Source organism: Hevea brasiliensis, chromosome 2 (assembly GCF_030052815.1).
Source record: "Hevea brasiliensis isolate MT/VB/25A 57/8 chromosome 2, ASM3005281v1, whole genome shotgun sequence".
NCBI classification, from domain to species: Eukaryota; Viridiplantae; Streptophyta; class Magnoliopsida; order Malpighiales; family Euphorbiaceae; genus Hevea; species Hevea brasiliensis.
In genome coordinates this window covers 119,297,022-119,441,200 of record NC_079494.1, presented here as the reverse complement: position 1 = coordinate 119,441,200, position 144,179 = coordinate 119,297,022, and the positions used below count along the sequence as shown (strand labels likewise).

Here is a 144,179-nt window from a genome sequence, read left to right as displayed (position 1 = left end):
CTCGCCCACTTCTGTGTACGCTCTCTATTCTATTTCCCTCTGTGTCTGTGTGTTTATGTATTTATCATATTTTGCTGATTAGGGTTCTAATTTTTTTATAAATTGAAGAAATAAAGCCTATTAGTTTTGGATTGAGGAGAGTATATGCGTGGATTATGATGCTATTGTTGAACGTTGGAATTGGATTCTTATGTTTTGGATTTCGGGGTTTTCAAGTGCTTTCAGGTGATTATTTAGTTAGATTTGTTGTGCTGTTATGAAAAATAGATTTTTGAGGTTTCTCTGTGTTACTACGTGCCCTACTTTTTGGATCCAGGTACATAAGCAGGAAATTAGATGCTGAAATTGAACTAGGTTGATGAGTAGTTAGATGTGGGGATTAGAAATATGTCTGCTTTTAGATATATTTGTCCATGCACTTATATTAAGTCCTTACTTTATATCCTCTTACTGTCTTGCTTGGGTTACCTTGCTTTAATATCTAAGTGGTGCTGTCTTGACATCACAGTATCAGTCTGTTGTTGATGTGTTTATCCACGTAATTCTATATTCTGTGCCATGTTCCCTCACTGTGGATTAACTTCTAGGTGAGGCATTTACTTTCTGCTGATTCTGCATTTGAGTTAAAAGTAACTATTACTTGTAATAGTGGAGGTTCTTATTTATTTAACAGAAGTAGTGAATAATGTCTAATTCAGTGATTTATCACAGCTTTAATAGCAATAAACTACAGCAGTATTGCTGCTGTTTAATAGGCATTTTTTGGATTTTGAAATAACTTAACATCATTTTATCTTTCACTCAATCCTTTGCTAAGTGGGATTTATGACTATTGATCAATTTCTTATATGTTCCTTTTCCTGTTTAACTTTTTTTTTCCTAATACTACCTTAAAGTTCGTACTTGAAAATGGACCATGATTAAGTGAAATGCTTTATCTTGTAGATCACTTATCACTTCTTCCACTGGAAGAAGGGAACACCATTTGCAGAAGACCAGGGGATCTATAATAGGCTAACTTGGTGGGAACAGATAGATAATGGACAGCAGCTTACACGCAACAGAAAGTTCCTAACAGTTGTTCCTGTGGTGTTGTAAGCTCTCTATTTTTTAGTTTTAACTTTATGAATGCTTGCATTGCGCCAGTAACCTTTTTAATTTCTTCTTTCTCTACAGACTTATTCACAGTTTCCAATAAGTATGCATGTTCAGCAATGTTTTCTTGAGTTGCTTTATTTTCTTTTTGTAACTTTTGGAATTTGATAATGTTCATGTTGAATGTCTGATTGTATAAATGTATGAAAATCATTGTTAAGTCATTCAGCTCTGGGCTAATTGGGAAAATCATTGTTAAGTCATATGTTAAGGGCTGAGTTTTTATATCACATTGTTGTTGTTTGTGGAGTAAAATTTGAATTAAATTGCATGGCAATTGGCAATTGCTTGTAATGGGAATTCATACAATATAATGACTTCCCATAAAGTTATATGTCAGAATTCATGTTGGGTTAGATTGCTTCGAAGGAAGATAGTGCATGCTACATGGTTTAGCTTTAAATATGGTGGTAGAATCAATATGCAAGTAATTTGCTATCTAGTGAAAATGGAAAAGAGGATACAATTTTATTGTCCAAACCAACGTCTTCCTGTGATAAACAAATAAATCTATAAAAGGCAGGGTAGACCATGTTATGCTGAAGGGACTTTATTTATTTCCCACATCACATAAAGTATATACCATGTCAATAATTCAGATTTTTTCTCGAGTTTGAATTGTTGTGAGCTAGACTAAAAGGGCATAGTCAGTCAACATTTATGCTTGATATCTAGTTGTATGATTGCTCGACCTTACATCTATTAGCATATTTCCTACCTCTTGCATCGACTTGTTCAAAGTTTGTAATTGAGGTACCAGCTGGGGGTTGGTTCAGTTAGTACGCTTGCAGGCAATTGCAAGTAAGGGCGATGGATTTGGTATCCTTTATCTAAGGACCAAAAACAGTTGAGAGTTCTAATTGTGAGTCTCTGGTATGATTGCTTGTCTTTTGCTGTTATAAAGTCAAAAAAATATACACAAGATACCCTTTTCTCTTCCCGTTAAATGTATATTTTAGGTGCATTGCTGTTGTATGCTTTTTTGAATTATTAAAAAAATCATATTCTCAGATAATTAATGAATTGTATATGGTTATTGTTTAGGTCACTTTATGCATTAATCTTGAATTTTACTGCGATGTTAGACATTGTAGTTATGCTCACATTTCCTCTCTGCCAGGTACTTGATAGCCTCGCATACGACTGACTATCAACATCCAATGCTATTCTTCAACACTCTTGCAGTTATAGTGCTCGTTGTTGCCAAGTTCCCAAATATGCACAAGGTTCGGATCTTTGGAATCAATGCAGACAAGTGAGGTGGGCTTGTGCTAAAAAAATGTTTGTTTTTGCCTATTTAAAAGCCACTGTATACTGATCCATCTGCTGCTCTGTTTAAAGGTTATTTCTCTGTATAGAAATCAGAACTGGAAGGCTATTTGAATATGTAACGTTATTGTGCTTCTTTTACAAGCCATCTCAGGTGACGATGCAATAAATTTGTCAAAGTTATCTTTGTACAGTAGAGGAATGCCTTTCTGACATATTACATATTTTGACAGTATTATCAATGTCAGTTATTAAAATCTTTTTCTGTACAACAGAACTCAACTTTCATAAATAACTTGAGTTTAATCTTTTTAACGAGCAAAATTTTGCTTCCAGGTTTTTTTCCACTTTTTATTCACCTCTGTTCATTGTGGTAGACAGTATATTCTCTCTATAAGTTTTCATCATTTTACAGCCAAAGTAAAACCGAAAGTTAACATGTCTATCAATTAAAACGTGGAAGAATTTTATGTGTGAGTTGTAAACTCAACGCTCAAGTACGCCTTTCCTGGAAGGAGGAGGAGGAGGAGGAGGATATTGTTATGACTAAGGGATGGGATGAGCTAAATGAGTGGACTGGGTTGGATAAGTTTACTTGGGTGGGCTGTGGGCTGAATGTAATGGACAGGAGTTTTTCTGAAATTTTGTAAGGGTTAGTATAAATAGGGGACGAATAATTATAATTGGGCATTTTTAGAATCAATAACAAATGTAGAATTCTTCTCTTTTCTTCTCTAATTCTAATATCATCCCTTTCTATTTCGGTTCTCACCTAGTTACTTTCTATCTCTTTCTTTCCTTATTTATCTCTTTCAATAAATATGCAGTCTGATAAGTAACAGATTGCCTGACATAATAACATATATGCTTAGAAAAAAAAAAAAAGAATGAGACAAAAGTAGAATCAGGTCTCGTTAAAGAGGAAGAATCAAATGTAAGATTTGTCCAAAGAGAAAGACATGGAGGTGGAGGGATCAATAGTCCACGTACGTATGGTCCAAATATAATTAGGCACTTCAATAAACAGAGGGGAACCCACAAGCTACGTACCTACCGAAATTGGGAAGAAAGAAAGAGACATCATCATAGCTAGGGTAGGGATGAATAAGCTACGCTTTCATTTCCACCCAAAATCACGTTCATGATGTGTACTGATCAACTAAATTTAAATAAAAATGAAGACCATATTTGCATGATGGACTCAGACATAGGTGGAGGAATAGAGATCATTTCGTAGCACGCTTGCCCAGGGGAATGTTTGGGGGTCCCAAATTGAATATAAAATAATAAAAAAAAAACTTAAATAGCACGCAGCAATCATCATTCATGAAAATGAAATGGCGTTAGGGATTGTAATGTCCTCTAAATTGGGTGGGGCTTAAATATTATTATTAGGTATGCTTTTAGTTGGGGCAGGTAAAGGTAAACTAGTTTTCTAAGTACAATTTGCTTGCTTCTGCTTCCTTCTTCTCTGTGTAATATTCAAATTAATTGCACTTGATTAACATCAGAGATTTAATTTATTTTGAGTAATTAACGCTTCAATTGGGACTTTTTCAAAAGTGGGGCATTTCATCAACTTGCTTTCTTCTTTCTCTATATCTCCTTTACTTGCTCCATCAAGTGCATTTTTATATATATGGTTGAAAATTTCTCATTACTTGGATATATAACATGCATATTTATGCTAAATTAGGATCTAAATTTATAATCTATCTATTCATGTCTAGACTAACTCCAGAAAGAGAGAGATATATTATACACACCCTTAAAAAAAAAAATAATATTATAAACTAATAGAGATAGCTTCCCACAATTATATGTGAATGTTTGCTTATCATATGCGTCTGTGTGAATGTGATATATTTGGCCTATGAAACTCCAGCCTAGCTCATATGTTAAAGAAAAAAGAATTGTCGCATATATAACTAATCCAGAAAACTTAGATTTTTTTTTTTTTTTTGGGAACACAAAACTTAGATATGTTAATTACTAGGTAGTATATATTGTAGGTTGATTGAACTTTGATATCAATAATGTCCAAATCTCAGTCTCGCACTGCATAAATAAAAATAAAACAGAGCCAACTCTGGAAACGCATACAACACGGCTGGTGCCCTAGTCCTGATAGAAGAATCTATGAATACAGTCCATGCTGCCATGGGGAAAACCCAGACTTATATTCACATCTTCTTCTATCTTTCACACCATATTATGCGTGTAAAGGAAACCCTTCTGAAGCCAAACCAAATGAGCTTCAATAATTTTTACACTGCTCAAAACAGTAATAAAGAGAGGAATCCTATCTGTTAGTCCTGAAGAACTTTCAACAAGTGACTGACCATGTAAAGAACAAAGTGAAAAAAGAAACAAGATAGAGTAGTTTCTTGGTCGCCTTTTCTTTCTTCTTTTTTTCTTTACCATGATCCTCCACCTCCACCAAACATTCCGTTCCAATATGCACTGGAAGAAGTCCCTTGTCCCTTATTTTGATCGACTTCCGTTGCACTTGATAGCTGTTTCATCTCTCCAAAAGGAAAACAAATCCTGCCACCATTCTCTTGAACTCCATATCTACTACCAATCCCCTCAACAGAAAAGCTGAGTGTTGGCTTGAATTCTTGCATGGGGAACCCAGAAGAATACAGTGTGTTTGAATCTGGCATTGGTGTTGGCATGAAAGAATTCAATCCCCTAGATGCAATTCCAGTTCTTAGCAGCTCCAAAGCTGAAAGAGAAGATGAAGTATAGGAAGAAGAAGAAGAAGAGTTATGTTGATTGTTGTTGTTTTTTTCAGTTTTGGGTACTTCAACAAAATGAGATATACCTTGACTCTCCTGTATAGCTGGGAACGCCAGATTGAGATCTTGGCCTTCATGGGTCTTGGGGTTTGGAGAAGAAAACTGTGAGAGACTAGGTGGGTTTAGATCAGGGAGCTTAGATGAAGCAGACGATGATGATGACGCTGCTGCTGCTGCTGCCGATGATGATGATGTAGATCTTTTGTTCTTCCTAGAGCCTCCACCAACAGGAACATTTCTAAGAGATCCTCCTTCTGTCCAGTACCTTCTACAAGTCTTGCAGAAGTATCTTGGTTGAGTAAGACTATAATTGTTGTAGTAACAAAATTTGGTGTTGGTAGAATTACATCTTGGACAGTTCAATTGCTCTTGAGGCCTTGCTTTTCTCTCTAACACAGGCCTAGTACAGGCATTAGATGATATTTCCTCCATGGGTTTTACCAGTTTAATATCCTGCAAACCCTAGAGTAAGAGAAATAACAATAGAAAATACATAAGATCGATAGGACCATGGAATCTTGAAGCCTAAAACAAGGTTTCAAGAGACTATAAAAGATCAAAGAAAACAAACTAGTCTTTCTGTAGGAAAGAGGAAATATAAGGAAAAAAAGAAAAGAAAAAAGCCCAAAAAGAATAAATGATAATAACAAATTATAACTTTACATATCCCTTTATGAGTTCTCACACTAGCAAAAAGGCCAAGAAAGAAAAAGTTCAGGGCTTTCATGTTTCAAGAACGGAACGAAATAAACTTTATCCTTCCATCCTTCAAAAGAGAAGAATTCAGAGATAAGTTGTGCAGGGAAGTACACTTTCCACGCATAAAAATCTCTAACAGAAGAAGTGGGAAAAAAAAAATCCACAACTTTCAATCTCTTCATGAAACTAATTAATTAACTAGTGGAACATGGTCCGTGTTAACCCTAAAGGCCTGAACCAGAAAATTCACAATTATACATAGAAAAATAAGGTAACCCAAAAAAAAAGAAAGTTCTACCCACCTGTGGCCATGGAGCAGCATCCATAAATTGAGAAGAAAAAGAAAAGAAAAGCGAGTGATGACTTCAGAAAGAGAAAGAGATTGAGAGAAAGAGATGTGGGAGAATTCACCTCCTTTGTCTGCAGCTGCTCTTAGCTAGTGCAAGAGAGAATGTTTGAGATTGTTTGTTCGCTGGCTTTATGTGCTGGCTCACTTTCTGAATATAGAACAGCGAGGAAAAAAAAGGTGTCTATTTTGACTATACTAGCACTAACCAAATTTAATTTAAGATGGAACATTTAATGTGGGAAAATTTGTCTGATTTTTAATCCTTAGTGCAATTTCTATAAATACATAAGTTTATTGACTGTAGGTGGAATTATGAGTGTGTGTACTGTAGTGGGTTTCTGCTTTTTGACCTTATAATGAACAAGTCTTGATTCTTATTCTTCTGCTGTCACCTGCTTGTTTTTATTGTTTTCCTTAGGACCACTCATGAACAAAGGTTGGGTTTTGTTGGTCTATCAAAAAGATAAGATTTCATTGCTTTTTAAACTTCTCTGCAATTTATCAAAAGATCCTCTCACAGGATGCCAACTCTTTCATGCTTTCAGAGGCAACTTCCTATGCTTTGCTTGCAGACTAATTAAACATATTTTTATTATGCAATTGCAACAATAACTATTTTAATGTAGTATGTATTTACTCATTTCACATGTAAAAAGGAAAGCGGTTGATTACATAAAATTTATTTATAATTAATAGTTATAATAATATTATTATATATATAATAATTATATTTTAAAATTTTTTGAATTTATTAATATATTTATGTATATTTCATCTCAATTTCAATAGCTTTTTAATTTTGATATTATTATTAGAATTTCAAAGAAGAAGTTTATTCTCTTTTGTTAGTGTTTGCTCAAAAGCAAAAATAGTAATAGCTAAATTTTAAAATCTTGTTTTCAAAAATTAAAAATTTTAACTAAGAAATTATGAGGAGATCTTAAAATTTATAGATAGAATATGAAATGTGATCATTAAAAAAATTATTTTAATGGCACACCTCTATATAGAGAAATAGTCTAAAGGAAAAGGACCTATATTTGATATCGTATTCAAAATTTAAGTCCATTAGTGAGCTATTAAAATCTTATTTAAAATTATAAATTATTAAATTTGAATTATAATCAAAATTAAATAAAAAAATAAAATGACCCTATATTAATATTGAAATTATAAGGTTTGAGAGATTATAAAAATTTTCAAAATCTATAAGAAAAATGAAATTATTTACTATTTATTTTTTTTAATTATTTATTATTACTGTGAAAAAGAAAGAGCGTGGTACCTCTCATTGCATAGCCTATAATTATCTAAATAAAAAAATAAAATTAAGCAAATGAACGGTAGAAAAAGTTAAAAAAAAAAAAAAAAAAAAAGGGCAAAGGGCGAGCCGACAGGAGCCGACAAAAGAAAAGGTGGCGGGGCCCAAATAATGCGCGTTAGGATTGATGGGAAATTCTTATGTTGGATGTCCTTTTTATTGATGTTGATTGTTGACTCCTTCTTCAACATATGGCCAATGGAAGCGAATCTCACTGCCGCTTCAATTCTGATAATTTCTTAATTACACTAAATTTTATCATTTTATTTCTAAATTATATCTATTAATCAACATTTAAAATATTAAATAAAATTTAATAAATAACAAGTAACTCAATTATTGGTTAAATTAACTCAATTTTTTATTTTATTAAATTTTTAGATATTAAATTCTTAATAATTGAAAATTAATTCTAAAACTTTTTATATACCGACCCCAAAAAAATTTGTAAATTTGTATTTGGATATGTCAATATTTTATTAAAACGTTACTAGAAATGAAGGGTTGTTGGATTAATTTGTGGGTGTTGTAGCGAAACCCACTTTCATTGAAATGTGACATTTTTTTTTAGCCTTTACTAATATATATAGATTTCAACCATAATTTTTAAGATAATATTTAATATCTTAATCATAGTTAACATATTATTTCTCTTATTTATAATATTTAGTAATATAGTATCTATAATAATATTTAGATATTTAAAGAAAGATTCATAAAAAATTATCTTTAATTTTTAAAGGTTGATAGAGCTTTTTGATAAAATTAATAAAATAATATAATTATTTTTATTAAAAAATTTTATTTTAATTTATTATATAAATAATTAATTAAAATAATTAATATTTAACTTAATAATTAATAAAATAATTAATAACTATTAAAATAATTAACATTCATAATATCAACAAGAGTTAGAAAGAGTTACAGTAGAGAGGTATGACCCGTGTACTATACGAGATTTAACATGCGAAAGTCGCACAAAGAAATGCATATAATATATTAATATAAATTTGTTTAAGAACAATGATTAATTGTTGTTGGTGTACAAATATCAAATGGGTAGTTTAACAGGAATATGAAAGAAATGAATGCATCATGCTTTTTTGCAATCCTTGACATAAATCATCAAATCAGAAAAAGCACCTTTTTTTAAAAAAAAAGAGATGATAGAAGAAGCTCATTGACTGAGAATCGTGGGAAAGCTGAAAGCACACGGTGAGATGCTGGGTGCATGGTGGACAAAATTAAAGCGATTTTAATTTTAACAAGCCTGATGGGCTCAACTTTTAACGTGAAAAACATGTTGACAAGAGATCTTCTGCTAAGCACTTCAATGAATATAATATGTGGTAAGCCTACCCAAACCCAATCACCAGTTAGACACCAAAATGAACTCGAAGTCGTCTTCCGGGTGATGGGTCTCTTAAATATCACCTTGGCTTGGGCTACATTTGAAGATCAACATACCCCAACAATTGGGCTTAATTTTTCAGACCCATCAACTCCTTTGGGTTAGAATTGAGATGCTGGGTGCAAGGTGGACAAGATTCAAGACCTTTGGGTTTCTAGACTATGTGATAGCATTTGGACCCATCAAGGTAAAGGGCTTCAATAGTTGCTGGGCTCTAAAATGAGACAAGCTCATCTTGGTTTGGAATTGAAGAGCTATAATGCTCCAAGCTTAACAATTACCACCCTGAAATCTCAACAATTGATTTTGAACTAAACGATTGAAATTATATCAGTATAATAAATCGTGTTCAATTGAACAGAAGAGGATCTTTATCCTTTAGATAATTGTATCTGTATAGAGTATAGCCGACACCATAATTATAGATTTTTATGGATGCGAAGGTAGGGCTATGACTTGGTAATAAATTTGAACCCAAAGTAACATAATAAATGCTCTCTAGAAAGAGGGTGACTTTGATGTGTGACCTAAAAGCCTACAATTAAGCACGATCTTAGTACTTTGTTCTCTTGATTCTATTGTCAACATCACACTCATCATAGGGTTGCCACTTTTAACAACATAATTAACAAGTTCCTCGCAAATCTCTAATCTCTAGTACGGACATTTAAGTGGTCCTTCATGGTGCAGAAGCACCAAAAATAGTAGTTCTAGCACACACTGGCCATTCATACAGCTACTAGCCAAAAGCCCATGCTCAATTGGATTTTAGTTTTTTTTTTTTTTTATAAGTATAGTTTTTATTGTATAAAGTTCAGAAGGCGATGGTACATATATCAAGGCCCAATGCTTGAAATACAGAGATAAAGGCCCAATCCAAAGGAGCAGGCCTAGCAAAAAGGCTTAGAATCCTTTCAAACTAATCCTAAACCTAATATTCCAAGCAGAAACTCATGGCCATCCATCAGCATAGTGCCATCCAGTATCTAAAATAAAGCAACTCATCAGACTGCCAAAAAGGGGAAAACTTTCACCAAAGACAAAGGGCTAGCGCATGACTAGCCAAAGCCAACATAACCTTGCACCCTACATAACAAGCTCAATGCCACCAAGAGTTTCAAGACTCTAGCGACACCAACTTGGGAGAGACAGGAGGTAGAGGCCATGACTTTTTGGTCTCTTCTAGCCATGGAAAGCCAGCAAACACTATTGAAACATCAGTTTTATGGATCCCCTAGTTGCCTTCCTTGGTCACCTCTCTTAGGGCCAATAACCTCCATCGAGCAAGGAACAATAACATAATCTAGGGAAGCTACCCATACAAACAGAGTCTCAAACCTCAACTCCCACTAACATAATTTCTCTGGAAACCCTCTCCATTTAAGCTCTAAGATCTATAAAAATAATACAATTAATCCAAAACTATAGGCACATCAGATCAAGGACGGGAGGACACCCATCATTGAACCAAAGAAAGCACCATCCCCTGCCCAGAGGAGTAAGGGAAAAAACTTGGCTTAACTCGAGGGAGAGAGAGAGAACGACAGGAAAAACTCAAAAGTTTAAAGAGAACTTTCTCTCTCTACATAATTAGAGAGAGAAAGCTTCTTTTAGGCTAGTTGGATTTAAGTTATTAGAGCTTAATCATACACTTATATGCTTGTGCCATGTGTAAATTTTATTGCACAAAAGTTCACAGGGCAAGAATACACATATCAAGGCTCAAGGTTTGAAATATAAAAACAAAGCCCTAACGCAAAAGAGCAGGCCCAACACAGGCCCAACATCCATTTTAGCCAAGCCTAGACCTAATATCCTAAGCAGAAACTCAAGACCATCCATCAATATAGTGCTATCATCAGGTAGTTGAAATGAAGCAACTCATCGGACTCCCAGGAAAGAGAAAACTTCTATCAAAGATAGGGCATGACCAGCCAAAATCAACAGAACCTCACACCCTTGCAAAACAAGCTCAATGTCGCCAAGAGTTACAGGATTTTAGCGACACCGACGTGGAAGAGATAGGAGGCTGAGGCCATGGCTTCATAATTTCATTTAGCCATGGGAAGCCAATAAACACTCTTGAAATATTGGTTTTACAGATCCCTTAGTCGCCTTCCTTGGTCACCTCTCCCAGACCCAAAAGCCTTTCCATCGAGCATGGGACAAGAATAGAACCTTAGGAAGCTACCCATACAAACAAAGTTTCAAACCGCAACTCCCACTACAAGATTTTCTTTGAAAACCCTTTTTGTTTAAACTTTTAAGATATGTAAAAATATAAAAATCAACCCAAAACTATAGATACAACAAATCGGGGAGAGGAGAGATACCCATTATTGAACTAGAGAAAGTAGAATCCCCTGCCTAAAGGGGTAGGAGAAGACCAAAGAAAAATAAAAACTCGATTCAACTTAAGAGAGATAGTAACCGAAAAGCTCGATAGTTTAGATACAACTTTCTCTCTCTACATAACTAGAGGTAGAAAACTTTTTTTAGGTTAGTTAAATTTTAGTTATTAGAGCTTAATCATATGCCTATATGCCTTTGTCATGTGTAAATTAATTCATATGATAGAAGTTTAAATAATCTTTTATTGCGAAATCAAAACCCATATGAATAAAGGAATAAAACTGGACTATCTTCATATTAAGAAAAAAGAATAGCTAATTCAAAACCGCAAAGATTGAATAACAATGAGAGTTTTATTAGGTGACATGATTCTTTTTGGCTAAACTGAAAATTGAAGGCAGCCAATACTGTGCATATTCATGGGTCCACACACAATAGTATTACCAACTTGATCTCTTTCCTGAAATTAAAATTTATAGAGAAAAGAGGACACGAGAGAGAATACATATTATTGTAATTGTTATTATATGTTTAGTTACATTTCATGAGGTCTTATCTGACAATAAAAGATTCAAGTTTATCAGGAATTAAAAAGGTTCAGGTTTTATTAATTAATCAAGTTCCATGTTGAAATTGGGTGGGTGTTGCATACGCCCTGCATGAGACATAATGAAAAATTTTATGATTATTTTGTTTTTAAGAAAGTAAAATTTACAGTGATTACCTAAGCCGTCAACTTATCTCTATCTAAAAAGTAATCTTCTTGCTTCTCTCTATCGTTTTTTTCTTGAATTTATTTTTGGAGTATTGTCGGCCATTTTTGGCTACAGCACCCAACTCCCTTGGAGTTCCCTTTTATTATTATTTTTTTTTTTTGTCTTTTGTCTTTCCTTTATTGTGTTTTGTATTGTTTCTTGATAAGGGTGTGACTTGTGGACTACTTACTTTGTAGATATTAATCTTTTTTTCTACTGGAGTCCATTTCTCTAATAGTTATTTAATGATTCCAAATAATAACTCTTCTCTTCCACGTTGATTAAAAAAAAAAAAAACAAACCTTCTCTCCCACATATTGTCGGCCGGCTAGAGTTGGATTATTGATTGAATAACTGTTTTTTTTTTTTTCTAAGCCCCCCTCTTTTTTTTTTTAAAGTATAACTATGTCTATCAACAGGCAACAGCCAGCCCCAACAGTATTAAGAAATTAAATTCTTAGCATTTTAGGAGTACAAATTAATTAAAATGAAATTAAAATGGATTCCCTCGATAAGATCGTCATCAATGACATGCCTAAAAAGATATGTTTGCTTATCTACCGAAACAGAAAGAAAAACCAGAGAGGATATGATTTGTCTTCAAATGGAGAAAGAGCAGTTTCATCTTCTCATACTTTGAGCCAACTACCCTTTTTTTTAAAACAAAAGGTGAATAAAGGTAAAATGGTGGTCTATTAAAAAAAAAAATTTAAGGTATTTATGATTATAGTTGAAATTTTAAATTGTATATTATAATTATAGCTGAAAAAATTAAATTGAATTAAAAAAAATTAAATTAAATATAAGAAAATTGAAAATAAATTACAATATAATCATTAATGTTTTATTTATTTAATAAATAGTTAATTGATTTAAATTTTATATTTAATTTTTAATTTTTAATTTATTATATAAAATATATTTTATATTTATTTTTAAATAAAAGTTGATGTTAAAAAATTATTTTTATTGATTATAATATATTTTTAATATAATAAATAGTTTGAAAATTATATAATAATAAAATAATCATGATAATAAAATAATTACATTATTTTTTTTTTCAGTTACCAGTTACATAAAGTAATTCTATTATAATAAAACAATCATTAAAGTTACAACTTAAGCATAAACTATATATAAAAATTGTTCATAAATTTGTAAATAAAAATAGTAAATAATTTTTTTAAAATTATATTAATTATTTCTCAATTTAGAAAGATTAATAATATGACAATAAAATGATGACTGAAAAAAAATTTATATAATTATTTTGTACAATTAACCGATGTAAAGGAAAGTACAATTTAAATAAGTAGACTTTATCATTATGTAAAGAATTGTTGCTTTATTACAATTTTTTTTTAATCTCGTTTTATTGTAATATTATTATTTTGCGTAATAGACAACTAGAAAAAAATATAATTTAATTATTTTATGATTAATTTATTATTATATATTTTTCAAATTATTTATTATATTAAAATATATTATAATCAATAAAAATAATTTTTAGGTATACGATTTCAATTAAAAATAAATATAAAATATATTTTTATTATAAATATTTTATATATAATGAATAAAAATATATAAATATAAAATTTAAATCAATAAATTATTTTATTAATTAAATAAACTTTAAAAATTATATTATAAATTATCATTAACTTTTTTAAATTCAATTTAATCTTTTTAATTATAATTACAATAATTAATTAAAATTCGACTGTAATATAGGTAATTTAAAGTTTTAGGTATAGTTATAAATATTTTAATTTTTTTTTTTAAGTAAACCTACTGCAAAACTTTAGGTTTTTTCTATTCTTAATTTCCACCATCCCTGCATACCAACGCGAATCAAGCATTAGGATCCTATCATTACAAGGTTTATATAATACTGTACCAAATTCATTATTGTTGAGGCCGCCATTCTTTTGTGTTGGTCTATCCTTCCTAATGAAATTTCTTGGGTGATTCATAATGAGTATCTCTACATGACTTAATTCATTATTGCAATAAACATAAACACAAAATTAACATGTAATGTAATTATAACAATTTATTTCAAATGGAAGGGAATTATATTAGTAATTAGCTAGCAAATTATTGAAGGCGTAGAGAGAGATTAACGAGTTGATTAGCGGTGGAATGAGGGGTGATTGGTTGGATCAACAACAGACAATGAATACTGAAGTTAGTTGATTCGGAAATAGTACAGACAGTCACAGAAGATGAGATTACACTTTATTGTACTTATGCAATTGGACGCTGACGTGATTTTACATGACACCTGCTGCTAAATTATTACTCTAAATGGACGTTTTGTGGATTGTCATTATTTTCCCTCTCTTCACAATTTCCATTTTACTTGTCTCATCATAAATTATTCCATTAACATTTATTTCTCGTTGTACCTTGTACAGTCCGTCCAGGATACCGAGTCAAATAACTCCTTCGAAAAATTAGAAAGTTAGGTAGTCCGATTGACTCGGTCAAAGTGTCAACTCACTCGAGCAAAGGGCCAAAATGAAAATGACTCGATCAACATAATTAAACACTGAAATGGATGCTTAAAAAACTCTAATAACAGTTCCTTTTGCTCGCATCACTCACAATGATAATTCATATAACTAACTAATAAAGATTCAATACTTCATATGAGATATTCTCACAAAAAATCTAGAGATCATTCAACCAAACAATATTAAAAATTTTACATTCTAACGATGTTTAGTAATTATTTTCAACTCATTCATGTATGTCATATTAATAATAAATTTAAATATATTTACTTTACTCATTTCATTACAATATTCTTTATATTCATTACACTCTATCACTTATTGTGGATTTGAGCGTATGAGCAATTGTTCAGAGCTACTAACTTAATTTTCTTATTTACTTATAGGCTTGCATCATTCTTCTACTGATTAGAAAAGTTCATGATAGCATTAATATCATTTTTATGTAAATGAGTGTGTGACTGTAATTTTTTTTTTAAATTATGAATAGTGATAAAAATGAGTAAGTTCATGCTTTAGAGGAAATAAAAGTTAATATTTGTTTGAAATGAAAAGTGAAAGGCATGAGCTGAGTAGGGGTAGGGTTGCCTGGAGCTTTGGAATGAAAAAGAGGGAGGGGAGGCATGAATTGTCAAGTAAAAGCGTAAAAATGGGGTTGACATTTGAAGGAGGAAACCTCGTGCTTCTCGAGGAAAGATCTGTGTCCCAATGTTGGCTGGGAAACAAATCCCATGCTTTGGAAGAGTAGACTGTAGAGGCACCACAAGTAGGCGTAGCCACCTGCTCTGTATTTTCCTTTTTCGGTCACGCCCCTCTATATTGAAACGTCCTGCCTTTTAGACCATTGAATATGGAATTTACTTACCCACCGCGCCAGCACACGTCAAGCTTCTTATTACAAAATAGGTTATTGTTTTTTAAATAATTCTCAAATTTCTTTATTATATTTCTCAATATAATATTTGACCATAACAATATGAAATTTATAAGATACTACTTACAATTTTTCAATTATTTCATGTATTATGAAGAGTAGATCTCATCTTCATGTGACATGAGAATAGGCATGGTTAAAATTTTCTTTAACTTCCTCTTCAACAAAAATTGATCTCAATTTTTGTATATTCCATGTAAGGAATCCAAATCAATAAGTTGAGATACCCAAATTACCACTAAGCTTGGTAGCTTAGTGGTCAACCTTGAGAGTTGAAAGCGTCCGACTCCAATTCGAATTTCTGCACTAACATTGACAATTTAATATTGTCTTTACTTACAATGAATGGGTAAATTGACTGCTAGTAATCCGTTCTTGAGACTCTCTGGGGACTCATTATGGCTCGGTGGTAGGTCTCTTCTATAAGGGGTTAATCAGTGGCTAATGAAACAGTTTAACTACGGATTCTGACCTAGGGGCAATAATGGTCACACTCAGAAAGCTCCTTTTTTTTGCAATTTAAAAAAAAAAAAAAACCCAAACTAAGGAAGGATCCACATTCTCTTTAGCTTGAGGATGAATAGGAAAGGAAGCCGGAATCCATTTGTCTTACTTGCATTAGATAGACTTGCCATCATTGAAGTGCCACCGGATACCTTTTTGAAAATCTTCCTGTGGACAGTGCTTAGAGGGAAATTGCTAGTGAATGATCAAATCCATCATAAATTGCCATCAGCCTGTCTAGAGTATTAGTTTTGTGGAGATAAGGAAACCACCAACCACCTTTTATTTTCAAGCCCGAAAGCTATACAAGAGTGGCTCCTTTCTCCCTTAATACTGCGTTTAATCTAGTTCACAGGTTTGTTGGTATCAATTGTCCCTTCCTTACGGTTAATAGAAGGGCAAGGTAATGACTTAAGGCTATCAGTTTTCATTATGTGCAGCCTTTGAAAAAAAAATTTTGTTGTTTAGAGATTAAGCTTCTACACCCCGAGATGTCATATCATCGACATTGGCTTATTTTCAAGACTTCAATCAAACATTCGATGGCCAACTTCCCATGCCAACTTAAGAGCCTCCTCCTCCCATGAATTGGTCTCCTCCTCCTAGTAGATTTATAAAAATTAACTTTGATGGAGCGATGGATAATCAGAATTATATGGGATTTATTGTTGTTGGGGGGAGGGGGGAGAGAGGACCGCGATCCTATCCAGGTATTACAAACCCCCTAACTCTTGAAGCACTTGCTTGGAGGCTATATGCTTTGTGCAATCTCGCAAATTCACCAACATCCAGATTAAGGGCAACTCCTTTGTAGTCATTAAAGCAATTAAGAATACTTCAAACAACACACTTTTAATTGCTGGATTAGTTCATGATGTGTTCCATTTGTTTACCAATTTTGAGAAATTTTCCTTGTTTCATGTCAATAGGATAATGTCAATAAGATAAGGAATATGATGGCACATACTTTAGCTAGAAAATGTCTGCTAGATAATTCACTCATTTGTAATCCTTTGACACAAATTATGTTTGTAACTTCTTCCTTATCCTTACAGAGTATGAAATGAATCCTATCTTAAAAAAAAAAAAAAATCTTCATGTGATTAAAAGAACATATGCCGTAAAACATTGAAAAAAAAAATTCATAATTATATACTCATATATAAAATGGCAATGTTTTAGATTTTTTTATACTTATTTAATTGAATTATATGAAAATTAGTTTAGATAGTATATAATTGAATTTGAAATAAGTTAGAATGTAAAAAATAATATTGGTATTAAATTTGAATTTTATGTATGGAATGCTTATTATTTGAACTCATTTATATAAATAAATAATTAAAAATAATAATATTATATTTTTAATAAATAAAATTTAAATATTTTATAGAATTATTAATTTTTTAAAATATAAATTATGAATAAAACATATATTTTTATATATTGTTAATTAAAATGCATAAAACTAAGTAAGTTTAAATAGTATTTAAATAATAATATTTGAGTTATCGATAAATTGAACAATTTAAAATAAGTTTGAATATTAAAATTATTAATTAATTTAAATAAATTAATTTTATGAATTATTTATTTATTATCATATACCATCATTTATCTCATATTTATTCATTTACGACAATTATCAATAAAATAAGCAATTATGACAATTATCAATAAAATAAGCAATGATAATAAATTTTCATAATGTTTTATTTGGAATTTTAGTTCTGAGATTCAACCTCATACAAAGGGTGAAGGTAAAAAATAAATTTGAAGTCAAATTAGAAAATTCGCCCAACAGGACATTTATTAATTATTAGAAGAATAAATAGAAAAAGGAGTAAAGGGAAAGGCGTGATCCGTAGCTCCCAATCACGCAGGCTTTATACTTTGGGTAGATCATAGATTTACGATCCCGTGATCGGCATATGGCATTGCAAGAACTGAGCAACAGTTACCAGCACGCATCACAATAAATTGAAGGCTACTCGCTGACTTCACAGAGACACAGCCATACAAGCTCTCCAATTCTCGTATTTTGGGCTACAGTTTTCACCGCTCTCGAGATTTTTCTTTTCCTTTTATTTTTCTATGTAAGTTCATTTCTCTATCATGAGCTTATTGGTACTCTCTAGAGACCCAGAGAGCTGCGAAATCACCGTGGACGATGAAGAACCGGTGGTTTACTCGTGGTTTTGACGGACTTCTCATCAAGAACCCCAGGTGCCCCCCAAGCCCCACATCCCCAAATCACTTTTTGTTTGTTTCCGGCTTTTTGTTTATCCTGGGGGACCTGGTTTTATATATTTATACATAATTAGCTGAAGTTTATCTATCTCTTTATAATTACCTGTTTGTTGCTCCGTTTGTTTCTTATTTTCTCAAATGATTATTCATTTAAGTATACTATGTGCTCAATTACTTTAGCTGATATTCACTGATCTGTTTCTGTGTAGTTTTTGAGATTTGGGTTCGCCTGATAACTATTTCTATCTATTTTATCACATTTTGGGTTGTTTGCCTCATCAGTATTAGTGAATTAGAACCGGGATCTGTGTTTTCTTGTTTGATTATGGCCTTTTTTTTTAATTAATGGGCTTTCAACATCTGACGGTGTTATGCTTGGTGGAATTTAGGACACTGCCTAGGGTTTCTTTGTTTGAGACGACTGGGAGCCAATGATTTGATCGGTTGACTTGTTGAGTCACCATGGAAAGTTTGAGTGAAGAAGACGATCAGTTTTTTGAAGCCTTTGAGGACATCGGATCATCATCCGATTCGAGCTCTGACTGCCTGGAGAATTTAGATTCTGATTGTGGGGTAGTTGATTCTTTGCCTGTTAGTACTAATTATGAGGTTTGGATTAAGAACCTGGGCAGCATTCATGAACGACGCAATAAATTTCTCAAATGGATGGGTTTGAACGTGGATGAGACCAGGGTTGATCCTGGCAATACATCTTCACAGGAAGCAGAAGTTGAGACTGATAGAATGACAGAACATAGTGGTACGGTTCTAAGATCATCAAATTTTGATGATAGGTTTTCGTCAAACCATTCTTCCATGTCATGTTGTTCCAGTGATACCGACTTGATAGATGTAGTGTTGGAGGAGAATTTCATTTGTAGAATTAGGAATTTGGATGATGGAACAGAGTTCATTGTGGATGAACATGGGCATGATGGTTTGTCAGGGAGGATACGTCAAGTGGGCTCGAACCGATTACTTACTGTTGCAGAGTTTGAGAGGAGTCTAGGATTATCCCCTCTGGTTCAGCAAGTGATGCGGAGAGAAGCTGAAGTAGCATCCAATTTTAGGGCGGGAAGAAAGCAGGTAAAGATGGGATGGTTAAAGAGATTAGGTGCTGTTGCTTGTGTTGTTGATAGGCAAGTGGAAGCGGGAGGTATTGAAGACAACGAACCCTATCCTGTTGCAAGGTCTAGGGCTCGAGCTCAAATGGTTAGAGTTCGGTCATATAAGAAGCAGTTCAAGGAATTTTCTGCTCTTTATATGAGACAAGATATTCCTGCCCATGAAGGTTCTATTTTGACAATGAAGTTCAGTCCTGATGGCCAGTACCTTGCAAGTGCTGGTGAAGATGGAATAGTGCGTGTATGGCAGGTGATGGAGTTAGAGAGATCAGATGAGTTTGGCATGCTTGATATTGATCCTTCACATGTATATTTCAAAATTAATAATCTTTCTGATTTAGTTCCTCTTCATGCTGATAAAGAGAAAAAGGGTAAACTCAAGAATCTGCGAACAACATCAGACTTGGGTTGTGTCGTCTTTCCTCAGAAAGTATTTCGAATATCAGGGAAACCAATCCATGAATTTTATGGGCACTGTGGAGAGGTGTTGGACCTTTCATGGTCAAAGAATAAGGTTAGTAAATGTTCAAAAGCGATTTAGTTTTTCTGGAGTGCTAATTTTGAATTTTATTTCTGATTTCCATACATTCTGCAGTATCTCCTGTCATCTTCTACTGATAAGACTGTTCGGTTGTGGAAATTGGGCTGTAATCAATGCCTGGAAGTCTTTTCCCACAATAACTATGGTGTGGTTTTTATTGTTTTGGTTTTTCTCCAATGATTTGTGCCTTGTTTTTTGTATTCAAGTGCCTGATTGTCTGTTGCAGGCATTTTAATTTGTATCCCTATTGATTGGTTTGTCTTCATGCTACCTGTAATACAGTTACATGTGTCCAGTTTAATCCCATGGATGATGATTCATTCATCAGTGGTTCCATTGATGGGAAAGTACGCATCTGGGCAATTCCTGGTTGTCAAGTTATTGACTGGACTGATGTTACAGAAATTGTTACAGCTGTTTGTTATCGATCTAATGGAAAGGTTTGGAGTTGATATCTTTTGTTAATTTCTCAAAGCGATCAGGTGTCAGTAAGTGTAATGACTTTGAGTGCACCTTTTTCTCATGCAGGGTATAGTTGTTGGCTCCATGACTGGCAATTGTCGATTTTATGATGCGACTGGTATGTTTTCATTTCTTATGTTAATTTTGCACAAGCAAATAGAATATGTAGCAGCATATTGACATCTTCCAGGGTCCAAACACCATATTATTTTCTATTCGTGCAGTTATTGTGTGTCATGGTGCCATGTTGCTGTCATGTATGTTAGTCATAAAATAGCGTTAGTTTTTTTTTTTTTTTTAACCATTTGGGATATCCCCACATTTTTTTATGTTTACCCTGCCCATGTCCACAGTTCTGAGCAGGGCTTTTGTGAATTACTAATTAGTTCACTTTTTGTTATTGGGAAATTGAAGAAGTTTTTGCAGTAAGCAAGGAAGTAGTTGAACTACTGCAGTTTTACACTGCAAGTCTTTTGCATTCTTATGCTTGTTGCAACTTCTAAGTTTGGAATGAGACTTTTTCTACTTTCTATAGGGCTTTACCCCAGTTTTTCAGCCAGTTTGTTTTTCATGAGAACCATGATGCTTAAACTTGTTGTACTGACTAAGTGGAAATTGCTGACTGCCAGTCCTGATTAGTTTCTATTGAAACAAGTAGATACACACTTAAAGATTGATTTGAACATCATATTATGATGCAGGAGGCTTGCTTTGGTGAACACTAACGGGTGTATTTTGCATGGTTTAGATAATCGTCTGCAGCTGTGTACACAAGTATGCTTACAGGGTAAGAAGAAGTCATCATTCAAGAGGATAACTGGCTTTCAGGTGACAGACCTTTTCATTTGTGTCTAGTCCTAGTCCTACTCCTTTTTTGTTGCCTATGTTCATGGGCTACATTGGCTTCCATGTAAACTTTGTAGAGTTGCCATTCTGTCCTGCAGTTTTCCCCCAGTGATCCAACCAGATTAATGGTTACTTCTGCTGATTCACAAGTCCGTATCCTCAATGGGGTTGATGTGATATGCAAATATCGAGGTGCATACTTTTTTCCTTACCTTCCTGTTTTACAAATCGCTCCTGCTATGGTCTTTTCATATAAATCCAAATTCTAAAATCACAGTGCTTTATCTACTGTTGCTTCTTCCTTTACATGTCTATCATTTCTGTTTGTAGGGATCCATAATGCAGGAAGTCAAATATCTGCATCTTTTACACCAGATGGGACGCACATTATTTCAGCAAGTGAGGATTCTAATGTCTATGTCTGGAACTATACTAGCCAGGATGGGTCTGTGCCTCATGTAAAGAAAAATTGGGCGTGTGAGCGCTTCTTCTCAAACAATGCATCAGTTGCTATACCCTGGTCTGGGATCACATGTGGGAATATTTCCTCAAATATATCTGGGACAACGATGCCATTCACGAACTTGGGGCAATGTAATGATGAAAAAATGTTGGTGCATTGTGAGCTGGGCGAGAGTTCAGAATTCAAATTGCCATTTTCTTCGCCTGATCATTTCTCACTGAGCCAAGGATTTTTCTCTGAGTCTGCACCCAAGGGTTCTGCAACCTGGCCAGAGGAAAACCTTCCTTCAAGCTCACTGGGAATATCATCAAAAATGTGTAAATCCCATTACAAGTTTTTGAAAGCATCTTGCCAGACCATGCATGGTTCTCCTCACGCTTGGGGTTTGGTAATTGTAACAGCTGGCTGGGATGGACGGATCAGATGGTTCCAGAATTATGGATTGCCAATTCGCGTTTAGATATGTCAAGTTTCAGCAGATCGCGAGGGATTATTTCTTTGAAAACTTTGCCATTCTTTGGCAACACTCAGGTTTGCATTATTTTTTCTGCAGCCTTGTCAATTGAGTGTGGGAGCCAACGCCAAGCTGAATCTGCATCCATGGCCATGGCAGGTCCTGTGCTGTATAGTGTACACGCATAGGCAGTGGTCAAGATGTTAAAGAAATCTTGGTTGTGTCTGGGAGAAGAAGAATTTTAGGCACGCAAATTAAATTGTACTTTTACCCAGCATCACTAGTGTACATACCATTCTTTAATTTATTTGCTTGGCAGTGGTGGCTGCTTACCCAATCTGAATTGCAGAGTTTTGTGGACGGTCAGGGGGGAGTTGAGGTTTGTGGGTGTATGTTGGAGTTCCATTTTTTGGTGTGGGTGAGGAGAAATTAGCACTCGCCGCTGGAATTGAAAGTTGACAGACTTGAAGGATGGTAGGCACATTCAAATGATTTCATCCGTCTCTTTCTTATGATAGTTGCATTTGGTTTTCTGATTTTACTATCATTAACCCAATTTAAGCATCTAGCTTGGAAAGGGTTACGTTGTTGGAAGATACTAGAATTTGGCCATCTCAAGCGAGCCTCCAGCCTTGCCAGGAAGGCAGGGCGTTCCAAATCTGTCGTAAGCCCTTTTTTGTTTTTTTCTCAAAAAAGAAATTTCCTTTGGGCTTCGGGTGCTTTGTCACAGTGGTTCAATTGCAAACAAAAAGGATATTTTTGTATTAGATCTGGTGTATCACTGTCAAGTGTAATGTACTTCTGAAAAAGAAATTTCTCATATTCATGTACTTGTGGCTTCGACGTATGGCATTTTGATGTGAATGCTTGTTATTGACACTCGTTAATGGGTGCTGACATGTAAGCATAAACAACTGCTAAGTAGTGGTCGTATAAAATATAAGAAAATTACTTTACGCTCTTTTTTTTTAAGAAGGAAAATAAGATCATATTAGTCAAAGAGGATCGTCCAACATAATTCGAACTACGAGGCTGGAGGACTCTCCCAAACAGTAGGACATTCCTACATTGGTTGAAACTTTCAAAGGACTAATACAATCTGAAATAATCGTGCCAAACCCAGTCAAATCTTCTAAAGTTGAGTGCATCGACTTCGAGGATAACATCTGATGGACAGGAACGCTGTAGCCACTTTCATTTGGGTGTTTCACGTATTTTCAATGCCTACTTTTTATTCTCACAAGATATCGTACAAGGTGATTATTTATAAAGAAAAAATTAACTTAATTATAGAATCTTCAACTTGCAATTTGAAAAAAAAAAATCTTCAACTTTTTTGTTTGGGTAATTTACCATTTAATCTCTACCTATCATTATTAATATGTTAATTCTTGTATTTTAAAAATAAATTATTCAATTATTTATTTTTTATTTTTTTATTTCACCATTAATATATAGGATAAATTATTATTTAATTTGTAAATATTAAAATTATTTACAGTAATATCCCTTAATTTTGTAATTTTATATAGTTATTTATTTGTTTATTCAAAATCTAGTGTGTTTATGCAGTTGCAATGAAATCAGATGCCATAGAATCTGGAAACAAGTGGAATAAAAAAGTAGGAAAATGTTATAAAATCTTAAAAAAAAAAGAGCGAAAAAAACTGAAACCATGCAGAAAGATGTGCAACAAGCAAATAATCAAATGAGGAACCAATCACTAGCACAAGTAGTTCTTTTTGTCACTTTGTGTCTCTACTTTCTCTCGCTCCTCCATTTTTGTCCCTCTCTCCTATTTCTGACTCTTCCCTAGTCCTTTTCCCTTGTTTCCCTCTCTCTCCTCATTTCCTCCATTTTTATCCCTCTCTCCTATTTCTGACTCTTCCCTAGTTTTATCTCTCTCCTTCCCTTTCCCTTGTTTCTCTCCCTCTCTCTCTCCTCATTCCACTTGTAAAGTCCTACATTTTTAAATAATTATTTTATGTAAGAATTAACTAATTCATCAGACCCAAGAGAGGTATTGTGTAATTATTATATTGTGGGCCTTTTGGATTGAGAAGTGTTAATTGAGTTATTTTGTAGGCTGGATAAGTCCTAAATAGCAAAAAAAATTTTATTGAATTTTCGGCATAAACCTAAGGTGTCTTAGACTCTTTAGTTCTTTATTTTGAATTAATATTGATAAATTCTTTGAATATGATTATTTAGATAATCTGAGTCAACCTTCCTCATCTTTTCAGCCGTCCCAGTGACATTTGGATAATTTGTGAGTATGTATTAATTTTATTTATAATATTAATATTATTATTATATATTTAAGGCATGTTCATGCATTCACTTATATATATATATATATATATATATATATATATATATATATATATATATATATATATATATATATATTATTAAATACTAGGCACGCCCTTATGTTGCATATTTTATTGATAAAATTATTGTGAATGTTGCCTTAAGGTAATTTAGAGTTTTGTGTGTGTTGGCGTGTGTGTGGTATGCACATGGATATGGGTAGGATGGGTAGTCACAGTTGAAGCTTGCTCGCTGAAACTCGATCCTCATATGTGGATCAGTTGGGATAAGTACGACTTTGAGTTGATTTCGTTGACCCTCGCACTTTGATTATTAACAGAAAGTTTAGCTTGAGTTGACCTCGCTGGTAGGTGTTAAAATTAAGAGAGTTGTATAGGGTATCAGCTCCTATATGTATATATGTTGATATGATACACGGGTGTGTTAGTGCTCTAAATTATTTTTTGTACAAATATTATTTGAATAATTTAAAATTATGTGTGTATATTACATTTCATACATAGGAATGCATTAGATTTAAATAGTTATAGAAATTATATTTAAAATCAATATCTTACTCTATGAGTCGAACGCTTACCCCGTTCAATTATTTTTTTCCTCAAGTGATAGGTAGACTTGTTGAAAATAACCTGTTTTCTTTTCTCTTAGGTTAAACCAGAAAAGTTCAGTTTATTTTTATTATCTTTTATTAGATTCTAAAACTCCGCTTGTACCAGTAGTGTATTATCCTTATCTGGGGTTGTATTAACTAAACTTTTAGAGTTGTAACCTTATTTATGTGGAAATATTTGGATGCATGAAATATTCATTCCTTTGGATGATGGAGTTAAGCTCCCATTTGATTATTTATCTGCTTTGAAGATTCCGAGGGTGAGCTGAACTCCTCATATTATTGTTTTATTAGTTTATAGGTCGGGTGAATTAAGGCTCTCTATTGGGTAATTCAATTGTGGACTAGAAATAGTTAAATTTACTATGGACTTCGAGGACTTTATGCAGATCTAAGTACTAATACCGGTCTAGCCCATAGAATTAGGTCGCGGCACCACTATAGAGAGACAAAGAATGAAAGAGGGAGAGAGAGAGAGAGAAACAAAGAGAGGGAGAAAAAAAAAACAGGGGGGAGAGAGAAAAAGAGAAAGACAATAGAGAGAGATTGAGACAGAAATGAGAGAAGGAAATAAAAATAAAAGAAAGAAATAAAGAGAGTTAAATAAATAAAGAGAAATTTTAAATAATTATAAATAACATAATATTTAATAATTAAATATTATTTATTTTAAATATTAATAATTAAAATAAAAAGTTAATAAATTTTAAATATTATAATTATTTTTAAAATTATGAATTCTTGAATTTACACTTCAAGTAGAGCCATTTATATAAAATAAAAGAGACAGAAGAATACGAGTGTTGGACGAAAATGAAATTAAGGGACTGAATAATTTAATTTTTTAAAATGTAACAATATTAGCCACAGAACATGAAGATTTTGACTTTGTATCGTAAACTTTTATTGTCGTGTTCCCATATAGTAGACAAGATATAACTGCCCGACTTGACCAGCCCCATATCTTTGGGTCTGTTGTCAAATTCTGGGCCACGTACCATAATCTAGCCTCTGAATTTTTATATATTAAACTTCTACTTTTAATTGTGTCATTAAATTTTCAAATTTTTAATTCAAGCACACATTTAAAGTTTTTTTGGTGAGCAAGAATATATATAATAGAATTTTTTAAATTAAGTTCAAATTGTGAGAATATTTTATTAAATAAAAAGTTAATATAGATTAACTACCAATATATTATTGTTAAATTATTTTACCTGAAATTATTATTTTATTATATATATTTTAATTTACTTTGGTGTTGTACTGCTGGCTTTTCAGCCTTGTTTTTTTTTTTTTCAGAAATTTCATTATATTCGCATTATATAAATTTGGTCAAGCTTTAGTTGAAAATGTAGTAAAATTAGAATCTGATCAATTTAAATTGAAATTAAAATTAGATTAAAATTAATTAAAATTAAAATTGAATCAAATTAAAATTTATCGGTTTAACTTTAAAGCAAACTGACTTTTTTTTCTTTTAAGGAAAATTAAAAAAAAATCAATTGTTGATTTGATTAAAAGCAAATCATAAATTATAATGAAACCAAAATTTGATCAAAATCAAAAAGAATTTTAAAGACTAATTTTAATCCCCTAAATTTTAAACAGAAATTATAAATTAAAACCCAGATAGGTCTGCTTGTACATGCTTGTCTGTATCTCTATTCTCATCATAAAATAAATCTCTTTTTTTTATGTGCTACCTAAAGGCATAAATTAATCTAGCACCTTTAGCATCTATTATTTTTTTATCTATAGAATTTTTTTTTGTTATAATTAATTTTATTAAAATTCAAACTAAAAAATTTACGGTTTTAAAGATGACTCAAATACTATTACTAAAACTTATTGGTGATTCTTTGAGTTTTATTAATATATTACTATATATCCATTCATTCCATTGGCTTTCAGTCACCTCTATCTCGATCACACTCTTTAAATAAATCTTGTAATTGCTCATATATATTTTCTTTTATGTTAGTCATTAATTATTATCCTCGAATTACAATTCATTTATGTTTTATTATCTTATTAATGTGGGTAATGATTAATTCTCAATTACTACTATTTTTAGTTGCAACTTGATTTAATTCATATATATTATCATCTTTAGAATTTTCAACCTGGTTAATGTCAAGATCCCACGAGATATGAATAAGCAGGAATAGCCTTCATACCATTATTCCACATGAACGGTTCTGATTTATTAGCACATGCAGAAATTAGCTTAGAAAGGCAGATAGCAAAGAAGGGTTGTTGAGGTATATGCACGAAGGTAACTGCCAATCATGCAATTTCTCAACAGAGATTTTTTTTTTCAAATGTCTGAATCCTCACCATAGTGTATCTGTTCTATAAATTGCTCTATAGCAGAAGCAGGGGAAAATAGAAAAATTAACTTTCCAATGATTCCAAAAGGAAAAGAAATTTGTGAATTTTGCTGTGCTCGCTGGAGCTTCAGTCTCTAGCTACATAGTCAGTGGTCTGATCTCACATTTGATCGGAGATCGAGATCATCATCAGAAACAAAAGGTGATCGGAGAGAAAATGGGAAGGGCTCCATGTTGCTCCAAGGTAGGGTTGCATAGAGGACCTTGGACTCCTAGAGAAGACACATTGCTTACAAAGTATATTCAAGCTCGTGGAGAAGGCAACTGGAGGTCTTTGCCTAAAAAAGCTGGTAATTTTAATTATCTCAATGGCCTCACCTTTTCTTCATTCTCTTTTTCTCAATAACAGCATAATTCGAGTTCTTTACTTCAAATTCAATACACTCTGCTTCATTGTCATGATGTCATTGTACCATATACATTTACATAAAATTCACAAGCCGATCAGTTTTAATCTAATTTGTATTTTGAAAATTAAATTAAATATATGTATCTGTTTGATGATTGATGAAGGTCTCCTCAGATGTGGAAAGAGCTGTAGGCTAAGATGGATGAATTATCTACGGCCAGATATTAAGAGAGGGAACATCACTCCTGATGAGGATGATCTTATAATCAGAATGCATTCCCTGCTTGGAAACCGATGGTCTCTCATCGCTGGAAGGCTTCCAGGTCGAACTGATAATGAGATCAAGAATTATTGGAACACTCATCTTAGTAAGAAACTTAGAAGCCAAGGAACTGATCCTAATACTCATAAAAAATTGGCAGAGCCAGTTCAACAGCAAGGAAAAAAGAGGAAAAATAACAAGAGCAACTGCAACAACAAGAAACGCAAGAAAAATAAAGCCAAAGTAGAACCAGAAAAGCCCAAGATCCATCTCCCCAAGCCTGTTAGGTTTTCTTCTTTATTTTTGCCAAGAAATGACAGTTTTGAGGGCAATACTAGTCTGTCTTCATGCCAAGGAGGAGAGGTTGGTTTAAGTGCAGAAGCTGTCGTAGACAATCCTTGGTGTAATTTGAAGGATGATGATGATGGGATTAGCTTTCTTGTTGATCATGACATTGTTAACAGCACAGATCTTGAATGCCAGACTCTTGTACCGACAGCAAACAACAACCTAGAGAAGCTTTATGAAGAGTATCTGCAGCTCCTGAAGACGGATGATGAACAAGGACAATTAGACTACTCTTTTGCCGAATCATTGTAGCTATGAGAGTGTCACGCATGCCTAGCTAGTTCATAAGACTTTGAAAGTGTCGGATGTGCCTAGAGCTTTTCTTTCATTTTTTTTTTCTCTGATCTCTTGTAAATAAGACTGCTTTCGCTGTTTAAATTCCTCTCTTGCCGCTCTCAGTTTGCACCTTGTCATTTTTTAAGAAAATAGAATTCGAAATATATTTTAATCATAATCAATTAGAAGTGACTTAGCATTCACGTAGGATTCGACGTGGGTTATATAAGAATAAAAACTCTGTTAAAATTATTGTAGACACCATATTTTGGCTGACCTCCGAGGTGAAAGAACTTTTGAACCTTTTAACTTTATTGGCCGCTCTCAATCGATGTCCCCAATCACAAAAAAACTTTTCTGGACTCACCAATTGCTCGAACAAACTAATCTCACGCTTAAGTTAGTTTGTTCTCCGATCTCATGGCCTTTGTCAGATGGGTTCTAAACAATATCGGCTCTACGGATCACCCAATCTAGCCTACCAATGTTTTCCGATCTCTTTATGTGCAGATGTAGTGGAATTTTATTTGACTAATGTTGTGATCGAGCCTCCCGTATGAGTTCCCCAGATATCCCTCAAAATGAAGTTAAGGTTTTTATCTGGTCTAATAATTGGTTCGACCTCAAAAGTTCCAAGTCAATGGCAAATCTATGCAACTAATATTTTAAAGTTTCATTCGGTATATGGTCATGATTTTGTCCGATCTCATCGTCACGTGCAATGTCTTTCCGATCTCTTACCTTCTGATTAGTAGTCGCCTTCAAGTTTAATGTTCAATTGCATTCAATTAATTAAATACTCAGACAATTTGGACGCTTTCCGATCTCATCAAGAAATTAAACAAAAGGGATCTCAATTCATTTCAAAATAAAATGTACAAGTCAATTAACAAGGGGGATCCTCTCTACCCTGGGCCCCAGTTACATTCCGCTCTCCCTCCTCACCCTCGGGCTCCTCATCACTCTCCTCTTCGGCCTCTGGAATGAGCTGATTCATCCAGGAGAAGTCCTCCTCAGGATAGCGCTTCTTTAGTTCGGCCAGGAGGTCGTTATGGCGTTCACATATGCCCCAGCCTCTTTTGTAGTGCTCTCCTCCTCCTTGGCCTGGAGCTCCTCCTCCTTCGCCCGAAGTGCCTCAGAAAAACGAGCCAGATTGGTAGATCGATCAGCTCGGGAGACTTCAAGTTCCCGCTCCACTTCGACTATCTTTCCTTCGCACTGTTTCACCCGATATTCTAGTTGGGCGATATAATCATTGGCAGAGGAGAGCTGAGCTTTTGTAGCTGAGGCATCCTAGATCGCCTTAAGAATTTCCCTCCTTAAGGCATGGGCCTTTTCTCTGATCACATGCTGATTGGCAAGGGCCTCGAAGCCCAAACTCATTGTTTGAGTTAAAATATCGTCGATGCTCTCCTCTGCCAATCTGTTCCGATCTTCCTGGAAGCAGATGGAGGCGCCCATGACTTTAGCTAGGCCAGGGTTCCCCCGAGTGGAACGGTTTCTTTCCAGCAACTGGACAAGGAGTTGAGCTCCTCAGGAGAGCGGCCTAATAGAAGGGCCAGAAGACTTCCCTTCCACATTTGAAGAGATCGGAGGAGGAGGGGGTGGACATTCCATCTGCCGAGGTGGAGAAGCGACAACCTCTACTTCAGAAATTGGCTATTCTTGAGGTTGAGGAGGGGAGCTCGGTACTTCAACCAAATCTCGTTGAGGCGTCTGAGTAGCAGCGGCAGTAGCCTCTTTCATTGCCCGTACTTTGCAGGAGACCTCCCTCTTCCTCTTGCGGCTCTCTTTAGAAGCCTCACCATCCGCCATACCTGCACAAAAAAGAAGTTAGTGAGTTCACTAAGGTTGGCAGACTAGAGATCGGGAATGTACTATGACACCCCTTACCTGTCTACAGTGTAGCCGAGCAAGATATTCCACTCAGTGTGCCGGAGCACCAATTCATATTTCTATAACAATTTATCCCTTTTAATTCATTTATTTACAATTTTTGATAAATCTAAATTTTTTTGAAATTTTTATAGAAAATCCGGCAGAGTGCCGGCTGTAAATTGGAAAAATAGTTCTTCTGAATATGTTAAAAACACTTTCAATATAATTTTCAAATCTAGAACTTCAATATACACACATCTCAACTCAATCTCCAAATTTACACACTATTTTCAATATTTTTGTTCACATCACCATTCAAATCACATTCATGTATATTTCTCAACATTTCATTTTTCAACATAATATACAGAAAATTTCAATAACATGAAATTTCATAAATTTACATTATCTAATAATTTCAAAAGTTTATAGTTACAATCCAAAACTAATACAAAATGCAAAATACAAAATGCCACCCAAAGTTCTAATGTCCTACCAAGTGCACTGTAGATGTGAGGTGACTCTGGACTCAGTATGCAGCTCTGAAAGTTCACTCGGTTGATGTCTGCTGGGCTCCCCAGCTATATCTCCAGTACCTGCCCGTGGCAAAAGCAACGCGCTAAGCAATTCTACTTAGTGGTGACAATATAAAATAAAATAACTAAAATAATATAAATATGCAGAATGTATGTTTACATTTTAGGTAGACTTAATTTTTGGCATTTATTGCAGTATTATTCGATTAAAATTTTGTGAGATTCATTATCATTGCCTGAGTAACCCCTACTAGTACTAGTCGACTAGACTGGATAAACGGGTAAACTGGCACTGGGTACCAAGTACCTCGGACCATCACACCATCGATCACATTGTGTCTCCCGGTGTGCAACAGAATAGCTAATAAGCTGTAATTATTATCAGGGATAAAACCCAAGTATAATAACTCAATCAACATAGCCAAAGACTATTTTATCACAGAATGGCACGTGAGGCCATAAAACACAGAATGGCATGAAGCCATATACAGTACTGCTAACAGAACCCTATTAGCATGCCAACCTATCCAAACCAATATTGCTACGTGTACTATGGCATATTACACTATTAAATTATACAATTCTTGAAATTCAAGTTTAGATGTTACTATTCAATTCATTTGTCAATAAAAATGTTGACTTTTACATGGACAATAGGTACATTGGTTTTAATACTCCCAACATACCACATTTTGTATTCTAAAATTGTTGGTATTGGTTGCCAATACCATTTCTAAACTTAATGTTAATTGTTTAAAATTTTCAGATTTCAAGTTTTGTGTTTATTGTTCCATTAGTCATTTTTGCAGTGAGAATTTGGCAAAGTGGTCAACATAAAAGTTGTTTCTTATTTTGTCTAGTTATATTTCTTTTTTTGAATCACTCCATTTGGAGTTTTGTATCTCAAGTTATGGCCCAAAAACCATAATTGGCCGGATTACAAATTTTTCAGATTTTCTGGACTGACTAAATCTACAGTATTTTGAGCAGTGATTGCAGGTCACTTTTTGAATATGTTATGGTCATAATTTGGGTTAGGTTTCTTCATGAAATTTGTAGGTCTATATCTCAACTAGTTGCTGGTAAAATTTCAGGTCAATTGGACCTTTCTACACTGAGTTATGGCCAAATGACTAAACACTATTTATTTGGTCATTTTGCCCAGGCAGAATGCAGGTCACTCAGATTAGGGCAATCTTTAGGTCAACTTAGTTTGGTTTTATGGGAATAGTTTCTTCACCAAAGTTGTGCCATTATGTGTCTAGTTTCATGTTCAATTGGCCTTACACCAATTGAACTTCTACAACTCCAATTATTGCTGCTCAAACCTGCTGGACTCATGCCTAGTCCTGTAGGTCACCAAGGGCAGCCACACTAACTTCAATTCCCACTAAACAAATCACTTCATTTCTTATTCACACACAGCCCAATAGTCAGTAATTGACTATTAAAACTCTCTTTCACCAAATACTTGAATAAAGCCTCAATTTGAGTTCAAACCCTAGCTCCACCATTCTAGATTGTTGCATTACTTGCATTTCACCTTCCTAATCAATATATTAGTGTTAAGGGCAGCCATAATATCATTTTAATTCTAAGAAATCTTCAAAACTCAACCAAGTTCAAGGCTGCTGGAATTTTAAGCAATACATAAACTTGATGTTTACTAAATTTTTTTGTAAATTTGCATCAATTACCACTCCTTCAACATGAATTGAAAGATAAAAATCAAGTTTAGTCACTAACCTCTAATGGAGCTGATCCAAAGCTTGCAAGAACTCTTCCTTTTGATTTCTTTTTGCTTCCAAAAGCTTTACTAAGATGAAAGAGCAAGCTTTTGTGTTAACACTTAGGGTTTTTATTGGAAGAAAACTAGGGAAAGCAAGCTGAGGGAGAGGTTTGAGGGACGTTTTGAAGAAGATGAGGATGGCTGCTGTTTTTTCTAGAATTCTGCCTCCTTTTCTCTATTTTAATGTATTTTAATTATGTTTCTTTATTTTGATTGGTCATGCATTTTAATTACCTCATACTTACATAAGCATGAAGTAATAAATCCCATTTTCTTTTCATTTTCTTTTCTTTTCTTGTCTACTTAATTTCAATTAAATTTTTAACAATATTTATTCATATTTTATGTCATATAATTTATTTATATAAATGGAAAAGTTGGTGAAAAATCATCTCTAAAGATGAAATGACCAAAATATCCTCCGTTTGGCTTAACGGGCCAAAATTATGTGTACCGATTGATTAAATTTTCCTTGTGTTTTCTTAACATTTCATTGTCATTGGAACCCCAATAATCCTTCCCTAAGGTCCCAAAAATTATTTCATGAAGTTTTCCCCGAGTCTAGGGTTGCTAATGGCCTTCACCGTTACTTCCCTTTCGGGTTACTCATCACTGGGGTTTCGGCTCGTTTAACCTTAGTGTATTTCGTTCCTAAAAATTTTCCTTGATTTTTTTGAGCATTATTTGGTTTATTTATAACTCTTTACTATAGTCTATTTATAATTTCAAATATTCTAGCTGCCCAGACTAACACTGGTAGCCTGAACAGTAGACTGTATGGACTAGCTAAAGTGAGGATGTTACAACTCTTCTCCTCTAATAAAAATTTCGTCCTTGAAATTTACCTGATGCAAACAGTTGAGGAAACTGTTGTCTCATCATCTCTTCACTTTTCCAAGTTGCCTCCTCGGTATTATGGTGCCTCCAAAGTACTTTCACCAGTGGAATTTATTTATTTCTCAGTTCCTTCACTTCCCGGGCCAAGATCCGTATGGGTTCTTCTGCATATGTCAAGTCCGGTTGGATTTCAATCTCTTCCATGGAGATGACATGTGAAGGGTCTGAGCGATATCTTCTTAACATAGAAACATGGAATACATTATGGATCTTATCCAGCTCTGGTGGTAAAGCTAGCCGATAGGCCACTGGTCCCACATGTTCAATGATTTCATATGGGCCAATGAACCTAGGGCTTAACTTACCCTTTCTCCCAAATCTCAGTACTTTCTTCCACGGTGAGACTTTGAGAAATACTTTGTCGCCAACTGCATACTCTATCTCTTTTCTCTTCAAGTCGGCATAAGATTTCTGTCTATCCGAGGCAACCTTTAAATTTGCTTTGATTATTTTCACTTTCTCTTCAGTCTGTTTCACCAGGTCTGGTCCTACCAGCTTATCTTCGCCCAATTCAGTCCAACATACGGGGGTTCTACACTTCCTTCCATACAGTGCTTCATACGGGGCCATTTGAATGCTAGCTTGGTAGCTATTATTATATGTAAATTCTGCCAGTGGGAGATATCTATCCCAACTCCTCTCAAACTCAATGACACAGCTCCTCAGCATATCCTCCAGGATCTATTACATAATTCACATTGTTACTAGGTTTACCTGGATTACTCGTTCTGACTGTCCATCCGTTTGAGGATGAAAAGTCATGCTAAAACGGAGTTATGTGCCCAAGGTTTCTTGCAGCTTTTTCCAAAATCTAGATGTAAACCTTGGGTCTCGGTCAGATATGATGAAAAGTGGGATTCCATGCAGTCTTACTATCTCACTGATAAACAATTCTGCTAGCTTCTCCAGTGAGTAGTCAGTCTTAACTAGCAGAAAATGTGCTGACTTTGTCAATCTGTCCACTATCACCCATGCTGCATCATGCTTCTTCTGGTTGAGAGGTAGACCACTAACAAAATCCATAGTGACCCGGTCCCATTTCCATTCAGGTATGCCTATAGGCTGTAGCAATCCTGATGGAACTTGATGTTCTGCTTTAACTTGCTGACATGTCAAACACTTAGTCATATAGTTAGCTATATCCTTCTTCATACCAGGCCACCAATAATGAGGCTTCAAATCATTATACATTTTTGTGCTTCCCGGGTGCATAGCATAAACACTAGTGTATGCTTTTTTCAGAATACTATACTTCAGTTTTCCATCATCTGGTACACACACTCTTCCTCTATAATACAGACACCCATCTACTTTCACCTCATAATCAGTTTTCTTCCCCTCTGGAATTTTACCTATAATAGCCATCAATTTGTCATCGGCCTTTTGCCCATCTTGCATCTGCTGTAGCAGGTATGGCCTCACTTGTAACTCAGCCAAAATAGCTCCATCTTGAGCTAAGGACAGACGGGCATTTAGTGATCTTAAAGCTATGATGGACTTCCTACTTAAAGCATCAGCAACTATATTTACCTTCTCAGAATGACAATCTATCACATAATTATAGTCCTTTAGGAACTCAATCCATTGCCTTTGTCTAAGATTGAGCTCCTTCTGGGTTGGCAAATATTTTAGACTTTTGTGGTCTGTATAGATGTAGCATTTTTCACCATATAAATAATGCCTCCATATCTTCAGTGCGAAGATAATTGCTGCTAACTCCAAGTCATAAGTAGGGTAGTTCTGTTCATGTGGCCTTAACTACCTAGAAGTATAAGCGACCACTTTCCCCTCTTGCATCAATACACACCCTAGCCCATTATGCGAGGCATCACTGTAGACCACAAAGTCTTTTCCCGACACTAGCTGTGTTAACACTGGTGCTTCTGTCAACATAGCCTTCAGCCTCTCAAAACTGGCTTGGCACTTGTCGTTCCAGCCAAATTTCACATTCTTATGCAATAACTTGGTCATTGGAGTAGCTATAAGGCCCTTCACAAATCTTCTGTAATACCCAGTTAGCCCTAAGAAACTTCTGACCTCAGTTGTATTTCTGGGAGGCTTCCATTCCATCATTGTTTCTATCTTTTTGGGATCCACTCTAATCCCCTCAGCTGATACTATGTGTCCAAGAAAGGAGATTTCACTCATCCAGAAGTCACACTTGGACAACTTAGCATACAGCTTCTTTTCTCGCAGGGTTTGCAGAATAATCCTCAAATGTTCATCATGTTCTTCCCTGGTCTTGGAATACATCAGAATATCATCAATAAAGACCACTACAAACCGATCTAAATATGAATGAAAGATACGGTTCATAAGGTCCATAAACGCTGCTGGTGCATTTGTTAACCCAAACGGCATCACTAAAAATTCATAATGCTCATACCGGGTTTTGAATGCAGTTTTTGACACATCTACATCCTTTACCCTTAATTGATGATACCCTGATCTGAGATCAATTTTTAAAAATACACCGGCTCCCTTTAACTGATCAAACAAATCGTCAATTCTGGGTAACGGATATTTATTCTTCACAGTTACTTTGTTCAACTGTCGATAATCAATACACAATCTCAATGTTCCATCCTTCTTCTTCACAAACAGCACAGGAGCTCCCCATGGTGACACACTGGGGCGTATGAACCCCTTATCAAGCAACTCTTGTAACTGAATTTTCAACTCTCTCAATTCAGTGGGTGCCATCCTATAAGGAGCAATAGAAATTGGTGCTGTACCCAGCATTACTTCAATAGCAAACTCGACTTCCCTTTCTGGTGGTAAACCAGGCAATTCTTCAGGAAATACATCTGGGAAGTTTCTAACTGTAGGTATATCACACAGATTCGGCTTAGCCTGCCTAGTATCAACCACGTGTGCTAGGTAAGCTTCACAGCCTTTTCTCATCAATCTTCTTGCAATTGCGGCTGAGATAACATTGGATAGGAAATCTGTCCTTTCACCCACAATAGTAATCTCATTGCCCTTGGAAGTTTTCAGATAAATCCTCTTCAATTTGCAATCAACTATTACCTGATGACGTGACAACCAGTCCATTTCCAAAATCACGTCAAACTCGTAGAAGGGCAACTCAATTAGGTCTGCCGAGAATTCATACCCCTGAATCCTCAACGGGCAACCTTTGTACACTTTATTCACTAACACACTGTGGCCTAGTGGATTTGTGATCAGAATGTCTTGATCACTCTCCTCTACTGAAACTCCCCTCTCTACAGGTAGTTTGATGCAGATGTATAAATGAGTGGATCCTGGATCCACCAATGCATGCACAGATGTGTTGTAGAGAGAGAATGTACCCCTGATAACGTCCGGAGCATCTTGCTCCTCCTGAGCTCTGATGGCATAAGATCTGGCAAGTACTCTGGCCTCTGGCCTCTCAGCTGACTCAGATGCAGGCTTCAGTGATGGACCAGCTGCCTCAGATTTACCGGGCTTCCTACCCCTTTGTGAGTAGGTCTGTTTGCTTGTGTTGGAGCAGCTGTAGTAGTCCTCTTCGGACAATTTTTGATCTGATGTTCTGTAGATCCACACCGTAAGCATGCACCAGTCACTCGCCAACAGTCCCCCTTGTGCCACTTCTGGCAGTATGGACAGGCAGAAGATGCTGGTGCTGATCCCCTGAACACCGTCCCTTGAGAGTTGCCCACTGATGGTGTGGACTGGCCTCTCCTAGGTGTGAACTGTGGTCTGGGCCCCTGGGACTGACCCTGACCTTGTGGTTATCCTGAACCCTGAGCAAGAGGACCTTTACTTTTCTTACTGGGACTGGAGAATGAACTGGATTGACCTGGACCCCTCTTCTGCTGTCATTCCCTTCTAGTTTGCTCATTTATTCGGACCCTTTCTACTTTCGATGCAGCATCTACCAATTTGGAAAAATCTGTGATCTCCAATGCCGTTATCATGACTTTGATATTGTCATTGAGCTCTTCTTCGAACCTTCTACACCTTTCTGCCTCTATAGGGACTATCTCCTTCCCATATCGGTTCAGTCTGACGAATTCTCGCTCATACTCTACCACTGATAGTTGCCTCTATCTCAGACTGATAAATTCTCTTCTTCTCTCTTCTAAATACACTTTGCTGACATACTTCTTCTTGAACTCTGTAAGGAATAATTCCCAGGTGATTTGATCCGGTTGCACCTCACTGGTTACTGTGTCCCACAACTGATATGCATCATCCTGAAGTAGGGACACAGCACCCTCCAGGTTCTGCTCGGGGGTGCAATGAAGCTGTTTCAGCACTTTGATTGTTCTATCCAACCAATTTTCCCCTGTCATGGGATCATCCTCCTTCTTCCCAAAGAAATCCACAGCCCCATGTTTTCGCAGTTTCTCCAGATGGGACTTCTGTGGTGCTAGTGGAGGTTATGGCTGTGCTTGTGGTGGTGGAATTGCCCCCATCATTTACCGGTAAAACTCAATCATTTGTTGAAATAGTGCAAATTGAGGTTGGGCAGGTGCCCCAGCTGCTGGTGGAGAAGATTCTCCCCTGCCCCCAGATTCAGCCCTTGTTGGAGCACGACTCTCCACCTCTTCATCAACTACTCTTTGAGAAGCAGGATCCATATCCTAATCAAAATAAGAAAAAAAAATAGATCTGCATCAGTGTAACCTCAACACTTGCAAATACAATGCAATGATATGCACTCTATCTAGGCCCAGAAACGCCTAAACCGATGCTCTAATATCACTAAATGTGACACCCCTTACCCGTTTACAGTGTAGCCGAGCAAGATATACCACTCAGTGTGCTAGAGCACCAATTCATATTTCCATTACAAATTTATCCCTTTTAATTCATTTATTTACAATTTTTGATAAATCTAAATTTTTCCGTAATTGTTATAGAAAATTCGGCAGAGTGCCGACTGTAAATTAGAAAAATAGTTCTTCTGAATCTGTTAAAAACACTTCCAATATAATTTTCAAATCTAGAACTCCAATATACACACATCTCAACTCAATCTCCAAATTTACACACTATTTTCAATATTTTTGTTCACATCACCATTCAAATCACATTCATATATATATTTATCAACATTTCATTTTTCAACATAATATACAGAAAATTTCAATAACATGAAATTTCATATATTTACATTATCTAATAATTTCAAAAGTTTATAGTTACAATCCAAAACTAATACAAAATGCAAAATATAAAATGCCACCCAATGTCCTACCAAGTGCACTGCAGATTTGAGGTGACTCTGGACTCAGTATGCAGCTCTGAAAGTTCACCCGGTCTGATGTCTGCTGGGCTCCCAGCTATGTCTCCAGTACCTGCACGTGGCAAAAGCGACACGCTAAGCAATTCTACTTAGTGGTGACAATATAAAATAAAATAACTAAAATAACATAAATATGCAAAATGTATGTTTACATTTTAGGTAGACTTAATTTCTGGCATTTATTGTAGTATTATTCAATTAAAATTTTGTAAGATTCATTATCATTGCCCGAGTAACCCCTACTAGTCGACAGGATTGGATAAATGGGTAAATTGGCACTGAGTACCAAGTACCTCGGACCATCACACCATCGATCACATTGTGTCTCCCGGTGTGCAACAGAACAACTAATAAGCTGTAATTATTATCATGGATAAAATCCAAGTATAATAACTCAATCAACATAGCCAAAGGCTATTTTATCACAAAATGGCACGTAAGGCCATAAAACACAGAATGGCATGAAGCCATATGCAGTACTGCTAACAGAACCCTATTGGCATGCCAACCTATCCAAACCAATATTGCTAGGTGTACTAGGCCATATTACACTATTAAATTATACAATTCTTAAAATTCAAGTTTAGGTGTTACTATTCAATTCATTAGTCAATAAAAATGTTGAATTTTACATGGACAATAGGTACATTGCTTTTAATACTCCCAATATACCACATTTTGCATTCTAAAATTAATGGTATTGGTTGCCAATACCATTTCTAAGCTTAATGTTAATTGTTCAAAATTTTCAGATTTCAAGCTTTGTGTTTACTGTTCCATTAGTCATTTTTACAGTGGGAATTTGGCAAAGTGGTCAACATGAAAGTTGTTTCTTATTTTGTCTAGTTATATTTCCTTTTTTCGAATCACTCTATTTGGAGTTTTGTATCTCAAGTTATGGCCCAAAAACCACAACTGGCCAGATTACAAATTTTTCAGATTTTCTAGACTGACCAAATCTACAGTATTTTGAGCAGTGATTGCAGGTCACTTTTTGAATATGTTATGGTCATAATTTGGGTTAGGTTTCTTCAATGAAAGTTGTAGGTCTATATCTCAGCTAGTTTCTGGTAAAATTTCAGGTCAATTGGACCTTTCTACACTGAGTTATGGCCAAATGACTAAACACTATTCATTTGGTTATTTTGCCTAGGTAGAATGCAGGTCACCCAGATTAGAGCAATCTTTAAGTCAACTTAGTTTGGTTTTATGGGCATGTTTTCTTTACCAAAGTTGTGACATTATGTGTCTAGTTTCATGTCCAATTAGCCTTGCACCAATTGAACCTCTACAACTCCAATTATTGCTGCTCAAACTTGCTGGACTCATGCCCAGTCTTGCAGGTCACCAAGGGCAGCCACACTAACTTCAATTCCCACTAAACAAACCACTTCATTTCTTATTCACACACAGCCCAATGGTCAGTAATTGACCATTAAAACTCTCTTTCACCAAATACATGAATAAAGTCTCAATTTGGGTTCAAACCCTAGCTCCACCATTCTAGATTATTGCATTACTTGCATTTCACCTTCCTAATCAATATATTAGTGTTAAGGGCAGCCACAATATCATTTTAATTCTAAGAAATCTTCAAAACTCAACCAAGTTCAAGGCTGCTGGAATTTTAAGCAAGACATACACATGATGTTTACTGATTTTTTTTTGTAAATTTGCATCAATTACCACTCCTTCAACATGAATTGAAAGATAAAAATCAAGTTTAGTCACTAACTTCTAATGGAGCGAATCCAAAGCTTGCAAGAACTCTTCCTTTTGATTTCTTTTTACTCCCAAAAGCTTTACTAAGATGAAAGAGCAAGCTTTTGTGTTAACACTTAGGGTTTTTGTTGGAAGAAAACTAGAGAAAGCAAGCTTTTGGTGAGCTTGGCTATGGAGGAGTGAGGGAGAGGCTTGAGAGACGTTTTGAAGAAGATGAGGATGGCTGCTATTTTTTCTAGAATTCTGCCTCCTTTTCTCTATTTTAATGTATTTTAATTATGTTTCTTTATTTTGATTGGCCATGCATTTTAATTACTTCATGCTTACATAAGCATGAAGTAATAAATCCTATTTTCTTTTCATTTTATTTTCTTTTCTTGTCTACTTAATTTCAATTAAATTTTTAACAATATTTATTCATATTTTATGTCATATAATTTATTTACATAAATGGACAAGTTGGTCAAAAATCATCTCTGAAGATGAAATGACCAAAATGTCCTCCGTTTGGCTTAACGGGTCAAAATTATGTGTACCGATTGATTAAATTTTTCTTGTGTTTTCTTAACATTTTATTGTCATTGGAACCCTAATAATCCTTCCTTGAGGTCCCAAAAATTATTTCATGAAGTTTTCCCCGGGTCTAGGGTTGCTAACGGCCTTCACTGTCACTTCCCCTTTGGGTTACTCATCACTGGGGTTTCGGCTAGTTTAACCTTAGTGTATTTTGTTCCTAAAAATTTTTCTTGATTTTTCTGAGCATTATTTGGTTTATTTATAACTCCTCACTCTAGTCTATTTATAATTTCAAACATTCTAGCTGCCCAGACTGACATTGGTCGCCTGAACAGTAGACTTTATGGACTAGCTAAAGTGAGGATGTTATATGTACCAGGACTGAGGTCAGAGAGATGAAGCTCGTAGTCTTCGTCGGTGATCAGCCGCATCATCCACCACTTCAGTTCGACCATGACCGCATCTAAACATGAAAATTTATGGGTGGATGCCTGAGTCTTTAGCTCTTTCACCATGGCGTCTTCGTCCTTACATAAGGTGAGGTTCTTAGGGAGTTAGGGGACCAAATAATTCCAATTGCGTGGGATCCCCTTAAATCCATTTCGATCCTTAGTCCTAGGGATGAAAAATCGATCCTTCCAGTTCTTCAGCGAAGAAGGGAGATCGGTAAAAAGCGCACAGTTCGGCTTTGCCTGAAAGAACCAGAACTCGTCGTCCTTTCTTCGAGATAGTCTATGCAACTCGGCAAAGACCTTAGCCGTGGGCTCTATTCTCTTGGCTCGGCAAAGACCTCTGAAGGCTACTAAAGTTCTCTAGGAGTTCGGATGCACTTGTGCTACTGAGACATGGTGGAACTTTAGGACGGCCTTGTAAAATTTGTCCAAAGGGAAACAGAGCCCGGCCTTCAACTGCTCTTCGTACACTATGATGAGATCACCTTCTTCAAAGAAATGATCGGCCCGAAGGTCGCCATGGCATTTGATTAGTTCAAAGGAGTCAATCCAAAGATTATACTCCTGACTTATATATTGGAGATCGATTTCTCTCAGGACTAACGGCAACTCATCAACTGGCAGATTTTCCCTTCTTAAGGACGCTCCTCGCTTCGGTCGGGTAGCTAGACCGTGAGCCGAAATAATGGCCGTGCTCGCTCCGATCGGCCGAACCACCTCAACTTCGTCTGACGTCCACGAAATATGGACGGAAGGCGGGCTTGCAGCTCTCTAACCCTCGGCACCTCTCATTTTCAAGAAAACAAAAAGAAATTGACTAAGGAAAAATCAAAACCCTTACCAGAATGTAATCGGCGCCTGAAAACTCGAGAAAAGGAGAGAAAATATTGAGATTGCTAGAGAAGTTCTGAAAATGACATAAGGAAATGACTGACGCACCTCTCCCCTATTTATACCCGTTTGAGCATTAAATGCTCGCGAAGCCCCCAATGACGCATCGGTTAGTGGAACCAACCGCTTCCTTGACACGTTGCGGGAAGGTTCCAGAAACTTAATAAAAAAATCAGGTAAATGAGATCGGTTAACTAAGTTCGTCAAATTGAACAAGTTTCCAAACTTTATCAGATCGATTAACTAAGGTCATCAAGTCTTCTAGGGATCAGATCAGATACACTTATCATAGATCGGAAAAATAACTAATGCAATAACAAAACAAAAATATTCAAATAAAAATTTCATTTCCAAAAAGATCGGATTACATTTGGACGATCTCGAAAGATCGGATTACATTGGGCGATCTCGAAAGATCGGATTACATTTGGACGATCTCAAAAGATCGAGTTACATTTGGGTGATCTCTCAAAATCAGCATTACGTTCTACCTAGCTTAAGACTACTCCGGGTGATGGCCTATGTCAAAGCCTAGTCTTGTGGCTGAAACAAAAGATGTGTTTGATCAGAAAGCCAGCCACAAGTATTGGATAGATGTGCAGCTCAGATAGGGTGACTATGACTCTCATGATATTGAGCGGAGTCATTGCCGATGTCATCGACCAGAGCCGAGCTGCAGTCGGGACGCCCGATATGGTTGGGAGCCAAATGAACTTCAAGAGGCGGTCATCGACATTAAGATTGAAATTAGCAGTCCTCTTGTTCGAGATCGGCCTACCGATTGTATCGATAGACCGATTCGAGATTGGCATGGTCGTCGCTTTTGGTCTTGATCGGTAAATTAGTCTGTTTCCTTCATTGTCATTAGGTTACATTCTTATGGCTCTCTGATCGCCGGGCTCATAAATTTTCAGGCGAGGGGCAAAGGAAACAATCAGAAAAAGATCAAAAGGGTTATCATAATCAGAATTATCATCAGAAAAGCTAGAATTGGAGAAATAATGCATTGAAAATAAACTGAAAAAGGAAAAGTGAGGAGTGAAGATGATTTCCCATTGCTGCATATATATAGGGCATTGGCATTTATTGCATACAGAACCCGAAGCGGATGCATCGGTAACTGAGGAATTTATTGCTTTGACCAATGCAAGTAGGATAGGGGAAAGATCAGGAATGGGAGAGGTCAGGAAATGAGAGGAGACCCAACGCAAGAGATAGAGATTGGAAAAGGGGATGGTTATAATGGAAGATCGGAAGAAACAGGAGATGACCTATAGAGATTGGAGAACGTAGAGGGGTTAAATAACTTCTAATTGACTCCCTTCATCATCAGATCCGAGTTAGTTAAAGCGTTTGTAGGCATGATCGGATTCTCCCCACATATCTGATTTGGAAGGAAGCCCCCCTAGCTGCCAGACACCAAAACAGTTAAAGCAGCCTAGTACATCCCTATCTCCACCATTGAACATAATCGTAAGGATGGATTCGGAGCCCTCGGATTAAAAGCAAATGACAGATTCAGTGCCTTTTATTCTCAGCCTTCGGATCTATTTCGTAAGGCAGGACTCTGGACCGTTGGATTAAGAAGAGAAATGATGGATATTCTGAACGGAATCCTGACCCTCCATTTTGATTCTCTTTAATTCTCAGACATCAGATCATGTTCTTTTGAATATGAGCCCTCCATCTCCCCTTGGTGAGATCCTGACCCTTCATTTTGAGCACCTATTCCCTATAAATGCCTGCATGCAATACTGTACAGGGAAAAAAAAAGGTGGTGGTGATTATAGTGGAAAAACTCTGAAATTTGATTCAGTCTTGCTACTTGCCATTTTGAGCTTTCGTAGTGTTGAGAAACTTTAGAAACTAGTTTTCTTAAGTATCTTCATTCAAAGGAGCTCTGAACCCTGAAATTTTCATTTTCAGTGCCTTTTCATTACCCTGTGAAGCCATTTTCGTTCAGTTTCATTCTCACCACCCTAGCATCAGTACATTACTCTCCAAGCTCAACTTCATTCCGACCTATTCCCATTACGTCGAGCAAGCTCAAGTCCTTCTACCATCAACTTTCACCTCTGCAAGACTTGTGGATACCGAAGCTAACTCATTTGTCTCCTCAACTTCCTACAGGTAAGCATCTAAATCATTATCTGGTCAAATATCCTTGTTTTGTTTTCTCTAGCTTTCTTTTAAAATTCATCTTATATCCAGTCGCACTACATTTCAAGATATATTACTTAGGCCAATAGTTATTTCAGTGTCTTCTTCTATTTTTCCATTTATCATCATTTAGCTTTCATTTCCTTCGAGAGTAGACGTTCGAGTCACAGGTAACTTGTAAATACTCTGAAGAATATAGGCAGGAGTATCTTGACAGGAGAAGTTTTGGGTCTAAATAGGTTGAAAACAAAATTAGGTAAAAAAAAAAAGTTATGAGGTCAAGCCTCGTAACGAGCCTAGGTGATAATACAATAGATCAGGAACCAAAATAAGTTTGGATCCCGGACGAGCGGCAAAAGAGATCGGACCAAAAGAATTCTAATGAGGCAATCACATAGAAGATCGGCAAGCAGTTCGGTCTATCGTTCTCCATCTAGTCATAAGGTCCCGTAGGCTAGAAAAAGCTTTACACAGGTCTCTTGTGTCCTCGGCACTTTATTCCCACAAAGAAGGGTCAAGAAGGACCCTTTACCCAAAATCCTTAGTTCCAAGCTCTTACAAGACGCCATCCTAATAAACATGTTAAGAGAACGGGGGAGAGTCCTTACCGAAACTCAGTTTAATTCTTAACGCAAACACATTTGTGGACACCATATTTTGGCCGATCCCCAGAATCAATAAACCTTGAAACCGATCCCCAGCACTAAATTTTCCTTTACCAGCCAACTACATTTCCGACCTCTCTTTGCCATATTATCGATCTCTCTTCACAGAAAATTGAATCAATGTTAAGCCCTCGTATCATCTAAGGCCTTGCCAAGTCGCTTACCGATCTCTCAAGCAAATTGTCAAATTTCCTGACCGGTCGATTACATTCCCGATCTCTCCTGTCAAACAAAATTGAATCAATACTAGATCTTTATGTCACTGGTCTTATTTCCGATCTCTCATTTTAAGTTTAGGAATAATTAAGATTCCAATCCGATGTAATGATGATCTTGATTTTAAGTGGGTTCACCAAATTTCCAATTTTAATCAAGTCCCGATTAATGTTGATTCCCTATTGATCTCATGCTCATTATGTTTTCCGATCTCTCACACTTAGGTTAATAATTTCTTTCAGTTACTTCGATATACTCAGACAATCAAGTGTTAAACAATTTATAGATTTTCCGATCACAATCATCCATTGAACAAAAGAGGCATTTCATTTCATTTCAAAGATTGTACAAGTCATTCAGCTGGAGGATCACCCCCAGTCTGATCTACATTTTGTCCATCTCCTCCCTCACTCTCCTCCTCACTATCCTCACCCTCGCCTTCGGGAGCCAAGTCGGCCATCCAAGAGAAGTCCTCCTCTGGGTAACGCTTCTGGAGCTCGGCCAAGAGATCCTTGTGAGCGTTCACATAGGCACCGGCTATTCCTGTCACCATCTCTTCATCTTTTGCCTTAAGCTCCTCAGTGAGATGAGCGACTGAGCAGCCTTTGTCCCGAGTGCCCGGACCTCTCTAAGAGCACGATCCCTTTCACCGTAACACGAGTCTGTTACTGCCTTATCCTCATAGTACTTCATCCGCCTCAATTTGAGATATGTAATCTTGAGGATGAGAGTTGGGATCGGAGGGATGCCACTTCTTGACTCTTCCTTTCGACTTCTTGACTCTTTTCTCGACCTCCTTACCCAGCGGTAAGCCTTTTCCCGAACTATGTCTTGGTTCACTGTGCACTCTACATCTGTGCTCATGGAGCGGGTTAGGATGTCGTCAAGATTGTCCGGACACAGTCTGTCCCGATCCTCCCGAAGGCAGATGGAAGACCCCAAGACTTTGGCAAAATCAGGGTTCTCCCGAACAGTCCAGTTGTTCTCCAGAGAAGCGATCAGCACTTGGGCACCACGAGAAGGGGTCCCCGTAGGAGGTCGAGAACGACCCCCTTCTGTGCTTGGAGCAGCTGGAGGAGGTGGAGCGCTCTTCTGTTGAGGAGGAGATCGGACGGCCTTAGTGATTGGTGGCCCCGAAGGTCGGGCGGGCCTCCTTGCGCCTCCCTGTGTTCATGGCCGGTGTTTGAAGTAGCCAACGCTTCATCTCCTTTATTTTCCGGGAAATCTCTCTCTCCTTCTTCCGCTTTCTGGAACCTTCACCACCCGCCATACCTACACAAAAAAGAGGTCAGTGAGATCGCTAAGGTCCAAAGATCTGAGAAATAGAGAATACTGATGCCAAGATCAGAGAGCTGAAGCCCGCGCTTTTCGCCCGTGATCAACTCCATCGTCCAATGATGCAACTCGACAGTCACCGCATCTAAACAGTATTACTTTTGAGTGGCACTGATTCTTCACTCCATCACTATTAGGCTATCCTCTTTGTTCGTGGTAATACGCTCGAATCAAAGGCTCTCGTGCCACCACCACGGGGAAGTCCTTAAAGCAGTCGAATTTTTGCTCCTCGTAATGAAGAAGCGGTTCTTCCAATTCTTAAGGGAGGAGGGCATGACGGTGAAGAGCCCGCAATGAGGCTTCGCATGAAAGAACCAATGCTCGTCGTCCTTTCGCGAGTTAGCCTGTGCAGTTCGGCGAACACCTTAGCCGTAGGTCTGATTCCCTTAGCTCGACAGTGCCCTCGGAAGGCTACCAAGATCCGCCACGAGTTAGGGTGAATTTGGGCGATGCACACTCGGTGGAATTTTAGGACCTCCTTGAAGAAGTCGTCCAGAGGGAACCGAAGACCGGCCTTTAATTGTTCCTTGTATAACATCACCATGTCATTCTCTTCAAAGGAGTGATCGGCTCGGTGATCGCTGTGACACCGGATGAGTTCATATGAATCGGGCTCTATGTTGTACTCCTGGCTAAACGACTATAGATCGGATTCTTGCAAGATCGACGGCAGCTCGTCCATAGGAAGATTCTCCCTCCCCGAAGAAGGTGCATGCCTTGATGGTGCGATCCGCCCCCGAGCTGGAGCGGAGACCCTAAGAGGTTCTGGTTGTGCGCTCGGCCCGACCACCTCTTCTTCATCAGACGACCATGAAACATGGACGGAAGGTGGGCTTGCCGCTCTCTAACCTTCGGCGCCGCTCATTTTTAAGAAAAACAAAGAACTTAAAGCTAAAAGAAGGATTAAAACCCTTACCGGAGCTTGAACGGAGTCGGAAGAACTTGAGAAAACGAGAGAACTTTGAAGTTGTGAGCAAGAGACTGAAAATGACATACAGGAGCAAATGGCTAACCCTTTGCCCCTATTTATACTCGTCCGAGCATTTAATGCTCACGATGCCCCAGGCAATGCATCGGTTAACGGGATTCGCCAGCTGTTCTGACACGTCTCTCAAATTCCATAAAGAGAACGGCTAATTAGAGATCGGCATATTAAGATAAATGTTTCGAATTGTGGATCAGTTAAGGGTTGTTCAGTTAGGAACCAGATCGGATAAACACATCAGAGATCGGAAATAATCAATGCAATAATAACAAGATGAGAATTGACTTTTATTTCCAAAAGATCGGATTACATCATTTGGGGCGATCTCTAGGGATCGGAATTATAGAGATCGGAACATGGGGGATCAGCATGAGAGATCGGAATAGGAGCATGGGAGGGATCGGAAGGCAAAAAGAATAAGACAAATCCCAAATAACCGTCGTCAGAATCAGAGCCGAGGTAGTTAAAGCGTGGCAGACGAGATCTCCATCGCACGCCTAAGAATCGCCCGCAATGCTGACAGGTGCCAGGGTATGTCATGACAGTCCTGTACATCCCAATCTCCACCGTTGATTTCACTTGTAAGGACGAACCCGGAGCCCTTGGATCAAGAGAGGAGACGACAAGACCAGCGCCTTTCGCTCTTAGCCCTCAGATCGCTCCGGACAAGAAGATTTGAGACCGTCAGATTGAAAGAAGAAAAGGACAAATATTCTGAAGAATAATCTCAGCCATTCATTTTGGTTCTCTTTAATTCTCAAGCATCCGATCATGTCCTTCAAAATCTTGACCCTCCATCTCCCTCGAAATAAATCCTGACCCTTCATGGGGAACACCCGATTCCTATAAATACCTACATGAAAAACTGTTCAAGGGACGGGCAAAAAAGAGATAGTTATTATAGCAGAAGAACTCTGAAACTTCATTCAGTTTGTTATTCTGCTACTTAGAAGTGTTGATTAGAAAGAATTTTGAAACTAGTTTTCTGAAGTTTTTTTTTTTTTTCTTGAAAAGGATTCTGAATACTGGAACTCTACATTTGAATTCGAAGACAGCGATCCGCGCCGAGATGTCCTATTAGAAGAAGCTGATGATCGCCTGGTTGACTCGCTACAAAAGGCAAATACCGAGAACTCGCAACTACAAGAACAAATAAAACAGTTGGAGGACAAACAGCAGATTCTCAAAAGGAAAGTAAGAAGGCTTAGGGAAGAGGCAAGGGCCGAAAAGATGGGTTTTGAAGAGCAAGAGATACGGTGGGAAAAGGAAAAAAACTCTCTCCACACTGTAATGAAAGAAGTAGAAGCACAGAATGGTGAGCTTCAGGAAAAGATGAAATACCAGGAGGTACTCGTTGAAGAGTATAAACAGGAAAACAAAAAGAAGAAGCTCGAATTAAAAGAACAGGCACTACTCATCAACGATATCTTGAAAGAGTGTGCTAAGGAAAGAAAAGAGAAAGAAAAACAAGCTGCTCTCTATCAAGAGCTGAAAGAGAATGTTGACCAACTAGAGAGAACGATAGCACGGGGAAAGCAAGAACTCCTACCTGAATCTGAGTATGCTCTGAATGCATTTGACCCTGCCAAACAAGAAGAAAGGTTATATGAGTATCTCAGAAAATGTCATCTCATTATAAAAAACCTCCCAGAGCCTAGGCCGATGTAAAGAACACGGTGTACAAATTATTCAGTTAATGAAATGATTTTTGGACCATTGTTTAGCAAATTTGTGAATGAATAATATGACTCCCGTAGGAACTCCCTCGCTAGGGTGATATGAAAAATTGAATGTGCTATGTGGACAAGTATCATAAACGCGCATTCAATCCAGTCTTTCACAGTCAGACTATTGAACGATGCCATGATAAAAGTGATGCAGTTATACTTCAACAGATTTCTTTCTGGCCCTCAAATGCCACCGTATCCTTCGTCCACATCAGGACCCTATTTAATTTTGATCAAAATTCACTAAAAATTTCTTTTTTTTGACTCCTTACAGAAAAACAACATTGCTTCGAACAAGGCAAGTCTGACCAAATACGCGATTCAACCCCAGCGAGTGTACTTAACAAGATCTCGAACAAGAAAACTAATGGAAGACCAGGAACAAGTACAGAACCTACAGGGGCAAGTGTCTGAACTAAAAGACCAGGTTTCAGAACTTATGAAGCTAATGAGGGAGATGTCCCAAAATAAGCCGGCTTCAGACCTTAACCTACCATTACCTCCCCCACCTCCAACAAATGATCCACACCAAGCTTCAACTTCTTTCACCTTTCAATCACCTATCCCGGACCCGACAGTCACTGTCAATCCGGTCATCATGAATAATGACCTGCCTTTCTCCTATTACTCGGCTGTCTCAAATGCCGAGCCTCACCCTTCAATCCTAATCCCTCCAGTTTTCTCCACCCTCGGCTCCCACGGGGAGCATATCATGCAGTGGGAGGGGAAAATAAGATGAAAGAAAACGAGAAACTATCTGCTCTAGAAGAGAGACTGAGAGCGATAGAAGGGCTGAACATGTATGGTTCGGTCGACGTGGCATCACTAAGATTAGTACCGGATGTGGTGGGTCCACCCAAATTCAAGGTCCCCGATTTTGACAAGTATACTGGGAATTCGGACCCTCGAATTCATTTGGCCACCTATATTGCCAAGATGTCCTCTATGACAGATGATGACAGACTGTTAATCCACTTCTTTCACGAAAGCCTCTCCGAGCACTCGAGGTGGTGCGTTGAGCTAGACAGAGCATCGCGCTCCTAGAAGGATTTAGCCGAGGCCTTTTTGAAGCAGTACAAATTTAACTGCGATGTGGCCCCCACAAGGAGGGATCTTCAAAATCTAGTGCAGAAAGACCGGGAAAGCTTCAAGGAGTATGCCCAGAGATGGAGAGAAAAGGCGGTAGAAGTCCACCCTCCGGTGACTGACAATGAGCTATGTTCTCTGTTCATCGAGACTTTAAAGGCTCCCTACTTCAACTTGATGATTGGGAACACTTCCAACAGCTTCTCAGACATCATCCAGGCTGGTGAAAGAATTGAAGCCGACTTAAGAATGGGACGACTGCAGGAGTCTGCTGAGAACCCTGCGAAGAAGACTGCCAGCTTTAGCAAGAAGAAGGAGGGTGATGTGCATTCTGTCACCCGTCAAAACAATTATTCCCCATTCCCTCAAAACAATTACAGGCCATATCCTTCCCCTCACGGCCAAACCATCGCAAACATTCCGCCTCCTCTCCCAAATTATCCACACCCGCGCCCACAATATCCCCTGCCTGCAAATTACCAACCAAGACCACCTCCTCCTCCTGGTCAATCAAGACCACCACAAAGCAACCCAAGACCTCCAAGGAACCCTGATCCACCTCTTCCCCTCCCTCTCAGTGAAATATACCGATACCTTGTCGGTATAAACAAAATTGTACCAGTCCCCCTTGACCCAATTCAGCCTCCATATCCCAGGTGGCATGATGCCACTGCCCGTTGTGAGAATCATGGGGGAGCACAAGGGCACTCAACTGACAACTGCGGAGCACTCAGAGGAAGGGTGCACGCTTTAATCCGGAATGGATGGCTAAAAATTGAGGGAAATGGTTCCCTCCCCAATGTTACCTCAAACCCACTACCTAACCATAATGCGGGCAGTGGTGTAAATATGATAGAGCCAGATGGAGAGAGGTTGGCACCAGAGGTAGACGAGCTTATCCCTCACTTTGAGGGGATTTTTGCCCTGGCAGTAAGAGAAGGCCACCTTTGCCCCCGGACATCAGGGTCAGGAAAAGATACGGGATGTCCTTACCATGGAGGGGCAGCTGACCATGAGCTGTGAGATTGTGAGGGATTCAAACAAGAGGTCCAGAACTTGTTATCCCTCAAAGTTCTGAGATGCCTAACAAGGTCAAAGACAGAAGGGGGAGTGAACACCACTAGATTCAGCCAAACTGCTTCTACCTCCAAACCCAGAATCACCTTCTCACCCCCAGTAGCCTCACCGCCAGTAACGGTTATCCGAACTCCGCCCCAGCTCCCTGTCACCAATACTCACGCTGTCCCCTGGAACTATAATTTCCAAGTTTTCACTCAGGGAGCGTCAAGCAGTACATCCGCTCCTAACCTTGCCTCACCTCCGGCACCACCAAAACCATGTTTTGCTCCTCACGAGCATTTCAGAATGACTTATGCTGGACCTACTAGCAACATTACTCCCCAAACCAGTCCTCAGCCCGTTATCGCCACAAAGCCCTCTCCACCAGAGCAAGAAGTCGAGTTTATAACCCGAAGTGGGAGATGTTATGGGGACGAAGAAAGAGAAAAGAGGAAAGGGAAAGTAAAAATGGGAGAGTCATCAAGAAATACAGAAGAGGAGGTTGAAAAAGCAGGGGAAGTAGACCCTGCTGAACATAAAGAAGAGGAAGAATCACGCTCCAAATAATGAAACAGAGTGAGTATGATGTAGTGGAGCAATGAGGAAGACACTGCCCAATTTCATCATATCATTAATCCTGAGGTCAGAAGTCCACCGACAAGCCTTGTAGAGAATCCTGGATCAGGCCTTTGTAAACCCCGACATCACACCGGGGCAGTTTGAGAAGATAGTAGAACAAATCCAGGCATCCAGCTTTGTAGCCTTTTCTGAAGAGGAGATAGACCCTGCAGGCTTAGGGCACAATAAAGCTCTGCATGTAACTGTGAAATGTAAGGGTTGTATAGTGGCCAAGGTCCTCATCGATAACGGATCAGCCCTCAATGTACTGCCTAGCGCCACCTTAGCCAGGCTGCCGGTTGACCAATCTGATATACGTCAGAGTGCTATGGTGGTGAGAGCCTTCGACGGTACAAGGAGAGAAGTGCTGGGAGACATTGACTTGCCAATCCAAGTCGGTGCATGTACTTTCAACGTCACGTTTCAGGTGATGAACATTGAGCCGGCCTACACTATGTTGTTGGGGAGGCCATGGATCCATTCTCGAACTTTGTTCCTTCAACTTTGCACCAGAAAATAAAATACATTAAGGACGGAAAAATCGTCACTGTAAGGGGTGAAGAAGCCATATTGGTCACCAAGCCGCAATCACTTCCTTATGTGGAAGCGGCTGAGGAGTCGTTGGAAAGCTCCTTCCAGGCCCTCGAATTACAAGATACCGGGAAGGAAGGGGCTATGGCTATGGTGGCCAAAGTAATGTCAAGAAATGGGTATCAAGAGGGAAAAGGCCTAGGCACTGCCTTGCAGGGGATCGTGGAGCCGATACCGGCTATCCAGAAGATAGGCCGTTGCGGATTGGGTTATGAGGAAGATGCTCTCATGGATGGGCGATTCTGGATGAGAAACAGACTTCGAGATCAGAGATTCGACCAGAAAATCGGGAGAATGAAAGTAGTCTCGAGAATCACAGAAGTCTTCACTAAACCGGTCATTGAAAATCCGGTAGAGGTGGAAGAATCACCTGATGAACCATCCATCGAAGTCATCTACCTGGATCCCTTATATGAAGCTCTAGTCTCACGAATAGCTGAGGGGCAAGAACTGGACAACTGGACGGCAGAGGACATCCCTGTACTCAATTTCGAGTAAAGTACCTTTTGGTTATCTACACTTGATCATTTTGTCCATGGTGGCAAGTGTAATATTGTAAATGGACCCTTTTCTTATGGCATAAATATTAATGAATTAATAGCGCATTTTAAATCCAATTCTCTTTTCCTTTTCTTTTGAATTCCATCCTTATAATATGTTCTATTTTCATTCATTCAGGACCATTCATCAATTAACACCTAATAATCCAATAGACTCAGGAATTCCTTTGGTTAATTTTGAAATCCCCATAACTGCCATTACTTCAAGTGATTCTGAGGAAGACCTTACAGAAAAAAGCAATGAAAAGGATGAACCCTCCTTAGTGCCTTGTGGAGACGAAACGCACACCATAAATTTAGGCACTGAAGAAGTAAAAAGGGAACTTAAGGTAGTAGAGAGTGAAGAATTGGGAGATATGATCAGTCTGCTTAAAGAATTCCTCGACGTATTTTCCTGGAGCTATGATGATATGGTGGGTTTGGACCCTCAGATAGTGACACATAGAATTCCCCTAATTCCGGGGACAGTCCCAGTAAAACAGAAGTTAAAGAGAATGAATCCCGACACACTGCTCAAAGTTCGGGATGAAGTCAAGAAACAGTATGACGCTGGGTTCCTGGAAGTGGTCAAATACCCCCAATGGGTGGCTAATGTCGTCCCGGTAATGAAGAAGGACGGGAGAGTCAGGGTGTGCGTTGACTACAGGGATCTTAATAAAGCAAGTCTAAAAGATGATTTCCCTCTCCCCCACATTGATGTATTAGTAGACAATGCTGCGGGATTGGGCAGGTGCTCATGCATTGATGGGGCATCCGGTACAATCGGATCCGATGGATGAGGAAGACAAGGATAAGATCGCTTTCATCACTCAATGGGGAGTGTTTTGCTATCGGGTCATGCCTTTCGGGTTGAAGAATCTTTGGTGCCACCTATCGGTAGCGCTATGGTCACATTATTCCACGATATGATGCATAAAGAGGTGGAAGTGTATGTGGATGATATGATCATCAAATCCCGAGGAGAAGAAAGTCATGTGCAGGTACTGAGGAAAGTATTTGAGAGACTCAGGAAATATCAGTTGAAACTGAACCCTGCCAAATGCATATTCGGAGCTAGGTCAGGAAAATTGTTGTTGTTCATAGTGAGCGAAAAGGGAATAGAGGTAGATCCAGACAAGGTTCGAGCTATTCAAGAGATGCCATCCCCAAAAACAGAAAGGGAGGTGCGCAGTTTCCTGGGAAAACTGAACTACATTTCGAGATTTATTTCTAATCTCACTGCCAAAGCTGAGCCTATTTTCAGACTACTCCGAAAGAATAATTCCACTCAGTGGGATTCAGTTTGCCAGGAGGCTTTTGAGAAAATTAAGCAATACTTGACCAGCCCACCAGTATTGGTTCCACCCGTGGCAGGAAGGCCTCTTATCCTGTATATGGCGGTCCAACAGAACTCGATGGGGTGTGTTTTGGGACAACATGACAATACCGGCCGAAAGGAAAAGGCTATTTATTACCTGAGCAAAAGGTTCAATGATTGTGAGTCAAGATACTCTTTCTTAGAAAAGACTTGCTGCGCATTAGCTTAGACAGCGAATCGCCTCAAGCACTACATGCTGAATTACAAGACATGGCTCATCTCCAGGATGGATCCTATCAAATATGTATTTGAAAGCCCATTCGTGCCAGGAAGGATAGCTAAATAGCAGGTCATACTCTCCCAATATGACATAGTCTATATGACCCGGAAGGCAGTGAAAGGTAGCGTGATCGCTGACCTCCTAGCAGAAAATCCTATCCAAGATTATGAAGCTTTGGATTTTGAGTTCCCTGATGAGCACATCAATGAAGTGGACTGCGAAGAAGAGGGGCCAGCCGATGTATGGGAGATGTATTTCGACGGAGCTGTCAATTTGTCCGGGAATAGAATTGGAGCTGTATTGATATCCCCAGATGGAAAGCACTTCCCGATAGCCATTAAGTTGAGATTTGACTGCACCAACAACGTTGCAGAATATGAGGCTTGTGTGAGGGGCCTACAGGCTGCGATCAAGATGAAAATCAAGAAGTTGGAGGTATATGGAGACTCAGCCCTGATTATATACCAAGTCAAAGGAGAATGACAAACCAAGGATCCCAAGCTAATCCCATATCAGAAGTACTTACTGGAGCTGATTAAGAAATTCGAAGAGATCTCTTTCACTCACCTTAGTAGAGACAAGAATCAATTTGCTGATGCTTTAGCTACTCTAGCCGTTATGGCTCAAATCGAAGAAGGGCAGATGGCTCAGATATTGAAGATCAAGGCAAGGAATGAGCCAGCTTATTGTTTCATGATTAAGGAAGAACCCGACGGTAAACCTTGGTATCATGACATCCTGGTCTACTGCAGAACCAGAGAATTCCCCTCAGGGGCGAACCGAAACGAAAAGAGGATGCTTCGGAGATTGGCATTGGGATACTTCCCCAGTGGTGAAACCCTATACAAGAGAGGGTCCAACGGTGAACTCTTGAGATGTGTGGATGCAAAAGAGGTGAAGAAAATCCTTTTTGAGACTCATGAGGGAAATTGTGCAACCCATGCCAGTGGGCACATGATGGCTAAGCAAATCATGCGACGAGGATATTTTTGGACTACAATGGAAAAGGATTGCATCGAGTATTTCCGAAAATGCCATAAGTGTCAAATCTATGCAGATTCGATCAATGTGCCGCCTCACAAATTGTTCAACCTCGCCTCGCCATGGCCTTTCGCAATGTGGGGCATCGATGTGATTGGTCCCATCAATCCCAAGGCATCCAATGGGCACAGATTCATCCTTGTGGCCATCGACTATTTCTCCAAGTGGGTCGAAGCGACATCCTATGCGCACATCACACAGAATACGTTTCTCAGATTCCTCAGAAGCAACATCATCTGCCGGCATGGCCTCCCTAATGAAATCGTCACTAATAACGCTAAGAATTTGAATGGTCCAAGGATTCAGAAATTGTGTGATCAACACAAAATCCGGCACCTCAATTCCTCCCCATACCGTCCCCAGATGAATGGAGCGGTGGAAGCTGCAAACAAAAACCTCAAGAGGATAATCCGGAAAATGACGGTCACGTATAGGGATTGGCATGATATGCTTCCTTACGCTCTCCACGCATACCGGACTTCTGTAAGAACCTCAACTGGGGCAACTCCATACTCACTGGTTTTCGGGATGGAAGCGGTATCACCTATTGAAGTTGAAATCCCTTCCCTAAGGATTCTGAAGGAATCAGGGATTGATGAGTCAGAATGGATCCAGTCAAGGTTGGATCAGTTAAACTTGCTAGATGAGAAAAGGTTAGCAGCAGCATGTCATGGGCAGTTATACCAGATGAGGATGGCTAGAGCATTTGATAAAAGCGTTCGCCCACGCGAATTCCAACCCGAGGACCTAGTTCTGAAGAAAATGCTGCCGAATCAAAATGATCCCCGGGGCAAATGGTCACCAACCTACGAGGGACCTTATGTGGTTAAAAAGGCATTTTCTGGAGGAGCCTTGATTTTGACCCACATGGACGGTGAAGAATTTCTGAGACCTGTGAATGCTGACACCGTCAAGAGATACTATGCCTAAAAAAAAAAAAAAAAAAAGTAGGAGTGAAAACCCGAAAGGGCGCTCCTAGCAAAATGTGTGAAAGAAGGCGAAAACCCCGAAGGGGCGCTTTCTGTAAAACGAGTGAAGGATGAAAACCCGAAGGGGCATCCTGAAAAAGTGAGTTATCCAAAAAAAAAAAAAAAAAAAAAACCTAGGGGTGAAAACCCGAAAGGGCATCCCGAGAACAAAAAGGGAGAAATAAGGAATGGGGGGCATAAAACCAGGATGAAGAGGAAACTGTCACGGCATGAGGCTTCAGAGAACTTGAAATAATGGCATTTAAGGGATTTCAAAATCAGCCACAGGGAATATGTGAGATCTATCCTTGTACCCTTCTTCTTTGAAACTTCTTCTTTGTTTATATTAAACCGTAATAAAATCACACTTCATTCCCCATGTTTCTATCTTTCCCTTATATTTATCTTTCTGCAATCTCGTTATTTAATGCGCTATTTAAATCAGTTAAAATTTTTGCCATAAGATTAAGATTTGACAATTGATAACCTCACGTACTTTACTATGAGATTTGCAGGGAATGACAAAAAAAAAAAAAAAAAAAAAACTAGAGGTGAAAACCCGGAAGGGCACTTCTAGTCATATAGACGAAGGGGAAGTAAAAACCCGCGAGGGTGCTTTTCGGGAGAAAGTCTGAAAAACAGAAATGGGGCATTTGAAGAAACGAGGCCATAGGTCAAGTCTTGCAACTCGTCCTCCATTCGTCATTGGCCTTCGGGATTCTGTTAAGTACACTTCATTGGGGAAGAACTTCTTGTGTCCGGATTAGGCTTGCTTTGTAAGTGCGATTTAAATTTCCTGTTATCAACCTCTGGTTCCTTGATCTAAGTTGATTTTAATTTCCTGCAATTTAAATTTCCTGTTATCAACCTCTGGTTCCTTGATCTAAGTTGATTTTAATTTCCCGCAATTTAAATTTCAATTTCCTGTTATCAACCTCTGGTTCCTTGATCTAAGTTGATTTTAATTTCCTGCAATTTAAATTTCCTGTTATCAACCTCTGGTTCCTTGATCTAAGTTGATTTTAATTTCCTGCAATTTAAATTTCCTGTTATCAACCTCTGGTTCCTTGATCTAAGTTGATTTTAATTTCCTGCATAATTTAAATTTCTGTTATCAACCTCTGGTTCCTTGATCTAAGTTGATTTTAATTTCTGCAATTTAAATTTCTGTTATCAACCTCTGGTTCCTTGATCTAAGTTGATTTTAATTTCCATAATTTAAATTTCTTGTTATCAACCTCTGGTTCCTTGATCTAAGTTGATTTTAATTTCCGCAATTTAAATTTCTGTTATCAACCTCTGGTTCCTTGATCTAAGTTGATTTAAAATTTCCTGCAATTTAAATTTCTTGTTATCAATCTCTGGTTCCTTGATCTAAGTTGATTTTAATTTCCAGTTATCAACCTCTGGTTCCTTGATCTAAGTTGATTTTAATTTTCAGCAATTTAAATTTTTGTTATCAACCTCTGGTTCCTTGATCTAAGTTGATTTTAATTTCCCGCAATTTAAATTTCTTGTTATCAACCTCTGGTTCCTTGATCTAAGTTGATTTTAATTTCCTGCAATTTACATTTCCTGTTATCAACCTCTGGTTCCTTGATCTAAGTTGATTTTAATTTCCCGCAATTTAAATTTCTTGTTATCAACCTCTGGTTCCTTGATCTAAGTTGATTTTAATTTCCCGCAATTTACATTTCTTGTTATCAACCTCTGGTTCCTTGATCTAAGTTGATTTTAATTTCCTGCAATTTACATTTCCTATTATCAACCTCTGGTTCCTTGATCTAAGTTGATTTTAATTTCCTGTATTTAAATCTCCTGCTATCAACCTCTGGTTCCTTGATCCAAGTTGATCTTAATTTAACTTCTGATACTGATCCCTAGGTCACTGACTTAGGTATGTGTTAGTTTCGGACACCTAATCGTCCAAAATACGGGTCTAAATCTTTACATAATTCCTACACGGGAAATTTTTCCCTTAATAGAAATTATGTAAAGAGGGGCAGCTGTCGACACCATATTTTGGCCGATCCCCAGAATCAATAAACCTTGAAACCGATCCCCAGCACTAAATTTTCCTTTACCAGCCAACTACATTTCCGACCTCTCTTTGCCATATTACCGATCTCTCTTCATAGAAAATTGAATCAATGCTAAGCCCTCGTATCATCTAAGGCCTTGCCAAGTCGCTTACCGATCTCTCAAGCCAATTGTCAAATTTCCTGACCGATCGATTACATTCCCGATCTCTCCTGTCAAACAAAATTGAATCAATACTAGATCTTTATGTCACTGGTCTTATTGCCGATCTCTCATTTTAAGTTTAGGAATAATTAAGATTCCAATCTGATGTAATGATGATCTTGATTTTAAGTGGGTTCACCAAATTTCCAATTTTAATCAAGTCCCGATTAATGTTGATTCCCTATTGATCTCATGCTCATTATGTTTTCCGATCTCTCACACTTAGGTTAATAATTTCTTTCAGTTACTTCGATATACTCAGACAATCAAGTGTTAAACAATTTAGAGATTTTCCGATCACAATCATCCATTGAACAAAAGAGGCATTTCATTTCATTTCAAAGATTGTACAAGTCATTCAGCTGGAGGATCACCCCCAGTCTGATCTACATTTTGTCCGTCTCCTCCCTCACTCTCCTCCTCACTATCCTCACCCTCGCCTTCGGGAGCCAGGTCGGCCATCCAAGAGAAGTCCTCCTCTGGGTAACGCTTCTGGAGCTCGGCCAAGAGATCCTTGTGAGCGTTCACATAGGCACCGGCTATTCCTGTCACCATCTCTTCATCTTTTGCCTTAAGCTCCTCAGTGAGATGAGCGACCTGAGCAGCTTCGTCGGCCCGGAGTGCCTGGACCTCTCTAAGAGCACGATCCCTTTCAGCCAGAACACGAGCCTGTTAGGCCGTCTTATCCTCATAGTACTTCATCCGCCCCTCAATTTGAGATATGTAATCTTGAGCGGATGAGAGTTGGGATCGGAGGGATGCCACTTCTTGACTCTTCCTTTTGACTTCTTGACTCTTTTTCTCGACCTCCTTACCCAGGCGGTAAGCCTTTTCCCAAACTATGTGCTGGTTCACCAGGCACTCTACATTCAGGCTCATGGATAGGGTTAGGATGTCATCAAGATTGTCCGGAGACAGTCTGTCCTGATCCTCCCGAAGGCAGATGGAAGACCCTAAGACTTTGGCAAAATCGGGGTTCTCCCGAACAGTCCGGTTGTTCTCCAGAGAAGCGATCAGCACTTGGGCGCCACGAGAAGGGGTCCTCGTAGGAGGTCGAGAACGACCCCCTTCTGTGCTTGGAGCAGCTGGAGGAGGTGGAGGCGGCTCTTCCTGTTGAGGAGGAGATCGGACAGCTTCAGTGATCGGTGGCCCCGAAGGTCGGGGCGGGCCTCCTTGCGTCTCCCCAGGTTCATGGCCGGGTGTTTGAAGTAGTGCCGAACGCTTCATCTCCTTTATTTTCGGGGAAATCTCTCTCTCCTTCTTCCGCTTCCTGGAACCTTCACCACCCGCCATACCTACACAAAAAAGAGGTCAGTGAGATCGCTAAGGTCCAAAGATCTGAGAAATAGAAAATACCGATGCCAAGATCAGAGAGCTGAAGCCCGCGCTTTTCGCCCGTGATCAACTCCATCGTCCATTGATGCAGCTCGGCAGTCACCGCATCTAAACAGGAGTACTTTTGAGTGGCAGCTTGATTCTTCAACTCCATCACTATTAGGCTCTCCTCTTTGTTCAGGGTAATACGCTTCGGAATCAAAGGCCCCTGGTGCCACCAGCTACGGGGGAAGTCCTCGAAGCAGGTCGGATTTTTGCTCCTCAGAATGAAGAAGCGGTTCTTCCAATTCTTAAGGGAGGAGGGCAGATCAGTGAAGAGCCCGCAATGAGGCTTCGCCTGAAAGAACCAATGCTCGTCGTCCTTTCGGCGAGTTAGCCTATGCAGTTCGGCGAACACCTTAGCCGTAGGTCTGATTCCCTTAGCTCGGCACAGGCCTCGGAAGGCTACCAAGATCCGCCACGAGTTAGGGTGAATTTGGGCGATGCACACTCGGTGGAATTTTAGGACCTCCTTGAAGAAGTCGTCCAGAGGGAACCGAAGACCGGCCTTTAATTGTTCCTCGTATACCATCACCATGTCATTCTCTTCAAAGGAGTGATCGGCTCGGTGATCGCCGTGACACCGGATGAGTTCATATGAATCGGGCTCTATGTTGTACTTCTGGCTAAACGACTGCAGATCAGATTCTTGCAAGATCGACGGCAGCTCGTTCATAGGAAGATTCTCCCTCCCCGAAGAAGGTGCATGCCTTGATGGTGCGATCCGCCCCCGAGCTGGAGCGGAAACCCTAAGAGGTTCTGGTTGTGCGCTTGGCCCGACCACCTCTTCTTCATCAGACGACCATGAAACATGGACGAAAGGTGGGCTTGCCGCTCTCTGACCTTCGGCGCTGCTCATTTTTAAGAAAAACAAAGAACTTAAAGCTAAAAGAAGGATTAAAACCCTTACCGGAGCTTGAACGGAGTCGGAAGAACTTGAGAAAATGAGAGAACTTTGAAGTTGTGAGCAAGAGACTGAAAATGACATACAGGAGCAAATGGCTAACCCTTTGCCCCTATTTATACTCGTCCGAGCATTTAATGCTCACGATGCCCCAGGCAATGCATCGGTTAACGGGATTCGCCAGCTGTTCTGACACGTCTCTCAAATTCCATAAAGAGAACGACTAATTAGAGATCGGCATATTAAGATAAATGTTTCGAATTGTGGATCAGTTAAGGGTTGTTCAGTTAGGAACCAGATCGGATAAACACATCAGAGATCGGAAATAATCAATGCAATAATAACAAGATGAGAATTGACTTTTATTTCCAAAAGATCGGATTACATCATTTGGGGCGATCTTTAGGGATTGGAATTATAGAGATCGGAACATGGGGGATCAGCATGAGAGATCGGAATAGGAGCATGGGAGGGATCGGAAGGCAAAAAGAATAAGACAAATCCCAAATAACCGTCGTCAGAATCAGAGCCGAGGTAGTTAAAGCGTGGCAGACGAGATCTCCATCGCACGCCTAAGAATCGCCCACAATGCTGACAGTGCGGGGTATGTCATGTGATCCTGTACATCCCAATCTCCACCGTTGATTTCACTTGTAAGGCGAACCCGAGCCCTTGGATCAAGAGAGGAGACGACAAGACCAGCGCCTTTCGCTCTTAGCCCTCGGACGCTCGGACAAGAGGATTTGAGACCGTCAGATTGAAAGAAGAAAAGGACAAATATTCTGAAGAATAATCTCAGCCGTTCATTTTGGTTCTCTTTAATTCTCAAGCATCCGATCATGTCCTTCAAAATCTTGACCCTCCATCTCCCTCGAAATAAATCCTGACCCTTCATGGGGAGCACCCGATTCCTATAAATACCTGCATGAAAAACTGTTCAAGGGACGGGCAAAAAAAGAGGTAGTTATTATAGCGGAAGAACTCTGAAACTTCATTCAGTTTGTTATTCTGCTACTTAGAAGTGTTGATTAGAAAGACTTTTGAAACTAGTTTTCTGAAGTTTTTTTTCTTGAAAAGGATTCTGAATACTGGAACTCTACATTTCCAGTTTGTTCATTATCTGGTCACACTCTCACTTTCAGCCCTTTATCATCTCTGTTTTCATTCCCATTGTCCAAGCTCAACTTCATTCCACTCGGTTTTTATCTTAATCTGATTGCATTTTGGCTAAGCACCCTTCAGTTCACGACGAACATCAGCCCTCAGGCTAATCAGTCCGCTGTCTTATCACTATTTGTCACCCCGTAGTTATTTCAATAAATTTGGCTCCTTACAGGTAAGAGCTCATACTGCTGTTTTATTAAGTGTTTACGTTTACTTTTCGCACTTTCTTTGTTCTTCTTACATATGCGATTTTCTCCAAGTTCATTTTGTGCAAAAGAACCCCAAAGAATGTTACTCTCGAGTTATCTCTTTAGTGATCAGTCCATCATTTTATTAATCTTCGTCATTTCTGAATGCAAGTTTTCTAGCTCCTAGTAGCGTGTAAGTGGTTGGGTAAAACGTAGGTAACTGCAACTTAAGGGTCTCTTTTAAGAGAGAGAGCCTGAATAACACGTCAGGAAAATAGCCAAACTATTAGGCTGACGTAAACGGCAATTCGGCAAGATGCCATAAAGTGGAATAAAACCAAAGTAAACGAAACAGAATAGATCGGACATTAATAGGTACTGGTAAAGTGACCTTAGGGGAGGTCAGCAAAATTCAGTCCAGCTTCTCTTATTTAGTCACAAAATATCAATTAGTTAAAAGAAGCCTTATCCCCAGCACCTTAGAACGCCAGAATCCTTAGCTTTAGGACCTTATGACATGTAGCTGAAATTAAAATTCGGGAGATCGGAAAGATCCCATTCAGGTTCCTGTTAATTTAAAAGAGATCGGAAGAGAGTTCTTATCCGATTCTCAACTCAAAACTTTAATTAAATAGAGATCGGAGGAGAGTTCTTATCCGGTCTCAAATCAAAATTTTAAATAAATACTTAATAGAGATCGGAGGAGAGTTCTTATCCGGTCTCAAATCAAAATTTTAAATAAATACTTAATAGAGATCGGAGGAGAGTTCTTATCCGGTCTCAAATCAAAATTTTAATAAATATTAAATAGAGATCGGAGGAGAGTTCTTATCCGGTCTCAACTCAAAATTTTAATAAATATTAAACAGAGATCGGAAGGGAGTTCTTATTCGGTCTCAACTCAAAATTTTAGTAAATATTAAATAGAGATCGGAGGAGAGTTCTTATCCGGTCTCGACTCAAAATTTTAATAAATATTAAAGAGTTCGGAGAAGAGTTCTTATCCGATTCTTAAATTAAAATTTTAATAAAATATTCCTATCAAATAAAATTAACATACAACAGTAACTCACTAAGGTTGTCTCATTTACTTATGTATCTGGGTGATCCAAATTTAGTGAAAAATCAAGTGTTCCTTTAGTCAAAAGGATTAACATGCCCATTCAAGCCCTCCTAACTAATGCAAAGTTAAATCTACTTACCTTTATTAAGGGACGAGGTGGGGTGCCTAACACCTTCCCCACTCGTTTACGGACCCTGAACCTAGAATCTTTGTCTTGAAGTGGATTCATTTCAATTTATTTTCACAAATGGTTTTCTTTAGTTTCTCTCAAAACTAAGGTGGCGACTCCTCACTCTTTCCCACTTCGGTGAGGGTTCGTTCAGGCGACCGTAAAACCCCTTGCGACAACATTAAGAGTTTGGGGAGAGTTCGTACCCGAACTCAGTCTAAGTTTTAATGTAACACATTAAGAGATCGGGGGAGAGTTCTTACCCGTATTCTCAGCCAAAATCTTAATAAAATATGTGGAGATCGGAGGAGAGTTCTTATCCGAAATCTCCCGCTTAAATTTTAAACAGAATACACTAAGAGATCGGGGGAGAGTTCTTACCCGTATTCTCAGCCAAAATCTTAATAAAATATGTGAAGATCGGAGGAGAGTTCTTATCTGAAATCTCTTGCTTAAATTTTAAACAGAATACACTAAGAGATCGGGGGAGAGTTCTTACCCGTATTCTCGGCCAAAATCTTAATAAAATATGTGGAGATCAGAGGAGAGTTCTTATCCGAAATCTCCCGCTTAAATTTTAAACAGAACACACTACGAGATCGGGGGAGAGTTCTTACCCGAATTCTCGGCCTAAAATCTTAATAGAATATGTGGAGATCGGAGGAGAGTTCTTATCCGAAATCTCCGGCTTAAATTTTAAACAGGATACACTACGAGATTGGGGGAGAGTTCTTATCCGAATTCTCGGCCAAAATCTTAATAAAATATGTAGAGTTCGAAGGAGAGTTCTTATCCGAAATCTCCCGCTTAAAATTTTAGACAGAAAACATGAAGAGATCGGGAGAAAGCTTTTACCCGAATTCTCTTAAATCCAAATTAAAAATCACTACTTTAATATGCGAATTAACCCCCAATAAAAGTCCATCACACAACAATTATTCACTGAAGGGTCATCTCATCAGCTCGTGTTCTTGGGTAACCCGAAATAGTGATATATCAAATATTCTTTTGTCCATACAAAGGATTGACATCATCATTCTACCCCCTAACTACCGATTTCAATTTATAAAGAGCATAACGTTAAGTCTGCTTACCCTCATCGATGGACGAGGTGCGGTGCCTAACACTTTCCCTACCCATATACGGACCCCGAACCTAGAATCTCTATTTTTAAAGTGGTTTTCTTTAATCTTTACAAATGGTTTTCTTCAATTCCCTTCAAAATTAAAGTGGTGACTCCTCACTTTTCTCACTTCGGTGAGTGATCGTCCAGCAACCGCAAAAATCCCCGCGACAATTATCAATAATTTTAATAGTGATTTATTCTAGTCACTGATCCATATATATGCATATTCTATCTATAAAAAAAAAGAAAAGAAAATTAGAAGTGACTTAGCCAAATTACGTTTGTAAAGAAAGCAAAGCAACAAAAAAAGTAACAACCAACCAAATAATAGAAATATGATCAATACTTAAACTTTGAACTCTAAGTTTTAGAGTCTTAATTTTAATTATTTTATCACTCAAGGCCTTTTTTATATATAAAATAAAAAAATATAGAAGTATCTTTAATATTTAAAAAAAAATACTTAAATCTCATCTTTATAAATTAAAGGGAGATACAAAAATATATAATAAAATTTATTTATTAATTACATAAATTTCATATATCTATTTAATGTATTTAGTCCATAGACGGTAGGTTTGAATCATAGATTCGCGTGCTCACCTTCTGGCCAACTTGGAGAGAACTCATCGATTAGAAACACAAAATAATTTCTCATATGTCGGACTATTCAAGTGATGATGAGGTACGATTATTCCATTGCACAATTTTTGTTTTGTTTCGAAAAAGGCTCAAGTTATTTCGTAAGCAACCCCATTATACGTAAATATGTAAACAATGTTTTTTCCAGCTGAATTTGATTGGGGACGTAGACAAATAAAGGAAAAAGAAAATGTGTATGATATATCTTAAATTTATAATAAATTAAATTAAAAAAAATTCTAACAAAAAATATATAACCAATAACTATTTTAATTATGACTAAATACCCATAGATAAGGCTTAAATTAATTGACAAAATTATGTTAATCATTCTGTCAAATTTTGCCTCAAAATTTATGATAAAATTTGGGGGAAAAAATAAAAAATAAAACTTTTTTTCTTGATTGCATCCCTCAATTACCTTTCAATTTAGTCATTGATATTTGACAACTTAATGAATAGAAGTGTTCACTTAATTAGTTGATTATGATGAAAATTAATTGCAAAATTCATGCCTAACGAAAATAGATCTCTGGAAAAAAAAATAATCAAAGAATAAACAACCCACCAATAAAATTCAAAGGAAAAATTACTGTTAAATAAAAATTTAGAAGAAAGTTTGTAATTTGCCCGGAGAGATTATGTAAAAATAAGTAAGTTTAGTAGGCACAGGCATAAGAACATTCACGTTTTATTGATGGTTGAAGTCATTATCATCTATCAGGGTGATTAGGACTGCTACTACATATAATTCCAATATTCAATTACAAATCGACGGTACTAATTTCCTCCCAGACCCAAAGCCGCCGGACCTGCATGAATAGAGACGTGAGAGGAGGTGAATTATTTTAGTGGACTCAGGTTTTGCTTAGTGGTTAGATGAACTCGTGACTAACTTCTGTTCTGTCGGTGTTAGATGAATTGGTGTTGCTGCTAAGGCAATATGAGTTTAATATTATCATTGGAATTGTTATGAAAAAAATAAGTATATATATATTTTGAATATATTAATTAAAATTAAATTTAATATATTTTAATTGTAAACGTTTAAAAAATAATAATTTTTAATTTTTTTTAATACAATTAATTGTGATTGAGACTCAAAATCTTATTGACTTAGAGACTACTTCAATACTATTAAGCTAAATATAATAAAGAGTAGTTATTATGTCATTTTCTTCATATAAATCTTATAAAATCATACACAAAATCATTAGTATATATAACATAATATTATATACTCTTTAATAAGAAAAATATTATATTATTTTCAAAATTAAAATTATAGGACTGGGCCTAGAGCCACGAGTTCATTTCAACCAAGGGATGGTCAAACTGGCCCAACCCACCCATTTGGGTTTGTTGAGCCTAGCAATTCCAGCAGAGTATAACAATTAACAGAACAACCCAAAAACTCTTTGATATTACGGTAATTCCCCAGAATACAGCAGAATTGTAGGAAGCTAACGCAGATGCGCTGCAACCAGGAATGAAAGTGAGCAGTATGGGAACAGTAATCGCAACTCCATGGAAGCAGCTTCTGCTAAGTGCATTAGAGTCCAATTCCCACCTCAAGCACTCTTCCTTCTTCCAATTTGTGCGTCTCAACCATTTTATTTCACGTAGATGTTTGTAAGATTGTACGCTCGCTTTCTTGCGATTAATTAATATTTTGGTGGTGGTTTTTTTGGGGTTTCAGGCAACAGTTGGATCTGATGGGAGACCTTCCAATCGCACTGTGGTTTTCAGGTACTCTGTCAACGTGTTTATGTGTGAAATTTGTTGGATGATGAGAGGTTTGTTGATGGTTTTACAGAGGATTTGCAGAGAACAGCGATAAGATCCTAATCAACACAGATTCTAGAACTCGTAAGGTTGGCTTGTTCATATCTTTTTCCCTTTTTTTTTTTATTGGCCCTTTGTTAATTGTTCATGGAATTATTGCAAATTTTAATTAATTTAGTTATTTTGTTCATTTTGCGTTAAGTAATGCTAAGAGCATAACGGAATAGTAACATGAAGTTAGAAACTGATCGTGTTGTTTATTTGTATAATTGGTGGAATTAGACTAGTTAGCTTCAATGTCGGAGTAAGCACACTTGAGCCTGCAAGAAATGAATAACAGGTACTATAATAGCCTAGTGTTGAAAGACTTGCACGTTCTTTTCTAATTAAGTGTGAGGAACACTTGGAGTGTGGGGAAGGTTGAGAATGTGGAGAACACTGGCAGTTAGAGAAGTCAAGGATGTAAAGTAACGGTTCTGACAGTTGTTAGTTTGTGATGTCAGCTGAGTTACTTGTCAAGTTGTTAAGAGAAACAGGTTGATTAAGCTGGAATATAAAGCAAGTGAGATGTAATTATAAATCAATTGCGAATTTTAATCTGGATTATACAGAAAGTTCTCTCAATCTTCTTCCTTCTTTTTTTCTCAACTGCCTTTTTTTTTTCTTCCCCTCTCTCTAATTTTTATCTCTATTTTGTCGCTGAACAAACACTCAATCCTTCAATCAGACCTTCCATAGCTGAACTCCAATAAGTACAAGGCATAACATCCTGCTTTTAGCTTCAAATAATCCTGTGGAAAGAATTGCAAGGAAAGACCTCTATTTCCAATTTTCAAGCCTTTCAAAATTGGATTCAAGTACTGTAACAACCAAGTTCCACAATGTGGAATGAAATGCCATGTCACCCGATAGAAGATGAAACCCATGACCTGTTCAACAATGTTGTCTCAGGTTTTCGATTATGGCTTTAATACTGGAACAATATGGAAACACTACTTCAACAGAAAAAAGGTTTAGGTTTGCCTTAAGTTTGTTGATTATGTGTCAGATTAGTACATAATATGGTTATAACTTTTAATGACCATCTAACTTAAATACTGATACTTAATCAGATCATCATTTGTTGCATTTGATTGTGGCTTGATTATGCAGATTGAAGAACTTAAGCAATGTCCATTCGCTGAGGTAATAGACCTACATTTTATATCTTTTATCGATTCCTTGATCTAGTATAGCATTCACTTTCTTGCGGTAGGTTATTTCAGTATATGTTCTTTCAATTCCTTTAGATTCCTTGAGTTACAGAATTAGGTACTTTAAACTTAAATTTACTTTTTCTAGATATGTTGGTATTTTACTGACTCCTGGGAGCAATTCCGTATCAATGGAAGAGTTAACATTATTGATGGGTTGAATCCTGATCCTGCAAAGCTTCAGGTACCTATAACCACCTTGAGCACCATGTCTCTTCCATGCTTTATTTGGTCTTTTTATGATCTAGACAATGTGAATATCCTAGGGTGTCAAAAGTATCAACGCCAATATTTTGTTAGAAAGTTGATGTTAAAGAGAACTTTTTTTTTATGCATAGGATTTGCAGTTCACTGTAATGCCTTCGGCAAACTGATAAGGCTGTATTTAAAGGCTAAGAAGCCAAATGTTAGTAAAGCTGCTTTCAATATAGTTGTTATTGGATTGCATGATCCTTTAATTTATTCTTCTTTTTTTAAATATTAACTAACAGAGGAATAGTTTACAAAATTTAGTGTGTGTGTGTGTAATGTTAGATATTTATAAAATTGCAAACAACGAATGGGGATTTCCATCCCTGCTGCACATTTTTCTTCTCTGCCACAGTGCCTAACCGATTCAAGATGGTAATGCCAAAACTTGCCCTGCTAACTGTGCCCCATTGTCATTTCCAATGATAAACCTCTAGGTATTTATGACTAATCAAAAGATTGCTTGTTATGGATTTTGATTTGATGCCAAGCTTGAGAAAAGGGTAGGTGGAGAAATGTATTCTAAAAGTTTCCCTTTTGATGATGCCAAATGGTGCCTTCTAAAGTTGACTGTAGATTTTCCATCATTCAAGTTTTCACTTTTTTTTTTCACCATTTTGCATCCTTGAGCTATTCTAGGTCTTCTTCATTTCTTTAAATCAATGGTGCAGATAAGAGAGAAATCATGGTATGCTAGTTCTGTAAAGTCAAGGATGCAATACCTTGGCCCTAACCCAGGTCTTCCTTGTCTAAGTGAGCAACCTTCCCATGAATTCTTTCTGGATTCTTCCTCAGGCCCAGTTGCCACATTTTGTCTGCTAGTTTTAGATCCTGAGCAGGTTTGAAGCTTCTCTGATCATGAATTTTGTTGCCTGACAATTTTGCGAAACCTTAACTTACAAGATTCATCAATTCACAGGTTGATTACTTGAATTTGAAGAGTAACCAGAGGACAATGTTTACCTTAATGCGAAATGTCAACGGAGAAAACTGTTGGAATTCAGAGAGGACCAATCCATAAATTCTGCATACAGAGATGAATCATCACTTCCAAATCATTAGTTGTTAGCCACAACTGATAATAAAGAAATTACTGAGGCTCCCTCTGAATAAATTGTATGGATTCACCAGAAATGATAATAAAGAAATTACTGAGGTTCCCTCTGAATAAATTGTATGGATTCATTCTTTTACCTTCTAGAATAGAACAGATGTATCAACCATTAGTATCTGCAATTATGACCTCATATTAATCAGGCACTTGGATTCATCACTGTTATTAGAACGTGGTCTTTTTATGTATACAACAGTTCTACTTACCACTTGGATGTGAAGTCTCTGATATGTAAAGTCTCTGATACCCAAGCAATGTGGATGTTTGCCATCCTCCCATGCAAAGCATCTTGCCTAAATGAGTATCCATTCCAATGGTTAGAGAAGATACACTATTGAAACAATCTTAAAGTGGAAAATTATGCTTCTTCCCCTAAGAAGATTGTGGAATACTCATTTGAGCAAGAGGCCTTCCTATGGAAGGGATATGCCAATGTTTGCCTTCTCAGGATGAAAAACGCTACTATTATATTTTCTTATTATTTGCATTTCATCTACCAAAACTTTATCTTGATATGAGTGGTGGTTGTACCAGCCTCACAAAGTTATTACAGAAATTCTGTTTGTGTTCCATTTTTATGATATTAATATGTTGGGCTGTTAGCTAAACATGTTATCTGACTACGAGACATCATTTCACAATTTCTTTTGCACTCTCCAATGCTTACTAGTCAATAGGGAAGTTTCATAAAATGCTCATAAATTTGGTTGAAAGGCTATTCACTGGTATACCAAATGCTGTTTATTGTACTTCACCTGGTTTATTGTACTACATTAGAGTACCGCATGGAGTAGGTTTTCCTGTGATTAATTTACATTTATAATAATATGCAACAGATATGAAGTTGGGCTGTGATATATTCTTTGGAACTCTCGTTTCTCTACTTTGATTGAGCTAAAAGCTCTAACCAACCTTTCTTTTTTCTTCCCAAGGCATTAAAATGGTGCAGCTTTGGCAAGATTATGCTCTCTGCATCTGTGGGATCTGACAATGCAAAGATCGATGTAATGGATGCAGCTCATGAAGAGAAGGAAATGAATTTAAGGTACATCTCAATCCCTAGTCCCCATAAACATCTCAAGTCTCAATAAATTCCATATCTTCTGGTGATTTGATATTTATAGACACAATTGATCCCAAAATATTAGTAGGGTGCTATCCACCTTTCAACGGATATTAGTTGCGTTTATCTGGCTTGGGATTGGAACCATCTTAGTTCTTGACTTTCTGATGTGCTGTAGATGGGTGGTTGCCTTGTTCGGTAAAATATTGTTTTTGTTTATGTTATTTTCTTATTAGTGATTATAATTCATTTTTTTTCCAAAGGATTATAATTCATTTGCACTTCGTCGTCGTCATCATTAATATGAGCTAGGAACCTACCTTGATTTATTATGGTTATGTAAATTAATCTGTTATGTACACATACTGCATTTAATTTACACATTCTCACACCACTCTGTTGTTGTTGTTTTTTTTTTTTTTAAATAAATCAGCCGTCATATTGAGTAATTCATCTGTATAAATAATGCACATCTGATTTTGAATCATTCAAATATTGATATGCAATATATTAATCACATGCATTGTGGCAATTTGATTCATGATTATTTTGAAGAAAAATTTAATTAAATGTATAAATATATAATCAGTAATATAAGTTTATGTCACCTTGGCAAAAGGTAATAGAATTGACAGGTAGTATAAATATATTTATATATGCTATTTATTTCTTGCAGATCAGATTATGATGGATTTAATTTTTAAACCATTCGAATCCGTAAACTAAACCCATAAATTTATTTTTATTTTTTAATTAAAATCAACTAAATATAGTTGTAAACCAGTTTCTTCGGTTAATTTGGTTGGTTGACTTGAGTTGATGGGTTTTAGTTTTAGACTTTCTTTTGTACAGAGGCTAGAGGCTACAGCCCGATCATCCTTAAACACATATTTTTGTATGGGCTCTCACTGTCGCAGGGGGTGTACATGGATTGGTTTAGAAGGTCTAACGTATTTTGTTAAACCAAATTGAAAAAAGTTAATTTTGATAATATTTAAATTGAAATTAATAAATTAAAATATAAAATTATATATATTCAATTTTCACATTAATCAGGATGGGTTCGTTTTAGGCTATTCTTGCTTGGTTTAATAGTTTTTAGGCTTTTATAATTCAATTTTTATTAAATCTTTTTTCATATATATATATATATATATATATATATATATATATATATATATATATTTGGTTTTTACTATTTCAATTCGAAATTTAAATTGAAAAATTGATTTATTATGTTTTTCAAATCATAATTAATATTTAAATATATAAAATCACTAATTTCAGCTTAAATTTATTCGGATCAGTCGGGTTGATAGATTTGATAGTTTTTCTGTACACTCCTAGTCGCAGCTCAGCCAATCTTGTTGCTTGCATTCATATTTCATTACTCGCAGCTCCACATTCTCTTGGAATATCGTCTTAAAGTTTACTAATAATTTTTTCTTTTTTGGGGCAAAGGTTTCCATAAGTTAAGACTAACTAGTTCGTCCAGTCCAACTTTAGATCAGCATTTAGTAAATAGTTTGTCCATCACCACCTGATAGGTATTATTTACAAAAAAAAGCGCTAAAAGAGGAAACCTATTCCAACTTAGGCAGTTGGAATTTTTTTTGTTTTTAGGTGCAAAAATATGGCATTACAAGCCCAGGGCCACAATTCTATATTCCAATTTACGATTCAATTCAATTTCAAATATATAGGATAAATCTCAAATGTACCTAATCTTAATCGAATCTAACAATTCGCTAGTAAATTTAATGAATTGAAATGAATCTACAGATTATTTTTTTTTCTTAAGAGAGTTATTAGGTTGTATAATTTCAAAATTTAATGTTTCACTTCATAATGAGCATATAAAACCTTAGCTATTTTTCTTCCACTAGTCATTCTTTTCTTTTTCTTTTTTTAATATACTTCCCTAATTATATAGTTGTTAAATTATGATATTTTATATTAATATATTCTGACTTTTTCATTTAATCCACTATACTTTTTTATTATTTAATTATTTATTTAAATTTAAATGAAAGTTTCAGTATATACACAATGATTATCATTGTGTACAATTTATGAGTTCATAATTTATAATATAAAACTATATAACATAATAAGTATATTTTGCTCTACTATAAAGTATCATTCTCGTTATCTAATAATAATTCTATATATTATTAAAATATGTAATTGTGATTTTTTTTATCTTTTTGTTTTTTATAATATATATATATATATAATTAATTTTAAGAATTTTTATTAAGTCTTAGGCTTCGATTTTGATTCATAAAATGAAAATTTCAATTTTGATTCGACAATTAAAACACAACTTTGCAATACAATCAGGTGCCTTGTTGGCATTCTTATTGATCATAGAGAAAACAGTATGCTCAAAACGAGGGATGTTCGAAGAAATAGCCTGTACCGTTGCTTGTATTTCCCAACGTTGATGCTGGAACGGATCCTGAATAGCCTTTATGAGGAATTCTGAATCGGACTAAATAATGAGAGAACTGAGAAATGGAAAATGCAAGCAAACAAGTTAAGGGAAATGTGCAGTTTTACTAAATTCGAAATTTTCTTCTTTACACCACAATTTTCAGAGAAAGAAATTAACCACTCCTATTACACACTTTCGCCAAAAGAATCCTTGATTAAGAATTTCACAACATTCATTAAAAAAATGAAAATTCCACAGGTTAGCATCGGGGTAGATCTGCAGGAGGATGTGGCAGAGTCTCCAAGTGTCCTTTCCCATTCTTCACTATAAGCACCGTAGCTAATCCCCATGATTGGTGTATATCAAAGTGACAGTGCATAAACCAAACCCCTATAAAAATATAGATCGATGCCATCAATTAATATTAATTACAAGTTTAAATGAAGTACTCAATTACCCTTTTAATCAAGCAGTTTTCTCCCTTTAAGACTTACCCGGATTGTCTGCAACAAAGCGAATTGCTGCCCATCCCCCAACTGGAACTCCAATGGTGTTCATATATGGCGGATCCACTAGATTGAGATTTGCTCTTTGTGGGTTATAGTTGCCGGTGCCGTATCCCACAACATAGAAACTATAGCCATGGAGGTGAATTGGGTGATTTTCAGTTGTGACCGTTCCGGTGTCCTGCAAAATGATTTGCACCCTGCTTCCATACTCAAGGACCTTAGTCCTAGTCCCATTCATTGAGTTTGTGTCAAATGGGATATTGTTAGGTGCCCCATTGACAAAGTCATAGAATCTAAGAGGTGCTCCAGGGAAATCATCAGTGAAAAAGCCCTCAATCCCCTGGTAATAGGCTTCCAAAACTGAAACTGTAGGCTTAATGAAACTTACATTGTTCATGGAAGCTGCCATGGTACCATTATTAAGGCCTTGGCAATTTTGTTGAGGTGTTTTGGAGCTACACTTGTTGACATTTATTCCAATAGTTACGAAGAGATTAGTGTCAATCTCTTTTGGAACGTTTGAAGTATTTAAGCCTCGCAAGCCATCCATGACCGTCTTAACAGCTAAATTATCATTGAAGTTGGGTAATCTAGCTGGTAATGAAATGCTATTAGGGACAGCACCCAAGTATTGGAAGTGGGCAATTGCTGAAATGTTCTGGAATGAGACACCCTGAGCTGACATGTAAGGTCCCATGGCCATGGAATATTTTCCAATGGGCTGATCGGCAGTGACGAGGATGATCATTGTCTGTCCCGGTCCGAGCATTACACGGTCAGTGGTGAATGGTTTTGTGTACTCCGCATCGGCTTCTACGATTGTTAATTTGTGATTAGCAATTGCAAAGAAGTTTTCCATGTTTAAGCCTGCATTTATCAGCCTTAACAAATAGGTCTTTCCTGGGACCACGTCGATCTTATAAACATCTGAAACAATAGTATGAAACAATAGTGTTTAGTAATTAATGACTATATGACAAAATTTACATACAAAGCTAACATAATAGTGAAAGTAGTAGCTGAATAAGTTATGTGAAAATATGATTAGTTTATTACTTATTCAATTGTTTTATTTATTTATTTGAAGGATTGACTGCTCAACAGATTTTTTATTAAAATAAAAAAATCCTTAATTGATTACTTCCATATGGATACTAGAGAAATTATAAGGTTCACCCCAAATAATGCAGCTTAACTCGAATAAATGTGAATCCATCTCTCATGATTAGTATAGTATAGTTAAAGTATAGATATAATTACCATTAGCAGAGCAATTGTAGTTAGGACCAGGGTGACCATTGATGGTATAGGCATTGGAGGGTGGAGGGGCTCCCCCGCTTGCGAGTACTTGCCGCTCTAGTTGTACAACATCCTGGAGCCAATATTCCCCTAAATTAAACACATTCCAAAAAAGTGGTCAATGCAATCTTTAATTAATAAAGAATGATTTTCGAATTAGTTAACAGTAATAAATCTCTTACCCAGAATTACTATATGCTCTTCATGAGGGTGGGGAAATGGGTATGGGACCCCCGTTTTTGGGTACACAACAATGGCACCATAAACTGTACCCCTTAGCCAAGAAACATGAGCATGCCAAAAGAAGGTGCCCTTTTGCCTAACCAACGTGAACTCGTAAGTGAAACTCTGCCCAGGCTGAATTGGGCATTGGGTGATATATGAAGGTCCATCGAACCAGCAAGATAGTATCTGCCTGACACCGTGCCTTCAGAAAATAATAATACCAATAATTACAAAAGGGTTGGGTTGAGAATCCACAGTTTTAAACTTCAAATTATAGTTAATTATAATGGAAAATAACATTGTGGAGTTGATTACCAGTGGATGGTGGCATTGTAAGGGGACTCGTTGGTAACTTTGACGATTATTCGATCACCTTGTTGGGCATAAACGACAGGTCCAGGGTACATATTATTAACAGCAACAATTTCCTTGGTGTTGCACAATTTATTAATAGTCATGGTATGAATCTGATGGCCATTAATTCACAAACAGAAGCAAAAATGAGCAGGAAGATTTATAATCAGAAGAGAAATTAATGTATAGCATTAGTAAATAAACAGAAGAAATGGCTGAGAGTAGAAGAGACCTTGAAATCATAGAACCTGGTTGTTCTCCCTCCAGGCCAGTTAGGCGTAGAATGAACAGAGTAGGCGCAAGACATGATTAGGCTTAAGCATATGATCGTAAAAGAATAGGGAGGGTTGGCCATGTTGAGAGAGATAGAGGTAGAAAGAATTGGTTCTTAGAGGTGAAGTGGTGTTGGAAAGAAGCTTTTAATATAGATAGTTACAGGTAATAGAGAGAGAATAATGAAATGAAGAGGCGACATTAATTAATTTAATCAAGAAATGGAGAAGGAAAGAGTTAAATAATTTTGTAATGTGTTTGTCAGCTTTCATGATTCCTCTAACATGGATTCGTGATAATCAGGTGTTGGGGGCGTTATTATTCAAGTGACCCGAATGTGGGGAAGAGTTTAGCCTTCCCTTTCTTTGATTTTTCAGTGAAATCATGTTATTTGACTGGGTGAATGCCCACTCCCTGCTTCTGGATTCCATCTCTAAACCCCACAAACAAACGGCTACCTACCCTACTGCTGTCTGCTCTTTACATGGATGTATGTATTGCATTAAAATTTTGCCTGTGAAAGTATAAAGGTCTTTTGCTGTTTTTAGCTGGACAAAATTGAGTTCTTTTTTTTTTTTAAAAAAAAAAGAAGGATAAAAGATTTCATTAATATAATGAAGTAAGAACAGAAATAAAACCCAAAACATATGAAACATTAATTTGTTTATAGATCTGTGTTTAAATCTTGTAGAAGAATATGGACACCTCTTGCACAGATTCGGGAAATTATACAAGTACCTTGCTTACACAGATTCTACAGAAGGCCAAGAATTGTGAAAATGTTAAAATTAACTAAAGTTGAAGCTCTGGGAATCTCTTGATTCAAGTCTCACTAATATTGGATTTATTATGTATTTCTATTAGAAGTCGGTTGTTACTTATTTGTGTTTACTCTATTTTCTTTGCAAATGTATTTTGATTTAGATCACTTTTAATTGTAATTAACGTGATTATTATATATCTTGTTGCTAGTCTCTCTCCTTAAAAAAAAAAAACCCTCTTCTTATCCATAAAAAAAATGTTGAATTCAAGGTCTGATATGAGTTTTTTGCTCTAAGCACACTGAAAACCTTTTTTCAATTGATTGTTAGATATGTACATATAACATTTGCGATATGAGTTGTCTGTCCTTGACCCCACACCTTAAAAAAAATAAAAGCATTAGACAAGAGGAATTGGATAAAATGAAAAAAAATTCTTGTTTGTACTTAGATACATACACACTTAATTTTTATCATGATTTTAGATATAACTCTTTATGATTTTATATAATATGACATCTGTAAAATGATTGAGTGTATACACTCGAATGTGGATAAAATTTACTCTATAAAATGATATTAACTTTCAAATCTCTCATTATTAAGTGAATGACTAAATAATTTAATGTTTGTTTATAATGGTAGAGTTCAAAATCCAAAATATTTTATATCCTTTTAAAATTTTTAGAATATGAAAAATCTGATTAATTAATATTTTCCATAGAGTAAATTACAGAACTACTACATATTATCAATATTTTTTGAACTAGTTTGCTAGAAAAATATTAAATGCCAAATAAAAGAATAAATAAAAAGCCACATGAAGCCTCTTTCCTCTTCAAATAAAGACAATTAAAAAAATTGTCTCTCATTCTAAAAACTAAACGCAGATTTGTAAACGATTAAAACCTTTGTATGGCACTCAAATATATTTAAAGAAAAAAATTATATTAAAAGAGGGAGAGAGAGTAAAGGTAGGGTTCAGTGGTTGTGCTTTTGAAAGACATCTGTTATGGTCAATCATAAGCAATGCTAGCGCACGCCTTCCTAACCCCACAGTTCCATGCTTTCCCTTTCGAAGCTCTAAAGCCCAAAGCATCAACTTCCATGTTATTAATATTCTTCAATATATACAAGAATTGGCTTAACGAAGTACGTCAATTATTTATATACTTTGATAATTAGGTTGCAATCTCTATATATGCGTAATTAAAAGGTACCAACGACACCTAAAATCATTAACAAATCATGTAACTAACCTTGTGCTCCATTGCTTATCTCATATTTGTATAATGTGTACTCATTTCTTACAGTTACACCATCACATCACATCACATGCAATTGCAAGGACCTACGTGACATTAATTCGTGTTTGTTCTTGTTGAAATTCCAATATAAGCTTGCTTCGTTAATTGGTTTTTCAACCAGCGAAGAGTTTAAAATTAGTTTATATAAATCAAACTCAATTAATTTATATTCTCCATTTCTTAAACCACCACATGCATGCAAAGAAAACATTACAAGTTTCCTAATGAAGAAAGGTCTTTAATTTTTATTATACTCTGACCCAATTTGAGGTACTAGATGATTGTGTCCACTGGCATGCATATGCATATGAATATGATATTGTAACTTGAGTTTTACGATTTCAGGCCTGAGTTCCCTCTTCTGAAACATGAAGGATTTTTAAAAACATAAAAGGCTTTCTTTAATTATTGCTTGAATTTTCTCACGTATAGCTGCCATCCCACGAAGATTATTTAAATAAAGTGATACACATTATGAGATTGAGAGCAGTTTGCCTAAACAAGTCCACACATATACATTGAAAGAGATTAATTGAGTTGATTTAAGTATTATAATTAACAATATTTAAATAATAAATTTTATCTTTCTATTTCTTTTTTTCTGCTTTAAGTTCATCTATCAACTTCAAGAATCTCACATAGCATGACATGCATGGATTATCTATATATATATATAATAATGTAAGAATAATTATTTTATAAAATTAGATAGGCACATACAAATTAAAATACTTTAGCTCTAAAGAGTTGACCTCTCTGTTTATTTAAGCTAAACTCCAACTACAGCATAACTAATGTGCAAGAATTTTTCAAACTTGAGGAACGTTGTAATTTATATATATATATTTTTTTATTTCTTTAAATTTCCCCCTTGTTTTCTATGGTTTTCCACCGGCCAAAGTTATATAAATTGGATTGCTATATATCTTTCTTCAATAATCTAATTATATAATATTACATTAAATTTGGGAAAACAAATTAAATAAAAGTTTGATAAACAAATTAAAAATGACTGGAATTATAGAGATTGTATTTGCCAACTAATTCAATTTAATTGGGTTTAGGTAAGCATATTCCTTTCTTCTAGTATCTACTACGTTGAAAGAAGGACTTAAAAATCACTTTAAAATGAATTTATTATGAAATTTGTATAAAGGGTTGGTGAAGAATCTCAAAATGATTACATCAGTTTTCAGAAAACAATTTGTAATCTGAAGTAGTAGGAAGGGAGCCAAAACTCACTAATTGACAAACAAAACTTAATTTTATGAAGCTATCAAAGCAGAATCTTTAGTCTCCTTCTACTTTTTAAGACAGCAATTTGCTTTCACTTAAAAAAAATGGGACAAACTTGTCCAAAACCCAACCAATCATCTCAATTAATAAATACTTATTCACAATCCACAATCATTAAGTGCAGTGTTAAGATTGACTGTAATGACATAAAGAGAATTTAGATTTTTTTTTTTTTTTGAAGAGAATCTAGATTTAATCCTTACAAAAGTTAGTATTATAGGAAGCAATCACGAATCTGATGAAATTAATTTTATGTGAACAGTAAAATAGATATAGAGAAACCTTCATAATACAAAAAAAAAAAACTTATTCATATATTATTAATTAATTATCATTAAGGAAAAACTATAAATTGGGGAAATTAAAAAAAAAATATATTCCCAGTAGAGCCCACGTATTCGAAAAAGGTCCCAGCATAAATTATGCACGTTTTAATGTTAGGCTCTGTTTGGGAAAGAATGTGTGAACCGTTAAATGAAATAAGTCATTATTTTCATTCTATCCAATTAATTCATAGACTTTGCACGTCTTAATCTTAGGATATATTTGGAATTATAGTTGATACGCTAAAAATTATTAGTTAAAGAAAAATTATTTTAAATATTATTGAAAAAATAATTTTAAAAAATAATTTATTAATTTACTTAAAAATTTTTATAATTAAAATACATGAAATTTAACTTTAAATTAATTTTAATATATATTTTTTAATTAATATATTTAAAAATTACATTTCTTAAAAAAAACTCTAATAATAATATCAAATAGACTTATATAAAGCTTATTGCGCATAACATATTGTGCTCATCATAGTCGTGCATAGACAAGAAAATGTGCAATTTACCCTGCATGCAACAAGTCTGATCCATTAACTAATAATCCTTTTAATTAGCCCAAGTGAAATTATAGCTTTGTAATTTACGTTAAATGTCACTAACATAGAGGGTTTTCTTTTTCATATACAAGTTGGAGATAAGAATCGATAGGGTACCGATGAATATAATTCTATCTAAATTCAAACTCATTTAATTTTTTCAGTATCTAAAGCTCCCTCAAATTCAATTATTACTATTTGAAAAATACTCAAATCTATTTAATTTTATATATTTTAATTAATAATATACATATAAATTTTTATAATAATTTATATTTTAAATAATTAAAAATTATATAAAATATTTAAATTCTATTTATTTAAAATATAATATAAACAAATTTATAAATATTATTATAAAAATATATATTTTTATTGTAACACCCCAAAATTTTTAATTTTATGAGCATTTTTAGTATTTTAATTTTATTAAATTTTTGGAAATTTTTTTGAGATTTTTCGGATTTTAAAAATCGGGTTCGATTTTTCGAAAATATAAACTTTGATGATTTTTAAAAATTAATTTAAAGATCACATGGCAAAACTAAAAATATATTTAGAGTCTACGTATTTTTCTGAGTTTTCTGAAATTTTTTCGGAATTTTTGGACCTCGTTTTCGGTCCCGAGGCAGAGTAAAAATTCAAAATTTTGTATTCTGAATCGAACCGGCCGAATCGAACCGGACCGGATCGGACCGATCGAATCGGACCGGCCTTTTTCCTTCTTCCCTTTTTCTTCCCCGCGCGCGTCGTCCCTCTCCCTTTTCTCTCTCTTTTCTCTCTCCTCCCCACCCCCAGCCACCACCTTGACCCCGCGTGTGTAAGCAATGCAAAAAGCGCAGCAACGTCCCCCCCAGCGCGCGCCGTTTCGACTTCCCCGGCCAAATCCGGCCGATCCGGCCACCAATTGGACCGGGTCTTGTGTCAAAAATCATCTACTCGGCGAGAGCTTTCCATAGACACCAAGAACGCCGAAATCCATCGAGCGGTTTGTCCGATTTTTGCTCGGAAAGATTTTAGCCCATTTCGATTTTTGGGCTAGATTTCTCGAAAATCGTGAATCCCACGAGAAAACCGAGGCCACCAGCACGCTCCATTCGTCGAGAGCTTCGCAACGATATAAATTTCGAATTTTTTCGACATCGTTTTTCGGTGGGTCCCACGGAACTTCGCAGTATTTTTCCGAGCATTTAATGAGCTTAGAAAATTCTGAAAAATTTATGAACTAACCCCCGTGTTATGGGCTTCGTGTAGGTATCCTCGATTCGCGGAAATTCGGCGATTGGCCTGCAAATTTCGGACCGTTCTGGAAAAGTCTCCGAATTGGACCGAGGTTTTGGCTAGCCCCCCATTGTCAGACGTCCCGAGCGCGTTCCCGAAGTCGGAATCGACAAAGGTAAACCCGAACCTTGCTTTTTCGTAATTTTTTAGTGCTTAAATAGGATTAAAAATCCATAAAATATTCGTGGTAGCTTAGAAAATTACGATTCTTTTTGCAACAGCTTAGTAATATTTCTAAGGACCGCGGGGCAGAGTTTTATAATTTTTAGAGCTTATTTGAGTAGTTTTTGTAAAAATGATCAATTATAAGGACTAAATTGAAATTTTACATATTGTGATGGATGATTGATTTGATGGGCCCAGGAGGGGCTGTGTGATGTGATTGAGTTGTGGATATATGGATTGTGGATATAGAAGTGTGTTTTGAGCCCTTTGCGAGTTGGGTAGGTCCTAGGTATAGGGAGACTGGATTTTCGCACGACTTAGGGCGTATTGGGTCTTTTCTTGATTTGTATTGAGTCATTTGTATTAAATAATTGTAATATAATTGTCGGTGAGCAGCCTTCTTCCTCCGCCCACGGTGATTCAAGTCCGTGAGTAAAATATTAATTTTAATTGTAATTTCGATATTATTATATTTTCAAGCATGCCCATGCATCACTTATATGTAAATATTTATGTAGTTAAACTCTAGGCACGATTTATGTTGCATTCATAACTGTTAGCGTGCCATGGATGTTGTTGTGGTAATTTGGAGCAGTGTGCGTGCGTTGGCGTGCGTGTAATGTGGTGTGGACTATGGATAGGACGGGTAGACACGGCTTGAGATCTTCGCTGGGACCCGGTCCTTCGGGGTAGACACGGCTTGAGTTCTTCGCTGGGACCTCGATTTGGTTATTAAGTGGAAGTCCGAGCTGAGTTCTTCGCTGGCACCAGGTTGGATTTAAGAGAGCTGTATAGGGGATCAGCTCCCATATATAATTATTGATGTTACAGGGTGCGTGAGTGCTCCAAATTACCTTTTTATTGTTATGATGTGAAAATATGGTTGCTGTTGCATTTCACTCCACAGGTTACATTAGTTCTAGATAGTTATAGAGATTATGGTTAAAATTGATATTTTACTCTCTGAGTCGAACGCTCACTCCTGTTCAATATTTTTTTCAGGCTACAGGAGGATTTTATTGTGGTTAACCTACTTTTCTCCTTCGCAGGTTGTTTATCAATAGTTTTGTAATTTTATTTACTCCTAGAATTTCCGCATGTGTTAGAAGTATTTATTTGATTATGGTCTGTAATATTATTATCATGTTGGACCTGTAAACGTATAATGATATGCATGTTTGATGGATTGGATGAGGGAGCTGAGCTCCCATTTATTATTATGTTGATGAGTATGTGGAGGGTGGAGCTCCCAATTGACTATATATTGTGTTTACAGGTCGGGTGAGTCGAAAACTCCCCGTTGGTAAGTCCATTTTATGGCCGGACTCTGTCCGTTTGTTTTCTTGAAATTGGGCCCAAACGGGCCTTAGAGTTGGGTAAATGAATAGTTAAGGCTTACTAAGGGCCTCGGGGGCTTTAGGCTGGCCCAGGTCCTAGTGCCGGTCCGGCCCATAGGTTGGGTCGTGACAAATGTGGTATCAGAGCTTAGGCTCCAGATTCTTAGGGAATGTTGTCTAAAGTGTTGGGAAGAGTCTACTAGGAGTCACATGCGGAAATATAGGGTCCACATTCGTCTTGCATTGTCATCTTTGCTTCTAGTTTCTGCTCCATATGTTATGTATAAATATGAGTCTATAGAGCTGTGTAATGAGCAGTTTTGAATTTTTGTGGGCTAATGCTGCTGAATTTCAGGAAAATGCTTAGAAGCAGGAGACGCACTGCAACGGATGTGCCCTACGAGGTGTCGACACAGATGAGGCGCTGCCAGGAGGCGGGGTAGGAGGCCTAGAGCTCAAGTAGAGGAGCAGCCACCTCTGAGATCAGATCCTTTATGGCACAGGTCCCATGGATCCCATGGCGGCTACTCTAGTCTGCAGAGAACCATCGACATGATGGCGCGATATATGGTCCACCCTCCATGATCCACCGCACCAAGAGAGAATCTTACAAGCAGATCATAAATTTCAAGAAGTTGGTGCAAGAAACTTATGATGTGTCGACGATGCATATCGGTTTTTAGATTCGCAGAACATAATCTGATTGGTGATAGAAGGCGATAGAGTGTGTGCGACATGTCATGGGGCCTATGCCTGACAATGGATGAATGACTACGTGTTACCGGATGGAGGGATTGACATGGGCTCGGTTGTGGAACTTTTATCAATCGGTTTGTGCGAAAGCTTGAGAGATCAAAGCGGTGGGCCTTTGAGGCCTTAAGACAGAATGGCAGTGCAGTAGATGAATATGCGGAATTGGCAGATATGCCCCTGTATCTCTGAGACACGATGAAGGAGAAAAGATTACTAAAGGGGCTTGATAGGAGGTATGCGAACCTGGCCATGATGTCTGATCAGTCTTTTGATGTGGTGGTTGATCGAGCCAGACAGATTGAGATTAGCTATGCTGTGGATGACAGCGGTAGAGCAAAGAAAAACAGAGCGGAGGGTTCTTCAGGTGTTCCCCACATGGGTACTACGGATAGTGGTGGCCAAACTACTTACAGAGGAAGAAGCAGGAATAAGAGGAGTGGTTTTAGACACAAATCCCGAGGTTCGACGCAGTGCGGATCCAATGATTCGAGCCTGCAGTTCAGGATCCTCTTTGGCACCTTGTGCACAGTGTGGAAGAGGACATTTAGGACCTTGTTTGATGGGTTCAGGAGTATGCTTCAGGTGTGGCCAACCAGGTCACTTTGCTAGGGAATGCCCCATGTTTAGCGAGCCACAGATGGGGTCACAGGGTTCTGTTGCAAATGTTCCTCGCCAGTTATATCCGGGTACTTCCAACATGGCAGTAGCCAACAGGCGAGGACAAGGGGCGTGGATTTGGAGGCGATTAGGAGGTAGAAGCGATGTCGAGTTACGCCACTCGAGTAGGGTCAAGCTCGAGTTTTCACCTTGACCCACCGGGATGCTCAAGCTTCAAATGCGGTTGTGGCGGGTATTCTTACAGTACATTCTTATGAGGCTCGTGTTTTGATAGATCAGGGTGCTACGCACTCATTTGTCTCCCCTGTGTTTGCCATGAGGTTGGGTAGAAACCCTACAACTTTAGAGTGCCCTTTGTCAGTAGCTACCCCACTTAGTGACAACATAGATGTAGATATGGTTTTTCCGGGTAGCCCGGTGGTAGTGGATGGAAAGATCCTCCCAGCAGACTTTGTTCCTTTACCAGTAATGGATTTTGATGTAATCCTGGGGATGGATTGGCTGTTAACTCACTATGCCACTTTAGACTGCAGGAACAAAAAGGTGTATTTCCACATACCTGGTGTGGAAGAGTTTAGCTTTGATGGTGACAGGAGCGTGGCTCCATATAATTTGGTGTCAGCAATTAGTGCTAGAAAAATGTTGAGGCGTGGATGCCAAGGGTATTTGGCATTGGTGAGAGATACATCGTAGAAGGTGTCGGCATGGAAAATGTTCTGTTGTCGGAGAATTCATGGATGTCTTCCGAGGAGCTTCGGGGTTGCCACGGGAAGGGAAATAGAGTTTTGCATTGATGTTGTGTACAAACCCCATATCGATGCCACCTTACAGATGGCACCAGTGAGTGAAAGAGCTGAAGGAGCAACTACAGGAGCTTTTAGACAAGGGTTTTATACGTCCGAGCACTTCACCTTGGGGCGCTCCTGTTTTATTTATGAGAAAGAAGGATGGGTCATTGAGGTTGTGTATCGACTACAGACAGCTGAACAAGGTCACCGTGAAGAACAAGTATCCACTTCCTCGGATCGATGATTTGTTTGATCAGCTCCAAGGAGCTAGATTCTTTTCCAAGATATACCTGCAATCAGGCTACCATCAGTTGAGAATCAGGAATGAGGACGTGTCCAAAACGGCTTTCAGGACAAGATATGGTCATTATGAGTTCTTGGTGATGTCTTTTGGACTCACTAATGCACCAACAGCCTTCATGGACTTTATGAACAGGGTGTTCAAGCCATTTTTGGACCGTTTTGTCATCGTATTCATAGATGACATTTTGGTGTACTCTCGGACCGAGGAAGAACACGTGTGGCACTTGAGGATGGTGTTGCACACGTTGAGGGAGCACCAGCTATATGCCAAATTTTCAAAATGTGAATTTTGGCTAGAAAGCATCTCATTCTTGGGACACGTGGTTTCTAGTGACGGCATTCAAGTGGATCCCAAGAAAATTGAAGTCAGAATCGATTGGCTTAGGCCTACAACGAGGTGCGAAGTTTTCTGGGTTTAGCTACTATAGGCGTTTTGTACAAGATTTCTCCAGGATAGCGGCTCCCCTAACTAAGTTGACCAGGAAGAATGTTCCATTCATTTGGACAGATGACTGTGAGGTGAGTTTCCAGAAGCTTAAGGAGTGTCTAACCGTGTTGACACTACCCGTGAGTGGTGAAGGATACACCGTGTATTGTGACGCCTCGAGTTGGCCTAGGGTGTGTTTTGATGCGAATGGAAAGGTAGTGGCTTATGCTTCAAGGCGGTGAAGAGGCATGAGCGTAACTACCCCACCCATGATTTGGAAATGGCGGCTGTAGTCTTTGCACTAAAAATCTGGAGACACTACCTGTATGGTGAAGTGTGCGAGATATACACCGACCATAAGAGTTTGAAGTACATCTTCCAGCAGAGGGACTTGAACTTGAGACAGAGGAGATGGATGGAGCTTCTGAAAGACTATGATTGCACCATCCAGTACCACCCTGGAAAAGCCAATGTTGTGGCAGATGCCTTGAGCAGAAAATTTTCTGGTAGTTTGGCGCACATTTCAGTAGAGAAGAGACCATTGATTCAGGAGGTACATGAGTTGATGGATCAAGGTTTAATCCTAGATCTGTCAGGAGAGGGGGTATTGTTGGCTCATTTTTCAATGAGGCCATACTTGAGGGACAGAGTTAGAGTTTCCCAGCACAGAGACCAACAATTGATGAAGATCATATAAAGAGTACAACAAGGTGAAGGTGGTGAGTTTGGATTTGCCAATGATGGCGCCCTAGTGCAAGGTTCTAGGATATGTGTGCCCGATGTGGACAACCTCAGGAATGAAATCATGCGAGAGGCACACTACACACTGTACAGTGTCCACCCAGGTTCCACCAAGATGTACCATGATGTGAAAGATAGCTACTGGTGGAATGGTATGAAGAGAGACATAGCAGACTTTGTGTCCAAGTGCTTGACTTGTCAGAAGGTGAAGTTTGAACACTAGAGACCGTCAGGGAAGCTGCAAGAGCTCCCTATCCCAGAATGGAAGTGGGAAATGATCACTATGGATTTTGTGACTGGGTTGCCTCGTACCACGCGAGGATATGATTCGATATGGGTAATTGTAGACCGCTTGACCAAATCAGCTCACTTCTTGCCTGTAAAGACTACATACTGCAGCACAGTATGCGGCTCTACATTCGAGAAATAGTCGATTGCATGGAGTTTGGCTTCCATAATATCCATGAGGGCCTGATTCACTTCTCGGTTTTGGAGAAAGTTGCAGAGGCACTTGGCACAGTTGAACTTGATCTGACTTTCCACCCTCGCATGACAGACGGTCAAAGGACAATCCAAACACTGGAAGACATGCTTCGCATGAGTGTCTTGGATTTTGGAGGTCAATGGGATGAGCAGCTAGCTTTGGTGGAGTTTGCCTACAACAACAGTTACCACTCCAGCATAGGGATGGCACCCTATGAGGCATTATATGGAAGAAAGTGTAGGTCTCCTCTGTGTTGGACAGAAATGGGGGAAGCGAAGGTGCATGATGTAGACCTAGTGCAGTACACTTCAGAGGTAGTTCCTTTAATCGAGAACGATCGAGGATAGCTTTCGATGAGAAGAGTTATGCGGACCCAGACGGAGGGATGTGGAGTTTGCGATGGCGACTATGTATTTGAAGGTTTCTCCAATGAAGGGAGTCATGAGATTTGGAAAGAAGGGCAAGTTGGCACCTCGGTATATTGGACCTTTTGAGGTTACGGATAGAGTTGGAGCAGTTGCCTACCGGTTGGAGCTACCACCCAACCTTTCTCACGTTCATCCCGTGTTTCACATCTCCATGCTCAGGAAATACATTCCCGATCCTTCTCATGTGGATGTGATAGAACTAAAGAGAACTTGACATTTGAGGAGCAACATGTAGCCATAGTGGACTACCAAGTGAGACAGCTAAGATCCAAACAGATCCCTATGGTTAAGGTTTTGTGGAGGAGTCAGTCGGTGGAAGAGTGCACCTGGGAGTCAGAACGGGACATGCGTAGCAAGTACCCTTATTTGTTCAATGTATAATCATGTGCTTTATTCTGCCTTATGTAAAATTCGAGGACAAATTTTTACGTAAGGGGTGAAGAATGTAACACCCCAATTTTTTTAATTTTATGAGCATTTTTAGTATTTTAATTTTATTAAATTTTTGTAATTTTTTTTGAGATTTTTCGGATTTAAAAATCGGGTTCGATTTTCCGAAAATATAAACTTTGATGATTTTAAAAATTAATTTAAAGACCACGTGACAAAACTAAAAATATATTTGGAGTCTACGTATTTTTTCGAGTTTTAAATTTTTGAATTTTGGACCTCGTTCGATCCCGAGGCAGTAAAAATTCAAAATTTTGTATTCGAATCGAGCCGCGAATCAAGACCGGATCGGACCGGTCGAATCGGATGGCCTTTCCTTCTTCCTTTTTCTTCCTCGCGCGTCGTCCCTCTCCCTTTTCTCTCTCTTTTCTCTCTCCTCCCCACCCACCGGCCCACCCGCCACCTTGACCTGGCGCGCCAGCCCTCCCGGCCGCCGCTAAACGGACGGAAAAAGCAGCAACGCCACCTACAATGCGTTTCGACTTCCCGACCAAATCCGGCCGATCCGGCCACCAATTGACCGGTCTTGTGTCAAAATCATCTACTCGTGAGCTTTCCATAGACACCAAGAACGCCGAAATCCATCGAGCGGTTTGTCCGATTTTTGCTCGGGAAGATTTTAGCCCATTTCGACTTTTGGGCTAGATTTCTCGAAAACCGTGAATCCCACGAGAAAACCGAGGCCACCAGCACGCTCCATTCGTCGAGAGCTTCGCAACGACATAAATTTTGAATTTTTCCGACATCGTTTTTCGGTGGGTCCCACGGAACTTCGCAGTGTTTTTCCGAGCATTTAATGAGCTTAGAAAATTCTGAAAAATTTATGTACTAACCCCCGTGTTATGGGCTTCGTGTAGGTATCCTTGATTCGCGGAAATTCGACAGTTGACCGGGTTTGCAAATTTCGGGCCAGACAGACCCGTTACCGGAAAAGTCTCCGAATTGGACCGAGGTTTTGGCTAGCCCCCCATTGTCAGACGTCCCGAGAGCCTTCCCGAAGTCGGAATCGACAAAGGTAAACCCGAACCTTGCTTTTTCGTAATTTTTTAGTGCTTAAATAGGATTAAAAATCCATAAAATATTTGTGGTAGCTTAGAAAATTACGATTCTTTTTGCAATAGCTTAGTAATATTTCTAAGGACCCAGGGGCAGAGTATTATAATGTTTAGAGCATATTTGAGCAGGTTTTGCAAAAAAGATAAAATAAAAGCACAAAATTCAAATTTAACATATTATGAAGGATGATTGATTTGATGGGCGGGAGGGGCTGTGTGATGTGATTGAGTTGTGGATATATGGATTGTGGATATAGAAGTGTGTTTTGAGCCCTTTTGCAGGTTGGGTAGGTCCTAGGTATAGGGGAGACTCTGCCGGATTTTCGGCACGACTTAGGACGTATTGGGTCTTTTCTTGATTTGTATTGAGTCATTTGTATTAAATAATTGTAATATAATTGTCGTGAGCCGACCTTCTTCTTCCTCACCGGCCGCCACAGTGATTGCCGTCAAGTCTGTAAGTAAAATATTAATTTTAATTGTAATTTCGATATTATTATATTTTCAAGCATGCCCATGCATCACTTATATGTAAATATTTATGTAGTTAAACTCTAGGCACGATTTATGTTGCATTCATAACTGTTAGCGTGCCATGGATGTTGTTGTGGTAATTTGGAGGCGGTGCGTGCGTTGGCGTGCGTGTAATGTGGTGTGGACTATGGATAGGGCGGGTAGACACGGCTTGAGATCTTCTGGGACCGGTCCTTGGGGTAGACACGCTTGAGTTCTTCGCTAGGACCCCGATTTGGTTATTAAGTGGAAGTCTGAGTTCTTCACGGCACGTTGGATTTAAGAGAGTCGTATAGGGATCGGCTCCATATATAATGATTGATGTTACAGGTGCGTGAGTGCTCCAAATTACCTTTTGTTGTTATGATGTGAAAATATGGTTCTTTGTTGCATTTCACTCCACAGGTTGCATTAGTTCTAGATAGTTATAGAGATTATGGTTAAAATTGATATTTTACTCTCTGAGTCGAACGCTCACTCCTGTTCAATATTTTTTTCAGGCTACAGGAGGATTTTATTGTGGTTAACCTGCTTTTCTCCTTCGCAGGTTGTTTATCAATAGTTTTGTAATTTTATTTACTCCTAGAATTTCCGCATGTGTTAGAAGTATTTATTTGATTATGGTCTGTAATATTATTATCATGTTTGATGGATTGGATGAGGGAGCTGAGCTCCCATTTATTATTATGTTGATGAGTATGTGGAGGGTGAGCTGAGCTTCCCAATTGACTATATATTGTGTTTACAGGTCGGGTGAGTCGAAAACTCCCCGTTGGTAAGTCCATTTTATGGCCGGACTCTGTCCTTTTATTTTCTTGAAATTGGGCTCAAACGGGCCTTAGAGTTGGGTAAATGAATAGTTAAGGCTTACTACGAGCCTCGGGGGCTTTAGGCTGGCCCAGGTCCTAGTGCCGGTCCGGCCCATAGGTTGGGTCGTGACATTTATATTTAATTAATTATTTATATAAACATATTTAATAAGAGATACTTACTGTTCAAAATTCAAACTCAATATATGTATTATTTTTTAAGTTTGAACTCATCCTAAATCAGATTAAATACTATTCAAATTTATTCTATTAAAATTCAATCAGCTGACTACCAAAAAAATATTTGATCCTTGCCATTAAAAGATGATAAGGCAAGAACATGGAGCATCGGTGATGTTCCCTTGTGGCAGAGAAAGAAACGTTAAATAGGACAAGTGTATAGAAACGCCTGTGTAGGTTGGCGTTGGTCCAGGAGACACATAACCAAAATTTCCTCCATGAATTTGCCAGCAAAGCATAAAATTCAATAGCATGGCATGCTAGTGCTACTCCTCTGGGGAGCATCCAAGGAAGCCAAGATATTGCCTCCAAAACTGAAATTATCATAACCGTAAATGCAATTTGCTTCGCCAAAGACAAATTTTGCAACAAACTTTCGTAACCTATGTCTTTGTCAGAAACAAAGAAACCACAGTATATGTTGTTAATGGCAGAGGACAAATATTGTTATTACCTTCTTCTCTTTATTTCTCATACCTAACTTTCTACGTTTTCACAAGGGATAAAAGCTCATCGCCATGGGATGTCTGGTTTTTAGACCCAGAAGACGAGCAAAAGTTCAAGTCCCCATTAGGATTCTCAAGGGGAAGCGAGCAAGGCTTTACATTATCAAACGCTGTGTGCTGATGCTTGTTTGCTGGAGAGACCATGGAGATAAGTGATTACCCTTTAATTGCTTTTATCAATTGATGTTGTATTTATCTCATTTTTCACCGGTGAAATCCAGTACCATATGCTAGCTGCATGCAATTCCAATTATGTCCTTCCATATTATATAAATGAAATTCTATCAACCTGCCATGAATCATTTCTTTTGTCCCCTCATACATGGGTGGGTTTGCTTTCTATGGCATCACGAGAATAGCCAGTACCCAGCTTATTCTACTCGTGCAGGCCATGGCATGTACATTGCAAAGTTTGTCTCCTCTGTCTGCGCAACAGATCAAATAAGGCACGAAATCCAAAATAGAAAAAACTAGTAGTAATCTTCACAGCCAATCTATTAAAAACACCCTTAAACTAGACAAATATCAAGCTCAAAACAAATATCCAATTTCCACCAGTTTATATACAGTTAAAATTGCATTTTGCTGCAGAATTCCATCTAAGGCTACTGAATTATCAAGTCAGGAAAAAGCAGGACTTCAGGATGAATGAAGAATGAAAACCAGTACAAGGCCATAAAACTTCAGTTCACACTACATAGGTGTGAGGATTAAATCTCTTCAAAGCAAAAATCCCACACACAAAAATCCCACTTTCTGAACCTGCATGATAATGATTTCAGCTTCCATTCAAAGGGAGCACCGGAAATAAACAGGCACCTTGTTGCTCAGCAACAACTCGGTTAATGCCTCAAAAATGATAATTAAATGGAAATAAAGGGAAACGTGCACTTAGTTCACTCCAAAAGTATATGGTAACAAGGCTAAATGATGGCATCTGGTTTTGAAGCAGTGAAAAGTACTTTTTGGACTACTAAGCCACAATGCAATATAGAATACTAAATAAAAATTAAATTTCTTACAACATTAGTTATAACAGATTCACAGGCATGCTCATTTCAACTTGTACAGGCGCAGAGGCAAGATAATTCTGCATTTGCATGATTAAATCGATATGAATCTAGATTCTATTACAGTCCATGGTGGAGGCTTGTGACAAATGTAAAACGGTTGTCATATGGCCATTTATCTTATTGAAATCATCCTCCCCCACATCATATGATTATAAGGCAAAACCAATAGACGTTTTGGATAGTACATTTCAAATAGCTAAACATATTCATGTGCCACTGCTGCAAATGAATAGAAAATTCCCCTACAAAGAAAGCAGCTTAGAAATCTTATGACAGTCTTAGGTGCATCCAAAACAATATGGCTAAATTATCCCCATAGAAGGGAAATCAAACCTCATTCTCATCCCAAGAAAGAGCAATCAAGCATCAATTTCAGAGAGAACCCACGAACCACGATTAGTCTCAGAGAAATATTTACATTAAAAGCCCCCAAATTTCTATAAAAACGTAAATGTTGCTTGATTGATTAATTAATTAATTAAGAACAACAAAATGCAGCCCAGGACACTTTCTAGGATAACTCATCACATTTATATGCAGGAGTATTTTTTAGAAAGAAGCACAAAAGGAAGCGAACCCTATATGATGGATAATCATAATTATTATCATCAAACAGTGAACTAATGGGCAACGGAGTTGGTGGAGGCGGCGGCGGTGAGATAGGCGTGGGGATTATCGTGGACAGTGGGCTTGGAGAGCATGAGAGGTCGATCCTTGGCCTCTTCGTCGTCATCGTCGAGGTCGGTGGTATTGAGGTTGATGCAAGAGCAGCGTTCGAGGGAAGCGAAGAATGCGGAGGCCACGTTGCTCCCCACCCAGTTGGCCACACGATCCAGCTTATCGCATGAGATAAAGCTGCAGTTGTTGTTTTCCATCTTCTAACTCTGAACTGAAGGCTGAATTTCGATTTGGATTTGCTTGAACTCTACCCTAGAGGGGAGGGTGGGATCTCAAAGATGATGAAACAGACATGAAACAAAGCTATTGCACAAGGACATGATGAGAGGGACAGAAACAACTATTCAACGGAATCTTTGGCTTTTGGGTGTAACGGACCGTTCGTTGTTTGTCCGTTATTTCGGTGCGTTATAAGGTAATAAAATTTGACTTAGCAATGGACTGGGCCTGATCCGCCGTGATTTGATTGTAAAAGATCATATTTGAATAAGATTTTATCTTTTGAAATCGGGCCTATCCGAGTACCGTTCTCAAAATAAAGACTTAAAATTTAAATTTGATCACTGAAAATTTAAAACTAAATCAAAAAACTAAAATCGACACATCAAATCCTAGCCCATCATGATGTACTCAACATTAAGCTTTTACCGTGCCTCACCCACTTTCATCAGCTACCAGTTGGATGGCCTACTTACACTCTCCATTGGACATCTTTGACCATTATTTGACCAGCTTTGTTATGTGGTCTATCAATTGCCAAGTCCAATTCATGCATAATCCATTCCTGACACGAGTATCCCTTCGTCATGCAAACTAGTTCTATGGCAAGCCTCAAGAAATACATGAGGAAATGTAAAGAAAAACACTTCGACAAACTGTCTAGTTAAGATAAATCATAACGAGATAGCCATCATGTGTCATCAGATTCAGTTTCTAAATGCCAATTAGAAAGATATGGTCCTATATATGCCATTTAAATGGCAATAACGAATTATTGAATGGACCAATTTAAAACCAGAGTCAGACCTAATAATTATGATGCAAATTCGGAGCAGAAGTGACTTGTGAATTACTTTAGATATATTTATCACATAGCTGCCTCCCAAAGACCGAGCGCATCTGGTGTAGTGGTATCATAGTACCCTCCCACGGTACTGACCAGGGTTCGATTCCCTGGATGCGCATTCTTTTAGTTTCATGTTAATATTGGGGGACTGTAACAGTTACTTGTTTAGGCAAAATTTATTTTTAACGATTATCTAGAAATTTGTGAAAATCTTCAATCTCAGCACTTCAAATATAGTTGCATTGGCTAAAACGGAGTGTTGATTTCCATGTATAATTTTTCCCACTCCATATATGAACGCAAAAGTTTGCTGTCATATCTCAAGGGACTGTACCAAAAAATAGTTCAAAAAATGCAGGGTATAGAAAGTGCTAAGATTTTCATCAATGACCTTTAATATCTGCAATTGTATTTATTCGCTCTCTCTGAAATTTTTATTGTGGTTCCCCTCAAAATGAGGCAGAGCGGGCGATACTTGGCTTGACAATCTTTTTGTCCTCTTCAAGAGAGATTATTAGAAGATTGGAAGGATTCTCTATCATCATTTTAGCAACCAAATAGCCAGCAATGCTCCAAGTCTGATACTTCCTTGCTTGTTTTCCAACATACCGGCCAGTCTTGCCATCATAGTACTCGGGCCACCCATCTTTGGATAGACGATGCTCCACCAGTTCTACCGCTCGTTTTGCAATTTGTGGCCTTCCAACCTTGATACATGCTGCAGCAAGTAACCATAGCAGAACTGCATGCAGCCCAGCTTGCCAAATGTCAAATGTAATTTTTATATGATCATCAACACAACAAAATGTTATCAAGCGCACATATTTGTCTTTGTTGATGTATTCAATGAAATGCCCTGTGCCCCTGTCCACGAGGTGTACTTCCAAGCGCCTACACAACTTTTTTTTTTTGGTCGAAAACCGACACAACTTCTATAAGCTTGTCTAGATATATGCACATATGGGTACAGTGTTTAAAAGCAACCAAGAGGAGCGGAAGAGCCTCCAGTGTATGAGACAGTATATGTGAAACAGTGAATTCATGTAAATTTAAATATATGAGATAAATTATTGAGTATACTCGGTATATTTTCATTCATAAAAAAATATGTTTTATTTTTTAAAATTTAAAATTTAACTATAATTTCGTAAGTAAATAATGTACTAAAAATTAGTGTATCGAGCCATGCATACATAAAATGACAAATTAATCACAAAATGATAAATAATTAGTAATGAGTCTCACAAAATTTAATTTTATATATATATATTATAACACTCATTTCATATAAGTATTTTAGAGTAGTTTTGCATCCATTTTGCTTTTATAATTGAGTATTTTTTATGTTTTTAACTTTATTTTAGCTAAATTATTAATTTTAATTACTTTATATTTGATTTTTAAAATTTTGAAATTTTTAATATGTTTTTATGGTGAATTGAAGGTCAATGATGCATTAGGATATGATTTGAGAGGTTTGGAAGCTTGAAAAATGAAAAAAGATGAAAAAATCAAGTTTTGAAATCCAAACCCACCGAAATTTGAATGAGAATTTGCTTAAAATCCTGCTTAGGATATGTCGCTGCACTTAAGATGTGGCTCGGGTTAAACTAGAAGTCAAGCACAATGAAAAATTTATTGCAATAAAAAACCTGTCAAGATTTGTTAAAAACTTACTTACTCTGTGCCACTACGTAATGCAGCGCCTGGAATCTTACTTAAGATGTTGCTTAGAGTTAAGCAACTTTGTCAGCAGGCACTCAGAAACATGAAAAATTATGTTGAGTCGGAAATTTCTTTACTTCATCTCCTATCAATTTATTTGTCCTTATCCATTTTTAGACCTATTTTAGAGTAACTTTTGAGACCATATAAAAATATCTTTATCTAGTTTTTGCCCTAAGTAGAAAGAAAGAAGAAGTAAGGAGAAAGAGAGAATAACGGAAGAAAAGAATAAGAAGAAGAGGAGAGCTGTCAAGTGACATTCAACTACAGTTTTTTAGAGTATTAGACTCTTGTTCACTTGAGTTTTTCTATTTTTAATCTATTTTCATGTTTCCTTCGTTAGTTTTATCATTTTCTCTTGTAAATTTTACTATAATAGAATAATTTTCTAAGATTTCAGAATTAGGTTGTAATGTTTTAAATTTATTTATTAATTTGGATTGAGTTTTATCCAGATTTATATAAATATGAGTTTTAATTTTTTTTCTTGTATACTTTATGACTTACTTAATATTGGATCTTATTGGGTCTAGTTTTTAATATTTGATTGAAGAACCAAAAAGTAAAAATCATTGATAGATAATTAAGGATTTGAACTTAAAAATACCTAGATTTAAAAATAAATTAGAGATTTAAGAGGATTCATTGATTGATTATAAAACTTAATAGGTTTTAAGTTAATCAAATATCTTACGAAAGTAGGTTTGATTTTCTTAAAATACTCTTTAGTTTGCTTGAAAAATATATGAAAAGATTTCAGAATCAATCACTTTCAAACTCTATTTTCTCTTAAAATTGGATGAACCAAGACAAATTTCAAAAAATTTAATTCATAAATCCCAACTCTGAATCAATTTTACTATCAATTAGTATTTATTCTTGCTTTTTCATTATTAATTTAGTTAATTTTTATCTAGATTAAAATTTTATTTACATTACTTATTTCCTATTTTCTTTATTTTCTATTTAAATTGCTACATTTAATTAATTTAGTTCTTTTATAAATTGCCATTAGTCTAAATAATTGAAGCAACCATAGACTAATACTTAAACTCAATTTCTTGTAGAAACAATACTTTACTTATCACTTTATTATTTGATACGACCCTCTCTCTCTATGTATATATATAATACTTGTTTTTTTTATTTGTTAATTTATAATTGGTTTGTTAGTTCATATATCAATCCTATTTTTAGATAATGATATTTTAACCATTTATTTTGAATTGAATGTTTCAGATTGTATGAATATTACAGATCATGCTTGCAAAAACACAAAAGGATATTAATCCAATCCAGTAAAATAACATAGTAGCTGCTGAACGTGAAACAGTTAGCCAATTGAGATAGGCGTTTAATCCTAGCAATTGATTCAGTAACATTGGAGGGATGCAAAGTAGGACGCTCATACTTAAAACTAGACGTGGGTCACAGAAAAAGTACAGTTCAAACTTAATAGGCAAATCCAAGAAATAATGTTATGCTAGATAGGCATATATAATGCTGGCATAACTAATGCACAGGCAAGATTTTACCATTTTGAAATTGGGGGAGAAAGTCACATGTAAAGTTAAAATGACATTCTAGGCTTTGTGTGCATGCTACTCACCTGGCCAAGACCCACCATTATGGTAACTCCATCTTGTGTTCTTAGGATCACATCCAGTGACAATCCTCCATTCATGTCCTTCCAATGCCGGGTATGTGACCTTCAAGGGCATCTCTCCAATCAAGTCCTCCCATCGCTCCTCAACCAGATCCATGATCGCTGTTGCTTGTGCAGGCGTCACTAAGCAGCTCAAAATGGCAATGCAGTTCCCAACTAAGAACCACCGAAAGTCCATGCGAGCCGGATTGACATTGCCAATCAGATAACCTCCTCGCAAAGGCATGAAATCAAATACCCAGTCTGGAATAGACTCTGGGATAACATTAAATTTATTGACAGCAGTGTGGGAGTATTCCTCAGTTTTGTAGCGGTATATGTTATTTAGCTGTGTGAAATCCAGCCAATAATATTTCCGGATGTGATAGCTAAGAGCTGTGATCCGCTTATCAATCCGTTCAATCAATTCCTTGCCGTCGCTTTCCGGGTTTAGCATCTGCTTTGCACACCTCAGTGCGAAAAAGAAAAGTGCCTGGATTTCAATTGGATACCCATATATTCCCTGTTTCAAATCATAATGCCAGTGAAACTCACAGTTATAGTCCATCGTGAGCGATTATGTAATTTCCTAAAGCAGGAATAAAAAATTTTACACCAACTTGAAGAGGGAAAGTACGAGAAATTCCCATCTACAATTGAGTGTTTATGCACTTAGCCAATAGGAAACTATCAATATGTATTTAAATGTGAGATTTACCATGATTTAGCTAATATGACAATTTTAGATTGATTAAATGTATATACCCAAAATGTCTTTTCTGAAACACTTGGTGTATTACACCAATTCAACAAATGAGTGGCATGTATATTGGATGTAAAATAAGATACGTAACAATTGTTCATTGACCTAATACAAAACTCTCAATGTGATATTAATTAATTTGGCATATGTTGCCAAGTCTTTCCAAGCAATCCTGTTCTCTTCTTTGGCAACTAGTTTTATTATTTTTCAAGTTTTCTTTTGCAACTACTCGCAATTCAGCATATGGCTTTACAATCAGAAGGATTTGCTCCAATAAATCCAAAGAAAAAGGATGAACCAAAGGAGAGAGAATTTCATTTCAAGATCAAGTCAGCCCTCTGCTATAAATATTATGTTACCGCCTTCTCTGACCATGAAGACGCAAGGTTCATTGAAAAAAGAAATGGTACTCTCAACTCTGAACCTCATCATTCAGCGTCCAAAAGATGAGAAAACGTTTTGCCTGGATAAAACGCAGAACAACAGGTAATGAACAAATCCTAAATGACAATATCTTAAAGTGAAGGACTTGATGAAAAGACCTGAAGACTAAATTGGGATGGCCATTGTCTCTTAATGTGAAATGCATATCTACCAAAATTGGCTCACAGAAAGATTTAAGGTAGGGAAAAAAGAGAATATTCACCATCCTCCTGTCAATCATGCTGCATCCATCTGCACACAGGAGTGTGGGGAAAGTGTCAAAGCCGTCTGAGAGGCAAAGATTGAGTATCAATTTCATTCCTCTCTGAACCTCTGGGAGTTCTGCCAGTGCATAATCACGGGTGCTCTTGGTATAGGACCTAAGCAGTATAATCCACCAGAATCCTAAGTCAACAGGCGCCACTCTCCCAATTGCACTGCCACCAAAATCAGCAACCAGGATGTCCTTTTGACGGTGTGTGTCAAAGAGAACCTAATAACTTGCAGGCATGACACCTTCTCCAAGAGTAAAGTTGTCAATCCTCTTTTCCCAACCTTGAAGGTGCCGTCTTTAGGAGAAAGTTTTTTACAATCTCAGGCTCGGGAGGATGCTTCAATAGGCACGCTAAGCCGCTAGGAACAAAGTCTCTCACGAAAACCTACAGATTAATAAACGTGTGAAAATAATAGAAGTCGAGAAAAAGAAAAGAGGAACATGGAAAAATCTTCAATTAAAATGGTATCGTCTAAAAGCAACTTATTTTCCCAGCAAACAAGCAACTTAACAATGTAATATTATTATATGCTTGACTAAGGATTAAATTAGAAACTTAGTTTCATCTCATCTTCAAATCCAGTCTCCTAATCTGAATACCAAATTGAATGATGCAGTGGTTGAAGAAATGTCCAAACTAATTCGCATATAAGTTGTAAATTCAAACACAACTTGAATTCTGATTTTCCTTTTTCTCTCCTCTCTATCCCTGTGTCATCTTATAAAAGGGGCTGAAAGCACAGACTACAAAACATAACTCGAATTCTGTTTTTTAGCGTCTTAAATGCCATATAAAATAGAAGGGCCAGAAATTGTAGAAATGTCAAATTTCCACCAAATTAATAAATAAACATTTTTGCTAAAAGTAATGTATAAGTTTTTGGATTATAATATTAAATTAATTACTTATTTTAATAGATAACATAACTCTATCACTTATATACTCTCTTCAAATTTAATATCTTTCATACCACCAAAAGAATTAAAAATTATTCCACCAATTGCTGATATGATACATGCACATATGTCTATATTATAATGTATGCAACTTCAATCTCTTCTCAAATAACGTGAAAATTGTTTAGAGATATACAAGAAATTAAACAAATTAATTATAGCTTTGAAATGTCGAAATCGTAAGAAAAAAAAAAAATTACTTGATTGTAATTCAAAGCCTCAGCGCTGGGATCCATAGCGGCAAGAGTTCCAACTGGCTTTCCTTTGAAATACACGTAAGACTTCTTGAGCCTCTCCCACGCCTCCTCCACCATCGCGCCGCTTTCTGGGCTCACCTGAAGCCCACCGACGTTCGATCGTATCCCAGGAGATATGTTCAGATCGAAGACTTCCAGATTCGTGCCGACGCTTGGACACGGTTTCAAAGTCGCAAGCTTCGCAACATGCACATTATCAGACACCATGTTGATGCTCTGCATTCTCACGGTCTTTTTAGCCTTTTCCGGCGGACTTCCTCCCATCATCTCAGGAGCATAGGCAGCGGAGCATTCCTCGGACTTCGATTCTTCTCCTTTGCCTGAGGAGTCTGGACCTTTCTCAACGAATTTTGAGCGTTCTTGTTCCAAGGAAGCTAAAGATTTCTCAGTCGACTCTACTTTTAATTTCTTAGCAAAATCTAGAGAAATCTCGCCTGATTTAGAAGGTTCTTTATCAGAAGATAAAGATTTACTGGTCTTTTTGAAACTCTCAACGTCTGAAGAAAACAGAGGTTAATCAATGGATTTTGAACCCTCGGTTTCTTCAGAAACTGCAGGTTTCTCATTAATCTTAGAACCTTCAAGCACTATATAATCTGATGATTTCTCGCTCGATTTTGAATCTGGTTTTTCAAGATATTTCTCAGGCGCTTGGGACTCAACTTGAGAGGTTGAAATGCCGCTCTGTTTAAGACGAAGCAGAATATCAGACGCAGCGGCCTCTTCATTTGCAGAGACATCCTTCAAGGTGACTCGTGACTCTTCTGGCTTCAGGTCTTTCGCCGGCGAGTGTTGCGTCTTATTCTTTAGAACTTCTTTATCCGTAAAACCACCGGTGGTCGAGGAACCCGCCGTCTTCAATGTCGTAAGTGGAGACACCTCGTCCAGCTGAAGGAGATCTCGCAGCTTCGGGTGCATTCTAGAGAGAGTAAACACGAAGTGCACAAGTTAGAGAGAAAAAAACAGATTCTATATAAGCAATTTAGAGAAGGAATTGAAAGTACGAGATAGATATACGCTTCACAGTTCTTCGGCTCCGCTCAGGAGAGAAAGCGAAACGGTTTATTGAGAGAAAAAGAGAGAAGTCAAGCACACACAGAGAGAGAGAGAGAGAGAGAGAATGGTGAGACCGATAGGAGTCTTTCTGGTAGACGAAAAGCCTGGTGCGTTTGTGTGTGTGCGTTTCTGCTTTGGCAGTTGGAGAGGCAAAATTCGAGAAGTTGAAGAGTGTCCTTGGTAAGCAGCTAGGTCTTATTCTTCGTTTTATTTACAATGGTGCCATTGGCTATGGAGAAATGAAGTACAGCCACATACGGGGTCAATGAGTGAATAACTGATGAAATGTTGAGACATAACAGCAGGGGTAAATTGGGGATGAAAGGCTTTAGTTTGAAGACGGGAACGATTAGTTGATGCTGCTTTGCTCCGGCTGGATACAATGGTGAGCCTTCGCAATGTGAAACTAACGCGGAGCTTTGAATCTTTTCCACGGTTTTACAGTACGAACTGGACCGAGAAAAGCCACATTTTCACACTGGGAAATTGTTCGATCCAAATTGCCACACATACATCATCTCTTAAATATAAGGATTCACCTCTTTAAAATTAAGTAAAAATTATTTTTTTTTATATTTAAAAAATCATTATTTTTAATGCTTTCAATATAAATAATAATTAGCCGTTCACAACCCGTATTCCTTCTTGAATTTCAATATGATTACATTTCATACATACCTTATGTCATATGTAAGAGTAATTATATAATATTGAAAAAATAAATTCAAACTAATTAGAGCTACTAATTTTTTACATGAGCCGATTATACGACTTAATATGTAGTGTAATTGATTATTAATTATATAAGCATTTGATAGACTTAGGTTTAAGTCCTATCCCTTCCCTTGCAACCCTTTTACAATTTTCAAATACGCAGGTTATACAAATTTCATGGTTCATGTCATATGACCTAGTTAGCTAACTTGTTTAATAAATTGTCTTTATATGAATTATATGGCTCATGTCGTGTGAACTATTAAACTAACTTACTTATTAAACAGATTATATTAATTATGTTGTGTAACCTGTTTAATAAATATATCGTATTTAGTTGAGAGTTTATGACACGATTAATGAACATGTCGTGTTCGAGTTGAGCATAATCGTGTCGTTTCAGAGTTGAGTATAATTGCATTGTGTCCTAACGAGTCACGAGCCATTTACGGTAACACGATACAAAATTTCCACTTCTAAAGTAAACTCTTCAACTTTTCATCAAAGTCCAAATAAGCCCAATTTTTTTTTTTTTTACCAAATAAACCAAACCTAATAAAATATCAATTTTAATAATAAAATATTATATTATGTATTTTTAAATATTGAAAATTATTTAATATTTTTAATTAAAATAAAAATTAAAAAAAATTGAAGAGCACAAAATACAAAAATTCAAACATAAATCACATAAAAAATTCAAAATCACAAACCTAAATTACATCAAAAATTCCATATAAAATCCATAACACATAAAAATACCATGGAAAAATTCAAGAACAAAACCAGAAATCCAACCAATAACACAACCCAAAAATCCAACAAAGAACACAACCTAGCAACCCTCACAATCAAGACAATCCCAAAAAAGACGATCCAAATGATGGATGTGGAGTCGCCTCAACTGGAGCAGAAACTTTGGTGTTTGTGTCTGCATTGATGTCGAGCTTTTCTCATGACAAATTCAAGCAACCCAACCCATGTCTGACTAAACTTGGTTTGATTATTCGAACAACTAAAGTGGATTATATGATTGTATCAGATCTGAAAAAGGCGAAAAACATAATCTAAAGAAATTGAGCCAAATGAAGGAAAGCTACACACTTGCAAAACAAAATCTACTTTCAAATCCCACCAAATTCATGGAGCCATCTCATCTAAGCATGATGCTTGGTGGATGAGGATAAATCCATCTTGTGGATGAATCCAGCTCTACGACACCCATTCGTAAAGGACCACCAATATAATAAGCAATGAAAGCATCATCAGCTCCCTTCTTTCGATCACAAAAAGGACCCAATAAGAAGAAGGATATGGAATTGTTATCTTGGTTTGGTGAGTTTATTTTTGTGTTTTTATTTTTGATTTTTATTAAAAATGTTTAATTATTTTAAAATTTTAAAATCACAAAATTAATATTTTATCATAAAAAAAATATTATTTTATTTTTTTTAATGGGTTTATTTGATCTTAAATGCAAAGTTATATGTTTATTTGTCAAAAAGATCCACATGTCGGCGAGTGGGATGACGACAGTCACTTGAGTCGACGCATGAATTCACTTGCTGGTCTGATTGTGGCCAGACTTGGTGGGTAAAGTCACCAGTAGTCAACATTTCTTCTTAGTTGGGCGATAAGATCCAAATGTCACTCCATATAAGTAACCTAATTCGATGGCAATGCATTTGAGAAATGCTACTGGTACTCTCGATTCTATAATAGAGGACAATAGATCAAATTTCTTTTCTTACGTGGCTATGATGCCATAAAGAGAATGTGGTGAAGAATTCTATTCTTATATGCAATGATTACATATGTATATACACACAATTCTTCCAAAATTTATGCTAACTAATTAGGAAGATATATAAAGTTTATCCTACCAATTGATTCCTATTATACAACAACTTCCTATTCTATAAAAAAATCCTTCTTGGATATTGATTTCTTTCAATGCTAATCAAAGCTTCTGATGCACAAAAGATGTGTTAGAATAAAGAAGAGTGATGGCAATGGTAAAAGTGAGGGCTGCGTGGCAAAGAACAACTAATCATTGTTTTGTCCAAGAAGATGCCAAAAGAGCTCCCAAGTTAGCTTGTTGCCAATCATCCTCTTCTTCATCAAAACAAGTTGATGGGGGACCAACAAGTGCAACAAATATACTAGATAATTCTGCTATAGATTTCCTACTCTGCACAGGAACTCTTCATATCCTAACCTATCCCTTGATACAAGATGGTGGCTTCAACTGCAACCTAGTTATGGGTACCAAAAAGGTTTAACATATGAAAAATTAAATGCCTTGAAGGCTGAGATGGAAAGCCTGAAATCTGAAATTGTAAAATTAGTGAGGTTCTCCCACATGATGACAGACACAGCGCACATTTTGATGGCAACATGAATGGCGAGTGTTCATTTGATAATCATAATAGGATCTTTGCTGATAGAATGACTACATATCCTAAAGTTAATAATCAAGAGGCAAATATTTTCTATGTTAAGAATGCTCAAGAATTTATTGAACTTAAAAACAAAAGAGAGAAATCCAAATAAATGGATATGGATCTTGTTGAATGCGTTCGACCGCAAAACAACAAAGAGTTTTTTTTTTTTTTTTTAATTATTATTATTATCCAGAATCACCTTGGCTTGGGGGTGAAAAGAATGTGCCATGGTGGGCCACAACATATAAAGATGACTTGGCCTCCTTCGTTGCATAGAAATCTCTTGACTATATTGGGAATTGTGACCTTCTCCCACCTCAAAAGGTACATGTTAGGAGATATCCATATGGCCATCCTAGATTTTTTGATCATGATGATACAATACCCTCATCTTTGGATTGGAAGGCACAAAATGGTGGTATCCATATGGCCATCCTAGTTCTAAAACCACTCATGGAAGACAAAGAGCTTCAACTGGAGGGCACTTACAAAATGGTTCTAAAAGCCATTTAGGTATGTATTTCGGTAATATCTTCTAGTGGTCTTTGTGTTTGACTGTTTCCTTCTGATGTCTCATAGATGTATGATTCTGTTAGCCAAATACAGTTGATGCTATAATTCTTCATCAAATCAATGCATTTCTAGCTAGTTTTTGTATTGTCACTGATATTACACAATTTAGTCTAATGTGAAGCTAACAAAAATTTTTTCCACTCATATGCTTCTGTGTATGGATCTGTATATATTCACATACTTGATGTTTAAATCTCTAACCTTAATTGTTACATGGACCTGCCACCTTAAATGTAGTTATATTGCATCATGTAAAGATACAACAAAAATTGGAAAACTTCCTGAGGGCGATCTATCAAAAGCTCAGCTCCTGGAAGCAATTCTTCGTTCTCAAACACGAGTCAAGGAAGCTGAGAAGGAATGCAAAGCAAGCCTTTGTTGAGAAGGAACACATCAATAAGCTTTTCCTTAGTCAAAACTCACAGCTTTTTGCCTATAAGGAGTGGTTTGAAATGCTACAGCTTGAAATCCTTTACTATCAGGTAAAAAATGGTGAGAAGCCAATATCCACTCTATTCCTTGTAGTTCTTCCACGGATTCCTCTTAAGGGCAGGAACCTACAAAAGAGCTGGCAAAAGTTCACAAGGGGCAAGCATGGTCGACCAAGTCATGACATTAGCAAGTATGTTGTTGCATTTGCACTAGGTTTGAGTATTGTTGGTGCTAGCTTGCTACTAGGATGGGTGTTGCCTTTGTAAGTTTCAAGAAATTTCCTATTTACGGAAGTTTATTTATGAAGGAAATTGATTGGATTAAATTGACTTCCATGTGTATTTTCTTAGATGTGTTACTTTATTTTGTGTGTACTCTGCATTGTTTTTGTACCTTGTATATAAATGATCACAACAAGAAATGTTATACTTAGCAGTAAAAGTTTTTACTATAAAATTTGTTGTCATAAGTTTATGACACCAATATATGAATTACTATATGTTACTGTTAAAAAAATTATGATTGTAGATATTTTACAATAAAATTGTGATTTTTGCAAAAATAAAAATTATTATCAACACTAATTATTGTTGCACAAAGCTTATCAATAATAACAACAATAAATAATAATTGTTATCATTTTTTTTTATGTATCATTAGTTGTTCATTGCAATTGTTCATATTACTATTGTATGTTAACTTTGTAACAGCAAAATTGATGCCACTGTAAATTTTTATTATTAATTATAATATTTATTATAATAAATACGAAGAGAGGAGCTATTCATGTGAATATAGTGAGATAGACGTTCTGTAAATAAAAAATATCATATGTCTCATTTTTTATGAATTGTATATTTGATTTAACCATAGTTTCAATGTCTATACCTGAAATATTGTAAATTTGGAAATTTGACAATTGATACTACCATATTTTTTATAGTTGTCATCCTTCAATTGAAGTTTTGGCCTTGAAATTTTGGGGTGTGTGTACATATATATCATTTTTTATATATTTTAATATTTGAGATATTTAGGAAATAAATTAAAAAATATTTTTTTTTTAATATTCAATTATTTATAAAGAAAATAACTTTTTCTTTATAAAAAAGAAAATTATTTCCAAAACTTTGACAATCAAGGGCCAATCCGCCTTTTTGTTGAGTGGGGTCAATTGACCCACTCAATTTTAAATAATAAAAATTTCCTATATATTTTTATTTTCTATATATATTTATATATATATAATTACCCATATAAAGTTTTAAAACATTATTTAATAAATTTAGATTTGTGAAAAATTTTATTACACACTCCTATTATTTAAATATTTTAAAATAAATAATAAAACCTAAAAAAATAAAAATTTATCTACTAAAACTCTAACACAACAATCCTTTTTTTTTTTTTTTCTTAACTAACCCTTCCTTTTTAACTTTATCTATTCTTCTTCTCATATTCACATAAGCACAATCTTTTTCCCTTTCTCATTATTATTTATTTATTTTTTCTCATTCTTTATATATATTTCTTATTTATGTACTAACAAAAATAAGTGCACAAACTTAATTTCATAAGGTAAATTTTATTTTTTATTTTATTATTTATATTCTATTATTTTATTGAATAATAAAGAATTAATTATTCAAATTTATTTTAATTATAAATAAACTTTATTTATTTAATTTTACAATCAATTGACAAATTTGTATTTATTAATTTTTCTACAAGAAGGAAGGCTGACAAATAAATAAAATAATTTAATTTAATCTTATATTATTTAAATATTTTTATTTTATATTTAATAGATTAATAATTATTCTACTATATTTTTTTAAATATTCTTCTGCTCAATTGTTGTTATATATTGAAAATTTATATGCATAATTATATTGCTTTCTCTCAAAATAGATAATTTATCATTGTATATAATGTTTTTTTTCTCTAAATTGAGCATTCTCTACATTGAGTAAAATAAAATTTTTTGACTCTATTTAATTTTTTGGCTCCATCCGATTGATAATTTTATTAAAATATGAAAATATTTATATATGTATACCATAATTTAATATTATAATAAATAAAAGATAATATTTTTATAGAAAATATTTTTTTATCCAAATTATTTTTTACAAAATAAACAAAATCTTAAATTCTCACAATTTACATCAAGGGAAAATTAGAAAATTATAAAGGAGTATTATAGTTCTATATTTATTAGTTTGTCGCTGATTATCGTCATTCATTTGTAAATTGAAAAAACATGCTCTTATAAGTTTTCATATTTGTCCACCTTAAAGGAAATTTAATACTTCTAAATATACTCTTAATGCTAAAAAGTTAATTTTTAATCAATTCTTATTATTATAGTAATTAAATAATTGAAAATAAAAATCCCATAAAATATTTTCTAACAAATTACTTTTTCTTAAACTGGCGGTGGAACAAATTAGTAAAATTAACAATGGCACGTCTGACAATGATATTTATGCTAGCAGGCTGTGGTTCGATATTTTCCAGTGCAGTTGTTTATGTAAAGGTTATATATATATATATATATATATATATATATACTCTTTTAAATATTATTTTTTAATTTAAAAAAATTAAATAAATCTCTATACTTTAATTGATTATTAAATAAATTTAAAATTAAGTTTATGATCAAATAAATCTCTATATTTTTAACTGACATCAAATAAATTTATATTTGATAAAATACTTTTTTATAATAAAATATTATATTTTTTATTTTAAATATTAAAAATTATTTATTAGTTTTAATTAAAATAAAATTAAAAAATTAAAAAACATGATAAATAAAATTTATTTAATATTAAAATTATTATTTTAATATTTTATTATTTAAATATTTATTTTATTAAATATGAACTTATTTGACCTTTAACCTTAAAATTCAGGGACTAATTTGAGGCATGTTAATTAACAAGCTGGGCTGGGCTGCATATTCAAGTATTTGATCATTGAGAGAAAAAAAATATCGTAGCTCGACGGGCCCTAGATTGGGCCAAGATGGGTTGGCGCTGTGTTCTCTAGAGTGGGGGTGTTAAAAGGAGGAGCAGTCGGTTATCCTCTAAACATCCAGCCGAAAGGACATCACCAGAAATTTGGAGAAGAGAAAGACACAGCGCAAAGATGCCGGTGATGGAGAAGCTAAAGATATTCGTAGTGCAAGAGCCTGTTGTTGCAGCTTCTTGCCTTATCGCTGGTGTGGGTACGTTGTTAACAACATTTTTTACCTCTTTTCTACCTCCTCTCTCGATCTGCCTTTTATCATTGACTAGCTCGATATGATCAGATAGCACTTAATGGATGATTTTGTTCCTTTTTTCAATTTGAAGATACTTTACGGCTGATAAAATCCGGTTCGCTTTGATTTTTTTTCCGTTTGTGCTTTTCTTTCTGCATTAACTTCAAAATATCATACTTGCCTTTCTGGTTTCATGCTGCAATTAATTGTTGATTTGTTGTTATGGTTAGATAAGATAATAGTAGCAGAAGCACATTTAGATTTTTCTCGGTTTTTCCATTTGAACTTATGCAACTAAGTTTTAGCAGTTCTAGCGATTTCAATTTCAAGTTAAATTAACAACATTATAGAGTTCTATGGATTTGGTGGAGGTATTGAAATTACCATTTGAGGTTGTATTACCTGAATTTACCCAGTGTATATTCCAGTTTGGTGATTGATAATATTTATAACATCGTAACCCTAACCACATTAGTAGATAAGATAACCAATTCAGCTTACCTTGTCGGTTTTAATTGGTTACTTTAGTATCATTTTTCCCAAAGCTACTGGGATAGCTGAATAATGAATGGAATCACTCCTATTATCTAAATATTTGTACTTGGTGATAACTAAAACAGCTTTCTAATGTAGCCTTTATATTTACATGCTTGACTTGAGATACTTTATGCAATGACAGGGTTCTACTTTATCATGTGTACTGGATCTCTCTTTTCTTTTGTTTGCGCTGGTTTTTCTTTTTCCAAATGTGGCGATGTTTTACATACATGGTTTTAGATTATTAACAGAGAATGGATATCTAATCTTATATTTCAAAAATTTCAGGTCTTTTCCTTCCAGCTGTGGTAAGGCCTATTTTGGATTCCTTCGAAACAAGCAAGCAAGTCCAGCAGCCTGCGATAAGTGATGTGAGTATTACAGCAACATGATACACCATATTTTCTTAAGTGTTTCAAGTTATTGAAATACTCCAGTCCTTCAGTGTGCTTTTGGCCGTGATAATTGCATTTTAACATGAATTTTGAGTGTTAAAAGTTTAGTATATTTGAAGCCTATCAATAATAATAGCATTGGATTTCAGTTTCTTTTTTTTTTTTTCCCTTTTGAAATATGGTATATTATGCATGCTGTAATAAAATAATCCTCCTTTTGAATGGATGAACATTGAGGCTATTAGCATATGATTGTGTGATGGAAAACCTGCAAAGAAAATGGAAACTTTCTCGGTCTCAGTTTGGTCCTCTCTCTTCAAATGGGTTTATTTTATCCAGTCATAAAGGTTTTTTTTTTGTTATGCATAAAAAATTTGCTTGGTGGGTTTTTTTTTTTTTTTTTTTTTGGGGTGGGTTGGGAAGAGAGAGAGAGAGAGAGAGAGAGACGGGAGGGTGGTGGGGGGGTTAGCTTTGAGTCATTGAGCTTTTGCAATACAAGATAGACACTCAACCATTAGGCTATAGGCCTAATGATATATAGATTTTACCCTTTCTTTGGATCCTTAATTGGCAGGGGAAATGAAGAGAAAAAAAAAATAAAGAAAATTTAATTTATTTTATGTTGTTTGGATAGAGTATTAGAATAGGAAAGAAATGCAATTTCTTTCTGAAAAGAATAGAAGGGAATGATTATTATACTCTCATTTTCTTTATTATGTCTAGATATTGTAGAAGGATATTTAAGTTTTTAATAATTATTTTTCTCCATTTCGCACCAATTTGAAGAGAAATATTTTGGGTTAAAATTTCTTCTTCTTTCTCTTCAATGCCCTCCTCTATTTGATGTCCAAATAAGGGAATTTAGAGAGATCAATTTTCTTTTATTTTTTGTTCTCTTCATTTCCCTCAATCCAAATAAAAGGTTATTAAAATGGAGTATATAAAAGGATAGAAGAAGAAAAGAAACAATAGTATTGGTATTGATGGGTTAGCCAATTGATCAATTACATACTCAACTCAATTAAGCTTTTATCCCAAGAATTTGGGGTCGGTTATATGGATTCATTTTCTCTATTCTAAACGATTTTGGGTTAAATCCTCAGAAATATATAATGTTTCTAGGTCATGTTGTATTACTCGCCTCCAAGTCAGTTTAGGTCTGCCCCTTCTTTTCTTTCTATCCTCTAACCTAATGTGTTTTACTTGTCTAACTGGAGCATTCGTATGTCTACGTTTCACATGACTAAACCACCTCAATCTCCCTTCTCTCAACTTATTCTCAATTGGCACCACTCCTACCTTTTTTTTAATACTCTCATTACGGATTTTATCTAGTCTAGTATGACCACTCATTCACCTTAACATTCTCATCTCCGCAACTCTTATCTTAGACATATACGACTCCTCAGTGCCCAACACTCACTATCATATAATATAGCCGGTCATATGGTTATACGGTAAAATTTTCCTTTCAACTTATTGAAAATCTTGCGATTACATAATAAAACTCCTGTGACACTTCTCCACTTCAACTATCCGACTTCAATCCTATGACTAATATCTTCCTCACATCCCTCATCTATTTGAAAGATTGAGCCGAGATATTTAAAGTGATTACTTTGGGGCAGTACCACTACATCTAAACTAACTCATTCCCTATCACCAGTTCGGCCTTCACTGAACTTACAATGCATGTATTCTCTTTTCGTTTTACTTTACTTAAAACCCTTTGACTCTCGAGTACTTCTCCAAAGCTTTAGCTTTCTATTGACTCCTTCTCGCGTCTCATCTATTAGAGCTATATCATCTGCAAATATTATGCACTAAGGGATACTCTCTTGTATATGTTTCGTCAATTGATCATTTGCATATTTGAACAAAAAATAGCCAGATTATGAGTTATTGTCATCTGATCTGTTTTCTTTTTGAAGACATTTTCCTAGGAAAAAATAAAAATTTTGAAGGAAGTGTCTGAGTATCAATCCGGTGACCCCCTGTTTGGAATTAATTCTTGGTGGAACAGCTAAACCAACTATTTTTTTGGCATTATTTTTGTATATAAGCTTACATCAACTAATTTGGAATACAGACCAAAATTATTTGTAATTACTGGCCCTTTAATATTAGAGATTGGCTGTGCCAAGCATGTGATAGTGGAAGTGCATTTATTTGATGCCAAGAAATGTTCAGATTTCACTAGAATTATCAGCTCTGTTGTTTCTTTTTCTGTTTTTCTGGCGCTGATGTCTTGGATTTTTGCAGGTGGTTGCAGGTGTTCGTAAAAAGCAGGCATAAAGTGACTCTTAAGAGCTAGTGGCAGAGTATGATTCTCTCTACTCTCTTCGGTTCTACCTGCTTTGTTTTCCCTCCATCCCGAGCAGCATGAAATAAGCCTTTCCTTTAAATTGTTAAACACTGAGAAGATCCTTTTTCGTACAAGTATATGATTATTTTGTTGGTATGCTTATTAAACACTTTTAAACGATTGATGCATCGTTTGAAATCAACTGCTTTCCATTCCTTTGTCTGAGCAAAATTTCATTTAAAATTAGTAGCTGCTTTCACATGTTTCATTATCAGAGGCTGGCAAGAGGTCTCCTTAGAATTTATGAAAAGCATCGGGGATGTTGTGTGATTAATACTGCGAGAGCTGTCTGATCAACCTCAGTACATGAATAAAATTCATAACGATCCGACTGAAAGCCTCAAAATTAACTGTATGGGACTGTCAAGAAGAAAGATGTCATAGTATTCAAATTGCTTATCAGTCATTTATAAGTATTTTTAATTGTGTAATTATCAAAAATTTTAATTATTTATAAGTTTGAATTAATTTATAAATATTAACTATTTATAAATTAATTTTTTGAATTAATTTATAAATATTAAGTGTTTATAAATTAATTTTCATAGTCATAATCCTGACTAAACATCACCTCGTCTCTGTTTTGCAACTTTGGTTTAAATTCTATATTGTTGTCTGTTAGCAAGATATAAAGGTAGTCAGGGGTGTGAATCGAAAAATCGAACCGAATTGATTAATTCAGTTCAATCGGTTTGGTTTTAAAATTTAATCGGTTCGGTTCGGTTTATAATTTTTATAATTTCGGATTAATCGGTTTGGTTCGGTTATTTTCATAAAAAAATAAAAAAATCGAACCAAATCGAAATTATTAATATATATAGGAAATAAAAAAATCGAATCAAATTGAATCGAACTGAATCGAATCGAATCGAACTGAAATAAAAAAAAAACCGAACTGAACCTTAAGATTTTTGAGTTTTGATTTCTAATTTTTTTTGTTTTTATGTTTTTATTATTTAGATTTAATGTTAAAAATATGAAATTTTATAAATTTCAGTTTGATCGGTTTAAAATCAAACCGAATCGATATTTATCGATTTGATTCGATTTGATTTTCTTTTATCAATCGATTCGATTCGATTTTTAAAATTTTTAATTTTTAATTTTCAATTTTCAATTTTATCGGTTCGGTTCGGTTCGAAACCGAACCGACCGTTTGCACACCCCTAAAGGTAGTGCTCTAAAACCCAACTGTTGGATGTACTCAATCAACAAGCATTCAGCTTGGTTTTCAACTTCACCGAAATGATTAATGCTCAGGGTTTTGGTGAATAACCTGTATATTGTTGCTTAAAAGCCATTTCTGGAGTTTCTGCAACAGCTCAAAACTGGAATTTTTGGATCATAAATATTCAATTTTGCCTCGTTTACTAATTGTTTCAATTTAAACAAGAGGATTCATCGAATCATCCTCATCTTTGAACGTATACGAGGAATTGAACCATCATACTAGCACTACAAACGCTTTTGCTGCTCATGACCTCATTATTCTTTATTGCAGAGCCAGCTAACCACGTGGCTACAGAGAGTCAGAGACTCAACAGTTGGTTCCCATAAATTGCATCCATAGATAAAGGATGCAGCAACAGTCAACTGGCCCCTCCAAAACAGTAAGCCAAGTAGTGGTGAGTGACGAGAAATGCGACAACAAAACGCCAATGCGAGATATAGACAGGACAGGACCATTGCGGTTCCCAGGTAATTTAATGAGACGCGTCGTCTTGTGCCCCAAAGAAAAGTCAAATAACAAACCCATCTTTCTTTAGTTTTTTGCTCCTCCATGGAATTACCTGCTTCAAACCCTCATAAATAGTCCCCTGCAAAATTTCAACACAATCGTTTTCTTCAGTGTTGATGAGCAAATGGGCTAAGATTGAATAGATTTTTAACAGCTTAATCAAACTTTCTCTGTCAGCAATAGCATAATCATTTTGTTTTTTTGCATCTGCTGCAAGGTAACTACTCGGTTTTTAATTTGTTGCCCAACAATGCAAATTATCAGCACTAACCAAGGGTTTCTGTCAAGGAATTTAAGTCTCTTAAATTATTCGTAATTCGATTGCATTTGCATTACAAACATTTTAATTAATTAATTAACTAATTTGATGAAATAATATAAATGATGATCACCTTCTTGAGCAACTCTTTTTTTTCCCCATTTCAGTGAATAGATTACGTGCCGGTTACTAGCTTAACAAGGTCGACAGAAAAAGAATACACACTCCGATAGGAAAAATACCTTGCATCCCTCAAGATTCAAGACTATCTACACGTTATATAAATAAGTAATAAAGACTAGAGAACTAACCCAGAAACGAGACCTGGTACGCGTGGAACAGCTGCCTGATCTTCTGATCCTTGTGATCTTGGCATTCTTGTTACTTCCCTCGTCCTCTTTGTTGCTATCTTCGACATCTCTGTCCATGAACGACGGAAAGACATAGCTAGCCCCACCAACCTCTCTTTTACCCGTGAAGGCCCTCCTTCCCCAACGCCAGGAACCTAAAAGTCCTCTATCTTTCAGCCGTCTCTTGCTAAGAACCATGGTACTAAGCTGACCTCTCTCAGGACTACAACTCCTACGAAAGGACCCATAACACTCCCTTCTGATCATTCTAAACGAAGAAGACTGAAATCTTTGTTTGCCCATATAAGGTCCCTTCATGACCGTAGTCGGCGAGAGCAGCTTGTTAACATTGGCATCCAAGAGCAACCTTGGAGGTAGCTCTAGGCACTTGGGGCTAAAGTCAATGGGGTTGGAGAGAGGAGTGCAGCCGCTGGGCTTTCCAGGCTCTTCCTCCCAGCGAAATGGGACAGAAGCTGAGGCATAGAGTGGCGGGGTTAGCATCCCTGATCTCTGTGGTGACTGCACATATGCATGTGCATGTGGGCTCAAGAATAATGGTAATCTTGGTGTGGAGCTAAGCTCTGGTTCTGTCTCAGATCCCATTGCTCTTTGTCAAATCTCTGTGTCTCTCTCTTTCTTCTCTCTCTCTCTCTCAATGCTCTATATGACTCTTATCTACTGGGGTCTCGGCTTGTCCTGTATGGCGTAATTGTGTGCTTCTTAGGTAGTGTGACTTTGTTCCAGGAAGACAACGGGGAAGATGGGAACGTTTTTCAAGAGGAAAATAATCATTTACCTTCATACATAGCCATGCTATTATAAGAGCATTTCTATATGCTTATCGTGGGCACTGAATTTGCACCTTAAGTGCCCCACCTTAATAATTAGGTTCAGTGACATTAGAGTTGGACTGATCAAGTGATCATGACCCTTCCATCATAATGTATTCACAACTAATACTAAATTTTTGTTAGTTTTCAAAATTTAGTCCATCATAAAGAGCAAAAGCAAATAAAGTGATGTAATGCTGATTCTAAAACCAGCCTTTTCTTTTCTTCTTGTTTATGGCTAAATGAGAAAAAGTCTGATTTGAGAGTGACCTTAGCTTTGCTAAAGCGTGTCATAGTTGAATATCCTTTCAAAATAAAGAAATGTGAAAGGAGGCACAGGATTTCAAACATATGAACCAATATAAAATTTTTGGGAGCCACAAATTCAGTGGTCACAGGCACACCTGATCTTCACTTTGATCAAGATCAGCATTGGATGCCAATGTGATGGGAAATATGTCTTTTGCCAAGCCTGGGACTTCGCTTGATCCCTGAATTGCCCTTCCAGACAAGTCATTCCTCATACCCACCAAACTGTGTCAAATTGTTGATAAAATGTTACACATACTTCCAAGGAATGCCAACAAGTTCATATTGGGTGTGTGTAGACTGATTTCAATTCGATCCATTAGCCAGGCATACGGTGCAGATATTTATGGGGGAAAAAATATATCATACAGCCTAACTCATGTATCTATTGAGTAGTTATTACCACCCAAAAAGTCAAAAAGCGAAAACAAGGTAGTATAGGGTCATTTTCAAAAATAGTTAATGAAGAAGGTATGATCAAAATCTTTCCTTTTGACTTAAAGGCCTATTTGACACTTCTCTCTCCATTCTGCAGCTCTCCCTTTCACAATAAAACGTGATTAGTAGCATTTTTTATTTTTTTATCACTGATGAGTACTGAATGAGGCCAATGCAAACAAATATACAAAAGCAGTTGCATATATATACATATATAGCAGTGGTCATTAATCCAAAATCCAGACAGGAAATGCAAAGCCAATTAATTTTGCTTCGTCTTTTTTGACCCAAAAATCTGAACTTAAATGATTTATTTAATATTTTGGAAAGCATTGAAATTTGCTGCGAAAGCATGCACATCGGTGATGATATTAAACACCAAGCTCAGTGCTTTGGGCTACTCAGGGCCCAGTAACATTTGACCCAAAGCAAAACAAAAAGAAGAATTGGGCATAAATTAGTCACGTGAGATATGTAGGCCTTGTTTGGGTAATTACTTTGAGGGTGTTTTACATTCGTTACTCATCTTCATTTTGTTATCATATGATTTATAAGCTTTAAAAATGTTACACTAAAATTCTCATGCTACAATTTGATTAATTTTCTGATAAGACACTTATTTGACAATATCAAACCTTCAAAAAAATAAATAAAATTACCTTCATGACTTCTTTATTATAATTTTTTTTTTATATATACAAGACTTCATTTTCTTTATCCTTACTTATTTTCATTCAATTACAACACCTCTCGTAACATTGTCATATAAAAATTTTTGTTAGATTTTAACCAGATTATGACTAGAGATATTTTAGTATAACATTTTCAATGTTTTATAGATTTTGTGATAATAAAATGAAAATGAATGACGGAAGTAGAATAACTCTCAAAGTTGAGGAATGACTAGTAAAAATTACAAGCCTTGTTTAGTTTAAAATGGCCTCTCTTTTTTTTAGATAATTTATTTTTTTAAGAAGTATAATATAAATGCGTTTGGTATATAAATTAACTTTTAAAAAATGAATTTATTTCTAAATTAAAAAATATATGTATATTGTGCTTAATATAATTAAAGTATAATAAAATAAAAGATAATTGATAAATTATATAGAAACTACAACATAAAAATTTCTCCTAATTAAATTACTTATCTTAAAATAATCTATTTCCCGAAAAGTTAGTTTGATAATATAAACTAAATATGAAAGTTGTTTATTCGTGTAATAATTAATTTATTAGACTTTAAATTAAATTATGAACATTATTGCTTTTACAAGTTAAAAATAAATTAGAGTTAAATTTTATACCAAAGAAATTTGTATCATATTTCTTATAAAATAAATTACTTGAAAGTTTGCTTCTTAGAAAGTAAAAGTATACTTGATAAAAAAATAGAGTATTTGAAACCAAACAATACCTTAATCTGCTCCTCCCAAATAAACAAGGCCAAAAATGAAGGTGAAATGTTTTAACAGGCGACAAGTAATCAGTACTTTGACTGAGTGGTAACAAGACGAATCTGGGCAATGTTATTCAATGGTCATATTTCGACATTCGAGCCACAAGCAGCAGCAGAGGTGAAATATAGTGATCCATCGCTTTCCCTTTTTATTTCTATAACTGGGTCATCACATTGCAATTCTCCAACATGTTTTGCCCTTCTAATATCCGATTCTACAACATGTTAAATAGTGAAATTGAAGCGTCCTTTGATTCTTTCAAGGTTCCCATGAGCCCCATGTCGTCACCTGCTGTAAAAGCAGGAAAAGGGTCCATGAGTTGAGGCCCATCTACCTTTTTTTTACCTGCCATTTCATTCACACTAATATTTTTTTTCTTTTACTCCTTACCACATGTGGGCATAAAATTACTAATTCAGATGAAGGCATGGTGCGTGCGTAATTTTTCATTATGAACTTGATGAAGATGAATTCAGGCAGGCCCAATGTACAGGCTGATTGGGACGAGAGCTGGGTTTTAAACATTGAGTCTTGTTTATTATTAATAATTAGTGGGTCTTAGAAAGATCCAACTATTAAGCAATTGGTACAAGAAATAGAATAAAAGACAAAATTGACTGGCTGGGGTCTTAATTTATTGCATTTCAATCGTTTTATTGCGATATTCATGCACTTTTCGCTTTCCACCCTAATAAAATAATAGTCTGGCTATTTTTGACTAACATTTGTTTCCAGCACTTAATTTTTGAAATTTAACATTTTCTTATGAATTTTTCCTGATAATTTGATCTAATGTACCGAAAACTTTCAAATGACAGAAGATGTTTAGGTGTTCCCGTATCTTGTACGTCATTGTCAAATGGCTTTTACACCTTTTTAAAGGGCTTTTTTTTCCAATCTCCACTTGACGCAACTGCTTTGGGAGCAAGTAATCTCCCTGAAAACAACTCTTGCCTCCACATTTTAGAACAAACTTAAAAAGGCAAAAGAGAAGCCAACCCACCCCTCTCTCTATCTCAGAATTTTCCACACCACTACCCAGTCTACGTTGTAGTCATAGAACTTGGACCTAAAGACTTAAATGGCATCCCCACGTATAAATAACCACTCAATAGAGTAATTATCCTAAGCACAAGCCAGAAGGTTAAAAACGTGCCGTTGCCCATTTGTCCCTTCAACTCCAAACCATACGTAACCCATCATCATACAATGCTCCAAGATGGATGGCCTTCGAATTTTGGTCAAATTATTAATGGGACCAGCAGTAAAGATAATCATGAAGCCCTGAAAATTTGATGGAGCGCACACACTAGGGCCCCATGTAAAAGAGGATTCCTAGCCATTGTGATGAACTGGTCCCATAATATCAGTCAAGCACTAAGGGCATCTTCCTCTGTAGGCTTCCCCCGAGGCAGGTATGCAAGATGATGATAATGGTGAAAGCTACAAGTCAATACTTCCCTTCACAAGAAACCAAGAACTAACTGCCACCAAAACACGAGCATATATATATATATATATATATATATATATATATATATATATATATATATATATATATATATATATGTTTACAGGGTTATTAATTTAAGTCCATATATATGTTTACAGGGTTATTAATTCAAGTCCATACCAACCCACAAACAAATTATACACAAATTCCATTTCTAACCTGACTTTAAGTTACTCCAGTCCAGTGTTTTGACAGTCTTTACTACACCCTTATCAGACGCAACATGCTTTTTCTTCACTCAACTACCATCCTAATTCCTAGTGCAAGGCTCAAAAAATTAAAAAAAAAAAAAAGGAGCAAACTGAACCCCACCAACACGACCGACCTTCCACCCTTCCAAACGAAAGAAAACTAAAAATATAACCATATCAATCAAAAAGGGTCGATCCAAACTTTTTCATGTGTCAGACTTATGCTCAGAGTTGAAGCTTGCAATCGTCCCTTCATCCTCTAAAGATGATGCAAGAAACTTGTATCTTGTGCTCATCTTCTTCACTTCCTCACTCGAATATATTAGTATCTTCTTGACCATCTTACAGAACTCCCTGCAATTCGAAGGTAAGATTTCAAAAACTCAGTAACAACTCGATGATAATGAAGAGTTGGACCAATTGCTTAAGGTACTTACAGCCATGGATCGTCACCCAGAAGCATCATATCACCCTCATCATCAGTAAATACAACAGCCCATTTGTCACGGGTGGAAAGTTCTCCTTTGATTTCAAACATTTCCTCCAGCTCTTTTATAAGATCTCCATACCCTTTCAGCACTGTTAGATCAACAGCACGACCAACAGCAACTCCTTGCATTTGCACCTTCTCAGGATCAAACAAAATATATCTATCAGAAAGTGATGGTAAGAGGACAAGAGCAATCAAATTAAACCCAGCAACAACTGCAAGTTTTACCTTGGTACGAGTTCTTGTGGAAGAGGAGCCCAGCTTGTTATGCGTCTCCCTTGGAAATGTATCTGATGCAATTTGCTTCAGTTCTTTTGAGGACTTAAAAACATCCATATTTTGTGCCTTATCAGAATCATCTGCAGCTGAAACAGGTCCTCTGGTGCCATTGGGATCAACAGTGGAACATAAAGAGTCCTTCTCTGGGGGAGCAGCAGCATTAGAATTTCTTGTTAAATCAATTCCAAACAAACGGCAGCCTACAGAATTTTCATATTTTTTCCCTTTCTCCACCAGGTTATGCACCAGGCCATTGCTTTGCCTCGATGGAACAGGCGACGCATAACCAGAGATGACAGTCTGTGTTGTTATAGTTCTGTTGTCATCAGCTGAATCAGGGAAAAGACTTAGAGAGACATTCATGTGAGAAGAAGAAGAAGGCCATATGCCCTCTGGTCGGACCCTTGAGTTACAGCTGCTACCATTGAGAATACTGCTGTCAATTTCCTTCTGCCTCATAGGCCAAACTACTTGGCTTTCACCACTTTGAGCTTCAGCAGCACTACCTAGTTGGCTTAACTCGTGGGACTGGGCTGATCCATGGTACCAGAAAGGCGAAGTAGTTGAATTGGTGGTAATTTCTACATTCCAATTAATGTTTAAATAGACGTAACAGTAAAAATTAATTGAAATACCAAGATATAATAATAGTTCCTGATACTCATACCTGACACTGGTGTATCTACTGGTCTAGGCCTTTTACTCTTTACCACTGTTGGGGGAAGATTTACAGAAGCAAAAGCTGCAAAAGGCTCAATATCCCATGGAGAAACTCTCTCTGGCCTTTGAATTGTTGCTGGTTCATCCCATTGTACCTGTCAAAGAAATAATAAGGGGAAATAAGCATAAAAACAAGAAAATGAATAAGTCAGCATTCACACGTGAATTTCAAAGCTGTCTTCAACCTTCAATGACCGCCATTTAGAGCCTGACCAGTCGGGAGAAATTTCTCCAACGCCAACTATAGTTCCTGTGAACCTACTCAAACAATTTAGGCAGGAATTAAGGATCTCCTAAAACAACAATCATGCAAGAAAACCAGAAAACATTGTAGAGATACCTCCTCTCAGGAGAGTCTTCTCCCTCAAACCTCATCTTGAAGCGCATTCCAACTGACAACCCATGGTTAACAGCCCCCAAATATTTGTTCAAGCCAATAATAAATTGGCTTGTCCTGAAAAAGAGAATGAAAACATTTAAGACACCAGCGGAAGACAAATTAACATGTGCTACCTAGGTTTACAAAAAATGAGAGCATTAACATTACCTAGGCTTGTAGTACACGACAAAGAGGGTCTGTGTTGTAACAGCATGAGAAGCAGTAGCGAGCACTCCTAAATGCATGCTCTGGCTGGATATCACAGATGAAGGCATGGGAGTTTGCTGACGAGCAAGACGCCGAACTCCAACTCGCAATTCCCCATTATCACCCCTACACCAACATATAGACAACAATCATAAAGGGGAAAAAGAAATACACCAGAACATCACAAGACCTGGAATTGAATAACAAAACAAGTTAAATTAATAGAGTCCAACTACCTCAGAAAAACGAAAGCATCTCCTGCAACCAGTCTCTTGGAAGTGACGAATGTACTCCACCCAGTTGTAAGCAAATGTCTTCTTGGTTGACCTAATGAAATAAAATGGGATAAAGCAGGCACAGAAGAGTAACACCAAAGATTTAGCTCCAATTTCTCAACATGTCTAATCTAATTTATTGGCCGCGCTCTCATCCCAGTGAACTAAAAAGGTAGCAAAATCACATAGAACATAACTGCAGTTGTACAGAACGTTTACCTCTAAAAATGTGTTTAAATCGCCACTCATACCCATGAAGATCTTTGGCAACCAATTCCTGAGTTGGGGTTACTTGGTTCATGTCCTGATGTGAATGAAACAGTGATATATAATAACTTTTAATAAGTCATTACCATGCTTAAAACTAAAGAACGGTTATTACCAAACGAGGTAAGCATTCAGTGGCGTGCTTTCTGAGAACAGAAAACCCTCCATGGGTGCTAGTATCAGAAGCTGTTAGAATTTTGCAAAATGAATGAACCGTTGGCTTTTGGGGTTCAGGGGGGCATGAATCGGGACTTGAAGGCTCTGCTTGCTGTAATCATCAAATAGAAAGAATCACAACACATTTTATTTCAAAACCATCATCTCTTATTTGGAATAACCCTTTTGGTGTAGTTTTACAAAATAAAATAACTAAAAAGAGCTAAGGAGAAAATCCCAAGTGGAAACAATGTCTGTAATTTAATTAAACGTACATCTCATATAACAGAAGGCAAGAATTCATTTGGACCCAATTCTGATTTTGCAAAATAAAAACCAACAACACAATTAGAAAGAAAAGAACATATTCACTCACATCTGGTTCTGGGTGCAAGGTGATCTGAGCATAAACATCATCTGTCTCTTGTTCTGCCTACGAACAGAACGAGACAAACATTATTAAAAATAAACTAACAAAAAAGAAGAACCTCGATCAAACAGAAACAGAAAAATAGTAAAATAAGATCAGCAACAGAATACCAGTAGTTGAATGTTAACCACTCGGCAAAGGATCTTAGAAGGAAGATTAAACCGCGGGATTTGTTGAGTCAGTTCCTGATTTGTTGATGCTTCCAACTGCGATAGTCAAAACAAGTAAATTAGACTTTGAAACCCTTCCCTCAAAGAGAAGAGAAAGCAGATTTTGATCCACTTGAGAACGATAAAACGAAGAGAGGAAGCTAATTTTGAAAATTCAAAAGCACTCACTTGTTCCATGTGACCCTGAGGGAAATAGAAAACTCTCTCTCCAGGCCGCGGGACCTCCACCAATGGACCTGCACATGCCTTCCATAGCTCCGTATATAGATCATCTCCTCCTACACTCACCAAGCTCAAACAAAATCAAAACACAAGAAAGAAGACTAATATAGAGGGTGAAAGAAGGAAATAAAATGCTTTTAAACTCTGTTTGGTTGCCGAGAAAACCCGGGAGAAAATAGGGGACGCTGCAACTTGTAAGCAATAGAGTTGGTAAACTATTAGCCCCTGGGAAAGCAGAAACCTCCTCTCCACAAGACCATACACAAGCAACTGAAGGCAGGTACTGCAGACCACAATCGACAGAAAAGTAGGTTTCAAAATTCCATTTTCCTATCTTCCTTCTCCTTTCAAGGCATCTAAACAGAGCTTAAAAACCCATCTATTTTCCTTCATTAGACCGACACCAAAACAGAGTCTTTAAAAAAAGAAGAGATACAGCCATTTTTGCCCATCCTCACCTCTATCACCATGAGAAATCGAAGCACCCCTGAGATTACTCTCAACATGAGCCATAAGAGAGAAAAGAATAGAATACTAGAAGAGTGTGAATAAAAGCAATAACAAGAAGAAGAACAAGGAAAGGTCTCGAAGCAGTAAAGGCTACCCCATTAATGGAGAAAGAAAAAGAGAGAGGGAGACAGAGAGAACGAGAAAGAGGTAAGACAGAGGCGACGGTTATGAGAGCATTGAATTGATAATTAGGAGTAGAGTGGGTGAGTTTTTATCATCTTGTTTGGGTCTGTTTCAGTTACAAAACCGCTTGTGCTTTTGCCCTGAAAGAGTCACAGAAAAACCGCTGTTTTTCTTGGCAACACTTTTCAGAGAGCAGCGTCTTTTTTGTTGTTGTTGCTGTTGGTGCTGTGATTTCTATCTCTTAGACTTGCCCAGAAATTTTCCGAATCCCTAAAACAGCTTTCTCAGACTCATAATATTGCAGGGTGGTGTCTCTCTCTCTCTTCTTTCCAGTCACTCTTTAAGTTTCCTCCGCTCTATGCTTTCTCTTTCTACTCTCTGGTCATTTTCTCTGCCTCTGGTCTGGTCCCTGTAATTCTTCTCTCCAATATCCAAATTACTATTAATGGCACTTCAGACTTTCTTTACCATCACCACATCAGCATCCTAGCATTTCCCACAATTTTCCCTTTTTTTTTATCTTTTCTTTACTCCTCTCTTTATGCTTCAAAAGAAATTTTTTTAAAGGGTATCATGTAATTTCACATTTTTAATATTTAAATTTTAAAAATTTTTCAGTATAATTCAACATGTGACTTTGCAATTTTTATATGAGTAGAGAAATTAACAATTTATTTGAATAGGTGAAGTTATTAAAATACGGTAAGGTAATAGTTTATTTTATATTTGAGGTGAAAGAAAAATAAAATAAAGTAAATAAATATTTAATAATATTATTTTATTTTATTTGAAAAAAAAATATTGAAAAGGGAGATTAAATATGAATATTATAAATATATTTTTTTATAAAATAATTAAAATATACAAGTAAGGAAATAGTAATTTTGAATTTTTAAAAATTAAAGAAGAATAATATAGAAAAATAAAAACCTTAATCTTCTTGAACCACTAAATTGGTAGGTTACAAAATGAAAGGATTTTGAGGGTTTTCAACCCCCAAATAATCACTAAAAAATCAACCCTCCCATGTACTCAATATCTCTTAAAAACCTTTCTTTATGTTACACTTAAAACCTTTTCATCTAAATATTCTGTAAAAGAATAGGGACTCGAACTTTCGTTTTAATCACTAAATCAAGTTAGGCAACACAATTTTTTAAGGAAAAGCAATGGATTTCTCAAAATTTAAAACGAGAGGGGAACAAACTCCCACTCTCCAATATGACAAAGAATGAGTAGCCTATGCTAATAAATGGGCTACTTCATTAACAGACCTAGAATAACAGCAAAAGAAACAACATGAACATCCAGAGCTGGGGATAAATAGTTATTGATAATAATACCAAATGAATAACACAACTAAGCCGAGACTACCAGTGGTGGACCTGGAAAAAAATTTTTCTAGGGTCAACACATAAAAAATTTGCATATCAAAAATAAAGACCCCCGATCCTCACACCACCAAACCAAACTATCATCAACCTAACGACAATTTAGAGGGATATTACAAAGTAATTACCTATCTAGAGGATTGAATATCAAGTTAATAATCACATAATTATATTAAGGAGACGAAAAAAATCAGAAACTCACACCACCCCATACTTAAAAACAGGCGAAGACTAAACGCACTAACTGAAAGGATCACCCAGCCATGCCTCCATCCATAAGTTAATATTATCACCCAAACCCATATGCCAGTAGCTCTCACACTTAATTAGATCTCTCTAGCCAAAATTCTCCTCCAGATATAACTTGGACTGTCCCCTAATTGAGTCTCAAGAAAAAAGGCATATAGATAATAATGAGCTTTTAACAATTGAGCTACCGAAGAAGAGGGTAGAGATTCCAATCTTGCTTCCCTAACATAGCCAAGTTGAATTGGTGCAAATGTTTAATGCTACGGCCACGCTCACTTTTAAGCTTGCACAACTGATTCCGGGACATCCATCTAATACCCCCTGCTTATTGCCCCATTAAAACCCATTCATCATATGTTCAAGCTCTTCATAAAGACTAACCAACAACAAGAAAATCCCTATTGGGTAATTAGCATAGCCTGAACGATTGTTTTCAATGACTTTCTTACCCTGCATGTGAAAAGAGCTTACTCTTCTAGGAATGAAGTTTTTGCGACACTAATCCTTAATATAGCTGAAGATTTCCTTCTTATTCCTTTAAATCAATGAAGGCAAATTCAAGTAATGTTTCATATTCTTAAATTCTCACACTGAAATAAATCACAAAAATGCCGATGATCCTCCTCTAAAAAATTACAGCTGAACAGATTGTGGACTTCGTAAAGTTAATGGCTTGTCTTGATGCTCATTCATAGACAACCAACACCTCCTTAACCACCTTGGCCTCACCCTCAGTTGCTTGAAAATACAAGAAGCTATCATTCATGAAAAATAAATGTGACACCACAGGGGCTGAACGAGCAACTCGACACCCGTGAAGCAATCCCACCCATTCATGCTTCTGAATCAAAGAGGAAAAACCTTCAATGCAGAGAATAAAAAGATAAATTGACAAAGGGTCCCTTGCTTTAACCCATGTCTGATAAACAGGCCCAAGAAATTCCCTATTATGCTGAATATAATAGAGCACCATCATGACACAATTATTTACAAATTGAAGTATTTATAACAAAAAGTACATCTGATAAGTATATTGATAAAAACTTAAATTATAGAATTTATAAATAGATTGTGATGATTATATATTATATATTAATTTTATTCTTTAATCTAACTTTAAATATTTATACATTTCGATAATTATATAATAATACAAATTTTATTTAAATAGTTAAAAATGTGAAATGAATGAATATTTAAATTTGACATTATGACGTTTTATTACATTTTGATAAAAATTCAAGATTTATTTTCATTTTAAATTATTACTTATAAAAAAAAGTCTAAATATTTTTATGAATAGTTTTTTTAACTTTTAATTAATTTATAAATTAGAATATTTTACTGATATAATAAAATCAAAATTTGTTTGAAAATAGGCCTAATTAATTAAAAAAGTTAAGCCCCTTTTCAATTTGATTAATTTTATCGAGATTGCAAAATTAGTATTACTTTTATTTTATTTACCTAAATTAGTCAAAATTTTAAAAAAATTCTAATAATTTTATTGATGTTTTCAATAAAAATTATTTTTTAATCTTTTATGGCTATACATAATTTGAAAATAGAAATTTATTTTATTTTATTTTTAATGAAAATAAATAAATAAAAATTTATTTTTACATAAATAAATTTAGAGTAGAGTTAAAGCCATATTTTTAACAATATTAGTCTTTTTTTTAGAAAAATTACTATTAATTTGTATTCAGTAAAGTAGTTGTTGTTGTACTTAAATTGGATTAAAAAACTAAATTCTTGATTTTAATATTTAGTTAAAGCTTATTTATTGATAATTTGAAAAAAAAAAAAGCTATAAATTTTTAATAAATAAAATAGTTGTCATTGAATAGTATTATAATTTCATACCAATTGATATAAACATAAATATTTTTTATTTAATTAAATAGTTAATTTTTTTCGGTGATTTTATAATTATATTAAGTTTAATTTTTGTCTATTTTATTATTCCTTTATTTCCCACTTATATATGTACATACACATGCACACGTAAATTTTCATATTATAAGTTTGTAAATATTTAGAAAAGTTATAAAAATAGCTTAGTGTAAGTGAGAATTTTTTTTAATAATTTTATTATAATAAATTAAATAATTTCATTGAATTAATAATTTTAATATGATTAAAATTATAGAATTAGTATTAAAATTTTAATTTTTTTCATCATAATAATATTTAAAAATTAAAATTATTCATAAATTTAGTAGCGAATTAATATAAATAAGCCTCTCGTTGCTAACTATATTAGCAGCGGATATTTATTATTGTTAAAAGTTATTAATGATGAATATATATAAATTAGCGATAAATATATTGTCACTAATTATATTATTAGCGGTGAATTTAAAGTTGTCAAAATAAACATATTTTTATTAATATTTTTATAAATAATAAAAAAATATTTTATAGTGATCTCAATGTTTCCCTCTTTTCTATTTTTATACATAGAGGTGTATCATAAAGTCATTTTTTTGCATTTATAAACCATAAAAATAACGTAAAATAATAAATTAAAGAGTACATCTACTTACTTTTGAAGCAATCCCTACATTTTTTTATGTCGTCATTGATAACTTAGTCCCTCTATTATTATATGTTAACCTCACATTATGTTAAAATGCTACAATGATAAGAGTAGATTAGGCCATCATTATCTAAACTATTATTGAATTTGAATCCCTATCCTAACCTAAAAGCCCATCTAGTTAAAGGGCCCTCCCAGATTAAGCATCGTGAGCTTTTACGTCTAACCGTACTAAAGTATGATTCTTTGTTCAGTTAGAGGAATATGCCTCTCGAGGAATCTTCAACTTCTTACCTTTTGCGATATTGTTCTATTGCAGTGATTTAAAATGCGTTCAACTTGCAATTATTTTTATTTTTCACTCGCTTCCCTCTTTTTCTTTACTTCCTTCCTTCCTTCCCTTCTACTCCAAGTAGGGTGCACACCGTTTTATGATTCAGTTTATAATTGAAATTAAATTAAAATTACATCAATTTTAATTCAAAATTAAGCAATTAAAATTAAATAAATAGTCAATTTGATTAAGTTCAAAACTTAATTTTTTTAATTAAAAATACATTAAAAAATTAAATTTAATCAAAATCGAAATCAAAATAAATCTTGTGATTTAAATTTGAACCTTCTAAATCTTGAACCAAAATTGGCATTATGCCAATCCTCATGATCTGTGAAAATATAAGATGTAACCATTTTCAATAGGCACTGTTCTTATGATCTATATAATATAATTGTGAGAATTGTTGTTAATAATTTTTTTAAAATATATTAATTATAGAATAATAAAAATTAAATTTAATATGTTTATTTATAAAAATATTATAATAAACTTAAAGCATATCATTCACTCGATAAACTTAAATTCAAGTCTCTATTTCTCATCTCCTAAAAAAAATTTAGGTGATAACGTGATAACTATAGATTAAATGTAATTAGTTGGAATTTTAGGTCGAGGTTTTCATTTTAATTATTACTAAAAAATAAATTAAAAATATGTTTAATTATTTTGAACTTTTTATAGTAAAATTATATCAAATTTAATTTTAACTTGAATTGTGATATTTTTATCAAATGGATGTTTAATAGTTTTTTTTAGCAGAAATAGATCTTTACTAGTTAATATATAATTAACGCATATTCTGTGGCTGTAATCCACCCAGATTTGACCATAATTTTAGTCTGATTAGTGATTAATACGGTTCAACAACTAATTATATTACCCACTAAGCTCTGCAGCACCATAGAATAAATGGGCAATTTTGCAAATTCTCATTTCTCTTGGGATGGTTATGGTAGGGTTTTTTTTTTTGGTATATGATCTAATCCAACTTTATTACAAAGAATTTTGATAATATATAATTAAATTTAGGATGATTTCAATTTTAATGAACAATACAATGTTGAGTTATGATTTTATGTGTTGTTATCCATTGCTCAAATCTATTTATATAAATAAATAATTAATTATAATATATATAATAATATTGGTAAATTTTTTATATAATGAGTTTTAAATAAGCATAATTTAAATTATTTTATAGAATTATAAATTTTTTAAAAATATGAATTGTTAATAAAAAAATATTTTATATAAATTATTAAAACATATATATTTAAAAAGATTTAATATTATTTAAATAATAATAATAAAATTAAACAGGTTTAAATATTACTAATATTAATAGAACTCAAATTTTTAATATGATGATTTTCCGATTACTCTACTTATTTTCATTCATAATTTCTCCACATAATTGGGTGAACAATATTATTGCCTATTTGACATCACATTTAGAATGTTGTAACTATTTTTTTTAATAAAAATATCATTTTAAATGTTATTGAAAAAAAGTAGTTTAAGAAAAATTATTTTATTATTTTAATATTTTTATGATTAAAATTTATTAAATTTAATTTTAAATTATTTTTTAACATATTTTAATTAACATATTTAAAAAATAATTCTTTTCAATAGTAATATCAATGATAATATTAAACAAATCTTTATATATTCGAATAGGCTGTAATAAAAAAAAAAAAAAAAAAAAAAAGTGAAAATAGCTTGACAAGGGGGAATAACCTTTTCCAAGGTAAATGCTTTGTACGGCAAGGTCTCTTGTGGGCAGCTCATCAATCATGGAACAAAGCATATCACTAAATCCCTCATTGACCTACTTTAAGCACTAAATTCATTGCCAATAGGGCTTTATTCACCAATTAGAGATTAGTAACATGGACATTGACTTGGTTAATGCTAAGTTGATTGTTCTCAATTGTTTCTAATTTATACTATTAATTAAAATTTAATATACATTTAATTTTTATTGTTCTTATTATATACTAAATTATAATAATTTCCACATAGGATTTTGTGTCCTTTCCTAATGTTAGGAAAAGGAAGAGAAAGTTGGAAGAAATAAGGGAGCAGTGGATCTCAGGGAATAAGAAAGGAAGTGCACATCCATAGGCAGTCAAATGCCTGGTAATGAGATCCAACGGTCAGAAAAGCCTGAAATGGTTCAAAAAGCAAGTCAAATCTGGTTTTACTGGGGGGGGGGGGGGGGACCAAGATCCCACCCGCTCAGCCTAAGCTTCACATTTGTTTAGACTAATTATATGCTTACATGGAAACAATTGAAGGGCATATAGTCCACTAATTGAGGCATTTTACTAATAACCCATGATTGTCCTCACATGGATACCAACCCAAAATGCCACATTCTTTATTGTTTTCAAGAGGCATCCACCTAAAATAAACTACACCGTAATTGCATACCCCACCCTTTAAATTTATTTGTAGGGTACCCCACATGAGCCAATGCTAGTCTAGATGTATAGCCAAATGAAACCTTCACCCTAATCACAAATTTTAAATTATTAAATTGACCAAATTCATTTTTAAATTAAATTAAATTTAAATAAATTGATTTAATTCCGTTTGATTTTGAATAATTTTTTTTTAAATATAAAAATTATAATAGAATGGGATTATATAAAATTAAAATTAGAATCATAATTAAAATTGAAGAGAATCTTACATTTATATTGAATATGATTAAATGAAATCAAAACGCAGGCAAACCTTGCAGCCAAGGAACACCAACCAAATTGGTCTCCACATGGGGCATGGACTATTAATTAAAGGAGAACACCAATGATAGTACAAAATAATATTAAATGGGAACAACACAATAATGGGTATCTTTAGGAAGAGAGTAAAAGCATCCCTAACCCCCTGTTTCAGGGACACTGTTATGCTGTGCTTATGTTGAGTGGAAGTGGATCATCATCCACAAAATTTCACTTAGTCTCGAGCTATTTAGGCCTCAAGTTTCATTATTGAATTGTGATATTACTGAATTTGATACATACAATTTCAAAACTTTATTCTAATTATGATCCTTAAATGATTATGGGAGAGACTTTATTCATCAAATTTCACTAATTAATTAATAGCTATTAAATTTAATTAAATTAAAATTAATCATGGGCATTCGCAGCCTTTCATTAAATTGTAAAAATTATGTTTTAAAATAATAATTAAATATGGATATAAACTATTCAAGGAAGCAAGAGTTAAACATCTCCCATTATAGATTAATTATTAGTAATTACCAAAAAAGCAATAAAAGACAGGTGTCAGGCAATAAAGTTATGCATAAGAAATCTTGCTTTGCTGCATAATCATTCACAGTCGGAGACACATAAATAAACTGTGATTGGTTTGTCTATTCTTTGAATTATGATCAAAAGCTCTTAAAAATGGGTTTTAACACCTAATTAAAGCTAATTTAAACAAAAGATTAGTAATTGATAACGTTAATATGTCGACACTTTTATGAATTATCTTTTTTTTTTTTTTTAAGTGTATGGTTTCTCTTACTTAGATTGAAAGTGGTATGTAAATAAAATTTTCCTAATATTGAGGACTCCAAAATTCAACTTAATTGTTAATTGGATATATATATATATATATATATATATATATATATATATATATATATAACCACATGATAGAAGATATGCTTAAAATAAAATAAAGGGATGAAGATAATATAATGTGTTGGGTGTGGAAGGCATCTTAGATTATCCTTGGAGGGGACAAATGGAAGTGCTTCTTGGTCTAAAAGAAATGCAAATAATTCATTAATTAAACTAATGTTTAAACAATTATTTAATTAATGTTATTCCAAGGAGGTAGAACCAACTCTAATCTAGCCAAGGCTAATTACAAAATTTCAAGTAAATAAAATTTTAAAATTATTTTTAATAATACAAATTATTATTATTATTATTATTATTATTATTATTATTATTATTTTTTACTCTCACAACCTCAACCTTAGTAATAATTCATTCACCAAACTGCCCTCCACTTTTAAGACCTAATTGCCACATTTTACAAGTGCTTTTATTTATAATCGTATTTCGGTTCATAATTTATATATTTATAAGGGATGATTTGTTTTTTTACATTTTTTTTAATGAATTGAATAATAAAAGGTTGAAATTATTCCTATATTATTAATTACATTAAAACAAAATAGAGTTAGAGTTAATTTCAATTTCGCAGAAATTTATAAAATAAGTCACGTGGAACCCTCGTTTTAGATATTCGATGACGTGTCAAACTAGGACCAATTACCGGACAGCTCGCAGATTGTCTAGGAAACAAAGGCTTTAAGACACGGGAACACTTATCACATCCCACGTGTTATGTTGCCCCCACCGGACTCAATGGCAATGCCCTGTAATAATCACTGCTTTCAAGGTCAAAATTGACTAATAAATAAATAAATAAATATTACTTGAAAATCAACTTCATGTCTTCACCATCCTAATAATATGAAATATCTTATTTATTTTTTATTTTTTAAAATAAAATTAAACTTATAAAAAATTTTCCTTAATTTTATAATTTTTTCTTTTATATAATTTTTGTTAAATTATATTTATTAATTATCTTTTTTACTAAATAATAATAAATTACATTTTTATCTAAAAAAATAAATTTCTTCTTTACATTAATTTCTCTACGCATATTAAAAAAACACATATATGCAAATCAAGCAATATGTGTTAAAAAATAAGCAATTACATATGTATAAAAATTGAAAATATGTATAAAGTTATATGTCTTCTAAAATATTTTATTTTAAAGATAAAATGATTTTGTTATATATATATATATATATATATATATATATATATATATATATATATATATATATATTGAGTTAATTGAATTAATTCGAGTATGCATCATATATTTTAATTAATTAAATTTTTAATTTAATAAATTATATATAATATCATATTAATCATATATATTTAAATGAATATATTACATATCAATCATTAATATCACAAAGATGATATTGCTGTTTATTTCTGAGTGATACTATTACTTGAGAGTTTGTGATGGAGAGTTCATAAGCCCTTATATGAATCTAACAAATTAAATTTTTAAAAAATTTTAATGATTAAAATTAAAATTTAATTATTAAAATAATGAGCAAATTACTTTTACGTATTTAGAAATTCAAATCTTCTACATTTTGATAAATTAATCCCTTAAAATAGGGCCCAAAATTTTTTGTCAAAACTCTATTGTTTGCTTGGAAGGAAGGATATATGTTCATTAAAAAACATCATCTGGCTCCTTGGAAAGAAGTTTCTCTTAACTGTTGAAAAATATTATCTACTTGCAGCGCTCGATCTAAGGCTACTCTCCAATGGAAGGCCTTTTTGAAGTGTTAACGAAAGACTCACTAGCAACTTGTTTGGATGACAATTTCCCATGGTCTTATAATATATAGCATGGTAATACTAAGATTATTCTTAGAGAATGATGGTTTAAGATTGTAAAGTGATAATTTTTTAACCATGATTTTATTATAGATTTTTAAGTCACCAAATTGGTGGTTTTAAATTGTTTAAACTTTTTATATTCTAATTTTATACTTATAGAAATTTATAAAATTTTATTTAGAAACATTTCTCATCCCTTATCTTCAATCTTTTATTTCAACAAAAAAATTTTCATTCTCTCTCTCACATACGCCAATCCTTCGTTATCTCTCATATCATAGGTACTCCATAACTCTTTATATATTTAAAATAGCAATAAAAGTATTTTAGTAATTTTTATATTTATTGTACCATACCATTTAACTAAACAAGAAAAGATTATTGAATCATCCTATATCATACTATCTTTCCAAACATGTTAACAAGAATGGTAGTTTAAAATTATACCAAATCATTTAATCAAATAAGAAAAGATTATTCCTAAAGAATGGTAGTTTAAGATTGTAAAGTGATGATTTCTTAATCATGATTTTATCACAGGTTTTCAATTCACCAAATCGGTGATTTTAGATTGTTTAAATTTTTTGCATTCTAATTTATATTTACACAATTTATAAGATTTCAATTATAGCTTATTCTTTTTATTTATAAACGTGTAAAAGAATTAAGAAATTTTGGAATAAGAATTCTAATGTTTATTGCCCCAAAAATCAAAGATATATATAAAAAATTACAGCTAACAAATAGGTTCATAATCAAGCTAAACTATCAAAACTGTATCAGAATCATACAACAAAAGGTAATAACATATATGCACACAAAAATTTCTAAACAAATGCCCTAAATAAATGCAAAATAAGTGGCAGCTAACAGCTGCCTTTCCAATACCCCCCTCAAGTTGGAGCATGGAGATCTCGAATGCCTAACTTGTGAAGAAGAAAGTCAAACTGATCATTTCCCAACACCTTTGTGAAGATATTCGCAGGTTGCATTGAACTACGTACATAATCTGTTCGAATGTTACCATTCAATATCTCATCACGGATAAAATGACAATCCACTTCAATATGCTTGGTACGTTCATGATAGACAGGATTAGCAGCTATATGCGGAACTGCCTGACAATCACAATACAAATTCATAGGTTCAGTATGAGCCACACCAAGAGAATTTAATAATCCTTTCAACCATTTAAGTTCACAAGTTATAGTACTCATAGACCGATATTCAGCTTCAGTGGATGAGCGAGACACTGTCTGTTGCTTTTTAGTCTTCCACGAGATAGGGGATTCGCCCAAAAGAACAAAATAATCTGTCAAAGACCGTCTCGTCAAAGGACACACCCAATCGAGAATCACATGAAAGCACAATTTGAGATCACAATTGGCATGCGAGAGTATACCGACTGGATTTCCTTTCAAATAATGCACAACTCTAACAGCTGCCTCCCAATGAGCTTTCTTCGGTTGTTGCATGAACTGAGCAAGAATATGCACACAATAAGACAACTCGGGCCTAGTTATTGTTAGATAAATAAGCCGTCCCACCAGACGCCTATATTGAGCAGGGTCATCTACATCATCACTCTCAGTAAGGGCTAGCTTGTGATTTTGTTCAAGAGGAGTTTTAACCGGCTTGCAACCCAGTAATCCAGCTTCTAAAATTACATCCAACGCATACTTACGTTAACACAAGAAAATACCATTCAAGTTTCTGGCTACTTCAATCCCTAAGAAAAATTTCAGCTTCCCCAAGTCTTTCATATGAAAGCAACGACTCAAATAGTTCTTGAATTTTTGTATAGGGAAAACATCATTGCTAGAGATAATAAGGTCATCCACATAAATAAGCACATTCAATTGAACAGTCCCAGCTCAAAAAGTGAATAAAGAGTAATCTGAATATGATTGCTGAAATCCATAAGCTTTCAGAGATGCAGCCAATTTCGCAAACCAACATCTAGGTGCTTGCCGCAAACCATATAGAGATTTCCGGAGTTTACAAACATTCCCTGGTGATTGAGAAGCAAATCCAGGCGGCATCTTCATGTAAACCTCTTCCTCCAAATCACCGTGTAAGAAAGCATTTTGGACATCCATCTGATGGAGTTCCCAATTCTTTGCAGCCCAACGGCAAGAAAGGTGCGCACAGTAACCATTTTTGCTGTAAGAGCAAAAGTCTCCTGATAATCTATGCCTTCAACTTGATTATTTCCCAATATCACTAATTGTGCCTCGTATCGTTCAACACTTCTATCAGAATTGTATTTAATTTTGTATACCCACTTGCTTCCTATTGCTTTCTTCCCAAATGGCAGATTTTCAACTGTCCATGTACTATTATCCTCCAAAGCCTGTATTTCTTTTCTCATAGCTGCTCTCCACCGTTCATACTTAACTGCTTCTGCATAAAAGCTTGGTTCATGTCCTGTAGTAATAGCTGCCAAAAAACATCGGTGTTGTGCAGAGAATTTATCATAACCCACATAATGTACTATAGAGTAAGGCGTACCTGAAGAATCAGATTGGGAATGTGACCATACCGAGGGGCTTGTTTTGATGGCGTTTGTCACATAATCCTTCAAACGAATACTAAGTTGCTTAGCCCTTTGTCCCCTACCTAGTTGCTCTTCAACAACTTCACCTCTATCCACTCCCTCACTGTTTTCATGGATCAATTCTTCCATTTCAGGATTCACCTCACTTTCTCTACCCACACTTTCATCGTGCTTCTTCCCCAAGTTGTTCTCTAAACCATCAACTTCATCACCCAACTCAACTCCATTTTTAATGAGTTCATCACCCATTGTTTTCTCATTTGCATATGAAAATTCTGTTTCAGCGAATACCACGTCTCTTGATACAAAGTATTTTTTAGTTTCCAAATCATACAATCTCCATCCCTTCTTTTCAAATGGATACCCAACAAAAACACACCTACGACTTCTACTACCAAATTTATCTTTATCCCAATTCAGATTATGTGCATAGCACAAACAACCGAAAACCCGAACGTGTTTGTAAGAAGGTACTTTCCCAAAGAGCATCTCATAGGACATTTTACCATTTAATAACATAGATGGAGTCCTATTAATCAAATACCCAGCTGCAAGTACACATTCTCCTCAAAATTCTGTGGGTAAATTTGCTTGGAAACGCAAGGCTCTTGCCACATTAAGAATATGGCAATGTTTTCTTTCCACTCGGCCATTTTGTCGAGGTGTTCCTACACAGGAAGTCTGATGCAACATCCCTTGTTTATCAAAATATTCTTTCAAGCACATAAATTCACTTCCGTTATCACTTTTGACAATTTTCATATTTTTTTCAAATTGGCGTTTAACCATCACAACAAATTTCTTAAGAACACAAGCTACTTCTTGTTTTCCATTCAGCAAATATATCCAAATAGCACGAGAGTAATCATAAAAAATTGTTAAGAAGTAAATTGCTCCATAAGAAGTTGAGACTCTATAAGGTCCCCACAAATCACAATGTATCAATTCAAAACAACCATCAGCTTTATTGTCACTAGAAAAGAAAATCTCTCTTGTTTGCTTTGCTCTAAAACAAACTTCACAAGTTTTATTAGTTTTCCTAACTATGCTACCAACTTCTGGAATTAACTCTACCACCTTATAAGAAGGATAACCCATTCTCTTATGCCAAAGCTCAAAAGACCCCACATCAGTTACCTTGAAAGCATGTACCAATGTCACTCCCTTGAGAAAGTACAGCCCCTCGCGTTGCCCACCCGCTCCAATCAGGTTCCTCGAATTTAGGTCCTGTATAGCACAAATTTTGTTAGTGAGTTGAATAACCAAATTTAAATCATTAACTAGTTGTGATACAGAGATCAGATTGCAATTCAAATTTGGCACATAAAGGACTCGTTGCAATTTCAAGTCTCCTCCAAGCAACACAGTTCCTTCTTTCACTGCTAAGGTCTTTTCTCCATTAGGTAACCCGATTGAGCATGGCACAATGTCACGCAATTCACTCAAAAATGCCAACGTTCCTGTCATATGATGGGAAGCTCCTGTGTCAATAATCCAAGGAAATATCCTCTGCACTGTCACGACCTCTCATTTTGACTGAATTCAACATGCCCAAAGAAACACTTAACGCTCTTCATTTAATCCACTAAGACCCTTTCGATCTGAATCTGTCACAATTCCACGCCCACCATCAACTCCAATTGCTTGTGTGGCGTTGGCACGAGCAACTCCTCCCTTGCTACGTCCTGCTCCATTACCACGCTTTTGACCACCTCCTCGTCCAGCAGAAGTTCCACGTGATCTATTACCCCACCATTCTGGATAACCTATCAGCTGGAAACAACTTTCAGCATCATGTCCCTCTCGGTTGCAATTAGAACAAATTGAGGATTTGTCTTTATCCCCCCCAGAATTTCGACTTCCTGCTCGAATTGAAAAACTCATAGGATTGCCTTTTTCTTCCTTGGTTCGTGTCATAGTTCGCACCCGCTCTTGCTGAACAACCATAGCATAGGCACGATTCAAATTGGGCAAGGGTTCAGTGCTCAAAATATTAGAGCACACTGTTCCATATCCTTCTTCATTCAAGCCCATCAAAAACTGATGAACTCTCTCTTCTTCACGCTTTCTTTCCAATTCAATGGTAAGATTACATCTGCGACCGCATGCATACACACCGTATCGATCATAGTTGTTTATTTCATCCCATAACGTTTTGAGTCTTCGAAATAGGACACGATCGGTTGACCTTTTTGCCTATAATTCGCCAGATCTGATCTCAGTTGCTACATTCGTGGACCATTCCCAATCGAGAACCTCTGTTTAATATCCTCCCACAGATCATTTACGTTCTCCATGTGAGAGATGGTCGAGCGAAGCATCGGTTCAATAGTATTAAACACCCAAGAAACCAGCATAAAGTTAACCGTCCACCAATCTTCGCGCCCATTCTTCGCAATTCTCGCCCTTCAACTGAACTTGGGTAATCAAGTTACGTGGGTTGTCATTCGAATTCAGTGTGTAAGAACTAGAAGTTTTCTTCCTTGATCCAGAACTCTCATTTTTCTTTTCATCAGCCATGGCTCTGATACCATGTTAAATTCGAAGAGAGTGTCGGTCAAATTATAATCAATTCATTTTAATTCGAGCTTATATAAGTGATTAGATTGCTTTACACAATAAAATAACTAGTCAAGTCAATGTTGCAACCTAACCACTTATATAATACCCTTTTAATTCATATTGTTTCGATGTGGGATTCCAACACTCTCCCCTCAAGTGCAACAACATAGTTGTCACTTGACAATTAATTTATATTTTTTATTTTTAATCCAACATGGGCCCAATTACACAGCCTTATGGGCGGCTGAAGCCCACAACTCAGTCCAGGCTTTGGTACGATGTAAAAGAACCAAGAAATTTTGGAATAAGAATTCTTATGTTTATTGCCCCATAAATCAAAGATATATATAAAAAATTACAGCTAACAAATAGGTTCCTAATCAAGCTAAACTACCAAAATTGTATCAGAATCATACAACAAAATGTCAGAACAGATATGCACACAAAAATTTCTAAACAAATGCCCTAAATAAATGTAAAATAAGTAACAGCTAACAGTTGTCTTTCCAATAAAACGTTCCTCATCCCCCATCTTTAATCTCTTAGTTCGATAAAAAATCTTCAGTCTCTCTCTCTCACATACGCCAATCCTCCATCGCTCACATCATAAGTACTCCGTAACTTTATATATTTAAAACAGTAATAAAAGTATTTTAGTAATCTTCACATTTACTATACCATACCATATCATACCATTTAACCAAATAAGAAAAGGTTATTAAATCATCATGTACCATACCATCTTTCCAAATATGTTATCAATAAAAATCATGCAGTATGATACCATACAGTATGATACCATACATTAATAAATCATGCTGCATTCAATCCAAACAAGGGATAACCGTACGCTGAGCATTTTCATGATAACAATGGCGGCAATACCAACTCAGTTCTAGATAGGGTTTTTGGAGAGCTTTTTGCTAACATGTGCTTGCTAGAAATAAAGATCTCACCGAGATGGATGGAGTGGTCGATGCGAAAGGAGACAATCTGCGAAGTTGTCGACGGCTCAACCTAAGATGTCGAAGCTGTGTTCATTGTTGAAAATGATGGCAGGGGCAAACAATTTGACAAATGTGAAGATGGGTTGGATTAAGTGGTGGTGCTTTAGGATCTGATTGCATTTGAGATGTCTTCCTCATTAATTTTGAGCTGGTGTGGAGGGGATTTCTCCTAACAGTGGGATTTTTTTGTTATGATAGATGGAAAATGGTCCTGAATTTGGAGATTTTAATCTAAAGATTAAAAGCCAAGCAAACAATAGATGAAAATTTGAAAAGAGACGATTAATAGGGATTTGGACGGTTTTCTGAAGGGGAGTATTTCATCTTTGCCCTTTGCAAGCAATGGTGGAGCTTATCATAATAATATTTAGATGAACCAAATATATTCAAAAAATAATTTATTAAAATTTATATTTAACATAATTAAAATAAATATTGTACAAAATATTTTTATTCAAAATAATTTACCAATTTATTTATTCAATCTATACTTACTAGTTGGATTTATAATTTTAATAAAAAGTATTTATATGTTATATAAATTTTTATATTTAAATATACTTTTAAAAAATATTTAATTAGAAATTTAGAAATGGTGGAAGCCAAGAGGCTTGGAGGATCATGGCCCTCTAAGAGAGTGTTTGAACTAATTTATGAAAAATTAGTTTATGAGTTCTTAATGTTTATAAGTAAATTAATAAGTATTAAAATTTTAAGTAATTATATTAAAGTTTGGAAATCATGAAAATTCATTGTTATTTTTTTACTTGTAATTTTTTTAATAAATTTTTTCTCTAAAAATTCATTGTTATTTTTTTACTTGTAATTTTTTTAATATATTTTTGCTCTAATTTTTATTTACCCTTAATAATGAAAATATTATTTAATAAAATTTTATTCTTATATTTTTTAAATTAAGTTATGATTAAAAATATTTATTTTTTATTTTTTTAAAAATAATATTTTTCAATTCGACTCAAAATCAAACAAAGTCAAATTAAATTGGATTGAATTGTGCTTCAATCGAAATCAAAGCCAATAAAAACTAAAATAAGAACCATCTTTAAATCAAGCTTGAACCAAATAAAAACTATTTAAGAACTAAAATTGACTGGAACTATCTTTACTTAGTCTAATTCCATTTCACTTCTCCTTTAAACGTGAAACAATGAGTAATCTTAAAGTTTTTAAACGTGAAACAATAGCTAAACTTAAAGTCTGTTTGATTTAACTGTTATATATAACTGACAGTCAATAGCTTATTGTAATTGATATTTCCTAAGCATCTAATAAAATGATATCTTAATTTATATTGTTGATATATAAAAATATTAATAAAATTATATATTATATTATTTATTTTACCATTGAAATATACCTATAATCATTATCATTACACAATATATTAAAATAATAATAAAACATATTTATAACCACAGATATATGATTCATTGCTAATAATATATATTCTCACAAGGGTAATCACTGATCCGTATTATTTGGTTGCTAACAAATTTTAATGACAATAAATTTGTCACTAATACTTTTAATAACAAGAGGCTTATCATTTCATTTCGTCGTTAATAACTTTTAACAATAGATAATCTTTAAATAATTTTAATTTCTAATATTATTAAATTTAATATAAATTAAAATTATAATATTATTTTAATAATGATTTTACTTATATCAAAAATTTTGTTATAATTCATAACATAGAAATTCTATAATCTTAATTCTATAAGTATTATTAATTTATTAAAATTATTTCATTTATTATATATATATGTGTGAGTGGAAGGAAGGAAAATAATAGGATAAAAAAAATATCCTTACTATAATTATAATATAGCAATTAAAAAGCTAACTATTTAATTAACATAATTCTAGAGTTATTGTTAAAAATTTAAATATCTTATTAAATAAAGAATTTGCATGTGTATCAATGGGTGAGAAATTCTAATCATATTCAATGATAACTATTTTATTTGTTTTAAATTTGTAGTCTTTATTTTTTTAAAGAAATATTAATAATTGGATGAGTTTTAACTAAATATTAAAATCAAGAATTTGAATTTTTAATCCAATTTATATATAACAATCACTTTATTGGTTATAAATATATAACTTTTTTTATAAAGAATTATATCAATAAAAATATAGATTTAACAAAACTTAAAATTTATTTTTATAAATAAATATATTTTGATTTATTTTATTTTCATTAAAAATAAAAATAAATTATTTTTATATTCTTAAACTATTTTGTAGGACAATAAATTAAAAAAATAAGTTTTATTGAAAAATTAATAAAATTGTTAGATTTGCATTTGAATTTTGACTAATTTAGGAAAATAGAATAAAATTAATACTAATTTTATAATTTTAATAAAATTAGCTAAATTAAAAAATAAACAAAATTGAAAAGTACTTGGAATTTTTTATTTATTAGTTATATTTTTAAATAAATTTCATTTTTTTAAATATAAAATTATAATTTAAAAATTTATAAAAAATGCAAAATAAGAATTTTTAGATTTTATTTAGATAATTTATTATTAAAAATAAAAAATAAAAAATAATTTTATTAAAATATAATAATATCAAATTAAATGCCCATTTATTTTAAATTTTATCTATTTAAATAAGTTTTATATTATGATTCTGATTATTTTAATATAAAAATATTTAAAATTATATTAAAATTTGTCTTAATTTTATTTTATTATTACACTTGTTTTAAAATAAAATTTTTATTATTTTAAGATTTTTTAATTAAATAGAATGGAATTATTTTTAAATTTATATATAAAAAATTAAATTATGTAATATAACGGGCAAATCTTCATTTGTAAAGACACAAGAGGTAATAAAATAATTTTGTGAAAAAGGGGAAAACGGTGGCTTGACTAATCAATTGGGGGCGTGTGTTACACATTCTATGGAAGGGCGTGATACCTACGACTGCAATTGATGGCAAAATCTTAGAGATGGAAAGATTATTCGATGTACGTGATGTGTATATATTATTTTTTATAATTATGTAATATTTATTTTTTATATTATAAAAAATTATTTTTCTTATAAAAGAGAATTATTTTTATATATATTTAACATATATTATAATATTTTTCATTTGGATAGACAAGGTGGTCCCAAAACATACGTGTTAATCCCAACATCATTAAGCTCAGCCACGCGGTTTGGTCCTTTTGTACCCACGTGTCATTGTCTGAGTTGTCCTCCCTTCTTTAATGCGGGACATTCTGATTCTGTTACCATTTTCTTAAACAGAGGAAACTTCTCGCTGGATAAGACTCAAAGTAAAAAAAGTAACTATATTTCACCGTATCAGTTACACGTGAAAAGAAGCTTCTTGGATTAAGTTAATTATTAAATGCATCAAAAATAATAAAAAATAATATTTTTTTTATAAAAGATAAATTTTTTTATAATATAAAAATTAAATTTATGTATATCTGATATAACTAATAATTTTTTTAAAATTATATTTTAAATGAAAAAAATTATTATAATATTACTCAAAAAAGGGCATTGGATAGATTCTTGGAGTTATTTTCCTTATTGAAATTTAAAAAAAAAAAAAGCTTAAGGTGACGCATAAAAGCAGGAGAAACCCTACAGAAGTAAATAATGATACAGTCAGTCGTATTAAATTGCAAAGAAAATGAATATACAAAATGTTAACACCAAACATTCAACAAAGACTAAAATGATATTTTCTTATTGTTCACTTTTAATTTTTGAGGTTGAAAATTCTGATTTCATGCGTAAAATACCAGCTTCTTACACTCTCCCAACTAAAATTACTTTATTCTCCAAATCATAACAATTTCTAAATTTTATCCTTTTACCTTTTACCCAAATCCTGATTCTAAATTGGAAACCAAAAAAATTCATATCAACTTCATATTAATTAAATATCAATTCAATACTCCAATAAATAAATAAAAATTAATTACATTAGTTTAATGAATTCTTTTGTAACTCCCATTTTAAGATATTTTAGACTCTATTTAGTTTAATTTTATAATAAAATTCATTTTATTTGTAAATAAATTTTATACTAAAATTTATTTATAAATGAATTTTTTTTATTTGATATATTTTATATTAAATATAAAATTTATTTTAAATAAAATAAATTTTGTGTTTAAAATAAATAAAAAAATAAAATCATATATAACAATA

General features: G+C 35.4%; 11 protein-coding genes, 1 non-coding gene and 1 pseudogene across 19 annotated transcripts in view; 7 read left to right on the top strand and 6 right to left on the bottom strand.

Moving 5' to 3' along the window:
* The window catches only part of LOC110663758 (uncharacterized), a 3,024-nt gene extending 404 nt beyond the window's left edge, over positions 1-2,620 (top strand). The window contains exons 1-4 of one of the 2 annotated variants that reach the window (XM_021823168.2): positions 1-15; positions 946-1,094; positions 2,276-2,415; positions 2,497-2,620. The exon at positions 1-15 is cut by the window's left edge and continues 348 nt beyond it. In XM_021823168.2, the coding sequence (XP_021678860.2) occupies positions 1-15; positions 946-1,094; positions 2,276-2,414 (303 nt within the window). In that variant the 3' untranslated portion in view covers position 2,415; positions 2,497-2,620. Of the gene's footprint in view, positions 16-945; positions 1,095-2,275 lie in introns of both variants that reach the window. The other variant, XM_021823167.2, reaches the window with a different exon arrangement.
* A 1,841-nt stretch (positions 2,621-4,461) lies between these two features.
* On the bottom strand, positions 4,462-6,521 carry LOC110663757 (dof zinc finger protein DOF3.7). Of its 3 annotated transcripts, XM_021823166.2 has the most exons (3): positions 6,227-6,509; positions 5,252-5,687; positions 4,462-5,152 (listed from the first exon to the last, which is right to left on the bottom strand). In XM_021823166.2, the coding sequence occupies exons 1-3, from the start codon at positions 6,248-6,250 to the stop codon at positions 4,842-4,844; spliced, it is 771 nt and encodes a 256-aa protein (XP_021678858.1). In that variant the 5' UTR covers positions 6,251-6,509; the 3' UTR covers positions 4,462-4,841. The 3 variants fall into 3 exon arrangements, with proteins under 3 accessions (XP_021678858.1, XP_021678857.1, XP_021678856.1); XM_021823165.2 differs by having other exon boundaries at positions 4,462-5,687; positions 6,336-6,521; XM_021823164.2 differs by having other exon boundaries at positions 4,462-5,687; positions 6,227-6,520.
* An 11,380-nt stretch (positions 6,522-17,901) lies between these two features.
* LOC110663755 (uncharacterized) lies at positions 17,902-23,048 on the top strand. Of its 2 annotated transcripts, none has more exons than XM_021823163.2 (8): positions 17,902-18,304; positions 18,718-19,966; positions 20,048-20,138; positions 20,276-20,433; positions 20,522-20,573; positions 21,204-21,283; positions 21,400-21,493; positions 21,632-23,048. In XM_021823163.2, the coding sequence occupies exons 2-8, from the start codon at positions 18,791-18,793 to the stop codon at positions 22,222-22,224; spliced, it is 2,244 nt and encodes a 747-aa protein (XP_021678855.2). In that variant the 5' UTR covers positions 17,902-18,304; positions 18,718-18,790; the 3' UTR covers positions 22,225-23,048. The 2 variants fall into 2 exon arrangements, with proteins under 2 accessions (XP_021678855.2, XP_021678854.2); XM_021823162.2 differs by having other exon boundaries at positions 21,379-21,493.
* Positions 23,049-27,449: 4,401 nt separating this feature from the next.
* LOC110663754 (myb-related protein 308) lies at positions 27,450-28,912 on the top strand. The gene is made up of 2 exons (XM_021823161.2): positions 27,450-27,845; positions 28,069-28,912. Exons 1-2 carry the CDS (start codon positions 27,713-27,715, stop codon positions 28,764-28,766), a joined length of 831 nt encoding a protein of 276 aa, XP_021678853.2. The 5' UTR covers positions 27,450-27,712; the 3' UTR covers positions 28,767-28,912.
* Positions 28,913-67,591: 38,679 nt separating this feature from the next.
* LOC110663753 (pyridoxine/pyridoxamine 5'-phosphate oxidase 2) lies at positions 67,592-72,051 on the top strand. 2 transcript variants are annotated; one of them, XM_021823157.2, is made up of 7 exons: positions 67,599-67,787; positions 67,890-67,939; positions 68,007-68,064; positions 69,128-69,160; positions 69,317-69,412; positions 70,149-70,316; positions 70,397-70,811. In XM_021823157.2, exons 1-7 carry the CDS (start codon positions 67,680-67,682, stop codon positions 70,496-70,498), a joined length of 615 nt encoding a protein of 204 aa, XP_021678849.1. In that variant the 5' UTR covers positions 67,599-67,679; the 3' UTR covers positions 70,499-70,811. The 2 variants fall into 2 exon arrangements, with proteins under 2 accessions (XP_021678852.1, XP_021678849.1); XM_021823160.2 differs by lacking the exons at positions 70,149-70,316; positions 70,397-70,811 and adding an exon at positions 71,524-72,051 and having other exon boundaries at positions 67,592-67,787.
* Positions 72,052-74,193: 2,142 nt separating this feature from the next.
* Positions 74,194-77,081, bottom strand: LOC110663752 (laccase-6). Its single transcript, XM_021823156.2, has 6 exons — positions 76,711-77,081; positions 76,440-76,591; positions 76,082-76,326; positions 75,861-75,989; positions 74,586-75,527; positions 74,194-74,481 (listed from the first exon to the last, which is right to left on the bottom strand). Exons 1-6 carry the CDS (start codon positions 76,831-76,833, stop codon positions 74,351-74,353), a joined length of 1,722 nt encoding a protein of 573 aa, XP_021678848.1. The 5' UTR covers positions 76,834-77,081; the 3' UTR covers positions 74,194-74,350.
* A 16,216-nt stretch (positions 77,082-93,297) lies between these two features.
* LOC110663750 (uncharacterized) lies at positions 93,298-94,031 on the bottom strand. Its single transcript, XM_021823154.2, has one exon. It carries the CDS (start codon positions 93,833-93,835, stop codon positions 93,581-93,583), a length of 255 nt encoding a protein of 84 aa, XP_021678846.2. The 5' UTR covers positions 93,836-94,031; the 3' UTR covers positions 93,298-93,580.
* Positions 94,032-94,751: 720 nt separating this feature from the next.
* TRNAG-CCC (transfer RNA glycine (anticodon CCC)) lies at positions 94,752-94,822 on the top strand. Its single transcript has one exon. It is a non-coding gene; the product is annotated as a tRNA-Gly (tRNA).
* A 208-nt stretch (positions 94,823-95,030) lies between these two features.
* On the bottom strand, positions 95,031-102,335 carry LOC110663751 (probable alkaline/neutral invertase F; annotated as a pseudogene).
* Positions 102,336-104,530: 2,195 nt separating this feature from the next.
* Positions 104,531-106,233, top strand: LOC131177991 (uncharacterized). Its single transcript, XM_058143184.1, has 4 exons — positions 104,531-104,794; positions 105,239-105,457; positions 105,542-105,553; positions 105,793-106,233. Exons 1-4 carry the CDS (start codon positions 104,531-104,533, stop codon positions 106,231-106,233), a joined length of 936 nt encoding a protein of 311 aa, XP_057999167.1.
* A 2,775-nt stretch (positions 106,234-109,008) lies between these two features.
* On the top strand, positions 109,009-112,706 carry LOC110663747 (uncharacterized). Its single transcript, XM_021823150.2, has 3 exons — positions 109,009-109,202; positions 110,064-110,146; positions 112,433-112,706. The coding sequence occupies exons 1-3, from the start codon at positions 109,124-109,126 to the stop codon at positions 112,463-112,465; spliced, it is 195 nt and encodes a 64-aa protein (XP_021678842.2). The 5' UTR covers positions 109,009-109,123; the 3' UTR covers positions 112,466-112,706.
* A 1,138-nt stretch (positions 112,707-113,844) lies between these two features.
* Positions 113,845-115,838, bottom strand: LOC110663749 (uncharacterized protein At4g00950). The gene is made up of 2 exons (XM_021823153.2): positions 114,844-115,838; positions 113,845-114,352 (listed from the first exon to the last, which is right to left on the bottom strand). Exons 1-2 carry the CDS (start codon positions 115,483-115,485, stop codon positions 114,275-114,277), a joined length of 720 nt encoding a protein of 239 aa, XP_021678845.2. The 5' UTR covers positions 115,486-115,838; the 3' UTR covers positions 113,845-114,274.
* Positions 115,839-119,559: 3,721 nt separating this feature from the next.
* Positions 119,560-124,363, bottom strand: LOC110663748 (auxin response factor 18). Of its 3 annotated transcripts, none has more exons than XM_058140953.1 (14): positions 123,677-124,363; positions 123,165-123,274; positions 122,937-123,032; positions 122,773-122,829; positions 122,356-122,508; positions 122,193-122,277; positions 121,935-122,025; positions 121,660-121,824; positions 121,453-121,566; positions 121,298-121,370; positions 121,060-121,207; positions 120,342-120,925; positions 120,061-120,248; positions 119,560-119,977 (listed from the first exon to the last, which is right to left on the bottom strand). In XM_058140953.1, the coding sequence occupies exons 1-14, from the start codon at positions 123,729-123,731 to the stop codon at positions 119,830-119,832; spliced, it is 2,067 nt and encodes a 688-aa protein (XP_057996936.1). In that variant the 5' UTR covers positions 123,732-124,363; the 3' UTR covers positions 119,560-119,829. The 3 variants fall into 3 exon arrangements, with proteins under 3 accessions (XP_057996936.1, XP_021678844.2, XP_021678843.2); XM_021823152.2 differs by having other exon boundaries at positions 120,342-120,973; positions 123,165-123,501; positions 123,677-124,361; XM_021823151.2 differs by having other exon boundaries at positions 120,342-120,973; positions 123,677-124,361.
* Between the last annotated feature and the right edge of the window lie 19,816 nt (positions 124,364-144,179).

Excerpts from the sequence above, each read along its gene's own strand:
- LOC110663747 (XM_021823150.2), top strand. The coding sequence starts at position 109,124 with ATGCCGGTGATGGAGAAGCTAAAGATATTCGTAGTGCAAGAGCCTGTT. Across the intron at positions 109,203-110,063 it reads TTGCCTTATCGCTGGTGTGG|GTCTTTTCCTTCCAGCTGTG; the intron begins GTACGTTGTTAA and ends CAAAAATTTCAG. Across the intron at positions 110,147-112,432 it reads AGCAGCCTGCGATAAGTGAT|GTGGTTGCAGGTGTTCGTAA; the intron begins GTGAGTATTACA and ends GGATTTTTGCAG.
- LOC110663754 (XM_021823161.2), top strand. The coding sequence starts at position 27,713 with ATGGGAAGGGCTCCATGTTGCTCCAAGGTAGGGTTGCATAGAGGACCT. Across the intron at positions 27,846-28,068 it reads GTCTTTGCCTAAAAAAGCTG|GTCTCCTCAGATGTGGAAAG; the intron begins GTAATTTTAATT and ends TGATTGATGAAG.
- LOC110663753 (XM_021823157.2), top strand. The coding sequence starts at position 67,680 with ATGAAAGTGAGCAGTATGGGAACAGTAATCGCAACTCCATGGAAGCAG. Across the intron at positions 68,065-69,127 it reads CAGATTCTAGAACTCGTAAG|ATTGAAGAACTTAAGCAATG; the intron begins GTTGGCTTGTTC and ends TTGATTATGCAG. Across the intron at positions 70,317-70,396 it reads TAGTTTTAGATCCTGAGCAG|GTTGATTACTTGAATTTGAA; the intron begins GTTTGAAGCTTC and ends ATCAATTCACAG.
- LOC110663752 (XM_021823156.2), bottom strand. The coding sequence starts at position 76,833 with ATGGCCAACCCTCCCTATTCTTTTACGATCATATGCTTAAGCCTAATC. Across the intron at positions 76,327-76,439 it reads TACAATGCCACCATCCACTG|GCACGGTGTCAGGCAGATAC; the intron begins GTAATCAACTCC and ends TATTTTCTGAAG. Across the intron at positions 74,482-74,585 it reads CTTTGTTGCAGACAATCCGG|GGGTTTGGTTTATGCACTGT; the intron begins GTAAGTCTTAAA and ends ATATTTTTATAG.
- LOC110663755 (XM_021823162.2), top strand. The coding sequence starts at position 18,791 with ATGGAAAGTTTGAGTGAAGAAGACGATCAGTTTTTTGAAGCCTTTGAG. Across the intron at positions 20,574-21,203 it reads TCGATTTTATGATGCGACTG|ATAATCGTCTGCAGCTGTGT; the intron begins GTATGTTTTCAT and ends TGCATGGTTTAG. Across the intron at positions 21,494-21,631 it reads TGTGATATGCAAATATCGAG|GGATCCATAATGCAGGAAGT; the intron begins GTGCATACTTTT and ends TTCTGTTTGTAG.
- LOC110663750 (XM_021823154.2), bottom strand. The coding sequence starts at position 93,835 with ATGGAAAACAACAACTGCAGCTTTATCTCATGCGATAAGCTGGATCGT.
- LOC110663749 (XM_021823153.2), bottom strand. The coding sequence starts at position 115,485 with ATGGGATCTGAGACAGAACCAGAGCTTAGCTCCACACCAAGATTACCA. Across the intron at positions 114,353-114,843 it reads GTACCAGGTCTCGTTTCTGG|GGGACTATTTATGAGGGTTT; the intron begins GTTAGTTCTCTA and ends GAAATTTTGCAG.
- LOC131177991 (XM_058143184.1), top strand. The coding sequence starts at position 104,531 with ATGGTAAAAGTGAGGGCTGCGTGGCAAAGAACAACTAATCATTGTTTT. Across the intron at positions 104,795-105,238 it reads TAGTTATGGGTACCAAAAAG|AAATCTCTTGACTATATTGG; the intron begins GTTTAACATATG and ends TTCGTTGCATAG.
- LOC110663748 (XM_021823151.2), bottom strand. The coding sequence starts at position 123,731 with ATGGCTCATGTTGAGAGTAATCTCAGGGGTGCTTCGATTTCTCATGGT. Across the intron at positions 122,026-122,192 it reads ATTTAAACACATTTTTAGAG|GTCAACCAAGAAGACATTTG; the intron begins GTAAACGTTCTG and ends TTATTTCATTAG. Across the intron at positions 121,825-121,934 it reads GATGCTTTCGTTTTTCTGAG|GGGTGATAATGGGGAATTGC; the intron begins GTAGTTGGACTC and ends ATGTTGGTGTAG.
- LOC110663757 (XM_021823164.2), bottom strand. The coding sequence starts at position 6,250 with ATGGATGCTGCTCCATGGCCACAG. Across the intron at positions 5,688-6,226 it reads ATGCTGCTCCATGGCCACAG|GGTTTGCAGGATATTAAACT; the intron begins GTGGGTAGAACT and ends CTCTTACTCTAG.